Below are 144179 nucleotides of genomic sequence, written 5' to 3'. Positions count from 1 at the left end.
GCAAAGTTTTTATATGTGGTAATATTACTTGTTTATTTGTGTCCTTGCTCAAATACTAGCAGAATATAAGGCTGTATTTCAATCAAGAATACACAGCAATAACTCCTCAGACTTTGGCATAGAAAACAAACACTGAAAATATCCTATTATGCAGCAGGATATCTGGAGATACTGGAAAGAAAAGTGAGCATAGTGATAGGGAACATCATGCTATGCCACTCTTTATTATGATGTGTGCATCTATTGATAGATGAGAGAAGTGTATCTCACAAGGGCTTGTCATCTCACTGACCTTCTTGGTTTGCTTATTTCTTTGTCCTTGCTTGAGACAGGACATAAGGTCACACTCTGTACAAAGAAGACTCGCCAGTCCCATCCCCAGTAGTACAGATGGAAGGTGTGTGATGCATATGAAGTTGAGTGACTCTTACTGGGGTTTACATCCAGAAGTCGCAGTACAACACAGCCAAGGACAGCTTCCCTTGCCTTGTTCTGCACTATAAACAATAAATCTGAAACTCATGGCAGGTAAGCTCTGATAAGAATTATCTACTACCCTCAATTATTCATTCTGTATTGATGGGAAGGAGAGTGAACACTGGTTCGTCAAGAGGAAAAGGACAGTTTTGTCAAGTTTCTCCAGGACCTGTTGACAACTGCAAGTTGTGTTTCTTCGGTCCTTAATATTTAAAGCAATAATGTCTTATAAGCTTGCTAAATAGCAGCTTCTCAGTGGCATTCATATTCTAACAATTTAGTTAAGACTTAAATACCTAAACAATATTTTAAGCACAGTTATTCTTGGGGCTTGATCCCATAAAACTCAAACAGAGAGTATTGCCCATGCAGGAGTAAAGCTAAGAAAAGTCAATAAGCAGGATGAGGAGTTACAGGGGACTCAAAACCACACTAATAAACCCACTGCTGTCTGCCCCACTAAGGATCAGAAGCAAGATATAAATGAATAGGACATGGTTTACCTCCCTCATTGGATGACTGAGAATGTGTAAAAGATTATTTATAAAGACTGTAGCCAGAAGGTCTTCTTTCTTTCCTTCTATAGTAGCCACCAGGTGATTATACCTAAGAACACCAGAATACATCTAACTGTAGTTACTTTCAATAGCCTTTTAATCCTGATTTCATTCTTTCCATACAGGCTTCAGAGACTTCTTGTGGAATTACTTCTGCAATATAGCTCCCAAATTTTTAAGCACCATCCTCCCCTAAGGCACTACTTCCTTTTTATTTCAAATGTTTATTGAGTGAATGAGAAGGCAGGGCAGGGCCTTGAAACCCATTACTTTTCACACTTCCTGTGAAATTTTCAAATTTGCCTTCCATGATTTGCATGCTGTTTTTTAAAGAATTTTGGTGGTGGAAATGAGAAGGAAAAATTCTTGACAGTTACAGCCCTGCTGCTCAACATGGACATTGCAAAGCAAAAGAGAGCACTGCAGACAAAAAATAATCGTGTGTCTCTCAAGGCAAATATTTTGGATTAAATGAACATGCAATCATCGATTTGTCACGCTGTCTTGAAGACCAATCTACCTGCATATATCGACTTGGCACATGCAAGACACAAGCAAACATGAGCAAGCTCTGTCCACACTCCAAGAGAAATGCTCTTCCAAGATACATTTTCAGGACTGGGCCTATGACAAACTCTTTTGCTTCTCATCAAGCCTTGCAGACCTTGACCTAGCACCATACTAATCAAAGGAGTACAGCTCACATATATACTGTTAAAAAGTAGGACTGGGCTTTTATAGAATAAAGTGATTGAAAGTCAGTCGTATGTTTCTGGACTAGCTCAGGAGCCTCTGCTCTGCAACTTTGGATAAGTTATCAATACTAACACTTGTTGGTTTCTTTATCTTCCACATCCCCACCATTGCCAGTTTCTGTCAGGAAACATCGTTTTTCACATCCTCAGAAGGTTTAACTTTGGGATTGTTGAGTCAGGCTGGTCTCAGCATTCTTCTGCACCAAAAGTAATGTGAATTGTGACTCTCCATCCATCACTGATAACTTCGAGCTGAGCCATGTAAGCACAGAGTCCTGCTGCACTGACTTCTTACTGTTTGGCTGATCAGGGAGTAGAAAACTACAGAAGTTCGGAAAAGCATGACCCGTGCACCTCATTCTTCAGAGGTGGAAGCAAAGAAATAATTCATTTAGACTTGGCTGTGCAAATACAAGGAATATAGTCAAGCAACATCCGTCCACTCTCTGTAAGTTTTGAGGGCACTATAGTTTCACTAACAATGTCTAGATAGACATACGAAAAATTAATAAAAGCAAGTGGACACATCAAATTGTTTGAGAATCTAATGGTACCTACCTAGCTTGGAAATACATGAGATTTAGTGATCTTTGGCACAAGTACTGCCCTTTCCCATAAGCTATCATAGATAACTATAACTTTATCGGAAGTTCACATGGTCTCAGGATCCTGGTGTTTACAAGTGCAGAAAATGTTTTACACAATTTTAGATAGCTAAAGGCTACTTGCTTAGCTAAAACTGAGCATGACCAGGATAATATGAGGTAATTCAAACAGCATTAGGTTTTTCTGTTTATGCAGAGCTCTAGTTGTCAGAAGGGCCATGTATATATTTCATATCTTCCTCCCCACTTTTTAGCAGTTTAATTTGTTATTTAACATTACTCATCTCTCTCACACCGTGGACAGATTGGTGCAGGTTTCTCATGTCACAGTATGAACTATTTACTTGTATTTCCCATACAAGTGAAAAAATTATTCTTTTTGGTATGCCATATTGATTCCATAAATATACCTATTGCTTCCATAAATGTGCCTCATATTGATTCCATAAATAGTTTATAAATTTATTAATGAAATTTTCTGCAGGATATTTTGTTCTGATTTTAATAAATGCTAATAGAAACAATGTGTGTGATGCTACATAAGAAGCAAGTCTGGGTCTCCTGTATCTTTTGAATTTCACATTTAAGATGGCAAGTACTTCATATTATTGTTCAGGTTTCTTTCAGCATTGTGCATAAACAAGAAGGGCAGAAAAAGAAATCTGATCACTCATGATGAGCGTGAGACCAAGTATTTAAGTCTTTCCCAACAGCTGGCATTATTTTCTTCATAAATCTGTTTACATTATGACAAACATGACAGCAGACTTTCACTTTGCATCATTCTAAAGGGATGGTGGCAGCTGTGTTGCAGAGAGGTGAATAATGTAACAGTTAGTCCACAAATAATAAAGCCTTCCAAGTGCTGGTGACACATCTCAGAGTTTGGAAACGTGCATCACACAGGAGAGGCACTGTTTCTCTGAAGGTTATCCAAGCATTTCTGCAGCTCTCCTCTGGAGCTCATGAAAACAAAATTTCTTTCCAGGCAGCTGACGCTTCTCAAATTTATCTGTAGAGAAAAAGCAGAAATAGTTATTTCTTAAAACTGACACTCACAGATGAAGTACTAATTATAATTTTTTTTTAGTAAATGTCAGGTAAAGTTTATACATCTTGTAAGATAACTGGGGCTGGGACCCAGAGCTGGACTATGCCTGGCACAACGGTGCTGCTGCACAGAACAAGATCAAGAACACACTGACAAGGTCAATTTATTATGTGCAAACCCATTCCTAACTAGGCTGTCAACAGAAAAATGTAGAAGAAGATGTGGTAACACTTCAGTGGTTTTTGACTTCTTTTCCCCATGCATCTGTAAAATGTCAAGGAGGTTGTAGAAACCTATCCAGTAAATTCTCCTTTTGCTGAGCTGCTCTAGTTTCCATAGCAGTTATGAATCCCTGCTGTGTGGCAGGATGATGCTTACATTCTCTGCTCCCTTACTTCTGCCTTGAGATCAGTTACAAGGATGTTGATGCGAAGAACATGTAGAAGAGAATCAAGTTATAGCATCTCTGAATGGGCTCTGGCTGTCATGCCAGCTACTGCTCACCAAGGCAACTGAATGAGGTGTTGCGTCTTTCCTTAAAATTAGGTGACATACTTAAAACTTGGATGATATCCAGACACAGTCTCTCCATCACTTTCAGACAGAAATAGTGACATCAGCCAAATCCTGACACAGGTCTGAATATTTACTGCCTTTTTAATAAACTGGTGGGAAGCCCTGCATGTACTGCAGAGTGCTGAGGGCTTGGGTTTGATGGAGTTCAACCAAAAAAGTGGTTTATTAAACTTTTTTTTCTTGAATCATAGAATAATAGAATATATACTGATTAAAATGAACTGTATAGGTGCCTCTGAAGCAGAAAAATAATTTTCATACTTAAATACATTTGATGATCCAATTAACGTTTATTTTCCCTAATTGACAGGAAAAAAGGGAATTCCAGAAGATTATTGAGAAGATAGGTTGTCTCCATCAAGAGTAACATACATTGTTGATATCAACTCCAGTTTAAAAAGATCTCACTCTCTTCTAAAATTAACTAGTGTACTAACACTGGAGTATTCAACAATACTGGGTAGCATGTTCAAATTCTCTCAACTCTTCACTATTTACATTAAAACATAACAGGGTCTTTGTGATGAAGTCTAGGGTTTATGCTTTTAAAATATCCTTAATTTTTAATGTCATTAAAAATAATAATATTTAGAATGCATTGTTCTTGTTTACAAGTAACTTTATTAGCTTGCTGCCACAATCAGACTTTTGCTGTTTTGCAGAGGAAAAAGGTTACAAACACAGGTCACAGTTTGCTTCAGTGATTAAAAGCTGGGCAGATGACTGCACACACGAGTAACCACAACTTATATGCAAGAATTGACAATTAGTTGAGTACTGATGGAGTTTCTGACCCTTATGGTCTGCTGTTTAACCATTTTAAGCAGATCATTTCAGAACAAAACACAGCTATAAAAAGGGTATTACATCAGACTAAAAAGCCAGCCTGTCATCATTTCATTCTTGTTTGCACCAGCTGAAGGTCCAGCTGTTGATTTAGCTCATTTTCAAGCTGTCAAAGACCTCGCTGCTTGCTACATTTTGGTCATAAGTGCAGAGTTAGTTTTAGGGAAATTAGGGTTTTTTCCAGTCTCTCCCACCACAAAAGTTGCAAAGGAGATTGGATGCAAAATTGCATGACTTTTGCTATGCGTCAGGAGAAATGAGGGCAGCAATAAGAATGCATCTTTCATGAAGTCATTAAGGTTCTACTTCACCATCCCAAAGACCGCTTCCACTGATATCCTGCCAAGAGCATTGCTGTAGCCATCATAGACTATTTCAATAGAAAGAGTGAACTTTCTTTCTTCAAAACTACTGTTTTCCATTGCAAACTAATTAAAACAATTATAAAAGTTATTGGACTGTGCAAAACAATGCCTGAGTTAGGAGGAGTAGCAGGTAGATATGAGGCTCTCCATTAAGCTTGGAATCACTCACTCTGGGTCTAGAATTAGCAGACATTCTTGCTCAAGACTCTGTCAAGTTTGGCTGACTTGAACATCTGGTATTGGCTCAACATGCACTGGGAAGATTTCAGCAACTGAAGATTTAAATGAATATTGGCAAACTTGGGTATCTTGGCTATGTAAAGAAAATAAATTCCTTCATCTGCAAGGAACTATGAATAAACTCCCAAGAATTTGTCACTTGCCTTTTCCATACCAAATATTTTTCATGTGTCATGTTGCTAATTACTGCATGGCACATACACAGTCTGCATAACAGTGGAGTTCTTCCTCATGATTTCTTCCTTAAATTAAACCTCAGAACTTATTTTATTTTTTTTTAATGAGAAAGGAAATAGTCCTTTCTCTGTGTCTTTTGGAGTGCAAAATAAAGAATAATTCTGTAACAGAACAAGTGAAATTTCCAAAAAGCACAGGAAAGTTATGAACCCAAAATGAGAAATTATGCAAAAATCTCATAGCACTTTTTTTCATTAGAAGGGATAATTTTGTTGGAACAAAGACATTTTCAGTTTTGTCAAAAGCTTAATGCATACGTTGATTTTCTCATTTTATTTCAACGATGCCATTTTGTTGAAAGCAAGTAAAAATATTAATTCAATGGGTTGTTTTATCAGTTCCATCAAAGTACTTATTTTTAAGTGTATTATTTAATATTTTTCTTATACTTTTTAAAGACCCACTAATTAAGTCTTTGGTGGTTTTATTGGAAAGTGTTCCACAACCTCTCAAATGATAGCCCATGGCTCAAACTGGACCATAAGTAGGGATCAGACTCAAATATACACTATTCTCTGATCTATCTGCATGCAGTTCACCACCCGGGCTTGATTTTCTCTGTGGACAATCACGGAAGAACAAAGAAGAGGCCACATATTTTCTAACAGGAATAATTATCCTTATATGTTAATATGACCTATGTAGGTTCCTTAAGATGATTTGGGCCATAGCATCCAAAGAAGTCATGGCTAGTTTGGAGTATAAGCAGAACCAAAGAAAATACCAAACCTTAAGGTTGCTTGATGCATAGTCAAATGCACTATACGTGATTAATTGCATTGTTTTGTCTGGAAAATTCAATGTTTCTAACACAGAAGAAACTTTGAAGTACCTGAAAACAGCAGCATGGGTCCAAACTGAAAAGGTATTCTGAGCCTGAAACCTATTTGATCCCTAGATTTATTATAAACTTTACAGAAAAAAAAGTAAGTGCTCAAATGCCAAAGTGAGTGCCTTCATTTCTTTAAGTACCTGGGCTTTGTCCAGAAACTCATTCAGGTGTCGGTTTTTGTAATTATGCTGGTTTAGATTTGGCAGCTGTTTTGTCTTTCTGTGAACTATATGTGAAAGGAACAGAAGTTTGGGAGGACTAGAGTAAGGGGTTTATGTCATGCCAGTAGTGAAATGGGCTTATTTTGCATTCACGTCATGCTCAAGCAACACAGAAACACAGCCAATTCCTGATACGGGCACCTAGCAACATTTTCTTGCTTTTCTGTTCAGTTTCAGTGATGCAGCTTCCACTCCTGATCTGCACTCAGTAAAACTGCAGAAACAGTACCTGTAGGTTGGCAAGGAACGCTTCCCTTTGGGAGGACAGTGCTGACTGGTGGGTGCACATGGGAGACTCCCGATCGCACTGCAGATGTTGGATCTGACACCATGAGGCAGAGCTGCTTGTATTTTTATAAACATGTACATGCATTGTCAGGATAGAGGAAGGAGGTTGCTCACTGGGCTGGGCTCACCCAGCTGCATGGGCAAAACAGGCTTTGAGTAGCCTTTTGAGCGAGGATCCCACCTAGGGCTGGGCAGGGAGAGCCCACACGGCCTGCAACACATCTGGGGCCTTGTCCAGCTTGCTAACTTAATCTGTGAAAAAAACCCTGTAGATATCGGTGAAGGGACAAGGATACCTTGCTTTCAGAAACAAAATAGGTTCAGCTTCTAGAAAACGTAAAATTCCTTGATGAATTAGCTTTTCTTTGCTCTCATGGATATTAGCCTTATGAAATTGCTGTCTCTCAATTTACTTGTATTCAAATCAGTTCCCTTTGGTAATGAATAGAAACGCAAAGAACAATATATAAATTTGACAACTTTGTGTGTTTATGTCCCAGCACTAATAATCAAAATGTTAAAAAGAGCTTCTATGATATTTCACTTTACACAGACATGAAGGGACAGTCCTTTATATCTTGGCTGAAGCAAACATTTTATACAAAGGGAAGGATGATGGTAAAAGGGACCAATTGCTTCCACAGAGCCAAAGTGAAAGCAAATTTTCCTCTCTTATCTGAATTCTTGAGGAAAAGAAAGTGTCAGAGAGGGTAGCAGAGGATCCTCCTCTTGCTGAAAAGTCAGCAAGAAATCATCTACAACTGTGTATCAGCCAGTTAGTGCACCTCAGGGCATTGTCCTCCCTCATTATCTGGCTTTTTTTGTTTGTTTGTTTTCGATACCACAAAAATATCCAGGTGAAAGCACAAAGGGAATATGCAGGCTATTCAAGACCTCACTTCAGCTCTGTACCCAAGATCTTAAAACATTGGGACCTTTCCTCATTCACGTCACTGGCAGTTTGTCAGAGGAGATGTGAAGTAGCTTCAAGCAGGAGATTACAATCAGTCTGCAGATTGGGGTACCTGCAAGTGTTCCTGCACACATCTGTTGTACCACACCTTATGCTGAGTTATTACACCCAGAGCACACAAAACAAACAGTCATCTCTTGTTTCTAAGAAAAAAGTTTTTTTCTACAAAACCACTGTGAAGAAATCATCCATTCCTAGGCATGCCTGCTAGTTGCAGAAGATGCTTCTAAGATGCAGCTAAGGAACCTATAGGCTAATACAGATTACACAGATTATGACATATTGTTACCAGACAGGGGATGCTGCTAACAATTTGTAAGAGGTATGAGGCAGGAGGCTGCAAGTACTGATTTATCTGAATATTCTTACTCCAGTCTCTGAGTGTTATGGATGAATTTGCAAAAGTTCATCAAGGATCTGTTCACTGGAACAAATTTTATTGGCTTGGTGTTATGTTTCTGACACTTTTAAAGGGCTATACTGAGGCCAAAATTGTCTGGACTTGATGGTATTTCATGATTTATTCTGAGAAACTACGATATTTTTGCTTTAGCCCTTAAAATTACAACTCAGTTGTTCACAGTCAGGGCTGTGAACAGTGTTGGTTTTTGGTACTAGCAGTGATTTTCCATTGTGCTATCTTACACAGGGCAGGCATTATGTACAATTGACTTTTGTTGTAGGTTCACTTGATTCTTACAACACTAGAAGAAGTTCTAAATGTTTTTAACGTATTGCTGCTGGTGTGACAAGTTTGGGTGGACAACACTAACAATAATCACAGTGAAGAAAATTGGCTCCCACTGACACGTCTCTTGGCAGACAGTCAGAGGAATTTCTTATTGACTGTTTCTCCAGCCACACAGTTACTTCATGCTTAAAGAAAAATAAAGTAAGATAATTCCTTTAAATTCAGGGGTTTTATTGCTTACAGAACCTCCCTGAGGTACAGTGCTGAGAACAAAGTGAGTTGTACACCTGCTGCAGGGTGCATTGAGGGGCGCAGCTTTCCCCAAGCTCAGCCTGTCTAGGTGCTCAAAGCAGGTAAGGGAACACTGGGAGAGCTGCCACTCTCTGGATAGGAGTACATGACCATGTGACACGTGGTGTGACCATATCCTTTGAGACCATTACCTTTAAGAGAAGGAAGTCTGTATCTTTAGCCCAGGGATAACAATTGAGTAAGACAATCTGCTTCACACACTGAAAGTTGTAACAGTCTAATAAACAAAGGTGAGAGACTTTTCATGGAATCATAGAATGGCTTGGGTTGGAAGGGACCTTAAAGATTATCTAGTTCCAACCCCCCTGCCACGGGCAGGGAACCTTCCACTAGACCAGGTTACCAGAGCTCCACCCAATGTGGTCCTGAACACCTCCAGGGATGGGGAGTCCTCAACCTCTCTGGACAACCTGTTCCAGTGCCTCACCATCCTCACAGTAAAGAATTTCTTCCTAATACCTTATCTATATCTACCTTCCTTCAGCTTAAGGCCATTCTCCCCTTGTCCTGTCACTACATGCCCTGGTGAAAAGCCCCTCTCCAGTCTTCCTGTAAGTCCCTTTAGGTACTGGAAGGCTGCTTCTCTTCTCCAGGCTTAGCAGCCCCAAGTCTCTTGAGCCTGTCTTCATAGAAGTGCTACAGGCCCATGATCATCTTAGTGGCTCTCCTCTGGACTTGTTCCTACAAGTTTTCTTTCACCCTGCTGTTGCCTCCAACAGTGTCTCTGAGTTGCTCACAGGTGTAGTTTGCTGCTCCAGCTGGTCTTCCCCACTGTCACCAGCTCTCCACATCTTTCATTGTCAAGCAGTGACTTCCAGCCAGGTGTGCTGGCCAAACTCACTGGAGTGACTTCCACCACTGGGCTCCTCCAGAACCACTGCAGCTGGCACAACCATACTCACAGATACAGGCAGCTGATCACTGGGTGATAGCTGTAGCTGATTAAGTTTTGATCACATCACCTCCCATGTATTTCCTGCTGTTTCCCTGCTTGAGATTAATGCTTTAGTAAGATATCTGCCATACTCAGTGTGTGGCTCATTGGGAGAGTTTACACCTGCATATGTTTCTTCAGTATAGACAAATATTCCCACATATCCCATAGCCTCACACCGGAGAAATCATTTTGTCTTTTCCCTACTGGGCTCTTGCTAGAGGGAGTTTGTATTGGAATCTCCATTCATCTGCATTTGACTTTACATAATTTTCTTTGAGGCCCTGGAGGTATTTAAGGAGGGGTTTTTTATTTGTTGTCTTCCTCCAGAAGTGAATAATTACCCTATAAAATGCAGATTTGCTGCTATCCTACTCAGCTTTGGCAGGTTTGCCTCTGCAGCTGTTTTACATTAAGGCAGAAAACACTCCTCTCCTGAGCTCCCAACATGTAACTGACCTCCTAAGGCTCATCTGATGAGAAGCAGCGATGTCATTTATCAGAAAGTGTCAGTGCATTTTAGACTTCTTGTTCACAAGTTTAGAAAGAAAACCCAGCCAATTCAGTCAAAGGTTGTGGAATTGAGTCCTCCTTGAAAAACTCTTTAATGTAGGCCCACTAATTTCCATAAAATCCCATGACAAATTCCAGTCTTGTTCCAAGTTATGCTTCCATCACTGTTTTTCCATGCCAATAGTGTTCTTATTAAAATTGAGGAGGAAAAGCTGGTTGGGAGGAGAAGGAGATAATATAATGTGTAAGAGCAGATTTTAGCATGACTGGCTCCACTTGCAGACCTGCATACCTAATTTGTTCTGTTAATTGCATATTGGAGTGTTGGCACATTGGAATGTCTTTTTCCTTGTCATCACGCTGCATAAGCAATACCTGTGGTCCAAGCTGCACATGAAATCATGTGCCCATAGCTTTTGATATTTGTCATCAAGGAGATACATAGAAGAGGGGAAATCTCTAATTATAGCTAATTCTTTGGCAGAAGCTTTTATCTCTCTCTGTCTTGCCCACAATGAAAAGCCAACAGACTACAGAAATGAACCAGCAATTTGAAGTTAATTAGACATGTAAATTGGAGTAGCCAGAGCCCTCCATGCCTCAGAAATGAAAAGGAAGAGGAGCCTCAGCATTTGACAGGGACATTTTTGTACTTCGTACTGAGCAGTGTTGCTGCCTAAATTTACACTGGCAGCAAGATGTCGTGTATTTTCTGAATAGTTAAACCAAAATCCTATATATAAATGGAAAACATATTTCTAAACTAGAAGGGAAAACAAACAAAAAAAACCCCTAGTTCCTGATTTAGGATCATAGAATCAGATAATCAGAGAATGATTTGGGTTGGAAGTGACCTTAACATCATCCTGGTCCAACACCCTATCATGGGCAGGGACACCTTCTACTAGACCAGGCTGTTTAGAACCTCATCCAACCTGCCTGAACAACTCTAGGGATGGGAAGGGACACAATCTGGTCATATAAATATAGCAATAAGTGATACAGCCATGTAGATATAACATATAGATATGGCAGTGAGCCTTACAAAACACTGATTTATACAGTTCTGCTTCAATGGCAATGCAGTAAAGATTTCCCCTGTTATCAGATGTGCCATCCTGCCTCAGCCTGTGCCACTCAGGTACCATATCCCACTACCTTTCACAGCATTTGCCAGTGTCCAGCCACATCTAATCAGTGTAATTAGGTCGAGTTACATACGGAGTCAATTGCAGCTTCTCACTTCAGCCTCTCTTGACTGTGCACAGTACCATTTTCTTCAGACAGATCCCCTCTAACAGCTGTATTTTGTGTTTCAGGACCACTGAGGAGGGGGAAGCAGAGGCAGAGGGCAGTGGCACTCAGTGCAGTTGCCATTTCTGTGGTGGCTGGAACTGCTGCCACTGCCTGGCCAGGGTGGAAAGTGGGTCCTGCCTGCCCTCGGCAACTTTTGTCTGCAAATTTGTGTTAAAAGTACAAAAAAACCCTTCCTGGGGAGGCGTTCCTGCTGGGTGCAAGGCAGGCCCTGAGCAGATGGGTGCGATCATTTTATCATTTGCGGCAGGGAAAAACAAACCAGAAAGATTTCTGGAATTATCAATTCCTTTTTTTTTCCTTCCCATGGAGACAGGGCGATTCAGAGAGTCCACAGCGGCCCTTATTACAACGTAATACAAACAGAAAGCAGTCTCAGGAGCTTTTCAGTGCCCTGCTGACATGTACTTTGCTGCCTTCTGGCATCAGAAGCGGCGTGGAGGCAAATGGAGTATTCTCAGCATCCTGGCACAGCGTGATCCCCTGCCCTGAGCTCTCCAGCAGCACCTCTGAAAACAGACAGCAGGACAGGAACCATTTTAATTACATTTCAACACCGCAGGGTGGCCATAAGCTGCTGTTTTGTCTGCCTGCAGACACCTGGATCCATCCACATTCAGAGTCTCTCTGATGTATGGTTTCCCCAGCAGCATATTAGTAAAGTATCAAGGGTGGCAGTGGTTGATCAACAAAGAGAAACAACTCAAAGTGATGCACAAAAGGCAAAGAAGTGATTAAGAAATTGTTGCCTGAGTAAAAAGCTATCCAGTGGCTCCTCAGACCTTGTTCTGTCCTCTCAGAAGCACTGCCAGACTAGTTAGAAAAGTGGAAGGAGTCAGCTAGTCCTTTTTTTTGTAAAAGACTACATGTGTATGCATAATCCAGGGCTTTCCAAACTCTAAAAAATTTGTTGCTGGCATGAAGTGTTGCTACTTTCCTGAAGTGGGTGAATGTTATATTTCTTTGCCATATGTCCAATCAGTATACCTGAAATACGTATCTTCATTTGTGCACATTTCTAAGAGGGATGCCGAAGATTTTTTGAGGAGATCTAAACTTGTAAATATTTCCCTTCAGTGTTTATGACAGGTAAATATGTCAGTATGACAATATAAATGTTCTGAAAGCTATTCCATCCTGTCAGATACAATATTCTAAGATGTCAAGGTATCCTCAGAGCTGTGATTGGTACTTATACCTGTAGAGTTCGCACAAGGCTCAGGATTCATTAGATCTGTGTAAACTGGGGGAAACTACAACTCTGCTTAAAATAGAGGTGACACTGCTCCTGATTTCAGCGCTTCAGGTGGCATCCTTACAAATTTTCAGGACAAGAAATGGGCCTCATAGCCAGACAAGCCTAGAAAGGTTCCAGTTCCTGGCACACCTACCCCAGCTCTGCACTTCATGTAATTAATTACTTAAGCTAACGCTTTCCACTCAGAAAAGTGCACAGGAAGCATTAGGAAAATGCAGAACTCATTCCAAATGGCACAAAATAAAATACCTACTTGGGCAGAGATATACACAGCTTGGCTCCCTTCACATTCTGTGGAAAACAAGAGGTGCCTGTTTCTCTCTGTTGATTGTTTAAGGAGACTTAACACGACCATCTCAGATGCAGGCACCTATGCTTGCTAAAATCAAAAGCTGAGTTAGTCAATACTCACATGAAATAGGTTGCAGCAATTCCCAAGTTAGCAGTCCATACAGCTGTAGCAAACTGCCTGCAAACCTCCAGCAAGGCAATAAGAAACAGTAAAATGTGCAAACTAATACAGCTACCATGAAGTCATGTGCAATGGTAGTTGAGGGTTGGCAGTGACTGCAAGTTTTAAAAGTTTCTAGAGTGCTATCCAAAAATACAGGATAGTAATCATCAGTGTTATATTGCAATACTGTACATCTTAGCAGGAAGCAGTGTAACAGAAAATGGCTTTGTGGAATAATTGACTAGTATTAATTTCTGAGCATGTGTTTTTGCCTATATAACAGAGGAACTGAGAGCATTGCATCCTACTACAATAGGCCATGCACCAGAGACTAATAGAGCTCTTTTTGGTGGAAACCCAATGTCAAGAAGCCCTGTAATCTCAAATGGTCTTAATTCAGTTTGTCTGTTTAAGTTCTTTTTCCTGCATAGTGCATGAAGGCTGTTCCTCCATTTCAATCTCAGTTTATTGGCAGTGGGGACAGAGCTGGATGTTGCACTGCAACACTGGACAGTTACAAAATGACCAAAAAAATCTATTTAGTCAACTTCATTGTCTATGCTTTCATGTTTTGTGGGTTTTTGCATAGAGAGGTGGTAGATTTAGACAAATTTCTCTAAGATTATTGGTGTTGTTTGGAGGTATTTAACATTTCCTTGGAGGTGTGTAGTTGATATTCAGGCACCCTATTCCAGTCTTATTTCCACCTCTTGCCTCCTTTTACTGTTTGCTGTTTTGCCATGTGTGCTGTTCCAGAAATTTCACATCTCTGCCCTTTTCAAACCACAAACACAGTGCCCAATTAGTCCCTCTATGCGATTCTCTCCATGGTGACCACCTGGTATGCCCTTTTCTCCACTATTTATTCCTGAAAGGCTGGCAGAACAGAAGGCAGAGCAGGGTTTGATTCCCTGCAAAATGATGAAATAGGACTGCAGTCCACTACCTTAGCTGATAGAAAGAAAATGGAGGAGTAATAACTGGGTTTGGAACAGAAATAAATACATGGTTGCCTTTAACTTAACTGATTCAATTTAACTCTTAAAATGAGAAATCCCCAGCAGGTTTCATAAGGTAAAATATTAGAGACTCAGTAGAGCAAATTGTGTGCTTGAAGAATGAACTTCATGGACTCACATCTCTGTCACGTGTACTGTGCTCAGCAAACAAAGGAAGATTTTACTTCTAAAATGTACACAGCAATAAGATCTCTAGGACATATTTAGAATCTGATGGACTGGAGTGACTCCAGTGTTTTTTCTCTGTCTACCTGCAATAACTCTCTTTGTCATATCTAAGCACTTCATGGAAATGCAAACTGTTAACTGCACAACGTTTCTGTGAAAGTAGGCAGGATTAGCTGCTTCCAATCTGATAGACACGAAAATTAAGCACAAAGAGTAAATTCTCCTTCCAAAGGCTCTTTTGAAATTCAGGTGCTCATAATGAATGAAAAATTAGGAAACTAAATACGGTCTGGACCTGAGAGTCTCTTCCAGTGTTATGCAATAGGCCTTTAGCAGGCCCAGGAACCAACTGGGGGAATCTTAAGAACTGGCTGTGTTCTTAACCAAAATCTTTCTTTTCCTAAAGAAACCCACACCTCCAAGGATTTCTTAGTAATTGCTCTTCTCCCTTTTTAGTTTCTAACTCATATCACACACTTTTCTGATGGTATTTCCCACTTTCTATCCTGCAGCAATGGAAATAGAGATAAAATAGCTTATGCGTCTGCTGTGATGAGGGAGGAGGCTGCTGGAAGTTTTCCTGCCTGTCACCTGTGTGAGGAGCCCTCTCGGCTTTGATAACCATGGGCTAATATTTTAAAAAGTGACAAAACCTTTAACTGAAAGGTGAGGCTTGCCAGAAGCATTTCACACAGCTCTCACCACAAGGATTTTAACTGTTAATCAGAGAGAAACCCCAGAAAATCTGTGGAGCAGTGTCAGTACCAAACTTCCTCTCTCGTTCACCTTCAGTATGACCCAGTGTATTATCATAAACGGTGCCCTCAGCTTCAAGTTATAAAGCATGCAAGACAAGTGTGTCTTAATCTAGCAAGATGTGTGGAGACTAACAGCTTCATTCACCTATATTTATCAGTCTGGCATAGCTCTTCACTTAGAATTATTTAAAAAGGGGAATGGAAGAGTGGGAGACAGCAACTGTTTCATGCTGAAGTTAATCTATTTTACCTCTCTTGAACAAAAATAAGAATTAACTAGAATGCAGTTGAAAAATATTAGAGCCATAAATGTAAACTTCATTTTCAAGATAGGCAGAGTTAGATATTAGAGGGGGAAAAAAAAAAAAAGAAGCTCTTTTCAGAATGTTCTAAAGACATGAAAATACCCCTCAGACTTTCTGAAAAGAAATTATATCCTGGATTCAAATGGGCTTTGTTCTCATTACCTTGAACCTTTCATCTTCCATTAGACTTCTGCTAAGTGAAAGAAGAGTTTGAATGAACCTTTTAAATCAAAGCAGTAACCTTTTACATCCACTCGGAATAGCTGTGAACACCTGCTAAATTACTGCAGACACTACTTTATTATTGCCACTAAGAAAATCAGAGCAGTTCACTGCATGCGCAAATCAACTCAGCAACTATATTAGGAAATGAAATCCTGTTGTTTTCATAAATTTCCATGCATGTTAAAGCATCAGTTTCATTGCTTTCTAGACATTTCCAGGAGACATAAAAATAAGAGAGATCTCACACAGGTAGCCCGTTTTCCATTGTTCTTGAAGTGAATCACAGCACAATTTAGTGAGTTAAACAATAAAGGAAATTAAAGAAGTGCTGGAGTGCTGTGGAAGTCCTTGCAGGTTGTGTCTGAGCTAGTAGCCTTCATATGCACATCTCTGTGATTTACTTCCACACTGTATGTTGCTAAACCTCTTTAAGACGACCAAGTCTTTATGTGGTGACTTTAAGTGCACATGCTGTCTCTGTGCCCTTTGCCTCACAAATTTCCGTGTTTTACCAGGATACAAGGGCCTATAGCAGTTATGAACATGTCAGCACCCAACAGCATTAGTGATTACCACTACTGCTGTTGCTAGTGAGTGCGTGAAACCTGCCTCAGGGTCTCCACACATATATGACAACACGTATGATAACAGCACTACGTGATGTGAGGTTGCTCATGTGGTGAATTCTGAGATGCAGAACAAAATTTCTGTCTGTCCTGGCTTTCCCTACATGTACTATCTCTCATGGATTGGTGCCATCTGTAGATTTAATACACATACTATCTTTCCTCATTCAGTCCATTAGTCAAAATATCTAAAGGTACCAGATCCAAAACAAGCTAAGGTAGGCCACTGCTGCATTTGACATTGTGCCATTGAGAATGACTGTAAATAGAGATTTGTGCTTATGTCACAGAAGCTTCTTCCAAGCCATGTCTCTCTAGACTCCTTCTGAGAAGGTATATGATGCTTGCCACTTGCCTCCAGTCTATGGGGGCTGTAGATTTCAAGTCTGGTATACAGGATTTACTTGCCTTATGTTGCTATAGCAGTACATGTGTCTTACCCGAGTCCTATTCCTTGATAAAATTTCTAATTCACAAGCCCTGCCAAAGTGCCAGCCTGACCTTCTGTCCTCTTCCATGGATTGATATTTCCTGAAATCCCAGAGTAACTTTTTTATATTTCTCAAATTTTCGCTGTTTAATGCCCATTCGTTATTGGCCTTGGAAACTCCCGCTTTCCCAACTCCATATTCAGTGGATGTCTATTTCTGTACCAGCTGTGTGTACATTAAGATCAAACCATGATGCAAAGATGTGTCCAGGGCTCATCCAGATCCCATATCATGTGTCCGTCTATCCTTGTTCTCCAACTCTCTCCTCCTTTCACCAACATTTCCAGGTAAAAGAATTCCCAGCAAACAGGTCAGAAGAGTGTTCAAGTGAACTCTACCAGTTATTTGACCTGGAAAATCTGAGGGCTAGGATCCTATAGGGCTTCCTAGAGGATGAGTCCAGATGAAACCTATGAGTATATACACCTTGGATTAAATCATACTGTGGCAATTCTGCACAAACAGAGAATAAAAATACAATCTTTTCCAAAACTGTCTATAGTCTTCATTACTGCATTTTGTAACACACCGATAGGAGAAAAGGCTTTATGTCTGTAGTCTAATTTTCTTGCTGCAATTAATTCATAGGATTTGTTTCAATGTTTTTTTCTGTTATTGGATTTTTTTTCAACTCAGAGCTTGTAACTTGAGACTTAATGCCAAATATTTTTTGCTTTCTAAAAGCACATTGTCTGTAAGAAAACTGACAGACATCCCTCCGGATGAAAACTGCCACAAGTGGTCTGATCTGTTCCAAACCTTTTCCTGAAAGTCATTTATTTCAGATAATTCACTTTTCATCTCTTATAAAGCAGAGGCAGTCTCTGCATTTAAGGGTCAGACAAAATAATGTAAACTGGGGTTTTCAGCATTTATTGATGTGTAATGTAGCAGACAAATGACTCCACTAGTCTCTGCTGGAAGGGAATGACCTTGAAATACTTATGCAGATGCACATAAGGACCCTAAAAACAATTGAACAGTGAAGCTGCAAGGATATCGTGGGTCAGCTTTGGAAAGGAGGATATTTAATAGATAAAAACAAGTATGAAAAGGGAATTAAAGCTCACCTTGAACAAGGAGAATTTCTGTACTAGTCAAAAGAAATACTGAGTTAGCTGATAGAGAACTCTTGGATTTGGGTTTTGTAGCACAACCAGGACTTTACCTCAAACCAAGACAGAGATGACAAATAAAAGTTAGAAGGCCCAGGTTCAAGGGCTCTCCATTTCTCTCTCAATTCCTCTGCCATACCTGCTCTAAATATTAAAGATAATTTTGTGTACTCAGACACAACAGAAGACTAACTGAAGCCTGAATTTTGGGATATTTGTAAAAGACCTGGAACTCTCCTTAAACCCATGTCCCACTTTCTGACACCATTATGGTACTATATTCATATTTCTCAGTAAAGATAAACATATTTGTTTTGCTCTGAGAAAACAGATGACATATTGAGAGGCAATTAGCAGATCTGTGCTTTCCAGTCAACTAGCATTCATTTTAGATATATGGAAAAAAGGGTAATCAAAAATCAGCTTCATGAGAAAAAAAAAGTTTACCTCTTGTCTGTCATATGATGCCATACTAATATTATCCACGAGCCAACTGCCTCATGGAGGAAGGGCAGAAAACTTCTTGAATATCTAAGCTGTTAATTATATATGCATATCTGTTGCATTAAACTCTCCAGAGAGATGGTACAGGGAAAGCAACCAGCAGAGCAAAGTCCAAAACCTGAGTTATTAGTTTGATATTTGATACAAAATTAATTCCACCATTAACATCTTTCTATTTCCATATATTCATCTTACTAACTGCCCAAGGAAAGATGGTTCAAATGGTTCCCTAAAACTTGTTCTGTTTTTCTGAAATGCCCATTCACAAGTGCAGCAGCACATAATTGCTGTATGCAGTCAAATTCAGCACACTGATGCTCAGTGGTGAAAGAAAACACTTGCTAAACCTGTATGATGAATAAAGCAAACAATTTTTTTTTTTTTTTAGTTCCCTGTACCTGAAATGCTGGAGATGAATAAAATAATGGGCTTTACTTTGGTAAAAACTTGTTAATATGTTAGGCAGACTCAGCCTCAAAAACACTTTTTATATTGATGACTACAAACAAATGTGAGGTTATTGGCTTTCCTACAACAGAGGACTATTGCGGTAAGTCAGTAACGAGTTACCATAGTGACCTACTACACACAGGGAAAGTAAATTTCTCTGCACTTATTTTTGGAGCTTTCTGTAAGGCTATATTGTCAACAGAGCACCAGTCTTAAAACCAGTATATGCTCCTCACATCTCTACTGTGCAATGGACAAAGACTTGCATGTTTAGGATATAACACAAAAGGCATCTCAGTGAGTCAATTTATTGTATTTTGGCATTTAACTGTGTGTCATTAGCACCAAACAAGCTGCAGCTCATTTTCAGAGCTTAAGCATCACAAGTTAAACACCTAAGTGGTTGTAAAACTTTTGTTCTTGTCCCTCCTGCCTTTGCCTCACATCAAATAAAATCACAACACTTCACATTTTGCAAACACCACTTTTTTTTCTTTGGGTAGGTTTTAGTATCAGTTAATATGACAGTTCCATGTCTCTTTTCTGGCCTCCATATTTCAGTTCATAGTGAGTTTTAGCATGCACAAAACTTTCCTTCTCAGTACCAAAATCTTTTATCTCATTAGCTGGGTGTTTGCTTTCTTCCCCCCACATTCCCACCCAGCTCTGGCTGTGGCAAGAATGTGTGAGAACAAGAGGAGCTTCTGGATGTGTTGGTACTCAGTGTGCCCCTAGGCCCAGGCAAGCTCCTCTCCCCAGCACCAGCAGAGCAGACCCCCTATACTTTCCCCTGAGAGATACTGTATGTGCTGAGATGAAACCAGTGTGTTGACATTGCTAACATGCAGTGCAATCCCAGGGCTGTGCTCCCAGCTGCTCACCCACACACTTCTGCTCCCAGTATGGAGGCAGAGGCTGTGTGGTCACCCTGGCAGTCCTAGGAAAGAGGGCTGGAGTCTCACTCACTTCTCTCTTCTATTTCCTCTGCAGCTTGGAGGTCCTCACATCTGCTACTGGGCCTGTGTCTGCACCTGTAACAGTACCTGTGTCTGGTGCAGAGCACGGGGACAAGGGCAAAGAGTAGCAGAGCTTGATCATATCTGTCAATCTCGGAGTTTCAAGTGCTCCCTGAACAACTGAGATGTTTAGTGTTTGGCACTGGGTCAAAATCAAAGGATTTATTTATCCCTCATCTCTGAGGCAGCAACATTCAGCTTTCCTGATGAAAAAGTTTGAACCAACTCGTTTTCAATTTTCTTAGTCTGTGCTGCTCCTCCCCAACAGGAGCTGTCAAACACAGGTTGCTCTTATATCATCCCATCTGGTTACCACTTAAAATTGACATATATAAAATATATCAGGCAACAGTGCCCATGCCTCTCTCCAGCCACTTCTCAAAGGGCTAATTTACCCTGCAAAAAAGTGGTGAGTGAGGATCCAGCTCAAGGACTAATTGACTGATGAAGTTTCTTTCTAATACTATGGAATTTCAGAAACATTTAAATCTGGTGCCATATACATATAAAGTGTACTCTAAACTGAAATGACTTACACATTTCACACAATTGAAACAAGAAGACAGTTATGACATATTTCATATACACACAAAAATGTGAAGATTAAAGTAACCCTAGGGCAGCAATTATGCTCCTTGAAGCATATCTAACTGATCAACTGAAACTGTTATCTGTAGCAAACACTGGTGCCAATCTGGATGTCTTCTTACAATTACACATAATAACTCTGCCACAGTAATGAAGGGCAGGTAACCGACACACCAACCGAGTTGCTGTGAGTGTATGACTCATTATGTTGTGACTAGAGAAGCCTCTGAACATCTTGCATTAATTTTAGTAATTTAGAATTTCACCACACACAAAAAAAAAAAAAGAAATTTTGAGTGCTGATATAGTCTAATGACCCTTTCAGTAATTTCTGGATTTGCTTAAAAGGCTTATTCAGCTCCTCTGTATTTCAAAGGCTACATGTGTTCAGTTGAATGTGAACCTGACAGTAAGACCTTCAGAAGAAATGTTGACTTTGATGTGTAAGTGAAACAAAACTCAACCCATTGAAATTATTTCTCACTCACACCCGCTTTAATGTACTCAGAATTAGGTTCTCTGTCCTTAAAAGTTAACAAAAGAAGGTGAAAGAAGTCAGACTCTGGAAGAAAACATTTTTCATTGAAAGGAATAAGGCTGTACCTTAAGCTTAACCTTCTTATCAGAACCAGCTTCCTGATTGTGCATTTCTGTGTCCTTTCTTGGGTATGTAATGTATACATAACCAAGCATGATTTGCCCTTAAATGAATGCAACAGGCTAAAATTAACAGTCACCAGCGAGAATAATGTCTTACCTGACACTCCTGGGGGTTAATTTGAGTTGGGTTCAAGCTTGCCTCAATTTACACATCAGAAGACTGTGCAGTACCTATACCTCTGTTTGTCTACCCTGTCACACCACGAAACTCCCAGTTCCAGTGAAACTTGCCAAAACTGATGCTGAGGTTTGGGACAAGACTGCTTCCTTCTCATCCTGATGAAGAACATGTGTCCTTAAAACTGTAATGTTATTAGATAACTACAACAGTGCAATCTCAAAGACAAGAGCATAGTCTTCAATTATTTCAGCACATACCCCAGCTCCACTTTATATGTCTGGTGATTTTTTAGGCAACCATGTGATTATGATATATATGATATAATGAAGGATCTGTGGGAGACTTGGACTTTTCTGGTAGGATATAGAATAACACTGGGCATTTAATATAGCACCAGAAAGGAGGCAACTGAATCTCATGCACAGAATAATGATAGTGTCACATTGTCTCTAGTTTTTGTTTCATAACACAGCCGAAATTTTATCAAACATTTCTGAGCAACATGGATAGAATTGCTCTTCTGCTAGAGGGGTTTTAAAGTGATTTCTCATGTGTCTTAAACATTGGGATACATCACGGTCTAAGCATGATGAATCTCTGAATTCTTCCAGCCAAAGTTATTGCATTTTATTTTATTGAACCAAGGACAGATTGTTAGCCTATACTCCTGTACATCCAGTGCAATGTCTCTCAGTAGCACACACCTTATTAAAGCCAAGCCTTCCGTGTCTCCTTGTAGTCTGGCCTTCTGCTGGAGGAAGCTCTCTGTGACCTGCAACTTCTTCAAAAAAAACCTCACATTGGTTGAAGTGTGGGATTAGTGTAAAGGACACCTAGAGAAGGAAAAAAATGGGAAGGCAATTTACGTTCTCTGATCTAAAAGCAATTTCGTATAAAATGCTTGAAATCCCTGGGAAGAGGAGAACTGGGCAATGATGAATAGAATGGGCTGATAAAAGCCTCACTGCTGGGTTAGCAAAGTCGGATGGGTAGGTCACAATGTATGTTAAAACCCCTGAAGGAGAAGCTGGTCAGGAACACTTTATATTGATGTGAGAGTGAATATCTTAATTTCTTGGCTGAAGAATATCCTTTTATAGAGTCTCACCACTTTTTTTTTGCCCTAAGACTAATTGGAATCACAGATATGTGTAAAATGATCAGTGAAAAGTGATTTAGGAAGCTACTGGCTTATTGTCAATATGGTAACAGTGGGAGTGATCTGAATGTGTGCTATCATATCATATTTGATATATTACCAAGCACCTTGTGAATGCACTGAGTGATGTATCTCACATAACATATCTTTCCATGCTTACGGGTTTGGGGTGATTTCAGCTCTCCAGGTCGTGGCTGAACTCAAGGCTGAGTTTCTTAGTTTTGAGCTTCTGCTGTTTAAGTGATTTTATTTCTAGATCAGTGCAGAGATGTCTTCGTGCTCTGCCCCCATTTTCTGTGTTGTGTGATGCCACTGAACTTCTGCAAAATAAAATAAAATAATTAAAAAAAAGAAAAAATAAGAAAAAAAAAAAGAAACCAAGCTCAAATACTAGTAACTAGGGCTAATCAAATTCCAGGGAAACTTAAGGTCTATGACCTCTTCTGTTTTGTTCCTTTTTGTGGATTGTCAACATAAACACATAAATCTTAAACTTGGGAACATAAACACATAAATGTTAAATCATTGTTGGCTTTTAATGAAATCCATCACTTTCCCATTGTGGAGAGCCAGCCATTTTAGTGAGTTCACTCGATGGTATATGACCTTATGGAAGAATTGTTGCAGGGTTACAGACGTTGTCTAGCATTCCAAAATCCAAGGGTGTCTTCCCTTACACATGGACTGAAGCATGCTCTTTTAGGTGCTTGGACAGAATAAAATGTTACAGAGTGAAGAACTCAATTGTCAGTGGGGTCGTTTAGTGGGATAAGTTCTTGGCCTTTGATCGTAGTTCAGTGAGGACTTTTTGTTCTGTATACGTAGGGTCTTCATCAGTCAAACCTGTATCTTTACAAGAACTCTGAGGCAGTAACATAACATAAATAAGTCTGAATTATAGAATAGCTTTTGGAAACCTAAATCTAATAAATCTTTTAAAGTACAATATGTATCTGAACATACATATGAAAAGTCTCCTAGAAATGCTTTGTTGGTCTGGGGTCAAGAGATCTTGACCCCAAATCCATTGAAGTCAGTAGGACCCTTTCCAACAGCCTCATTATAGCATTTTAACTCTAACTTTGGGTGGAACTTGGGCAAAGGAATCACTGATTTGCAGTACCAGAAAAAATTAGATGCAGTTCTCCCTTGTTTCAGACTTTACTGGCAAGCAGTCTGGGACAAGAGACTTGTCATGCTATTTTGCAATTAATTACTTACAGTCAGGGTTTATGTCACTGTGGTTTCAGCAGCATTCAAAGACTTTTTTATAGACATCCAATTAGTTGTTATACTTTTTCTTAGGAAAAGCAGCTGCATTTGCAGAGAATTCCTGAAGAGAGCTTTACAAAATGTACCTGATAAATGTGAAATCCCCAGCTCATCTTCTGTTAGCAGAAGTGCTTGTGCAGATCAGTATATTAAAAGCAAGTTTGAACTTCCAGTATAAGCCACCTCTTTCAAAAACTCATATAGAAAGGAAAGATTACACTGTTTGGGTATATACATCACATTACACATAAATCACAAATCTATTCAAGGTAATGTGATTTAGACATATGTGAGGAGTTTAATATGCTCATGGGTGTGGAAAGAAGAGTATATAATGAGAGGTTAGGATGATCATCTCACATTTCAATTGTGTAAAACATTTTGAAATTGTCGCAGGTGAATATTCCTTCTTAGACACTGCCATATGTACCCCAGAGGAGATCTCAAAATCTAAATGTGGTATGTTTATGTCAGCTTTTGAGTATATTCCTGTCATCTGTGCTAACACAGCATTTGCAAACCTCCCTCCAGTCTTGCACAGGACTTAAATAAGTTGTTAGGCACTGCTCAAATACACAACAGACTGGCCTCTTTCCCAAACCATCTGTCTAATGTGTAGCTTATATTCATCCCATTTAACTTAAGGCACAAAGACCAATCTCCCTAGGCTTCTCGATCCAGTTTGGAAAGACTAGCACAACAGAAGACAAAGAATTGTAGCCACATACAAAAACCTTAACTCCAGACAGTTTCCAGCGAATCAACAACTCTGTTGCTATGGGATGAGCACCTAGTGCTGCCAAGCAGGTACAGGCTTTTCCTGAGAAGGTAGGTATGCTGCTAGCAGGGCTGCTGCCGGCCTAACATGCCACTTCTGTGTTGTTTTTTTTTTCAGCTGTACATATTTTATTCATTCCAATGTGGAATGAAATTAATGCAGATTTTTTTTTTCCCCATTAAATTAAGCTATTCATTTTTGTCCAGGTCTAGAGGAAGGCAGTAAAAGGTTGATTTGAAAATCTAGTGCCCTTGAGAAAGGAGATGAATAGGCATGTTACTGGTTTGGACAGATAGGGAAAGAATGGAATTTAGAGGGTGGAAAGGAGGTGGGAGATGACAAATGACAGGAAAGTAAAAAACCTCTGCAGCAGTTTGGGGTTTTTTTTGCCAACAAAGAACAAAAGTAGTCAGTAGGGTTTTGCACAGTACAAATCTGCAAGAGATAAGGTCGACAATAATACTGAGTGGCCCCAGAGGTTAAATATCAGTGCATTTATTCTCCTCAGTTGATGTGTACAGACCTGAAAGAAAAATTCCCTTATTTAAGTTGTGAAGGAGATTTTTTTCCTAAGGATTTGAGTACAGTTTATATGAAAGGTTTGAAACTATAGAAACCATGAAGTATATTGCAAAGAGAAGAAGAAACAAACAAAATCTTACTCTTTGCATGCCAAAGAGCAAGACCTGTGTCTGCCACCAGTTTTCCAAGTAGTGCTGGGAGTGGACATTTTCTGCAGTATGTGAAGTCTTATGGGTGTCAGTAACTCTTGCACAGTCATGGAGTGTGCTACCCATCTGCAAAGCAGATGCAAAGCCCTGAAGTATTTTCTGTAAAACAAGTTTCTGATATGGAGAGGCTGCAATGGTATTTAGCCTAAATTAGAGTTGTAATACTAAAACTGGTGTCCATCTTCCAGTTTAGAAAGTCAATGCAAACTCAATCTAAATTAAAAGCAAGATTTAATTAAAAAAAGGAATCAAAGAAGAAAAAGTATTAAATAACATTTTGGATTTGGTGGTGCAAACCAAATTATGGTGTCAAAGCATACGATAAATTACCACAAATGACAGTTTCCTAGATTAAAATATCATTATACCAGTTTTGACCAACTTTAGGGTCTTTTTCTTTAAAATGCTGCTTTAAATACTGCTTAAGTAAACTAAAAGGCACCTGATGCTCTCATTTCATTAGGTTAGACCAAGACAGCATGGAAGTGAAAATGCAACATAGCAAATCATAAATTGCAGATGAAACAGAGATGGCTAGAGAGGAAGAGGTAACATATGAGGTAATTGATTTCTACATTCTTAGTTTGGGCTTTGAGACGTTTATTTATTGGATTTTCTACCTACTCCACAGAACAACACATTTGTGTGTGTCTTCTCCAAATATGTGCAACCGACAGAAAAAGAAAAAAACAAGTCTCCAACACTTTGAGGAGAATGCCTTGATTGAACCACAGTGTGGCAGGAGAGGCTGCAGGAAAGCCTCTGCCTATCAGAGCAAGGCTCTGCCTCCGTGCTCAGTGGCACTCATTATCCATGTGCTCAGTCATGAGGCATTCATTAGCAAAGAGCAGGCCTTTCTGCAGTTCAGAAGTGTGTATTGTAATTCATAGCAATTTATACCATACACACACAACTTTGCTCTGCTCTCTTTCCCTCTTCTCTTTCCCAGAAGGTCTCCAGCCAGCTGGGACTGTTTGTCCAAGGAGGCTGAGTTACACAGAAAGGATTGATCATCTATGGACTCTCTGTTCAGTATGGCCTTTTGCTTTGCTCTACCTAAGATATATTGATCTGTGTCTTGTGTTGTGCAGTTGGTCACCAGGATGACTAATTTAGCCCCTCATACCTTGTGTTTTGTTCCTGGCCCCAATTCAGTGAAAAACAAAGGACTGTGGGCAGGTAAAGTGTCCTTGTGGCAGCTCATATCTGCTTCTAATCTTCCTCCAGGCTTACTCTTCCTCTATCCACCACTGAATTCAACTAACACAGCTGTCTTGCACCGTCGACAGAAACAAGGCAAATCACAGCTGTGCCTCTAGAACTGTGTTCCCTCACTGTGAGCATTTGTCTAACTCAGGTCTGCCTTCCTGGAGATGTGAAGTGCATGTGGAGCCCATCCATATAAGCAGGATTTGGAGCTACTTGTTGAGGGTGCTGTGAGAGTTTATTTCCAACTTTATTGCACTTCTGTGAGAGACTACCCAGTATCAATTTTTTTTTTTTTCTTGAAAGGTCACAGGATGCTTATTCCTATTTTTTCCATAGAAAAGTTCTTTCTCCTTCATGGAGGAGAAGGAACAGATATTTGGGAACTGCAAAAATTTAAGGCATGGTCTATACATGTGTTACAGTGTGTCATATAAAAAGGAGTGTTTTGGAAGGAACTAAGGATTTTCCCTTACGCACAAAAGAACTGATGAAATTAATCCACAGAAGATACATTAGCAGTGAAGGAAGAAAGTCCCTTGGCAAAACTGCAGCTGTGCATTTGTTTTTGTTTTTAGAAAGCTATGACTTTCTATTAGGTAATTATTCACTCTTCCCTAGGTTTTACTAGAGAACACTTCAAGCAAATGATCCACCATGAGAACCATAAGATATATTTCACTAAATATGGTATGTCTGACATAGTGGACTACCTCTCTTCTGGCAAATTGAGCATAGCCCAGGAAGATTCCTGGGATGTGTAGCTCTCTACAGTAAAAGTCTTGCACATGTGCATTGCTGGCTCATGGTCAACCACCAGGACCCCACAGCCTTTTTCTGGAAAGCTGCACTGCAGTTGATCAGCCCCCAGCATGTACTGGAGTATTTCTTGCCATTTGCCTTTGTTGAACTTTGTGAGATTCCTCTCTGGTCAGGTTTCCAGGCTGTCAAGGTTCAATAGTAACAAAACTACCTGGTGCAATGATCACTCCTCCCAATTTTGCATCATCTGTAAACTTTGTGAGATGCGCTCTGGTACTTCATCCAGATCATTAACGTTGTTATTAAACAGTATTTTTGCTGATGTTGACCACTGGGAGAAACCAACTGGTGACTGGTTGCTGCTTGGACTTTGTGCTGCTAAACACAAATCTCCAAGCTCAGCAGTTCAGCCAGTTTCAGTCCACCTCACTGTGTATCTAATCTGCAATTCATTAGTTTGTACATGAGAATGGTATGGGAAACAGTGTTGAAAGCCTTGCTAAATTCAAGATAAACAGCATCCACTGCTTTCCTCTCGTCCATCAGGCTAGTCAGGTTGTCATAGAAGGCTATGAGGTTGGTCAGGAGTGATTTTACCTTCATAAAGGCTAACTATCTACAACCTTCTGGACCTTAGCACATTTGGAAATAGTTTCAAAGTTTACTTATACCTTCAATTGTCTCAGAATGAAATGATTCTGTAGCTAGCAATGTTACCTGAAAGAAGGGGATCAATGAAATAAGGGTCACATCCATTTTGGTCAAGTGTATCGTAGCTCAATGGAGTTATGGGGGTTCAAGAGCACACCATTTATACACTCCTTGACTCAGCAAAGCCAATCCTCAACTCATGTGACAGCTTCATATGTTTTCTGTTGTGAACCAGTTAAGTGGAGCCTGAAAACTAGCAAGAAAACCTCACAGGAGTGGGTATTTCTGAATTTCCTTTTGCATCCTGGGGTACACCAGTGGACAAGAGGACTTCTAATCTCACAGCTTGTGGAAGCCAAGTGAGGTAGTGGTTAGTGCTCCCACAGCCAAGGCAATGCAGGAAGCAAACACAAGGAATGCAGCAGTGCCTGCTGGACAGGCTTCTTGCTATTCACAGCAATAGTGGAAGCACATCTGCCTCCCAGGACTTCAGAGTGCTCCTCTGTAGCCGACTCTCAATAATTTTTAATTATATGGATGCTCAGTTTCCTCATATAAAGTGTGGTGCAGACTGCAGGAAGGCAGACATGCCTTCAGCTAAGGAGGGTGTGATTTTCTGTGTTTAAATAGACATGAGTAAACAGTGTGAGTTGGGCCTTGAGTGGGTAACACAGAAACAAAGATACACAGGCTTTCTTGCAGTTGAGTTTATTTTTGGTCAGAGGAACAGCACTGATGATTCAATCCATCATGTCAAAAGTCTTCAGTGTCAATATAGAAAGAATAGTAATTTAAATCTGTCACTGACAACTGCTCATTTTCAGCTCCAGCCAACAATGCAGCTAAGAAAATAAAAAATGGAAGCTATACTGACATGAAAGGAGATGTCTTTTGTAAATTCCTGGTAACAACCACCTGCCTCTCACCAGAGAGGGCTAATATTTGTTTTCAGACACAATTGTTCACCTCTCTAGTGAATCATGTAGATTTAATTTCCTCACTTTTTTTTTTTTTTAATAGTAAGTGGTTGTATTTTCCATGCCATGATAACATTAATAGAGTTTATTCAATAACAGAAGGGCAAAATTGATTGGCTTGAAAAATTTTCTAGGTTTAATTGGCTTGAGTTCGCTGACAGAAGAGTCTGTAGTAAACTTCCACTTTAACTGTGTGAAAGCTAAACTGTGTTGACTAAGATATGTCTGTTCAGCAGTCAGCTCTGTGACTACAAGGTCTGCAGCCAGAGCTGATAATTAGCTAAAGACAGTCAGCTGAAACCATCCGTGCTGCTCTGTAGACACCAGCATCATCTAACTGCCCAAGAGTTTGCTCAGGATGTACTTCATATTTCCCAAATCACTGCAGCTTCTTAGCTACCACCATCCAGGACACGAGCTTAAGCTAACTCTGATGTGTTCATCTGAGCTGCAGTCTCAGCAGGGGTGAGAGAACAACCTGACACAGTCATTTGCCAGCCTCATGCTCAGCGTGGGTTTAACGTTAGCCCTCCATAAAACCTTTGAATACACGTTGTAAATATCTGGTGAAACAGTAAAGACCTTTGGCTCAAAACTCCCTTAGCACAGAAATCAATCAGGAATTACTGCCAGGTAGTGCTGGGAGCCACACAACCTACCTTCTACTCTGGGTGCTGGGATGGTTCTCCAGATCTCTGTTTCCACGTGTGCAAAGGAGGAATGGGATTTACTGCCACAAACCAGGTTTTGTGTGACATAATTCCCTTGAGAACTGTGAGCTCTAGACGTGCCTTGTGAAATCACCAAAGAAATATGCCGGTCTTTTTATGTAGAGTATCTAAATGAAACAGTTAAGCAGGGACATATTATCTGTTTCCAGTTTGAGTGTGAAAAGAAAGGGTGTTACCCAAAAGCAGGTACTGATTTAGCAGCAGGCAGCACTGTGACTCTATCCTTTAGAGCAAGTAAAACAAGGGTTTTTACAGAGTAAGCTATGAACGCTACAGAATTTACCTGGATGCAAGCTCAGGAATATGTTAAACCTCTTGCCTTTTGCAGATGACTCAGGGATGTTCTTGTCAAGCCAAAACCCTGATCTTGGAATCCCCTTGAGGTGGGAATGCAAACTGAACACATATAAACCAGGAATATTTCACATTACAGTAGGAACAAAGATGTTTCTCAGTTTGAATGTGTGGGAGTTCTGATCACACTTTGTGTCATCTGTCTTGTCTCTAGTAGGCCCCCCTATTTTCAGATGACTTCTTTTTGAAAACAGGGTTTTTACTCTGCAGATGGCACCTTTAATACAACTCTAAAGGAAGACACTGTAAGCTGGACTAGAAGAGTACTGAAAACAGAGAAAGGAGCACAGTTCTACTTCTTGATCTAGAAACACCTTCTAGCCTTCATAGACACCCAGTTCTGTACTCATGGAGTAAATTACTCCAGCCATACTGAAATTTGGAAGAACTTTCATATAGTGGTTCATGAATGTAGATCAAACTTACTTCATGATGACAACAGATGCTGAACAAAAGCAGTTTCAACTTTCATTGTAAGCATATAACAGAACTGTGCAGAGATGCTCATACTACCCCATGAAAATATTGCTAGTACAGTCCTGGAGATGGAATGAAAAATGCACATATCAATACTGTGGGTACGTAAAGGTTACTGGCTATAAGAAGTATGTTGGTTCTTCTAGGAATGACCTATGGTTAACTTTTTATATGCAAGATATAATACGCTACTCTAGCAGGGTGTACACCAAAACTTGTAAACCTCGCTAGGTCCTTAAAGGTAATACAAGGAGTAAAGTATACACAAGGTGGTGCTGCTGGGCTAACACAGTGAAAGTTCTGCTACTCCACTGCACAAACCATTTTGTGAGAGAAAACCTCGCACATGGAAAACCTTCTTCTTTGATTTTCCTCTTTCTGAATACTCCAGCCTTCACATTTCAGCTGGCCAGGAAGTAGCAGTCTTATTTCACAGAGATGGTGCAAATCTGACTTTTGTCTTTGTCTTTCTTTGGCTCTTCAGTATTTTTGCCACTATTTTCAATCATAACTTACACACCTGTTTCACTAGACTACAAATGCCACCCAGATCTGTCAGCAGAATCTTAGTCAGATAAGGCAAAATTTCAAAGTCCCTACATGAATGTCACAGGGTACATACCAAAGGTCTAAATTTTTTTTAACTGAAATATAAATTTCTGAGTCATCTAGACACCTTGGCAAGTTTTATTCAGTCTCTAATTTAACACCTTGGAGTCAAAACAGGAGACACCCCAAACCACTTGTTCCATTGAGGGTGAAATTCTCACCTTTGTTTTAATAAGCATTTACATAATACACACTGAGATTTAAATGCAATAAAATATTAAACAAATAAATTTATTTGGTACAAAGTATTAATACAAGCAAATATGTAAATGTAAGGTCTCACAATCAAAATGTTTATGAGAATCATGTATATGTGGGTATATTCCTGAATTCATAATTTCCATTAAGTAATACCATTTGACACCAACTGAATTACTTACCATAAATTTTCAGATGCTAAGGGTTGAGTTCTGTAGGTTTATGCTTATGTGAACTGGAATAAATCTGGAATTTCTTAAGGTTTACACCAGTAATACAGAGAAGATTGCCAAATTGTTTTGTTAGCCATTAAAAATTAAACAACAGCAAGAACTGGAATAGCAATGAACATGTGTAGAATGTGTCCTTACCTGCGAGAGAGTTCTTAGCAAAATTTTAAGTACAGAGGGAATCTTGAAATGTTAATTAAGTCCTACAAAGTATAGGTTTTCCTGTATATTTCCTCTGCACTGCCTGTTCTGGCTCTATTGCTGAGTAGTCACTCTGCCCAAAGAAACCTTTAAGGTCTCTTAAGGATAGTTAGAGTTTAGATAATTACAAAGTAATTAAGGTTTGCCTGGCCATCAGTGGATGCAGGATATTTATTGTTCTTTGAAGACACAAAAGTTGCTGTACTTACAGGGTGATTGCATACACTGGCAAAACTAAATAGGCATTGCTTCACTACAGAACAAGCTCTGTGTTGTCTGTGATCAATTCAACACAACTTGTTTGAAAATTTTATCACAAGAGCTCTCTTCTTTAATTAGCACAGTGTGGCTGGGCACGACACTTGCTGTGATCTTGATGAGAGCCTCTCCTCTATCTAAAGATTTTAACATGAGAGGTCAGTTTGTGATCTTGGTAGTGGCAGCATAAAAATCTGCAGTAACTCTTCAGTGTCACCAGGATTCATTGGTTAAACCACTGTTCTTTTTCCTAACTCTCATTCTTGATGGTGAGATGAAAATCTGGATCCTAGCAACTGTATCTTGAATTTTGGTTGATTGATTCTTCAAAATACATTTTTCTCCTTCACTGTTTCTCACCAAAACCAGACTTTCCCTGTAACAATTGTCAGTTTATAGTATAATTAGAAAGACAAAAATTTCTGCTGCTTTATTAAAGCAGCAGTCTCTCTTGCTTTGTGAACTATATTTATACTTACAGAGATATTCCTTAGTAACTTACTTGTTTCTCTGAATAGCATCTGCCTTTTTATTTGTTGTGCTCTAACACGGTTTTTTTTAATAGTGTGCTGAGTTCTAAGTTGCCTGTTGATTCTCATTTTGAAATATTGTCACCTCATTTTTATTTTTGAAGCAAAGAAATAGCAACAATAAAAAAAAAAATCTTTCTTTCCCCCAGCCTGTGCATTTTTCCACTGCCATTGGGCCACCTTCTATAATTCCTACTGTAAATTTCCATTGTAAATCCAAACATATATTGCAGATGGAGCTTTAAGTTTTTTCCAAGAAGAAATCCATTCACTAAGCCGTAGAGATGTCCCAGTGATAGAAGAAGGAGGGGAGATGCACAGAAGACAAGTCAGGGAATGGGGTGATGCCAGGTACATTTGTGGTTTGGATTTGTACTCTTTGCACTTGCCTCTAACAGAGTAGTACACAGATAACACAGACTCAGGAAAATCTTGTATTTATACTGGCTGTAATCCTCAGAAAAGAATGAAAGATTGATTGGAGCCCTCCTTAGAGCAGGGAACCAAAGTATATCCCATAGAAATGAGATACAACTTTTGAGCTAGTGTGTTGAAAGGAACAACACAGGTATAACAAAGCAGAAGAGTTATAATGTAATAAATGAAAAAGATTCCTTCAAGCCACAGTCTATGTGAAAATGAAAGGTCAATGGCCAATTCTAATTAACATGACATTTTTAATGGAATTAGTCCTATCCATGTGTATCAGCAGCAGATGCAGGCTTACAAAAGGAAAACTGAAGTGGGCAACAGGTTAATTATATAGGTAGTCATCACAGGAGCACTTTTGGCAATATCCAGAAAAAAAAAAAAAAACCAACTGGTGCTTTTCTAAAATTGTCTTATTCTTTTAAAACTATACTTTTCCAGTTATTCCTGTTCAGTTGGAAACAAGGTTTCAAAACATGTTTACCTCAGCTTTACTGAAAAGCCAAAGAATCAGGAGTAGCTGTGTTTTGGGAGAGTGATGGTGATCCAGGCTAGCACAGCTTGCTTTCCTCTGTATTTCCCTTCCCTCTCTGCCCCATGTACTCATACACACATCACTTTCCCTCTAGATAGCAGGTCTACCCTGTAACATATAGGAAATAAGTACACCTTGAGACCAAGACAGCTGGGTTTAATCTAAGGATGTGATTTTCACATGAAGCAGCAGAACAAACCGCTGACCTCATCTCTAAGATGTGGCTGAAAATGCTTTGAAAACCGAGTCGTGTCTAGTGTGGAGGTACAGACACGAGGACAGCAAGCCCTGCCTCAAAATGTCTCCCAAAGCAAATGGAAGCTGAGTAAGACTTCGCTCTGCTTACCTTTTACAAGTGGTCTGTGAGGTTAGGTGTCTTTGCATATACTAGAAAAACTGGATGTAGTTTCATCCTTACCCCTGCTGAGGTCACATCTACATCTCTTATCCACAAAGGAGTAGATACAGAGAAACTATTTTGTGGTGAGCGTATACGCCCTCTCTTCTGTTGTATCACACTGCAGCTCCCCTTGGGTTGGAGAGAGGAAGAACATGTCTGTACCACAGTGATGCAGGGACTGACTGAAGCCCCTGCAGTCACAGCTCCTTGAATTGCCCACAGATTTTTATTACCTACAATACTGCACCAGTCCAGATACCAGAAGCCAGTGTTCCTCCACAGCCTTGTTGCTGATAAGGGCACTGAAAGACTCTTGTGTTCATGCTGCTGGGCTCTTTCAGTTCATTTCTTCAGTAGGATACCTGTGCTTGCCCTCTGCTTTAGCAGCAGCAGCCCTGGCATCTCTCTCAGGTGACTTTTACTCCCAGCTCACATTGAAGTGGTCCAAACATAGAGCCAAATCTCTGTAGGGAATGCTGCAGTCACCTGGAGTATATAAATTTAGCTTACATCTATCTACATTATTAATAGACATCTTAATAAAATGCTGTACCCAGCTGGAGCAAGACCATAGGTGAACAGGCTGTCTAAAACAATAGCTCATCCCCACCTACTTCCTTCTGTTGGGATGCATGCATCTATCTATTTATGTCTATAGCACACTGGTAACACTAATTAACCCTCCATAAACTATTTATAGGTGTTCCTTTTATAAAGAAGTGTCATCTGAAATGCAAACACCGGTTTATCACCCTCCACCGCACTCCTGGCTTGTAACAGCCCCTGTCTCCAGGTTTAGATTGACAACTGGCCTCCTTTTAAGCACACCAGGGCACGAGCCCCCACTTTCTTTCAAGATTATTCAAACCACTCAGAGGTAGGTTTTGAAACCAATTCCGTGGGGCTCAGCATCAAAGTGGTGGTTTCTGTGTGCAATAGGTACATTCATTAAGTGTGTCAGTGCATAATGAAGTTACAATGTCAGCAAGACCACTGCGTTAGGAAAAGGAGCTGTACAAATACAGCCAGTACACTATTCTAAAGGCACTTCTGTCTGGAAAACCCTTATATTTCTCGGATTTTGTAATGTCATTAATAGTACCTACTGCAGCTTTATTTGCAATTATCACTACTTTTTTTAACTCCCACTCTTCAGAAGCAGAAAAAATCCCCCAAATGAGATGCATCACACTTTCTTACTGTGAAATGTGATCTCTATTTCACTGTTTCCTAAAGAAACTAGGATGGAAACGTATTTTCTTCAGAGTCCAAATGAGACGCAAAATCAACTTTTTTCTGTCTATCAGATGTGAGCACTGTGTAGTATCTTACCAATGATTCACTTTAAATCATTCTCGTCTTCTGAAATCCTCTTTATTCACATTACTGCACAAGCATGACAGAAAATAGAATAAAGGCATTCTGAAACCCTTCTTTGATCTACTTTCAAAACCAGTTTGCAGTAAGTTAGCTCCAAATTGATTTCAGGAGTTAATAATCAAGTAGGCAAACAACTCAATCAATAGTATGTATGAGAAAATCTTCCCAATCTAATGGCTAAAAAGATGAAGAGTTCAGAAACACTCTCATTTCTTTAATATTTGACATTATGAATAATAAATCATAATTATAAAAAAACTATATCATTTCCCACGATAAATAGAAAACTTTTATAACAAGTTTTTTAAGCCAGAGTTTGCACACTGATGAGTACACACCAGAAGCCTGCCAATTCCTTTAAAAATGCTGGTTCTGCTTTCTGTTTTTCTTCTGCAGTGCTAATTAGGATAAGTCAACTTTTCCTCTTGATGACACACACAGCCATGCTGTTACATAGCATTACCTGGTTAGTTGTCCAAAGTGCTGCACATGTAGTGACACCAGCTATGACCAGATTGTTTTGTACCAAGTTTGAGGGTGCTTCATAGGTGTTTAGATGATGTTTATTTGTATCAGTGGTTTTTGTGACCCTATGATGTTTTAATATATCAGTAGCACCTGCAAATCCAACATTATTAAAAAAAGTGCAACTAACTTAGCAAAGTCTTATCTTAACAACAGATCATGCTCTAGAGTAATGTGACATTATGTTAAAAAAATGAGATGTCATCCAGCCATCCTCACATTGTACCAGTGAATTCAGGGCTGTAAGCATCAGTCAATATTTTGGCAAACATCTGTGAGAGTATTTTTGTGGCTCAGTTTTAAAGAAGATAAGAGGTGGGTTTTTTTCCTACTTGTGGTCTGTATTTTGTTATCTGCCTACCTGATAGACCAAACCTGCTCTGTTTTAAGTCTAGAGAGTTGCTCCCTGCAAGGGAATAGTCTAGCAGAATGAAAAGATCTTACATTATTGTGACATCATGCCGAATGGCATGCAGCAGATTATGCAATTAGAGGTGAATTAGAAAGAAATCGTGTGTTAGTATCACACCCCAAGTGGAGACTGGACTCTGTTGTGCTACATGTACGTCTGGTTCTTCATAAGAAAACCAAGAAGCAGCCCCGTCATGGCTATATATATTTCACACTTTTTTAATGCCAATACAGTCTGTTCACAGCAAGCTCTTACACTTGATCTACCAGAGCACTTGCACATGGCAATAGTATTTCAGTACCACAGGGAGCCCTCAGTCCTGCACTTGGTGTTCAGAGTTTACAGGCAAACCATGGGCATATTTGGTATCCCGCAAGAAGAATATTAACTCAAGACATGAGGAATGCAGCAGGATGTCTAGAAGATAACATGGAGGATCAGAATCTCACTCTCATCCATAAGCAAGCCCAGGGTGCCATGACTGCAACTTTACTAATGAATAAAATTGTCCAAAACCTGGCATAGTACAGCTTCTGAGGTCACAACTACACTCTCCAGCTTTTCCAAAGATAGATGCTACATCCAAACTGCTCATGGAAAAGGCCTTTGGAAGAATGACTCCCTGGCCCTGTCTAGTTTGTCAATACAACTCTTGTCCATGTGGCCAGCCATTCAGGATAAGCTAGTCCAAAATTTACCCTGCTAATGCTAGTGTGTTCCTGTGGAAAAGGTTGCCTCTAGTACTACTTAGAGAGAAGGACTGTGCAGATCCTGAAGCCTGGCTGCTAGAAGATTCACAGGGAAGATGTGGTTTATAACCTCTCACTTGTCATTTAATTTATTAAAACATAAATATTAAATATGACTAATGCATATTAAATGTTTATCTTTGGCTGGGCTGGACCCCAGACCTAGCCTTTCCTAGGTGGGCATTCTGACTACTCTCACTTTATGTCATATTAATAATACTGAAAGGACAAGACATGGATAATTCCATGCATTAAACAGGCAAGCTCTAGATAGGGATGCTCAATATAAACACAGCTGTTTTGAGGCATCTGTTAATGAAAGTTTAAGTCACATAAATATGTAAGAGAGTGGGCATTAGTAGAATTTACTGTTACAGTTTGTGCAATAGAGTGGTTAATGAATACTCTTGTGCCACAGTGAAGGTGAATATATTTGCCTCAATATATAGCCTCAAAATATAGTCTCAGCATTTCAAGGGATTAATGTGTTTTACTACTTAGGAGTTCCTTCTGTGGGTCATATGTCCCTTTCTCATCCTTGTCACTGTTAACATGTAAGCAAAAAACACTCACTTTCCAGTCAGAATGTTCATTCTTGCCAATACATTTTTACAGGCTCAAAAAGCACTCATCTATGTCCAAATAACTTATTCCAGATGAAGGAAAAGCCACAGAACATCAAGAGCAAGAGTCAAGTCTCCATGAGAGAACACTGTTTATTTTCTCTACATGCTAATGATTTAGCACAGCCAGACAGTGAAATGAAATCTGAAGCTCACATGGCTTCAGACCCAGGAAATGTAAAGGCACAAAGCACAGAAAACTGAATGTTTCTTAGTTTCCTAGCACACACACATATGGCACATTTGCCAATCTCTAAATTTTATTGCAGTGATTTATGGAACAAGAAGTAACTGTATGTCTTCTTTACAGTTTCCTATCTTGAATATAGATCTCTACTAGAACAGCTTTTCCCAGAGGTAGCTTTCCAACAGATGTACAGAGCTTGGATAATATAGTTATTTGCTTCTTACTACACATGCAGTATGGTGTGAAAGCTTACAATGGGATTTGATCTGCAAAGTAATGCCTTGCTGATGAGCAGTAGCATCTCAGCTGCAGCACAAGCAAGTCACAGGGCTGTAGGCGACTTGCTGTGCAGCTGAGAAAGGATTTCCAAATAAAGCCTGCCATCTCACTGCTCAGTGGGAAGGAAGGTCCCTGCTGCTTTTTTTTTTTTTGAAAGGGAGGAAGCATCTTGTCTCACATTTTTCTGGAGAAAGGGGGCCGCTCTCTCTACTTCCCTCTGTATCAGGGAGTTCAGACTGTGCTGCCTTGGCTATGATGTGGAGCAGGCTGATAAGAATTTCTTCGTCCTTGTGTGTCTGGGTCCCCAGAAAAAAAAAAAAAAAAAGTGAGAAAAAAGTTAGCCAATGTGCTCATACCTTCTGGGTGGGATTTCACACCTCTATGAAATGGTGCTTTAGGATCAATAATGGAAAAATGTTTCAAAATCTGCTCATCCAGGGTACTGAATAAGATGAGCCTGGCCACCAGGACTGGTTTTTTCCTCCAGCCTGAGACTGTTCATTCCCTTCACAGTCTGGGGGACTGATGATGAAGGGGCCAATCACAACCTCATGGAAAACAAGGAAATTTGTAGTCAGTCCAGTATATGTTGTGGTTCCTGACTATCTTCCAGATATAGTTCACAAGCTTTCTTTTTTGTATTTCAGGTGATGTTTCTCAATAAACATTTGGCTGAACTTTCTGAGTCTATGAGAATTCAATAGCTGCTTTTTTGGAAGCTTCCTTGCCTTATCTTTAAACACAGAGTGAGGACCATATTTTTTAAAAGAGGAGTATCTCATTACAAGAACATAGATGACATCAGCATCACTGACAACACCTGGTGTTTCCAACACACTGTTCCTGCCATGCTTCCTGTCTGACATCCATTGCCTGGCTCATGTTAGTAACACAATGCCCCCTAATACTGACTCATTCTTGTACCCTTATTCTAACTACACTTTGGGATACTATTCTTTTTCATTTGACTCTTATAAGCAAAGTGGCTGGGAAGTCCTCCAAGCAAAAATATGTCATTTCACCCATCATTTTAGGGACATGATAATCTCTGTTAAGTTTTATTATTATTATTATTATTATTATTGTCAACATCACAATCATCATCCTCATTATATCACAATGGCTTTTTCTTTATTGTCCATTTAAATACCCTTCTATTCTGCATTTGCCTTAGAAAAGAATCAGTAACAAAAAACCTCTTCTTACCCTATGAGGTGGACTTACTGAAACAGCTACTCCTACCTGTGGAAGTATTGTATTCCATGGCAGGCACCTAACCTTCATTTCTTTACAGTAAAGTTCATGCTCCACAGAAGTCTGTGAGATTTATGTTCTTATGCTCAACTGATTCAGCTGAGTGGATATTCTAGCACATTTCAAATGGGAGCTGTAGGATATAATGCAAAAATAATATGCTGGTTTGCAGTTAGTAGGCATCCTGCAAGTTCCTAATAATTTCTCTTTTAGCCTCTTAGGAAAATTAGGAAAATTGCAGATATTACCATTCTTTATGGGTTTTCTGTTGTGGCTAAAAATGAAGAAAAGGGATAAGATGAATTTTCTAATAGAACCCAGTAAATGTAATTTTGGGTACATCATTACCAAGGAAATTAACTAGAAGGAATAAGTGCATTTGCCTTTTCAAATGCTCTTTCTAGCACACATTTAATACATCTGAGAAGATACAGACAGGACCCAAAGAATATACATATGCCCTAATCTGCATCCAGGGATTGGAAAATTAAATAGGAATCCACTATTTTTGTATATTTCTGTATAGGACTTACAGACCTGGCTATTTTCACATAACCATAGAATGATTGGGGCTGGAAGGGATTATCTAGTTCCAGCCCCTCCTTACCATGGACAGGAGCACTTCCCACTAGACCAGGTTTCTCAATGCCCCATCCAACCTGGCCTTTAACACTGCCAGGGATGGGGCATCTACAGCTTCTCTGGGAAACACATCTGGGAGAATTAAGTAGAGAGGAAGGGAAAATCCACATCCTATAGTGTACAATTAGACACATAAGAACCCATTCACATGGATGTTCTTCCTTTCAGATTTCCCCAGTGTCAAAGGTCAAAGTCATTACCATTCTGAGTCACCTCCCACAAGCCCATTTTCTACAGCTGCTCTTATTTGTTGTCACAGAAAGGACCATGCCAGTAATTCAGGCATTTGGACGACTGCCCCACACAGGAAATGTGGGTAATGGCCCTTATCTTGACAGCTGTGACAGTCAGGTCTCTCATTGACCTGTTACTCTTAACAACACTGCTGGATTTGAGGCTGTTTTTAAAAACAGCAGTTTGGGTATGCTTGACCTAGCAAAGCCATGTTATGAACCTTCCCTGATTAGCTGATGCTATGAAAAAGACAATTTACTCTGGCATAATTAATACCAGGACATTGATACAATGATTAAACACAAATTCTAAGCATGAAAGAGATTTCAGTTGTAATTTTTGAGTGACATTCACCTACCATGGTACCCAGGAGCAGTCAGCTAATTTTATACAGCACTCTTCTCCTGCAGTTCTCTGCCAATCAGTGTGCTTATTCAGCCTGAATAATTAGAAACATCAACCTTCGTCCAGTCTTTGCCAGGTGAACTCAAAATAGCACTTAAAACCACATTTCCTTAATTAAAATATTTCCTAATTAAACACTAAATATTTGCAGGTCTTACCAAACTCTAATATAAATATTAATGAGGTATAACTGGAGAATGCACAGGATTTCAGAATGCAGTTGTGACTTTCAAATTACCCAGTGCACTGTCTGGTTCACAGCACTGATGTATTCCTCTGCAGATACTCCTCCTGAGTTTGAAAAGTTACTTCTGCCACTGATAAACCTTTAGAGGCTTAGACCATATGAGCTTACAGCTTATGGCTTATGTTATATACATCTTTCATCTTCTTACTCAGCCTCACCTTAAGCCCATTACTGCAATGCAAGGTTAGTGTGCTGTCTCAAGATTACTTTTCATGATCTAGTCAAAGTAAAATGCAAAATCTTAAATCTAAAAATTTCCTAGCAGCAATTGACTTAAAATTAAAAACACTCAAACACATAAAATCATGGAGTTGTCTGCATTCATTAACTTTCTAAGTTCCTAGGGCATATTCTGTCTGTCACCTGTTTTCCTACTGTTTCAAAGATTAGAGAGGAGTATAAAATCTATAACATGGTAAGCACATTATAGGAGAAATTACTTTGGCTGATGAGAAAGCCCTTCTGCCTTAATCCTCTGATTTGTTTTGTTGAGTTTATTTTTTCCCAAGACTTGAGAAGAGGGGAGACTGCAGTCATAATCTGGCAGATGTTGTCACCTCATATGGTATTTTTTCCACTCACTGAAGGAAATAAAAAGTGGTTAAAAAAATGCAAAGCTGATTTTGTATAATAGTGATCCTGTATGTACAAGTGTTTTACTCCAGAGTACTGTATGATTCACACTGACAACTCATGGTGTGATGTTACCTCATGGTTTTGGCAATTGTGTTCCCATGAAATTCCACATAACTACATGCACATATTTAGATGCTGAGCATTATGTACCACTGAAAACTCACTTTGTAGTTTTCAGAAATGCAGAACTGGATAAGTTCAATACAGATATACGGGTTTAACAGTGTCCACCAGGCACAAATGGAGCTGCAGGGTGACTTTTGGCACCCCTTGGCAGACACCCCCTCTGCCTTCCAGATCCATCATTTCAGGTGTGTCCCCTCTCTGCTCTGCTTTCTGGGATTCCCTCCACATATTTCTTCCTTAACCTTGCACCTACTTCTGATGGGGAAGCCCTGCTGAGCCTCGCTGTCCTCCCAGAGAAATGATTAAATAAATTTCTCAAATGGTTTTAGCTTGTTTTTATCTTTAGCCTGAAGAGATTAAAAATCATAATTTCTAGTTAAGCTGTCCTAGCAGTGCATTGACTTGGGATTTCCTTGGGATGTCACATCACAGCAAGTTACCTGCTGTTTGACCTTTAGATATTTTGCCCAAAAAAGAAGCACATAAACAGGGAGAAACAAATGGAAATTTTTGAGATGAACATTCAAATTCAATATGAAAATGTCCAGAACTCTGCTTTATTTCACTTTTTTTTTAGTCCTCTTCCAATAAAAGATTTATATCTGTTTTAAAGAACAGGATGAAACTGATTATTCTTTATATCATATGTTGGCCACAGTTCAACTCTTTGAGAGCAAAAATGACTTTTCAAGCAATTTAACATATTTATAACCTCCCAACCTGTAGCAGCTTGACAATGGTATAAAAATTATTTTAAAAAATTAAACCACCTAAAAAGTCTACCTTAAAATTCTGTCACTCTAAAACTCCTACCAAGCTTTGAAATATAAAGATAAAATATAGAAGAAAATTTTTTAAAATTATCTTTCCACTGAATCTTGTCACAGACACCAAATATCTCAGAAATACGTAAGAATCTATGAATGTTGTTCCCAGATTCAAACCACATGCTTGTCACACACAGATTTGAGCTGCAGTTTTCCTTGTACACTTTCCATGCCCAAATCCAATGCATGGTTACTTGGTCTAGTTTATCTTCCAGTGGAAGGTTTAGCCTCCAATTACATTACATTTTCCCTGAGGTGTGCACAGGGAGGCATGCAGTGGTTCGAGGCAGTAACTTCAGATCTGGAAGATGGAAAATATGCAGATTTTCTTGGTCAGTGATATATCCCCAGAAGAATGTCTCATGGCTCCCTGCAGCAGTTGATTGCAAAAGGCTTTTGCAAGTCAGAGGTGATTGTGACAAATATGTCACTGAGAGGGCATCTTGAGAAACTGTACCTGCCAGGTGAAAAAGCATTTACCTGTATAAAAATTCCCTCAGTGCTTTCTTGGACACTCACCTAAGTTTTGTTTCTGTCTACACAGATTTATTGGATGGTGATCTTACCTTCTTATCTTTTGTATCTTGCATTGTAAGGAGAGAGACTCTGAAGGCTGTGTAGTCCAACCCTCTGCTCATAATGGTAAAACTTAGATCAGGTTTCTGAGAGGCTTGTCCCAGACAAGTTTTGACAGTTCTGTGGGTGAAGATCCATGCAAACTGTCTGGGCAACATCTTCCAGTGTCTGGCAACTCTTATAGTGCAAAATACTTTTTCATATCAAATCAGAATTTCCCTTGCTGCAACCTGTGCTCAGTGCCTCTCTTCCCACCACCACAGAGAGTCTAGCTCAGTCTTGTCTATAACCTCCCATTACAAGATTGAAGACAACAGTAAAACCTTGCCACATTCCTTCCCCTTCTCTTAGTAAGACACTGAACACTGAACCCAGCTCTCTCAGGCACTGTGATAATCACGGATTTCTACTGTCCTAAAGACAGAATCCTGCACTGAAATACTTTGTCGGCAGTCAGCAGCTGGGCACACACACCCTGTGTCCCCACCGGAGCTGTAATTTCTGCTCAGCACTGCCTTCCTTTAAGCAAGATGTTACTGCAGTCAATGGATGTTTCTCCAGAGGATAAAGCGTGGAAATAAGTCAGTTGAGCTGAAAACAAGCAACGAACAAGACAAAAAGCAGGTATAAACAAAAAAGAAACATCCAGCTGTCATTGGGTATAGTCCAAGCTCCAGCTGAGGTCTCTATCAGGTCAGTGCTTCAGGCTCAAGTCTACCCAAGTGTTTACACCTTAGATATATATGTCTTGAAGTGAAGCAGAGATGTAATTGGGGTGTAATTGAAGCATAGCTTGGATTTGCTGGAGTGGGAGCAAGCCTCCCTTTCCAGGTGCATCCATAGCCCAGCTGTGAATGGTTTATCAGTGCATTTGCTGCTACGCTGGGAAAAGTAATAAATTACAACATTGGCAACCCCTGGGATACTTTAGCTTTCCAGTTCAAACCCATACATATGCTTGTCAGACTTTCTGCCCTATTTTCCCTTGCAGACACAGCAAGGGCAAGGAGTAGAGGCAGCTGAAAATCCAGTAGTAACTTTTTGGTACTCGCACTGGGTTATATATTTGTACCTGTGGACACACATGATGTCTGTTCTGCGCCTCAGCTCTGCCTAGAGTCTGAGGCTGTTGGAAAAGGAGGGTTGGCACATCTGCCAGTTAAACCAGTGCCTGCTTACCTCAGAAAGCCCAGGCAGGGAAGATGTAGTCATCTCCCTTTTATTTTGCATCACTAATAATTTCTGCCTTTAATGCAGAGAAAGCTATGTCCATCAGTGTATCGCTACCATTCTCTGCAGGCTGGCAGAGCAGGGATTTGCCTTCTGACATGTATGGAAGTAGGAGCCTGTAACATGTATTTGACATTCAGTATTGAGAAATGGTGATAGCAAGAAGAACTTTTTAATACTAATAATCAAACGAGTTAACTCAGTGCTTAATGTTCTTGACCGATGTCCAGAAGGAGAATCATGTCTGGCAGCAGCCCACTGCTCTCTTCTGACCCTCTCAGCCCCAGCAGAGCTGGTCACCCCTGTCCCATGGACAGGAGTTTGGGAGCTCTGCTGCTCTCCCAGGGGCTAAGGAGGCTTGAGAGACCAAAGAGACCACCACCAAGGAGACCACCTCTCTGGGAGCCAAGGACACTCCCACTTGAAATTTCAGCAAACATTAATCATTTGTTTTCTCCTGAAGATTTGTCCACAGTGCCTAAATCTGAAGTGTGAGGCATTGATCCTGGGCTTTTTTTTTTTTAATTTCTTGCTAGCTTTTATTCAAGGCTGAATTCCTATTAAGTAACTAATAATAGAGTGAGACGATATGTCCTGATATCATTTTCATGAGTGAATTTCATGTAGCCAACAGTAGAGTATCTGAAGACATTAAAGGTTAATGCATCCTACAAATCTTCAAATCTGATATTCCACTACAAATCTGCATCACCTCTTTAATCAAACCTGTAACCTTTTAGTGTCTTATTTTAAACTAGATACTCCAAAAAATACTAGATTTAAAGAGTACAAAATGAGCAGAAAACCCCAAGACAGTAAGTAATTCCCTTACATGGTAGAATATGAAACTACCTTTGACAGCAAAGATTTCTCATTACTGCACAGCTGTGCTGCAATCTGCATCTAGATTTTATGCCACAAGAAACAGTAAAGTGAACTGAGTGTATTATCATCTAATTAATACAATGTGTTAACATGGCCAGAAATAGATCAATGTCCCATCCAAGTGCAGGAACACCAGTATCTGTTTTCCAGACCAACATTCCATACTGAAGAAACATGCAGTCCTAGTCCGTGCAGGTGCCGGACTCGCTCTTTTTGTGACAAATGACACTCTCTAAATGTCTGGGCAAAACAATCCTGTCAGTCATACTCTGCATTGGTTTTTTCCACCTTTCTTTCAGAGTATAAAGTAATATAGTAAGAACTTTTCCAAAGTTCTGTAACAGTGAATTTCAGTGAGAACTGTCTGGCGAAGGCCAAGTTTCTAAGCAGGCACCAAACAAGATTTTCAATAGTGCCTATGCTCCAAACTCTCCAAGGTGCCCATGGAAGTTAGGTATCCAAGGCCCTTAGCATTTGGGAAGTGAGATCTTGGTTTCACTCAACTTTTAAACACTTTAAATACTTTAAAACATAATAATTTAAATATATTTTCCTCCGGTATCCTAACTCCAATCTTTAGCCTTCAAATGGCGTAAGGGCACTCTTTGGCACAAGGTATTTGGATGTTTATTTTTTTCTAAATAGGTTCCAAAAGACCAGCTGATATGATCCTCCTTTCAGTCACAAATTTAGCTAATTCATCCATTCTCTTCTGCAATTTTTCAGACATTGCTGGCTTGAATTTCTCTATGTGAAATCTTGGCTTTGCTGTACTCAAAGATAATTTTTTTGACTTGTAGGCATCAAGATTTCAGTCAGTGTATCTATTTGACACTTGACCCAACCTCTCATCTGGGCTTTCCAGGTGCTATCAATGTTTTCAGCTACTGCTCCATGATCATCAGATTGGAAGAGAAGTAAGACTAAGAGGTGTATAAATCTCCACAGTCCCATTGCTTTGAAGAATCACAAACATACAACCCTCACCTGAGCACTGCCTGTTTGAAATAGAAAAGTTCACATTGGAAGCTGGATCGCTGAGAATGACCTAATTGTATGTCACACCTGTCTTTCATTCAAAGAGAGGCTTTGCTTGCATTTGAAATAAAGCATTATTATTTATATAGCCCAAGTGTTTGAAAACACTGCTCATGGAGGAGGACTCTACTGTGATAAATGCTATACAAAGATAGGCAAGAGCTTAGATCTAGCCCTAGGACTAGATCTTTTTAATGGGGGACAAGTGATAATATGGAAATGTAGACAGTCTGGAAAATACTAAGATAAAAAAGTAAATATTGGTCAGCATATCAGACTGTAATCCTAACACACTGGTAGTCTAAAATTCAACAAGCATTTATAGTTCAAGACACAACAAAGAATTAAGGAGGGATTTCTAGAGAATGCCATGTGGCTTGGTACAGAGTGATCACCCCACAGCTGGAAAGTTGTATAGGAGAAAGAAAAAAGTATTGTTTAAAAATGTAACTATGATAATAATAACAACAACAGCAACTGACTTTTAGAAGCTCAGGCACTGAAACCATCTTCTGTATTCTCAGTGAGAGATGTTAGAGAAGTGAGGTAGGCTGGAAAGGACCATTAACTTGTCAGCAAAACTTCTACTCCCTGTGTCTGAGGAAAAGCTGTAGGAAATGGGGCATGGCCCCCTGTACAGAAGCTGTGATTTGGTTCTGGCTCTTGACCGGGTCCTGCCTATATCTGGCAGCCTTTACCTCATGCCTAACCTCATTCCTGACCCCCCACTCCATGCCTCAACCCCACCTCAGTCCTCTGCACCCTGGTAGATGCCAGTGGTTGGGCAATGAGGTCAAAAAATGGGGTAGAATTATTTTTGAAACAACATTTCTGTGTGGATATACAGAGCAAGTCTGAGGGTGCCAGAGCGAGCAGATCACAGTGCAGATGTTGGGAAAGGAGAGCAGCATTAGCCATGTGGGTGAGAGGAAGCAGCCAGGTTCAGATCTCCTTGGCAACAAGAGCCAATGATGCTGACATAAAGTTGTGAGTAAGAGCCTCGGGTAAGATTTGGTTTGAAGAAGTTAGCAGGTAACAGTGGTATCTGCTGTCGGTATAATAACTGAGAAAGGGAAAGGGAATTGTGGAGGAGGACTTAGGAAGAAGAGGGTAGAGGTTGGGTTTAGCCACATTGAGCAAGAGCTAATAATTGAACTTCCAAAGATCAGAGTCAAACACTGGAGACATTTTTCAGACATGTGAAGGCAAGTCTAAAGTTGAGAGTTAGTGATCAGACTATCAGTAAGCTACAAAACTTGATTTATAACCAGAAGTTCTTGAAAAATAAATTATATCTCTTCACAAGGAATTCAATAATTCCATTATTCCCTGAAAGTAAATTATCTTGCTGGAATTAATTTTCTGTATTGACTATGCTTTCTTCTGAGAATAAAAATACATGTACCTAAGCAGTTTCTGGTTCAATGAAAATGCGTTACCAACATCAAAAATGAGGTTCTGTACTCATGTCCTACTGTTACCAAATTCTATCTCAACAGTTGCTCATCTGACCCTCATCTTTTTATTTTCCTAAATTCACTGAGCAGAGAATCAAACATGTTGTGTTTGATCAATAGAATTTTGCTCACTAGAAGAAAGTCAGATTATGCCCTGTTTATTAGACTTTGTTTCAAATGAAAAGTGCATTTAAGTATCCTTAGCCTCAGTAGGTACACACTGCTGCTGAAATACTTTCCTCTGAGTTAATAGAATTGTAAAATCATAGAACAGGTCAGGCTAGAAGGGACCTTGAAGATCACCTGATCCAGCCTTTCATAAGAATGAAGCCTATATTGTATTATCTATTGCCCTGTGCAATCACATCTTGAAAACTTCCAGTGATGAGACCTCTACCACATCCCTGGGGAGGTTGTTCCAGTCAGAACAGTGATCCAGTGACTTTTCTCACTGTAAAAAATCAAGGTGAAACCTCCCCCTGGGCAACTTGCATCTGTTGCCCTTTCTCTTCTCCATGTGGATCCTTGCACACAGAGAGCCTCCATCCTCTTTGTAGCCAGTTCTAAGTACCAGAATACTGCAGCTGTACTTTATAGGAATGAAAAGAAAATTAAAGTCTCCTTCTTATATTAATCCATTTTGCAAAAAAGCAAGCTGTGGCTACTACTTTCCCTTTAGGAATTTTAATATGTTTCACCTGGGCATTTTATACTTAAGAAATTTTCTGAGAGAAAAACCTTTTTGTAGAATCACTGTATGACTCCTAAAAATATTTTGCTTCACATTCTCAAGTGGATGAACTGTGGTTTGTTCCTATCGATCAAGCATTTTACCTGGATTCATGCAGTTGCCTCAGAAGTAGCCACAGCCAATTTTTTAAAATAACTTTATTTTAAATTTTTTTTGTAGTATCTTACTCCAGATTTTTAGTTGTTAGCATCTACCAACAGACAGATATTCACATATATTTAATTACAGTCTGAATCTCTTACCTCCTCTAGGAAGTGTAAAGTTAATCCAATTATGTTTGCTATATGGGCCAGTTGTCACGATACAGGATCATTTCTGGTCCAGGCATTTATTTAGGATTTGTAGTTCCCTGAGGAGGGGAAGAATGGGTGAGATATTAATTGTGGAGAGGAGACATTCAGATAAGATGAAATTATTGAAATTTCATTATTAGCATACAAAAGATGTATGAAATTGTCATCCTATCCAGCTCCCTCCACCTCTCAAAGCACAAAGTAAACAGATATTTTACAAGTAAACAGGACAGAGAAATGCCAAAATCTATCATATTAGCTAACAAACAAGGTCAAAGGGTAACTATTCCCTAAGCATTTCACCATTTGAGCAGTGGGGTCACTAAAAGGCATTGCTGAAGGCAAATGCCAGGTCTTGTGAATCCTGTTTCCATCCAGTCACCCACGGTACAGCTGATCAAGCCCATTCCAGCAGCATGTTCTTGCTTGACGTTTGTGTATGCTGATCACAAAGTAAACATGTGATGAGTAACAGGGAGGCTGTCTGCTGCCACTGCTCAGCTGGGCTGATTGTTATGGAGCAGTGCTGGATACTGCTGATGCCAACAGGCTAAGACAAACAAGAAGCCTGTAATTCAGACGAATCAAGTCTGCTCTGCAGATGGCCAGATATATATTTTTGCAAGTTATCAGAAAGATCAGAGATCATTTGCAAACTGGTATAGGTCTGGGAATGGCAAACACATGATGAGGATATGGGCATTTTTACAGGTAAATGGGTGTTTAAGACATCCCTATGCATTAAATCATCAAACACTCAGTAAAATAATTTAGAATACATGTAACCATTTCACTCAGGGTATGTGTGGGTGTGCATAAATAAATTATAAAGTCACAGAAAGATTAATTTTGGAAGGAACCTCCTGGGGTGAACAAGTCCATCTGCCTGCTTAAAGCAGGGCCAACTTCAAAGTTATGTCAGGCAGCTTAGAGACTTCTCCAAGTGAGGTATGCAAATCTTCAGGGATGGAGATGACACAACTCCTCTGCGTAAGCTGTTTCAGTGCTAAGCTGTTGTAAACATTTTTCTTCTTATACCCATATGGACTTTTCTCTTGCTCCAACCTGTGACTGTTGGCTCTTGACCATGTGCCATCACCTTTCCCCTTCAAGAGGTAGAAGACTGCAACCATTCCCCTCCCTCAGCCTGCTCTTTTCCAAGTGACACAAACCTGTTTCCTTCAGCCTCTTCTCCCACACATCATGTGCTCCAGATCCCAAACAGTCTGCTGTGGGACTCTGTTTAATTTGATAAGGTACAGATATTGCATAGAAAGGCACTGTGGTGAGGGCACCTTGAGTTTCTGCTGCTGAAGAACAAAAGCCTGCTTGCTGTTTGTGATCAACAGTATGGTTGTGTTAACTCTTTGCCCAGCTACCTGTGTAAAGGCAACTTGGGCTATAGGTCAGGCTCTGTGCTGAGGTGTGCAGCGATGACCTGGCACGTGGGGTTCACGTTCACCCTGCAGCCATCAGGACAGCTCTATGAAAAGCACATCCCTCCAAAGGGTGTCCTAATCAGAGCATGCACTAAGCACGCATCCAGCCTACTGTGAATTTCACAGAGTCTGTCATTTACTCAGCACAACAGGTGGCTGATTTGAGACAGCCCAAAGTCTGTCTTATGAGACAAAACATCCTGTTTCAGATAAAGCTAAATCTGGTGATGTTAATACCAAACAGATTAACTCAGTTTAATAATATTCTGAATTTCTTACCTCCTCAAGGGAATGGAAAGTGAATCCAATTATGTTTCCTAAATGGGCCAGTTGTCATAACACAGGGTGACTTCTGGTCCAGGCATTTATTTAGGATTTGTAGTTCTCTGAGAAGGGGAAGAAAGGGTAAAATATTAACTGCTGATAGAAGAACATACAGAGACCTGTACTATTATGAATGTATTTCAGGTCTTTGTACAAATCACAGAGGGATATTTTTTCCTCTGCCAATCTGAATTTAAGCATTAAAACAGATTGATGACAATATTCATGCATCTGCCAGACCTATTCTTAAAATAAACTCCTTCACACAAAGTTAACACAGGAATTAACCTGCAGTGAGATCTAGCTCTGACCTTTGGTATATCATGGATATAGAAAAGCTTAAAAATTTCCTGACATGTCTTCTTTGGCTGTTTTTCAAGGCTTGCTGTACTTCTCTGCAATTCCTGGCATATATGCCCTCTTTCTGTATTCTGAAACTGAGCTGGATAACTGCTATTCAGATGGAGAAAGTGATTCTTTATGAGTCATTTCAGTCTCTGTACATGGCACCCGGATCACAGATGCCACTCATCCTATCCTTCAGATTGGATAAAGTATAACCTGATAAAGTTGCAGAGCACAGGAAGGATCCCAGAGTAACCAGTATAGATAGAGGGGAATTGACCTGCTACCCAAACCCAGGCATCTAGTTCAGGCACCTGAGACACCTCTTCTAGGCCAGAAGATATGGCACGGGACCTGCAGGGTTCCTTTGATAGCTTGGAGCAGCACGCAGAGACCACTCAGGACACGTGGTCTCAGATGTCGTGTGGTGTCATACAGCATCTCAGGACACCTTAGTGTAGGCAGCTGAACCTCATTCTGTGTGGCACACACCTCACAGACCACAGAATTTGCACAGGTGTCACATGCTGCTGTTGTGTGTGGGTGTCAAGCAGAGAGCTGATCTGCTGAAGCGTGGGAAAGCTTTTCAGGGGTGATCTGGGCAGGCTCCATCAACTAACTGAGGTCAACTGTATGAGGTTCAACAAGGCAAAGTGCCGAGTCCTACACTTTGGTTGCAACCACCCCCCTGGGTTGTTAGCAGACTTGGGGTAGAGTGGCTGGAAAGCTGCCCAGTGGAAAAGGACCTGGGGGTGATTGCATGGCCAACATATGGTGGATCATGAGCCAAAAGTGTGTCCATGTGGCTAAGAAGGCCAGTGGCATCCTGGTTTGTATCAGCAACAGTGTGGCCAACAGGACCAAGGCAGTGTTTGTCCCACTGTACTCAGCACTGGTGAGGCTACACCTTGAATCCTGTGTTCAATTACCATGCCACAGAATATTCTGAGTTGGAAGGTACCCAAAAGGGTTCGTCAAGCCCAACTCTTCAGTGAATGGCCTGTACAGAGATCAAACCCATGACCTTCCAGGCCCCTCACTACAAGGAGGACATTAAGGTGCTGAAGTTGGTGAAGGGTCTGGAGCACAAGTCTTATGAGGAGCGGCTGAGAGATCTGGGGATGTTTATCCTGGAGGAAAGGAGGCTCAGGGGTGACCCTGTTGCTCTGTACAACTACCTGAAAGGAGGGTGTAACAAGGTGGGGTTCATCTCTCAAGTAACAAGGGACAGGAGAAGAGAAAATGGCCTCAAGGTGGGCTAGGGAAGGTTTAGAGTGCATATTAGGAAAAATTTCTTCACCAAAAGGGTTATTAAACATTGGAATGGACTATCCAGGGAGGTTATTGAGTCACCATCTCTGGAGGTGTTCGAAAGATGTGGAAGTGGTACTTAGGAACGAGGTAGACTTGGCAGTGCTGGATTGACAGTTGGATTCATTAGATGCAGTACCCAGAAGTCACTGTCTATTTCTCTGTGCCAGTGGACATTTGTCAGAGATGCCAGAAAAGCTCAGACTTGTTGAAAGCCGAGGAGAAGAAAAACAGTCATTGCCGCTGGTGTGGATTTTGTGTGACTCCTGATCCTCATAGATAACTTCAAAACCTCATGCTGCCTGAACGCATCTGCTTCATTACCAATATTGAATTGACAGTTCTTGACCTTCTTTAATCCTTTAGGTTTAACTTTATTTACAGTTCATTTAAATTTAATACCTTCAGGCAACAATAGGCAGTCATGCCTTACTCTCTTTAAGAGTTTTTTCATTTGCAAGAACTCTGTGTCTCCCACTGTTACCAGCCTTCCAATCCCAAAGGCTCCTCAGAAGGATCATGAGTTTTGAGTTCAGTCAGAGCCACTCATTGTAGCCACAGTCTGGAAAAACACAAAGTAGCTCCAACCAATTTAGCTTGCACAGATGTGTGTTTGTTTTTTTAATGGACTCTCAAGCTTGACTACTCATCCTTGTCATTGACTACACATGAATAATACATCTCACTTGAACTAGGTGAGATGAATTCCCAGCTGCATTCAGTCATCATCTACCTGCTTCATGTCTATGGAATATAAAACATGCCCATCTATTTTCAACTATTCAAGACCAAGAATGATACAATTACATATGTAGAGACTGGTGATTCATTTGCCCAGTTTGTTGATATTAATGCGGGTGAGGGCTGCTACTAAATAAAGTATTACTTATACTTTATTTAGTATAATAGAATAATATTTAGTTTATACCCCCCCCAAATGTGGGCTGAGAGGGAAGTCAATGCCAAAACCATCTTGTATTGATAGCACATGAAATACTGCTACTAGACCTTTAATCATATGGCACGTGAAAGCCTGTACAAAGAGCCTACAGGCTGAGCCTTCCTGAAACAGCTCATCAGTATGAGGGTCCAGCTCCTTGAAGTAAGCCCTTGTGCCACTCCCTAGCCATATCTGATTTTGAGTATTCTGAGCATTGTATACACCATACTGTATACTATGCTGCATTGGGGTATATTGGGCTAAATTGGTATATTCTATCAGTGTGTGTATATCCATGTATTTCCATGGCACAGGGAGGTTACCGAAGGGAGTGTAAGAGTAATACTAGAAATCAATCCCCTCTGACAAACAGAAAAGGGTGGTTCAGTGCTTTTGTCCTTTCAGGGATACACTAGGAGATGGGATAGAAATACAGAAATCACCTATCCTTTTGGTTCCTTTGCAGCTTTCAGTTTGCCTTTTTTTTTTTTTTTTTTTTTTTGTTACAGATCGATAAGGGTGTTTTCAGAACAAGAAGGCCCTTGCCTTTATAAGTGTTCTGCACTTTTCCATTAGTTTTCTGGATTGCTAGCATTAGGTTCATAGTACATTTCATTTGTTGGTAGATGGGCTGGATACAGTAAAAGTATTTTAAAGTCCTCTGATTTATCACAGAGGACACTGTTTCAGTGCAGTAACTACAGAAAACATCATAGAGTGTTCTCGCAAACCCTACCCTAACCTGGGGTTGGAGCCTTTGGCATGTTAGAGAAAAGGTACAACAGCTCACAGAACTCTGGCAATTGCCAAAATAATGCCAAAAGAAAGATAGAGTCCTCACAGTGTGGGTTTCAAATCTGGCTACAAGTGCTCTATTTTTGCCTGTATTCATGAACTGCAAATTCTGTGCTGGGCATCTCAGAGGAAAATAAAAATATCATAGATTGAGTATTGCAATGACTGGGGAGGAATGGATAAATTCTTAAGCAAAATGTTTCCTACCAGGGTGTGATGAAAGCTGGCAGTGCAAGTCTGAAGAGGACTTTAATACCAGCAAAGAAGAGGAAAATTCTGATAATTTCATTAAAAGCAGGAAGATGATTTCATTATAAATAATTTCCATCTCACTGCACTGCTTTGAGCAGCAGGGGCAGCTACGAGGGAGTCCGTGTGCTGTGAGGGAGGCAGAGGAGGCTGAAAATGGTTCCTTGGATGCAAAGGAGCAGAGTGGCCTTGCTTCTTCTGAGGCAGTGGGGACATCTGTGGGGCAAACCTGTCCTGTGGCTGGAATGAACGGGAGTCCATGAACAGGGAAGGTCCACTGGATAGGTCTAATGTAGTAAATATCCATTTCCTAGCCAACATTCCTGCCACACTGTCAGGATCCCCTCACCAAGGGGCAGAAACTGGGAAGAGAGTGATAGCATGCAAGGAGGGAAGATTTTCCAAGCAGAACAGCAGGGAGATTTTCCATATGACTGTCCTGCTAGCAGATCCACACGTTGAAGATCTGACTGCCTTAGCATTGCTGCAAAGATTATCAGTAAGTGGAGGAGGTGGAACCTGTAAGCACATTGACCCAATTCCCCTCTGGGCAGCCACTTTGGTTTTCTGTTCCCCTCCTCACCTGAAGAGCCCACCAAGTCAGACAGTGGACAGTTTTGGGGGTGAAGGTGTCCTTTCTACCCACTGTTTATGCCAACCTATCCCCTTCTTTTCAAAAGATACTTCACATGCGAACTCGCAGAGGTCATTAGAGGCATTTGTATGAACTTTATGGATGATATCGTTATTCAACCACTCCAAGCTTGGAGTCCCTTTCCAGTAGCTCAATGCAAGCAATCATTATTTTCAGAGGCTCTGCCAGTTATCTCGAAGGAGAAAGCTCTTTCATCTTCAAGGATCTCATTTTATTATAAGATCAAAGGTATTTCAACTTCAAATTAAGAACATTCATTACTAGCATTCTCTAAGTAATGTAGGTTCAGGAGAGCTTTTCCAGTAAAAAATAAATTGACTTTATATACTGGGTTGCCGCACAAGAGGCTTCAACCAGTGTTAACAGACTTCCAAAAACTCTTAATCTATCTCTCTGATCTGTCTGGACCTAGTTTTACAAATAGAATAATGTTGTTTTTTGGTGTTATGCTTGCACACCATTTTCTTAGTGTTGATGGTGGTGTTTCATGCTTAATGCTGGAAAGTTCTGCCTCTACAAAAGAATAAATTTCAGCATAAATTAAAGTGATTTATGTAATAACAGCTAATGAGATCTGACAAAGCAAAACCAAAATGCACAGATGACAGGAGAAAGTGGGTCTGAAATAAATTTCAGTGTGACATATTCATACTCAGATTTTCAGCAGAGTAAATTTGTTCAACATCGTTTGTTCCAGTGGCTAAACTGCCATACTGGGCATACCTGACACAAAATTAGTCTGGCTCTCAGTACACCGTACTGCAGTGTGCAAGATGTATGGATCCAAAGGAAAAATTTCACTTAGATAAAATTAAATTCAATTTATGTAGACTCCAACTGAAAAAGTATTTATAGGAGAAAAAAATTTAAAACACATTAGGGTTTGTGAACAAGAGCTGAGTGGTACAAAACCTATTTTTCTGAGTCTATGGAAGATCATGTACACAATCTATACAAATAAGGTGTTTGGTTTGCAAGGGGAAGAGTTTGTCTACTAGTATGGAATTCCACAAGATACAACCCATAGGCTTTGGAGAGGTGCTCCAAGGTCTCTCAGCTGGCCTCAGTTAGGTTACAAATCACCCCAGAGTATCACAATTGTCTTAAGCCATTGCTCAAGAATTGCTTATATTTCCTGAAGTTTGTTATTCACCCAAAATGCTCCACTTTTGATGCTAACACATCATGATGTTAACTCCATGATGTTAACAGGTTGGTTAACTCCATCATTTGGAGCTCAGTGAGTCTATTAGTCCTTACTGGAGTTGTTCACCACCAAAGACAAGATTTTGCTCTGGAAATTAAATGATGAACCACAGGGTTTAAAACCAGTCATTGTTAAATAGTCATTAATATCATTGTCTAGGTGGGGCTTTGGGGAGAAAAAGAAAAATTATAGAGAAGACAATTAACATCCCAGTGCCAACTAGTAGTTCTCTGGGAATTCATCGATGGAACATGTCTTTCCCTTGTACAGTCAATACACCAGCCAGTCTCTATGCCCTTAAGTGTATACCTATACAATAGTTAATAAAAGGGAGCCAAGGAGCATGTATGATTTCTATTCTCTTCTGAGACAACATATCACAAGTGATAAAATGCACTTTTGATTTATTACAAGCACTTATTAGACCTATGAAAAAAAAAAAAAAAAGCAGGAATTCTTTTAGATGCTTCGTTGAAACTGCAAATATTCTCCTAATTTCCTCGGTTCTTCTTGCACAGTAGCAATGTCTGAGTACTTTGCTCTGACACCAGAACAGGATAATAAAGGGTCCTCTTCTAATAATATTATTTATTATTAATAAAGGATGTGCTCCAGACCCTTTGTCCTTCTTTGGACCCACTCCAGCACTTCAGTGTCTTCCTTGTAGTGAGTGGACCAGAACTGAACACAGGATCCAAGGTGTGGCCTCACCCAGTGCCAAGTACAGGGAAAGAATCTATTCCCTAGTCCTTCTAGCCACACTATCCTGATAAAAGCCAGGATGTTCTTTGTCAGCCTGGGCACACTGCTGGCTCGTGTTCAGCCAGCTGTCAAACAGCACCACCAGATCCTTTTCCGCTGGGCCACTTTCCAGCCTGTAGTGCTCCATGGGGCTATTGTGACCAAAGTGCAGGACCTGGCACTCATACCATTGGTCTTGGTCCACCTATCCAGCCTGTCCAGATCCCTCTATAGGGCCCTCCTACCCAGCAGATCAACACTCCGACCCAACTTGGTGTCATCTCTGAATTTACTACAGGTAGACTCAATCCCCTCGTCCAGATCATCAAACACAAACCTTTGTACCAGAAGGCATTCTTTATCCCAGGCATGCCAGGAGCTCAGTACTAGACTCAGTTAAGCAGTTTTCAAAATGATATGTCCCTGATAGGAATCCATAGAAGCTGGATGCTCTATTTAATTGAAGTTATGCAGGGAAGCAGGACACCTCTACGGATGCATCTTTATCCTTAAGAAGTCAAGGAACCAAACATTGTTTACAGGTACCTCAGCACTTTTTATGCTTTGAGGTAGTCAACCTAGTTAATGACATTTCCACAACTGCCTTATTAGGAGGCTGTGAATCCATACCTAAATTAATCTGGGATAAAGATGCCTTTATGCCACCCCTCTCTAGCCTCAGGAGTAATGCCACTGAAGTCAATTGAATTGCGACTGAGTAAAACCAGCATAAGCAAAACCAAGTGCAGAATGCAGAAATGATGTTCTGCAGAATGCATGGCTCACTAACTGAGGGAGCAGATGGATATGCCAGGTGCAAAAACTAGTAAGGGCTGAAGTCAATGCACAGATCCCCAAACCGGTTTGGGTGATGGGAGCAGCTTATCCTGGAGAAGAGCAAGTTGGCCAGAGGGAAGCCTGTGCTACACCAGCTGGGCAGCTTCTGGTATTCAGTGACCTTGCTGGGAGCAGGGTGGGGGATCCCTGCAAGAGCCACTGCCATGGATATACCACGACATGAAATGTGAGGGGAAGTGAAGTAAGCTTCTCTCAAAGCTGGGATTCAGGACTTGGCTATTTTTTTCAGTTTTATCAGTATATCCAGAAAGAATGATGAGAAAAAGCACATTCTAGTCTTTAGGGCATCTTTTTTAAAGCATCTGCCAGAGTTTCTTCTGACCTAGAAAGTGAAAAAGAACAGAATAGAACTAACAATGTCCACTGCACAAGACCATCATTGAGTTGAAAGTATCTCTGTACTCAGGCATTAGCTGAGAAAAATAATACATAAAGTAAGAGAAATAAGGAGAGAACATAGCTTCTCACATCTTTCACTATATGAAACTCTGACATTTTGCCCTAAATTTTTAATTATCTGATTTTCAAATATTTATGTTTACTTTTAATGTCAGATCTGGATTTTGGAACAGATAATTTTCAAATAAGCCTCGAATTACCTAATAAAATAAATAGTTTTGTAACATAAATTCTGCATTTCCTTGAAAGATTTTTATAATTTCAGGGAAAACAAACATGTTTTCCTGAAAAATGTAAACTCTGTTTGGTTTTGGAAGGCAGAAATCCTCTCTGCTTATTTAGGGACCTTCTAGAAACACTTTGACAGTGCACATGCTCCCTTGATGGATTATACCATGACACCAGGCATTATCAGTTCCATGGCATTCTGGCAATGGATTAGTATTGTAAGTCACTGGTGCTTAGGTGCAGATTTTGCTTTATGAAAATGAAGGTGTGATATATTGCTCCAAAATATAGTACCAGGAAGGATACACTAGTCACAATTGAAAATACGAAAGGAAGAAAGCCCTTCATGCCACGCTAATATTTTCTGATACATGTTTAAAGTAAGCTCCTATTTTAGGAAGCCTCTGTAAGCTGCCAGTTTCCCCGAAGATATAATAATCAAATAGTAAAGCCAGATCAGGGAAGAAAACATGTCATTGCTCTTAGCTGGCTTGATTCATGTATCTTACAGAAAAGTAACGAGTTTGAAAAAAGGACCACTGCATATGATAATTTCATGATCAGTACTGAGTGTATAACAGAAAACACTGTCTTTGTGGTTACCCACACTGAATGGCTGCCTTTCACAGGGGAGGTGGATGTCTTTATCTTGTCTGAAATGCTGGGATGAGATGACTTCAGTAGCATCACCTTATCCTGCCACCAACTTCTTGCCTAGGTCAGCAAACCTCCCATCTTTGTTTTTGCATGCTGTAATGGAGACTTTTAGTTTCATAGTCTTTCATGTCTACACAGAATTCAGCAGTTCAGCTTTCTGCTGGGTTAATTTGCATTAAAGACTGAAATCCATCAACGGTTATATAGTAAAAAGATCTGTGGGTCAGTGCAACAAACTCTCTTGAGCTAAATGTTTTCATAGCAGGCTTCCCTCCAAAGAGTTAGCACAGAAAAACTATGGAGAAGACTGATCAGCTGCTCAGAGAGTTGTTTTAATGGCTAAGACACACGATGAGTAGCTGGGAAATTGTTATCCTGAAATAACCTATGCTGGACTACATGCTGATCTCATGCTGCTGAGGAACAACCCAAGGAGTAGCTCAGGAACTAAACTCAGACCTATTTTCTCAAAAAGATACAAATACAACCCTGGAAAGTTCAAGCGTGGCCCTATTCCTTCAAGCTGGAAGTGATTCTGAAGGCACAGCTTCCCTCAGGTTCAGGAAATAAGAAATGTCTATTAGGAAGAACTAACACCGAAGATGCTGGGACTGTGTGGGCAAGTGCAGCAGCCTGGTCAGAGGCTGGCACAGAGATTTTTATCAGAGCAAGGAGAGGAGAATAACTTAATCACTGGTCCTGTTTAGCACCAAATCGTAACTGGTCACTGGTATATCAGGAAAATATGAAGGAGCTGTGGATCCAGAGTCCAGTTTAACCAATGCTTATGGTTTCAGGCAAATTCCAAATCTACAGCCAGGTGAGATATCTGTGATATTGTAAAAAAGATGTGACACGGTGAATCTAGAGAGATGGCTGAAATGTAGGCAGAATAAGGGACTGTAACATGGACAATGTGTGGCTGCTTAAGGAAACCATCACTCTGATCCTGAAAGCTTTAGCAGCAGGCAACCAGTGTTTGGTGATCCCTGGGCCACAACAGGCATTAGAGGTAAGCTGATGGAAGAGGGAGCTTTAATTCTGGATGAAAAAGGAAGAACTTAAGAACTTTTTTCGTTATGGATTCTGAACTAGGGAACAGTACTGCAGCCACAAAGGACTGAGAACAAAGTGTCTCAAGGAGAAGGGCAGAAACATCTTCAAGCACCATGTGCAGGGAATCAGTGGGGTCACTGAGAGAGGATGAGCAAAGAACTGGGAGAGGACCCAAAGAGGACGGCTTGAAAGAGCTCTCCCAAGTACTAGCTGCAGTCTGACTCAGACCTGGAGAGCAAGGACACTGTTCCTGTTTAGTTCAGCCATACTCAGAGGAAACGATAGACTTTTGCTAAATAATGTACTTTCTCAAGAAATCCTTGACTGCTGCTAACTTCCCAAGAGAATCAGGTGGGACACACATACTGAATAAACAACAAAAGTTAATAAGCTACAGCATCAAAAACTTGGTAAAGCTTGTATATTTTAGCAACACTTACAATATTAGCTTTTGTGTTTTCTAGATGCCTTCGATGTCACAGCTTCTGAAACTACTTAAGCACTGGCTGCCATGATAACAAACTGTTATGCAACTTGACAAAGAATCAATGTGTCATATTTTAGTTTGTATGAATTGACACATTTCTATGAAAATTAATGGAGCTGCACAGTTTTGCACCACTTGAAGATATGGCCCATTAGTTTTTGTTTTTAAATAGAAAGAACAGTGGTCTGGTATGAAAAACTGCCAGACAAGGGCTTTTTAATTATTGCTTTCTAGTATTTTAGAATAATATGGTATGAGAAAAGTGTTTTATAGAATAACCAGACTATTTATGTATTTTAACATTAATGATTGAGACAGTTTACTGGGAAATGTCTTTCTTTCTATAGCAATCAAAATATGGGTCTTAAGTCTTAAAGGATAGATGACATGCAAGTCCAACAGTGCAGTGAAGTCCCTCTTTTGGCCATAATAGAAACATTTTTAAACTTATCTCAGTGCAGAGATCCCTTTTAACGCTACAAGGAGCTAATCAGGAAAACCAAAGGGGCACTTTCTTTCTCAGTGAGTTTCTCGTTGAGGAGTTATATTTCTAGAATGAAGCTTTTTTCAAAATTGGTTGGCATCTTCCTGAGGATTCTGATGCTTTGCTGAGAGAATTTGCTTTGGTGTTGCACCAAAAAGAAATACAGTCCATAAAGAGGAACACTATTTTAGAGTGTTCAGCTTGGCAACACCATAATTGTCCGTACCTTACTGACTGTACACAAAACCTTCTTTTTAAAAACTTGCTGTGTTCCTCACACATGTGTTTCCACTATATCAAGAATCAAGACATTCTGAAATGGTGCTTCAATACAGCAAAAAACGTTATGCAAACCCTGAGCACTGCTTATTTGCCTTATGAAAAATATTGTGAAATTCTGTGAAAAATGCATATATTTTATATTTCATGGATTTTTGTGTGGAAAATTTAGCTGACATAGAAGTAAGCTAAAATACTAGACACAAGGCAGTTTTGTTCCCCGAGACATAGGAATATATTGGATATGGGAGCATATATGTCATTGATCTTTCTACCTGACTAGTTCAATACTATTTTTCTATATAAATTTTAGGATTATGTATTAAAGAGTTAACGTCTCCCTACTGTCTTTCTATTCTATTTCAAAGTAATCTGATACAATGCCTTAGAACACCCCATCATACCTATATTTCACAGGAAATAACCTGGCAGGGTGGTATAAATTAGAGCCAAGACCTCTTCAAAATGCCAGTGAGCTGTTCTTTTTATCCAGATCAGTGGAAGAGTCTAATTAATTTGGCAGAATTCTTGTATCCTCGATTACAACATCTGCTCTGCTGTGGAATGATCCAGCACAACCATCTGTCTTTCACCATGCAAAGCAAGTGGCTGAGGGAAGATTTAATATTTTTCGACAGCAAAGGATAGAAATGAACACAGTATCAAATTTAAAGCCGTGTTCTTCAGACTGTCAAGGTTAACTACTGGAGTTATGCATAGAACAGCACGTTGGATTGAGGAGATGTGGTTTGTGCCAGAACGTCATTAGGGAAGGACAAGCAACAAGTGCATTCTATTGGAGCTCACAGGGTTCATTACAATTTTTGTCTTGACTTGCTAATCAACATCATTCCCAATATTATGCCTGAGGCATTCTTTTTTGAGACTCTCTCAGGCAGAGTATAATGTTATCCTAAATGTGGCCTTCACTGTGAAAGTTGCCAACAGTTCAATATCAATTAAAACAGTGGAGAAAAATAAACTTCCTTCTCCCCATCATGACAGCCATGCCAGCAAAACCCACAGTGAATATCTAACTATGCTGGCAGGAGAGTACTTCTGTCAGCTTAAACAACCTTGTTCTGAGAGACAGTTTCACCTCTACCAATTGAAGGGGTTTCTCCTGTGGCTGCCAGGGTTGCTTTACCCAGCAAAACTGCATGTGCAGTGGAGAGGACATGCCCGAGAGATGAGCCTGTGCCATTCAAAGCTGTGTCCTTCTACAGTAGGCTTCGTTTTGGCTCCCTTGTCTCCAGGAGAGAGTGGTCAGGCATTGTGGTGTCAGTGCATACAGTTTAATAGCCCATTTCATAATGAACATGTGTGCTCAGTTCCTCTTTGAGAGGCCCAAATCCTGGTTTTCAGGAGCTATGAAGATGTAACACTTCCAATGGGAAAGTGTTGTTTGCAATCTATCTGGAACATTTTTATTGTAAAATTACTGGTGCAAAATACCTCTCTGACTGAGGTGAAAACTTCTGCAATCCATAGGGCTCGTGTGGGGTGGATCCATTCATTTCACTTATAAAAAATGTATTTCACCTATAAAAAATAGTTCATAGGACAGCAGCATCACAAGATAGGTGTTCTGCAATCATTTCATGACTTGCAGCTCCAGTATAGAACTGGATATATAAAATGCATTAGCCATATGGAGACTGCATTTTATTCTGTCTGTTCACTAAGGCTAGACAGTAGCTTTAGCAATAGAGCCTACTAATAATAACAGTGTCTTCTTACCATATGAGACTGGTAACAATTGACTGTGAAGACACTGTGCTATAATGCCACAAGAGATAAATTTGGGTTTCAGAATAAGAAATCCAGCATTGCTCTCTGGTGTTTCTGTACCTACCATAAAGTGCTGATGTAGAAGGACAGCCTGTGGCCTGTTTTATATGCAGATTCAGTAATGCAACAAGTTCTACAGGAATAGAGATCTTGCATCTTTCTCTGATCTTTCTCCTGTCACATTCAATCTGCAGCAGTGCAGAGTTTTATCTATGTAGTTCATTGGACTTTTTCCACACGTCTCATTTTCTTTCCTCTTCTCGTTTCACAGGTGTGCCTCTCTATATTTTACTCTCTTACATTGTGTGATTTCTTTGGTTTTGCTGTGGTGGTTGGAGTTTTCATTTATTTGTTTGGTTTCTTAAGCATGCAAGTGGCTTTTCTCGGTGGTTGCAGGGGAAGCAACATGAGAAGATGAAGGCAGCAGACTGCCATGGTGTGTTCACCGAAAGCCACTGGGTTTATTTACTATTCAGTCACCCACTTTCATGCATGTTGGCTTCAAAATAGCAGTTCTATCTACCAGTTGCTGCTGCCCAGACTAAAGAGGGAGACATTAACTGGCAGATCCTGTACCTTCCTAATCACATTATAGACCTCATCCATAGCCCATTGAATTCAGCTCTTATACCTCCACTTGTCTTCAGGGAACATGGCAAGGTTTTCACACACAACAGCAAGAGATGGTGTACGTATAATCGCTTGTGGTGGTTTTAATCTAGGCCTTCCTTGGTTACCAGTTTGTAACCAAGGAAGGGGCAGTGTTCCCACTATTCCATACAATTTTTAGGTAAATCGGGGTATAAATAAGAAGGGAGGAGAGGCCTTCACTCTCTTCTCTTCCAGTGAGGTTCAGGAACAGTGGGTCCTTGCGTTGGTCTCGCTTATCTAAGGCTGAGTCCTGCAGCGACCGCTGGCCTGCCACATGGGGGGTCCAGAGAGTGCTGGCCGTGTGTGCCAATCCTGCTTTTCTAAGGGACGTGGTGAGATTTGTTTTACTAGTTATTTTACTAGTTCTTGGGTTTGATTGCGTATATCTGCTTGGTGCCCCTTTTTACCCTCTTTTGTTCTTTTTTCCCCTTTCCCTATCCCTTCGGGGGGTATTTGGATTCCCTTTTGCTGCGTACATAGCATCTTAACTGTAATATACATAAAATATATGTATTTTTTTATGTAACTAGTTTGATTTCTGAGTTCTTCAATTTGCATAGTTTTTTTCCTTTGCCCTGAGGGAAGAAGGAAGGGGAAAGGGGTGGGGGCTGCTACTGGGGATTTGGCCATTTGGCAGGGAGCCAAATCCGAACCATCACATCGCTACATACTCAGCATCACTTTTCTCCTCTTCCCTAAATGAGGGAGACCCTGTGGACCTTGCTGCTTGTTAAAGCTCTGAGTTAACATTCTGTGGTAATTTGTTTGGCCTGAAAGGTAGCTGCAGTAAATGTGTTAGTGGGAACATGCTCCTTTTATTCCCTACCTCCCTAATGCCTCTGTAAAGCTGTGGTTTGCACAGACTTTAATTAGAAAAGAAGAATTTTGCATGCTCTCCAGCTGGGCTTTCTTGGATTTAATTGTCATTTCAGCTTTTATTTTTATTGAATTTGTACCAAACAAATTGGTGTAATCCTCCAAGCCAAAATAGATATAATCCTCCAAGACAGCAGGGAATATACTAATGGAAAGAGAGTTATGATAAAAATAACCCACTTCACCCTGGTAAATATCTCCATCATTCAACAGAAGCTACCTGCTGTCATGAAGCCAAAATCCCTGATTTCCATGCACTACTTTGATTTCTTGAGTTTCGGAGTTTTCCAAAACTGATTGAATGATACATTTTATCTATTTCTTATTTTATTTTTTTAAAAGGTAATAATACTCGTTTCAGTCTAGACTTCAGGGTCATTGCTGACAGCCATAGACTTCAGCAAGAACACAGTTTAGCTGTTTTCTTCATTACTGGATAATAAAAATCCTTCCTCTCCCAGATAATCATTGGTTTTGAATATCACCCTACCTCTGCACAAGAGTCTGATGTCTGCAACAGTGGCCCATCTGGCGAGAATGAATGGGCTTCATTAAGGAACATATCTGACAGGTGACATGCCAAAGCCATGACACATAGATTACTTGTGGCTGATGTCAATTCTTTACACTGCCAGTTCAAATGCATATCCTCCTTGGGATAGGGGTGATGCACATTGACACCTGGCATGTGGCAACAAGGCCTCTGCACTTCCGAGGAAGGAAAGGTGAAAACCTGTATGTCACCTACAGTGGAGGTAAATCAGAAATATTGGGACAAGATATAGTGGCACTGACAAAAAGTGAATGAACTTGTTCTTCTAGACACATAGGCACAGTGGGTAAGATCATGCTTAATAAAATTTCCCCTGCATAGAGGCTTAGGAAGAATTTAGACATGTAGGCCCCATGCAGCTTTCCAGATCACCCCAAATACACTTCTTTAGCCACTGTGAGTCGTGGCAGTACATACACACTCACATACACACAGTGTCACACATCTATCTGCCTTACAGTTCTGGGTACCTGATGGCCCAAGTTCACCTGAGCAGTGTCCCCTGCCCCAACAGCCCAAAGCCTGTAGATCAATCTTCTTGCTGTAGGATCTGAACCTACTTTGGTTAAGGATGGTTTTAGTCATAGTATCACATGTCTGGACAAATCCTGCAGTCACTAGGGCAATATGTGAGAGATCATTGCTAATACAGAGTTTTTTCTCAGGTAGTCAGTTATTACCCTCTCACCTGCTCTGGATCCTGAGAACCAGATAGTGACCTGGGCAGTCACAGATGGTGATCTGGGCATATGTTCATAGTTACATTAGATATGAAAGGCTTCAGTGTCACTAGAGAGATATCAGCTCTCCAAACTTACAGTAGGTGTCTGGAGGTAAGGCCACATCTTAAATTCTAGGTATTGTACTACCTGGTGCCACTACCAAATCAGGAACTGATGAGATTCTAAATTTGCATTTAGAATAACCAATGTTTTCTTTACAGTCCCAAAGAACTAGTAAGAACTAAAGGCCAATGTTATCACTTATCACTGTTTCGGGCTTGGACATCAGAGCTGGAGGAGTCCAGCTTATTGTTAGAGTTGAAAGACAAAATGTTGAAATAGTTGAATAGCTTCTGGCCTATGATCAGTCCAGGGGCTCTGCACCATTGTTATGTCCAAAGTAAAGATTAGAGGATAGGATGGGGATGATGGCCAGAAAAAAGGTGGAAAACTAATATTGATGCTGGATCCTGTATGGTCTGAAGGCCTACTAGAAGAGCTGCTGCCAGCAATGTAAATGATGTATTCAGCCTTAGAAAGGGATAGGAGGAAAGGCAGTTACAGGTGTCAAAGTTAGAGCTGAAGCTACCATGAAGTGATGACATTTGTTGACCAATCACCAAAAGCTCAGTATGTTTGGACGGGATTATTTCCAGGAACATCAAATTACTTACAGTTGTATATCTGGTAGTGAAGTCACACCCAATGCTTGAGTCAGACAATGTTTGAATTAGAGTTTAGATTAGTTTAGCATTAAGGGCACCAGGGCCAGAAACTTTTGAATAGATTTTGTAAAGTCTGTATAGCTAAGGTGATACCAGGCAATGAAAAATACGAGTGGTCTTTGATTGATTCCAAGATACACTATGGACAACACTGGAGCTGGAGTTACACCAGCCTCCCCACTGAGCTTCTGAGCAGTAAAAGTCTGAAGAAGGAGGCTTCTTGGCAGATCATGCCAATGTGATTGAATGACAGGTTTTTGGAGATGGCTGTCACTGGTCTCTAATATTAAAGGTAGATTTTGATTTGAAACTCAGTTGGGTTCTGGGCGACAGAAACTTATAATCTAGGTTTGCAGCTCAATTAGCATGGAAAATGAAAGGTTAGTAAAGCTAAGATAGTGTTAACAGGAGTCACTGGAGTGTTAAAGACAGGTCAGAAAAGGCATTTAAGAGAACATATAGTGATAAAAGGGCTGAGCCACCAGATTTGTCACTGGGTTTTCCAGTGACAGATTAAAAGAGGTTTATGTTAGGTTAGTTTAGTGAAAGGTCAGGCTCATATCTTTACATCTGAAGTTGGAGGAGCAGAAGGAGATTTTTTAATGGCAAAGACAGAAAATGCAGGGTTTTTTCTGGACTCTACATTGCCCATTAGAATGTCTGGTTGTAATAAAATTTTATTATATAATGTTACTTTCATTTTTTGCAAGGATTGCTAGACTCTGATGTTACAGGAAAAATTAGATTTAGATTTAAAAGCAAAGGTTTAGGACAGCAGAAATTGAAGAATACAGTTTATAGCTTCCTCCCAAGAGAAGTTATCAGGTGTAGTAAGATTCTTTCAGAGTGAATTACTTCATTGCAGGATGTTGCTATGGGGAAGCAAGGGTACCTGGCATGGCAGATATTGGCAGATAAAAACGGCATCAGCTTAGCATGAAGATAATGAAAAGGATAGGATTGGTTTAGGGTGAAGACTTGCTAGAAGGGTTGCTGTCAGCAGGGGAATCATGAAATGCAAAATTTGGTGCTAAATGACAGTAAAACAAATAAACATCCAGTCTGCTAGAGGCAACTGGGATAAAATGAGCACCAATTGCAGCAGGATCTACTGGTGTAGAAATACTTCTGCAGCTGTTGGATTCACTAGACTTTGCTTTTAAAATTTTAATATTTGAAAAAAGGTTAGGATTCAGTTTTATTGTTGCTAGGGATCCCTAAATCATTCACTGGGGTATGTTATTCATAGGTTTATTCCAGCTGAGGTTAAGAAACAAGGTGGTTTAGTGTCTGCTAAGTCACTCACACCACACAAAGGCTATAATCCCAAATAAAACCTACCCTAAGTCTGACCGTGGGACCCTGTTAACTAACATACTCAATCTCTTGTACCCCCTATCCTAACCTGACTGGAGTCTAAAGACTCATTAAGTCTTTAAACAGGGTGTCCAGAGTCCTATTGTAAGCCTAGTGGTGTTGAGGACTTTCAGACTTGTTGATCTGCGATCTTTTCAAAGTGTGGTTTGATTTTTTTTCTGGTTGAAATCTGGAAGGTTGGTTGACCAGTTATGTCAGCTTTTCTTTTTTATTTTCTATAGTGTTTCAAAGATACTGAGCCTGGGGATTCCAATGATTTATGGCTGTGTTTCTCATTTCAGTCCATGGGGATTACAGCACTGCTTTTTTATGAGAACATTTGAAACTAGTACTGCTGTTACCAGGCACGGGAAATACGTCTTGACTTTTGTGGGATTTAGGTCAGTATTCAGGATAAAAAGACTTGAAGAACAATTTCCTTAGTGACTCTTCAAATTCTGGCAACATAACAAATGGAATAGTGTTGGGCCTAAGTTTGCTAGGTAAAACCAAACAGTAATGTCTCAAGATTAGAAAAGGGGGAAACAAGGTTAAGTAATATGGTGCTTAGTCATATTAGGATCTACACCTGGAGACTGTGGGGCATTCTTTGAGAATGTATACACAGAAAAGCAATTCTGATTGTTCAGCATCGTTCAGCCCATTAGGGTAGGGGGTTAGTTTCTATGGCTCATAAGAGAAACATTATTTTAGGATGACACAGATTTCAGATTCATATTTAGAATTGGTTTTGTTTATACAGGAGACATCAGTATTTTTTCTTTCAAGGATGAACAATGTTTGGTAACTTGGCATTGACTGTAATCTGTGGTTTTGCAGTTAGGTTTTGATTTAGAACTTAAACTGAGATGTACCAGGTGATCTTGAAGGACAAGCTCTCGAACACTATCCCTAACCCTAACTCACATCCAGTGGAACTGCAGGGTTGGGATGATACAGAAGTATAGTTTACTCTTCAATTTTCTCTTGCCCTTATGGCTTATTCCCTCCCCTCACAGTCTAGAAATAAGGCTAGTGCTTATACCTCAGTTTTCCTAAACTTAGTCCTAATCCAAAGATGACTCAGTCACAAGATCCCAGCAGACCCACATCTGCTGTAGAGCTGCCTGTCAGCCATTCTTCCTTTCCAGCACCAAACTTCACGCTGGCTTTACAGGATTTCCTTAACCAAATAGTTGTATGGTATTGTTACTACCAATACTAAACCCAACCCTAAACCTAAACTTAAACCTAGCCCATGTTACATATACAATAGATCCAACAGAACTGGGCACATTAGGATTTTGTATCAAAGCTAGATTTTGACATACACTCATTATTCCCCCTAATTCTCCTTCACCATCTGCAGCAATATGAGATAGAAAGTCAAAAGCAGATTGTGGCCAAACCCTGAATATAGATGAAGATGTTCAGTATGTCCAGATCTGTAATTAAAAAAAAAAAAAAAAATCAGAAATAGCCACAGAGTCTTTTTTTCCTTTATTAAAAATAAAAGGTGAGGGGAAGTCCTGGATCCCTGTTAAACTGCAGTGATTTTTCAGTGCCTAGTTCTCTTGGAAATGATACTTTCTTTTTGCCTTATATAAAAAAAAGGTTTGGATGTTGGGCAGACACAGAGTCCAGCCTGTGAGGAACAACTCAGTAAAAGCAAACGGGATGCAAACGGGACATCCGTGTAAAAGTCCCAGCATCCCTCATTAACTCCAAGTAATAGAGTGAAGGACAGGATGGGGAGAAGAAAGGCAAAGGAGGAGAAACAGAAACCTTCTGAGTCCTGTCGATTCCATGACACTTGAATGTTTGAGCTCAGTTCAGTGTTGTGCTCATACCCAAAAATATGAGTTGAAGCCAGAGGGCCTTTATTTCTGCAGAGCAATGGCTTGAACAAGGCTAGTCACATTACATTGAAAACATTATTCTTTTTCCCATGATGGAAAGAGGAGAAAAGCCTTGAAAGAGAAGCTGCATAAACCTAGCTGCACATCTTGCTCAGTTGTATTATTCCAGGCCATGTTATATGGCTGCAGTTGACAGCATAGTCCTTGTTGTACATGAGTAATTTATATTTTTGGAAGTGCAGTGGACACAAGAAGAAAAAAAATACACTAAATCATATTAAAGATGAGAGGATTTTGGATGATGGTTGGTGCAAAACCTACGTTAGGTTCCCTAAAACAGGCAGCCTTTCCAAAAAGAATATATTAAAACTTTCTGTCCACCTGTTTTGATAGTAGCTGAGTCTTGAACCCACATGTCTATAGGTATCTTTTTGTTACACCTTCCTAAAAGTCCTTACTTCCTTATCTGCATGGATAACCAACACCAAAACTTCCATTTCCTTGCTCTCTCTCCAGTGTATAATTTGCATTGTAAAAATCTGTCTATACCTAACCCCTTAGCACCAAAGAAGAAATGGATTTGGGGATCCTGTTGTAGGCATCCCATTAGTTAATGCTTAAGAAAGCTCTTTGACTTTCAACTGAAGGGGAACCAGTTAAAGGATGTAAATGAAGGATGTGCTCTGCTGTTATCTAGCCTGGATGCTTATTTCCCAGGTGAATAAGAGGTTGAATCATTGTTCACATGGCCTGATGACAGTTGGGAAACAGGCCTAGGGCCCAAATAGTTTAGTAAAATATTTCACTTTTCATCTTTCTTACCTAGTTTTTGGGACAAATGACTGCTGCATAGCTTATGTGGAGAATATTTAAGAAGTACTCTCTTGAGTACTCTCACTGATATGCAATTTTTGAAAACCCAGAGGGAATCTCTGTGGATTGGAGACCAGCTGCACAGCTGAATGGAGTGCATGGCAGCCTTAGGGTATTGAAAGAATATGTATGGTACCAAAAGGGACTGCTTTTCGTGTACTGTGCATTTCAAATTGAAACTATCCCTGCAGAGTGCAAATACAATTCACGACAGAGATGTCTTCTTAATCCAGTTCATATGCAGAAGGATTCCAGGTGGATGTCTTCTTTCACTAGAGATGCTTTGCTAACTTTATGACTTTGAAACAAAGGCTGTATTTTGTTCTGCACGTCTGAAATGGGAAACAATGCTGTTTGCGAAGTGTCAAAGGAAATCTCTACTGGAGGACAAGACACCCTCCTTCCCTGTTGCGGCACAGGGTGCATGTCCTTTCTGTGGCAGTGCTACGTAAGGCCACTGTGTGCTAATGCACATGGATGGTGAGGGTGCTGCTGCAGTGACAAGCTGCACCTGCACACAGTTCATGAGTACCTGGTTCATGGAAGTGTGTGTCTTCCTCAGGGCCACCCTGCACACACCAGCCCCTCTCTGCTACTTAAGACAAAATCTCTTTATAGAGAAGCCATAGTGCCTTTTCCCACTGGTGGTTTTAAACTGTTGCACACCACCTCAGCTCCTGCATGGTGGGAAGCCAAATAATTTGTTATACAATTGATGTAAGTCTGACACTCATGGGAGAAACTGTGTAATTAATTGTGACTAATGTAACTGTTACACTTCAGAGGAGAAATCAGAAATGTTTTGCAACTTATTGTAAAGAATTATCAGAAGGCAGCTTATTACCATACTAGCTACTGTCATTTAGTCATTAAGTCACAAACTGTCTGCAGCCTCATTTAGACATTTTCCACTGTAATGCACCACTCCCACTATGCAAATGACAAACACTGTTTTAAAATTATTTAGTTGAAATTCTTCAAAAGTCCTTAGATGACATTATCATTGAGGTCACAGTCCAACATAGTTTTCTCAAGATGATAAATTAGTTTAATGACATATTCTATGACTAAGAAAACTAACCAGAGGTATTAGCCATTTTATAATAAGGACACATTCAGGAATCAGAACATTTCCTGAGTAGGCATATTCACATCCCAGCTTTTCTGGATTTTCTGTTACATGGATGCTTAGGTGAAGACGTGGACATTTAATCACATCTTCATAACCTTTCACTCAGATGCACTACTTTAGCTAACTTTGAAATTAAGTTTCTCGGTATGTATACCAGTGTTGGCATGGCTGAAGATGACAGTTAACTGATCAGAAATGATACATCTCTGTAATAAATGATGAGTAAATGTGAGGTCAACTGACCAACTCTGCAAAATAGCTAAAGGGGAAAATAAAGAAGAAGGAAAACAAGGAGCCCAGCACCTACCACCAGCACAGCTGAAGCTGAGAGCTCCAAAGCATTCCTGTGTGGCCCACTGTGCTCCTTTGGGGACATCCCAGTCACTTCAGCTACTGGAAAAGCTTCTGTTGGTTGATAAGATTTATTTGTTGCTCCCTTGGCTTTGCTGCTCCTCTCATGAAGGGTCTAACAATACTGGAGAAAGCAGAAACCCCTGAATCAACAAAGCCTTACAGACAAGAGCAGTGGGATTTAGTCCTAACGTTTCCACTTAATCAGCATGGTATCTTATTATAGCTAGTTATTACAGTGTGTCAATAGATGGCTGCCAGGGAGGACTCTAGTTATTACAACCATGAGCATGCTATTACAGTTTTAAAAGACCCTCATTGTGTATGCTTTCTTTGTATTTTTATAAGACTGTTTCTCCTCCCTCCTCACAAAATCCTATGCAGGTGGAGACCCAGGGAGTCAGTTGGCCTGTAACAGGGCATAATTTCTCATGCCTATCTTCAGCTACTTGTCCAAATTCACTGCTCTGATTAGTAATGCTTGAAATCTATATCCTGACACACAGGGAACAATTTATTTGCCAAAACATGGGCCTCGAGGGATTTCTGTCTCACCTTTAATGCTGCCTCCATGAAGACATGGATGTCCCCCATGCCTTATGTCATATGTCCCTATTTTATGCCATAAAATCCTGTATACCTTGGCTTACCTCCAAGAACACCAATCATCTCCATGTAACGGACATGTAATGGATTCTTACCAGCAGTTTGGTGTCCCTGGGCTGGTGATACTACAGCCATGAGCAGCAGATGCTGCTGGGATCACAGCCCAGACTTGCTGGGTAGCTTTGCCACTCGTGGAGTGGCAGAAGTCCCAGCCTCCTTGGGTGGCCTGTGCTTGCCTGGCTCCACTGTTTTCCCTCACACTGCCTTCAAAATGCTGCTTGAATGCTAGGCAGCAGTGCCATAGCCCCAGCTTCCCCAGACCAGCTGTGCTTCCCCACGGAGGGCACTTGGACGGGGCTGGGTAGAACAGGACAACTTGCAATGCTGCTCTGTCATTTGGGCATCTTGTCATCTGTGCACCGATTGCACAAGAGCACTTCACGCAGATTTCCTGAACATGTCTGTGTTGCATCTCACAGCACAACCAAAGCTAAAGCTTCATCATTATAATATATGTTAACCAAAAAAACCTCAAACACAATTAACAGTGTGGTTGGAGTTGTGATGGTCTAAGGGTAAAGGCAAATATTTTTAGACCAATTCCATTAAAAGCAATGGCAGTGCAGTTACATGGATATTATTTTCAAAGTCATAAATATGTCTTTACCCCAGGTTGCAATTTTGCTGTTGAATTCCTGTGTAAAAGTTACCTGTCATTCTTCTAAAGTGCACCAGCTCATTCTTGTATGCATTTTCTCTTGTCCTTACTACAACTTCATGTCTGCACATTGCTGAGGAAAATATTCAATATTAACAAAATTTTTGTGACTCTGGTTGTCCATATCAGATATTACTTCTACTAGACATGGAATATGTGTCTACCATTGCATGCTACCAGTGGTCTATAGTCTGTCTGATCCACCAGGATTGAGGAACTTGGAATACTTTTTAAATTTGTGCAAGATCTAATCTATCTCTCAGGAATATTAGGGAACCAGGAGTGGATAAGACATTTGCCTCTCCATTTTCAAATTAAGATCATGTAATAACTGTCTGGACTTATTAAAGAGATCACTATATAAACAATTATTTAAGCTTATGACTTAGATACACAGGGATATGATGAATGGTTCACAAAATTTCCGATATTTGACATTAGAATTTTTTTGGTATTACATATGAGTGAGTAATTGACAAATTAATTAATCTAGCCCAAAGTGTCACAAAGTTTGTTCCTTGCCCTCTCCTTCTTCTTTATCCTCAACACTCGACAAAGTTACTTGAAGGTGTTTTCACTGAAGTCAGTAAAGCTTTTCACAGGCATAGTCTTGTGATGACAAAGACCTGCAGTCAAGAAACACTGACATTACAGTGTGCAGTCATTGTTATTTACCATCCTTGCTGTAGGCCCGGTGAAAGCAGCTCCTAAAAATGATAACAGTCTTGTTACAGAAATCAGTGACATATCCCACAGGGAACAGCCTAGAAAAACTCTCCCTTTGATCCTGTTAATATAAATCAACCTGACAATCAATGTCAAGGATGACTGTCAGCCACAAACTAGCATATAATGGAAAGAAAGGTTTCTTAGGGGAAAAAAAAAATGTTGAGATGGAATATTTAACTAATGTTGGTACTATTCCTAAGGACAGTTATTGACAAGTCTAAGGTCAGTCAGTTGAGTAGAAAATATTGGGAAATGTAGCTTTTATTGCTACTGTCAAATCCTGTTTGGTTTTTTGTTTGTTTGTGTTTTGTTGTTTTTTTTCTTAAGGGATTAAACAGATTTTTACAGATAGAGTTAAAACTGTGTGACAACTAAAATGTGGGAAGTAGCAAAGTTTTTGTTTATATTACTCTGGGTTATTTGGTGTTCTTAATACTAGTTATATAATGAAATAATTAAGTGATATTGCTTTATTTATGTTCAGTTGTCAAGGAGAAGGAACAATACTCTCTGAGCTATCCAGCATGCCTCCCAGCCTTTGTGATTAAAAAAGACAATTGCTCAAGATTTGTGGAAGCACCTCACCACCCGTATTAGGAAATATGGCTCTCTAAAAAATTCCATTATGAAACAATTTCCATTAAGAAATGCATTCTCTCTCTTTTCCAAAGGGGAGTGTGGCTTTAACAAGCACAGGTTGCAGCCTTGTTCAGCATCTCCTGCACTGTTTCTGGTGCAGGACAGTTTTGACTTCCAGTTGTGATACTGTTTATGGCTTTCGAGCTAGATAACTTCATAGCAGCACAGATTAGCCTGTTCCTTTGTTATCTCTCAATCCTATGAAAATTAATATCCTTGGATAATAATAAACAGTTCCTGGATTTGCAGTACTGTCGGTGATTTATTGTACCTCTCAGTACAGATTCATCCAGATGTAGGACAGCAGATATCTTCAAGTAGCACATCACAAAAGGTAAAAAATTATAATAAGAAATTGTAGTATTTTTACGATATAGTTAATAAACAGTGTAAAATTTTGAGCTTTGAAACCTGCATTTCTAAGACATGATCTGAAATCAAATGGCTGATGCTTGTATATACCTGCATTTTCAGATTGTGAGTCTGCCTTTTGGGCTGTCATTGTAGAAAACAGTGAACAAACTACACATCTGTGTAAACTGTGAAAGGTAAAGGCTGCCCAGTGTTCAAAACAATGTGATGAATCTACTCTAGGAATGAGGGATCTGTGGGGCAGGTGGTTAAATACAGCAGGTAACTACCGCTCCATTGAATGTGATAATCTGCAAATACTCAACCTCAAAACTGTTCCTGCCTCTTCCTTCAATCTGGGACAAGGGATGTCACATTTCGGGTTCATCTCAGTCTTTTTCTCCTTTATTGTCAAGAGAGCAAACCACATCCTGGGGCACATCAAACACAGTTGGTTAAAAGAGGTGATTATCCCACTGCATTCAGTGCTGGTGCAGCATTACCTGTGAGCTGTGGGCAGTTCTGGGCCACACCATATAAGAAGGATGTGAAGTAACTCAAATGGGTCCAGAGAAATGCAACAAAGATGTCAAAGAGGCTGGAAGGAATGTCCTGTGAGGAGTGACTGAAGACTTTGGGCTTGTCTAGTTTGGACAGAAGGAGGCTGAGGGATGACCTTGTTGCTCTTGACAGCTTCCTGTGGAAGGGAAGCAGGAAGGGAGCTGCTGATCTCTCCTTCCTGGGATCCAGTGACAAGATGCATGGGAATGGTCCAAAGCTGCACCAGGGGAGGTTCATACTGGACATTAGGAAACATTTCTTTGCTGAAAGGGTGGTCAAACAGTGGAAAAGACTTTGTCAGTGTCCTTAAAAGCATTCTTGTAACTTTTGGTCTACCCCAGAGCAGTCAGGCAGTTGGACTAGATGATCCTTGTAGGTCCCTTCCAACTGAGCTATTCTTCACTTTTCTTTTCTGTTCTATTCTGATATCTGAATTAGCTGAGTTAGATTTTTAACCAAGCAGTTTGCAGTGTCTTTCACAGCAAGGTTTTCCTCCTACTTAATAAAGGAGAGCAGTGCTAATGTCAGCAATGTTTAATATGCTTTTATTGTGGTGCAATCAAGTCAGTACATTTTACTCTCCATATCTTTTACTCAGTATTTGAAAACTGCATTATTGCCACAATGCATAATTTTTCAGAGTTCCTACATATTTAAATGTTGGATTTATTTTAATCTTGATGATTTTAGTGCATCATAAAAATACTTTGCACAACTATAATTCTCACTTATATCAAAGTTAGATAGACTTCATGCTACTTTATCACCTACTGGAGTCATCCATGCCTCCTTCATGCCAACAGGACAACGGACAAGACTGGCATCATCAGAAGAGTTGGGAGATTCACCTCCACTTAGACACTGAAAACAGAGTTAAGTTTTAAATTACAGTCTTCAAGCTTGGGAATCTAGAAATTACCAATTACTCTAATATGCCTAAGCAGTTTGTAGAGCAGAGAACACAGCCCAGTTATTCTCCCCAGAGAACTTAGTGGAGTGCTCGTGACAGTGCTTTACCCTCAAGCTGCTGGCAAAAGCTTTGAAGATGTTTCTCCTCTTTTATTGTAAAACAGAGCTGGAGATAATTACTCTTGGTATGAGAAGGGAACTTGAAATAAAGCTTCTTCTGACCATATTACTGACTAGACTAAATGCTCGTAATTTCTCACTGTGGGAAGACCTGACTCTATCTAATCTCTTAAAATACATGTCCTAAAAGAGAGGAATTCTTATCAAGTTTCAATCAATTAAGTTTTGTACTTTTCAAAATCTTTCAAAACAGGCTACTGACAAAGGTGATATCCGGGAAAAGTGGATGTCAGAACACAGAGATGAAATAACCTCAGTAAGGTCTCACAAGAAGTCACAGTAATAGAAGCAGAGGTTTCTGGTGTTCAGCCCTCTGTTCTGATCCCTTGATAACATTGCCTTCATCTTTCTTGACCCAATGTCATTTTCAAAGCATCCTATGAGCTCCTTCTCTTCTAAAATTGAAAACCATCGTATCCTACACAAATCAATTAAGACATGAACACAAGACAAAGCCTTACTGATAACCAGCGTATTTTCCTTTTTTTACAAGAGTGATGTTATCTCGTGCCCAATGAGTTTTTTCTCAGTTTGCTGTTATTTTAAAAATGGTATGAAACTATCCTATTTCTCTGAGTAGTGTTGCCCCAACCTATAATCCTGCCTGTGCTGGCAATGTCAATTGCATAGTTTTTTGGCATTCCAGACCTTACATTGGTGGCAAATGAGAGCCTTTAAACCATTTGTTTCCCAATCTTTCTCTAATTCTGCACATGTTTATGCATGCATAAAATCTTCAGTTATTTTCTATATTTCCACACATTTGGTGGTTTTTTATAGGGTACCCAGACTACTTTTTTCCCCCACTTTTCATGATCACACATCCATGTGATGACAAGAATTTTATTCTATAGTCCCCTTTGCCTTGTTGGCATTCCTATTTCTCATATTATTCCTCTCTGATTTTGTTATCTGATAATGTTCATCAAAACCAGTACTTTTAAAAGGGTATGAGGTGTCTAAAGTATGAGTTATATGCATCAGGATATGGAAATTTTATTTAAAAATTTATTAAAATAAGAAAAAATAAAGAAACTGTATATTGCATGATTTACATCACTTTACTCATATTTTAGCCATATTTTAAAGACTCTTTCCTTTTAACCACTACCTTTGTCATACCTTCTGTTCTCTGTGATTTCTGTCTGAGCAGAGTGTGGACATCAAAAAAAAATCAATACACACCATCAGACTTAGTTGTGTAAATACAAGTCACAGTCAGCCAGCCAAACCAAATACTGAAGGATCATTAAATGATGATTAAAAGTATTATTTCAAACAAAGTCAAGTACGGAATACAATTGTGCCTTATGTTAAAATTCAAGTTTAAAACACTCTTCTTATATAACATATATTTATCATGCCTTTTTTATGAATTTAATTTTTGTGTCAGTGACAAATATTTCTGAACATGACATTAAATACACTCTGCTTTTACTTGTTATCATCAAATTGTACCACGTTGTGAGTGTCAGCAAGAGAATGACTGTCCTTGTCCCCACTACATTTGACACAGTTGTAATTTTGCAGTGCCTCCTCTCCACACACACACACACCTTTTATATTTCTTTTCTTCTTTTCCCATCAACTCTGAGCCCAGTGGCTGCTTTTAGCTCTGTGCTTTTTATGGGTCCTTTGAAGTCTGACACTTCTATTATAAGAGCCAAATTGGAAGACATTTAACACCCCCTATTTCATTTTCACTATAAAAAAAAGAAAAGAGTGTTAAATGTGAGGAAGCAGTGGTGAAAGCCATACCCAGACCCACAGGGGACTATTTCATTGATGGTGGCTCTGTGACGTGTCAGTTTAGTGATCCATGCTATCCAGCTGGGGAATACAGGAGGTGGCTCTCACCTTTCCCATTGCCTTCCTGTGACTTCTCCTGCCCTGGCTTCTCTACTGTGCTTTGTCCACATTAACATTAAACATGTTTTCCAGTTAAACTTGTTTCAAGCCAGAAGACCTAGTAGGTTGATGTGACTCCCTCCTTGTCTCAGACCTCTTCCCACAACATCCCACAGTCTGCAGTGAAACATCCTCCTCCAAGCAGTCAGGTTCTGCAACTGTGCTCAGTCACTGGAGTCCAACCTGAGGACAGATGGCTGAGGTCCAGCACCCCATGGAAAACAGCTCTTCAGATTTTCTGTGTTCAGTTCAAATATTTGATGCTCAGTGTTTCCCAGTAAATCCTCACTTTAGGGGGTGAAATTAATGACTATGGTGATAATCCTCCAACTGCCATATCCAGAGAACACTAATGGATTGTAAATGGAAACCAAAGCAAAAAATACATTGAATCACCACTATTTTCACAAAAAAAGTACTATGAACCACAGCTTTTATTATTACAGCAAGCTGGAGGAAAGACCTCATTGAAGATTTTTAAAATATCAGTAAGCAGCTTCTGAAGCTAAGTTCAGAAGAAAGTCTGTCTAGGAAAGATTAAAGATTGCCAGAGAGCAGTAAGCAGCTGACAAGGATGGTAGAAGCCATTCCTAAAGACAATGAACTTTATGTACCTGAACTTCCAAGGATAAAGAATCCACTAGGATAGTAATGTGAAATAACTTACAGGTATCAGTGCAAAGGACTCTGCTGTAATATTCCTATCCTTTGCCAGGCTTACAGAGAGTCATTACGCTGTTAAAAATGCTTCTGTTTAAGAAACAGCTTTGAACACAACCTGTGAAGGAAAAATGTACTAGGAGGTAGGGGAAATAATAGCCTGTATTCAGTTTGGCTTTAGATTGATATGCTCTTCTCAAACTACCATACTTGCCAACCATGGGCAAAACATTTCAGGACAATCAGAGAGGGAGCTATCACAACCCTGCTTAGGCTACAGAAGCAAGACAGACTCTGAGCTGTAGATTATGGGAAACCCAGACTGGTTTTCTTTGCTGGGCTGATTATCTTTATATATGTTTGCAGTTACTGCTTGGAGCCACCTGTGTCTGATTAGGACTGTCAAGTAACCAGAGGATCCCAATACATTCAGCTAATAGGATATGCATGGCTTTGCAAATGATGATGTCAAGTTGTCAGAGAAGAGATCATAACCCCTAGAACTCTAATGCCACCCTTTCTCAATGCTTTGATTTTTATTTTGCCTCCACACTATTATTATGTTCATATGAACTTGAATGATATTTCAATTTGGTGAAAACTTAAATTATAAATGAATTCATGCAGCTGAAGGGAAATAATCTCATATAAGTGTCATCTTTGAAGTATTGAAATAAGGGAATTTGAACCTCCTCTCAAGTGAGACAAAATTATCAAGAGATGTTCAGTAGAATTTGCAAAACATACTAAAGTGAAGCAACTCTGTGTGGCTCAGCCCTTTCTTCACCCCATGCCTGCACTCACCCCTGTGTGCCAGACTGATTCATTGATCTAAACTAACTTTCTCATTTCCAGATATCTCCTCATCCTCTTGCCATTTGAGGAGTCATTGGTTGCAGCCTGAATTTCTGTGTCCAAAAGGGGCTCACCATCAGCTGCTCCCTGGTCTGAACTCCTTGACTACTGCTTCTGCAGAGATTCCCTCTCCCTACTTTGCGCTCCATTTCATCCTTTGAAGAGAAAGTATTTTCACCTCCATTTAACACCCACAACCACCACACCCCAATGCCTTTGAACCTGTCTCATTGCTAAAGCTGTCCTGCTAAGGGAATTTTTTCCCTAGTGTTCAGATGGTTCTCGATGCCTCTTGAAACAGTAATAAATAATGGCCAGTCTTCGCGAGCGAAGATCCGGGGAAGGTCTTTACACCTTCCAGCCTGCGCATTGGATTTTTTAGGTGAGACACAGTGTGCGCGGAACTGAGCCCACCCTTTAATCCTAAGGTTCATCTGCCGGGGCCAAGCGAGCTTGGACGGTGGTAGCGAGGTCCTTAGGACGTAGGTGGGTTGCCTTTAAAGGCTAACGAGCCCCACCTGCCCGGGAGTGGCCCTGACCGGGAATCGAACCCGGGCCTCGGCGGTGACAGCGCCACGCCCTTACCACTAGACCACCAGGGGCTCCTCTTGAAACAGTAGGTCATGAAATAAAGGGCTTCAACTGCAGGCACAATCATGTTACGAGAGAGAATTATGACTGCCTCCAGAGGCCCTGGCATTGCTCAGCCCCCTGTCATCGCTGCAACCCTGCTAGAGTTAAAACTGGATTTTACTCTGAAAGGACCTGTTTCCACCAGCCTCACCATGGGCTCCCAGGGGAAACACTAAGCACAGACACAGTGGAAACCTGCTGAGGCTGGTGACACAAATTTCTAAGCTGGTCTACAAAGCTCTACAGCTGCTTGGGGAGAGGCTGGTTTACATCTGACAAGAGTGAGAAAAGGTCATGTTTTGTGTCTGGTGCGCTTTGCATATTTCTGCACCTCTTAAACAGCAGCAGGCCACTTTGAGTCTCAATTATGAGTCTCTTGAAAAGGGATTTGAATGCTTTTCTCATATAATAACGGCAGAACTAGAGTGGTGCCATTGCAAAAGCATACACAGAGAGACTGCCATTTCACAATTCTTCTTTTTGTGCTGAAAAACAATGCCAGGAATCACTGACATTTATGCTGCAGTGTCTGGTGAAACGGGTAAAAATAAAGTACTTATTCAAATAGAAGTGCATAGATAAATAGACAAGTGTACATGTACAATCATGAACAGAATGTATGTAACAGCCCCAATGTTACTATTGATTTCTACAAAACTATGAGTTGATATGAGAAGAGCAAGTTTCTTTCACAGTCAGGGAATGAAGAGACTGCTTGGGTGCCCAATATGGTAGGCAGGATTACTTGGAAGTGCTGAGCACCCCCAGATTCAGTACTGATAAACATGTTGAGATATGTCAGACTCCATCCTGGGCCTGAAGATGTCTGTGTACTGCTCTGTCCTGGCACAGGCACCAGCAGTGCTGGGCACAGATGATGCTGCTTGCAGGGGAATTGGGAGCTCCCTTTTTCCTCCTGTCTCCATTGGGAGCACAGGGGACATCTGACATTGGAAGAGGTGTGGATCTCCTGTGAGTTTGGGGTGAGAATTTATCAGGCTCTTTTTCACTCTCACTCATTCTTGGTTCCTGTTTCACAGGCCCTCACCTGTTCTGCAGGGCTTCGGTTCCCGCCAGCTCTGGAAGGAGCAGGCCATGCAGTGGGCAGTGAGCTGTCCATGGCACGGCAGCAAATCCTGCAGCAGTGTGAAGCAACTCCTTCATTTTTTGTGTAGATACAGGGAGTCTCCCCTCCAAGCAAATGCACAGACAGTCTGGTGGAACTGCAGTCCCTCTGAAATGGAGCATGGACTTTAATCTAGTCTCCACAGACCAAAGACCAGTGCCTTTGTTGGTGGGCCAGTTTTCCATGCAGTAAAACATGCAGGTACTCACTCCTGATGATGTAGCCCAATCTCTCTTGGCCATGTGTAAGTCAGACAAGTGGTGACTCCATCCAAGCACCCTGCATTTGTGAAAATCTCTGTTTGAGGCAGTGAACAGAAACTGTTCTTTTCTACCTCAGAATCCTCAGGCTTGGATCTAAATGAATTTAAGAGGAAGAAGTATCATTTCCTACAGTTTGTGCCTCCTGTGGTAAAAAAAGTGGTTTATATTGATGAGTGGAAGTCTACATATTTTTCATGAGAGAAGAAAGTATCTTATGCAGCACAGCAAAAGACAGTATTTCCTCTGGAGATTTATACTGAACTCACAAAGAGAGAAAAACAAATATCTCTGAGGAAAGCCAGCTTGCTTATCCACTCTTCATTTTTGAGTAGCCTGCAGCCTTCAGCACATTCACTCTCCATTGAAACTTTAGCACTGTTTTTCTCAGTTCCTAGGCTTTCCAAGAGGTTTTTTCTTTGGCAGTCAACAAGGATTGCAAAGGAGCATTCTCTTCCCCAGCTTGTCATTTTTGCAAATCTCTCTGAAATGAAATGCCTTCACACAGACTTTGTTGATACAACAGAGAGCAGTGTTTAAAATGCCCGTGAAACTAACTTGCTTGGCACAAAGAGTCTCCTGGTGGATACGGCAAGACTACTACTCAGTTTTAGGTTTAAAACATTTCCAGTAAAGCAACTGAGTAATTTTTGCCAATGACACTGGGTATTCCATCTGTGCAAATCCCATCTGTCTAATTTAGATCAATCCACTCAAATAACACTACTGGCTGTCACACCTTTGAGACATTTTCACCGTTCTTCAAACATGTCAGAGCCTGCGGTCAGAGTTCTGAGCAATGGGAGACTCAACAGTTCTTCATCATACCAGAGTTTTCGGTCTCCAGTTGAAGAATAAGTAGGTCTGCATTCAGTACCATTGTGATTGTTATAAATTATGAATAGTGCTTATCCACAGCCAAAAATCACTGATTTGTGCTGATGACTACTCAACATCATTATATCATTTGTATGCATGCAAGAGTAGTCCCAGTCATTTACCAATCTTGTGGCAAGGGGAGATAAGGAGCACTAAAACTGGGAAGTTCTACTCCACTCCTTGAAAAGTTCACCACCTGCAAAAGTATTTTCTCTTTTGTGGCAGTAAAAGGACTATTATATGCAATATCTACATATAATATTTCCAGATATAGTATCCATAGAGCTCAATCATGTCTTTTTTGTTTTATTTATTAAGACTTCAACCTTTTTGCTTTTACTTTTTTCTATACAATCAGATTGCAAAGTGTATCTGATAGGACAGTTCAGATCTGTTTCAGCATGGATTTTGGAAAATTGCTGATTTTCACTACAGTACTACTGCAACATAATTATCTGGAACTGCTCCCTTCTTCCAAAAGGCACCAGCTTATCTATGCAGGGTAAGTCACTTCCTTCTAATGTCAGCATTGCATTCGTAAGCTGATCCATTTGATCACTCTCATAGCTAGTAATTACAGTACATTTTAAATAAGTACGATGCAGAGCTATTAGGAAAAAAGAAGACAGGCAAACCCCTGCCTGCTGAGCTCCTTGTTCCCCACTTATTTCTGCCTCCTGAGTTAGATGTGGCCAACAAAGATGCACCCAATGCCATTAGCCTCCCATGCTCCTTGACAGCCTGCAGTGTGCATGCCAGCCCTTTGCTTCAGCATCACCAGATGCCCCTTGGCTGAAGACATGTAATAGAGGTGCTTATTACTTTCATTTCAGCTGCTAAACAATTTAAGTCCTTTACATTCCATATTGTAAAATTGCTTTCCAGAATTCCTGGAGTACCTACCACATTTACCCAGGGCCCTTCAGGTCTAAATCCTTGCAACATACTGCTTTACAGCAATCAAATATTTGCTCTAACTCAAAAAAAGTTTTGACTTCATTATCTTCCAGCACTGTGTAGCAAACTATACTGGGAATTGTCTATAAGTTTCTCATACAGCTTCTGGCAGAACATGCCATAAGTTATCAAATGTGTTCTAGAAGGAAATCCTATTATAAATAACAGCAACAATATATCCCTAGCCCCAAAGAAAATATGGATCCCTACCCCATGGAGGTATGCCTCTAGATAGAGAGTTTGCAACTCATTTTCATGTTGCATAACTCTATACATTTCCTGGAGAAGAAATACAACCAATTAGAAATTTTACTCAACAAATTTTAAACTAAAAATATTTCATATATTTTAATACAGAAGTAAAAACTTGAAATATAATTTGTTTACATATTTGGTCATCAGCTCATATAAGATGGCTAAGATTACTTTTTGGTATCAAGCTTTTTACTTAAGAAGAGCATCAGTTTCAGGCATGTATCTCTTTTCAGCAAGTGAGGCTTTTTTGTAGTTTATTTTCACTTATTTTAAAGTCCCATTCATATCAGTAGCTGGATGTGAATAACATCAGTATAAGCACAACCAGCTCTGCCAGTTAATACTAAGTGCTACTATTTTCTTTTTAGCTGAGATAGGTAGAAGTGTCAATTCAATTTGCAGTACTTACAATTTTTATATTATTTACTTTTTCTTGCAACCAAAATTGTAGTTCTCTACAAAAAGGTTTTGTATCTAGTCACTGCCTGCACTGATAACAGGGAAATACTGATGAAACCAGCAATTTGATCACTAAATAGTCCCATATTTTTCCTTTTACTTGAGAATCAACTCACTATTCAGCCTAAAAATTGTCCAGTGTTATACATGTACAAAGGACATTTTTGCTGCTGTGACAGAGCTGTATTTGAAGCATCATTGTGCTTCCAGGCTGAAATTTGGGAGAAAACTTGAGAGCAGCTATCCCCCTGGTTAGGTCAGGCTGTGTTTTTGGAGCAGTGTAAGCCAGGTATCCTGACCTCTGGCCCAGACAGGTTGGCAAAAAAGATCCTTACATTTATGAATGTGGTTGAAAACCCCTAACATGTGTTTTGCTTTGAGAGACAACAAATTTACCTGCAAGGGCATTCAAATGCACACCTGCCCATCATTACTCAGAGTTGACTCTGCTAGTCAAGCTAACACATCACAGTACCGCTCAAAGCAATTTTCAGTTTGGTTTGGCCACCAAAGCAATTTCCACTTTTTTTTTTTTTTTTTTTTTTTTTTTTTTGTGACTACTGCTTCCTGGGGGATGTTTGATTTGCTCCACAAGGATAGCAAAGCTACTTTATGCTTACACACAGCCCACATGAGACAACGCCTGTCCCTCCTGCACCCACCTGTGCAAGCTTGGAAGCCTCTGCCTCAGTCCCCACACGTGGATCTCCCTAAGCAGGGGCCAGACTAGCACATTCTGTTAGTGAGTATCTTTCCAATGGAAATTTCACATAGGTAAAGCAGTATATGGAAAAATACCTGTAGGCTGGAAGGAAAGTAGAAGTCTCTGGTGCACTGTGCTTAACTCATCTTGCATGTCATGACTGAATTCCAAATTGTGCAGAGCTTTGACATAAAGCTATGCATGTCTTCTCCATATGGTCACTATTCCAAGACCTACTGTTTTCAGGATTTTCAGTCTCTATTGGTTTGTTATAATGTAATGTTCTGGTTATGGCTTGGGGTGGAGTTAATTTTCTTCAGAGTGGCTGGTATGGGACTGTGTTTTGGATTTGTGCTGAACACAGGGTTGATAATATAGGATGTTTTTGTTATTGTTGAGCAGGGCTTACACAGAGCCAATGCCTTTTCTACTTTTTATACTCCCACACTGTAGTTGATTTTTTTTTTTTAATTTCACAGTTGTTTAAATTTCCATTGCCCAGCTTAGTTCCAGGCCACAGATCCACTTGCAAAGCCCAACACGTACAGTTAGTTGTAGTTGTGCTTCTATGACTGGAAGCAGGACTGATGTACTTACAATAATTACACAAAATAAAAGACAGCCAACATAACATTGGTTTGCAGAAACACTTCCTATGATGCCAGTTTGCCTCTGGTATCAGCCCAGAAAACACTCAGTTTTGCTGTGTTTGGTTTTGCGAGTGCCTGGATATCAGCTGTCTCCCTGGTTTGTTCTGGGGAAAAACAGTGCATGTGGATAAAGCAGCCATTACCTCAAGCTGGGAAATAGCTGCAGCAACAAAAAACAAAACACTGATCAGAGCAGATGAAGTTGGAAGTCATCAGAGAACATATAACTGCAAGCATTTAGCATGGCTGCTGTGCTGCTGGAAGTGATAACAAATAGGAAATGGAATCATGTTTCATTTGAGATCTGAGATAACTGCATAATTTCACTTATTATCAGTGCTTCTTTATGGGAGAAAGAACACAAAGAACTGTCACAGGGAAGGTATTAAAATCTGAGTGCCCCAATATCCCAATCCTGCACCTTTTCAAAGCACACTGAGCAAAGCAAGGAGGGAAAGGCTTCATTTCTCCAGACAGCTTCCTGCAGCCTGTCCTCAGGGAGGACCCATCCTAAAGAGTTTGGTATCACAAAACTGAGTTAGCACTTCATTTTCTTCAGAGGCTTATCTGTGCTTCTCTCCCATTCTTGATGATGAAAGCTGGAGAGGGGCTTTTCACAAGGGCATGTAGTGCATAGAACAAGGGTAAATGGCTTTAAACTGAAGGAGTGCAGATTTAGATTAGGCATTAGAAATAAATTCTTTACTGTGAGGGTGGTGAGGCATTGCAGCAGGTTGCCCAGAGAAGTTGTTCCCATCCCTGGAAGTGTTCAAGGCCAGACTGGGGCTTTGAACAAGGTGGTCTATTGAAAGGTGTCCCTGCACATTGCAGGAGGGTTGGATAGAGATTATCTGTAAGGTCCCTTCCAACACAAACCATTCTATGATTCTCTGATTCCATCATGATTCATAAGCAGTAACCTAATGCAAAAGACAGGAATGCTTCACTAGCATGCAATCCTGTTTTGCTAAATCACGTTTCAGATCTAGAAAACTCTACCAAAGAAACAGACAAGTTGCTAAGCAGATCCATGGCTCTCTAAATTTCAGCAGTAGGAACGCTTCAAAAAGGAACTTAGAAAGTCTCTTTCCTTCAGGTGGAATACACTGTAATCTAACCATGAGATTTTCACCATGGGATAAGATCTAATCCAACTGGGAGACAATCCCATCTTTTCTTTATTTTTTGCAAGTTCAGATGTACTTAAAAAGAGAAACTAAGAGGACCACAATATTGAGTACTATTATCTGTGGAAAGGACATCTGGCCACCATTCAAAGAGCAGAGATGAAGTTAGGAATATTGAGTCACCAACAGATATAAACCTATTTGGCCTAATATTCTTAATTATACTTGCAAAATTCAAAATGTTGTAAAGTTATGGAGAGATGAGAACTGAGAATGGATTTTCTGAGGAACAGCACATGAGCAACCAGCAATAGCCAAACTGGAAGGCTTCATTTTAGCCAGATGGGTTTTTGAAACATCTGGATTTGCTGGCAAACCAGAAAATTGCACATTACACTGCTAACAAGACAGTTTTGCTACAAATCTTGCATGTTTCTTTTGCACTGATGGGTCAGTATATGATTAGGTACAATCTGGATGTTGAGATTTAGAAATCACAATTGGGAAATACAGCGGGGATGATGAAGGTCAAATGGGAGGGGAGAAAAAAATCTTACTCATACCCCCAGCTGACTCACTGCTGTCCTTCTTTGTTCCTGCTTGCTTGGAAGAGTTTTGATTACATGACTTTTCAATCCCACATTTCTACTGATAAATTATATACAGCCCGGAAAGTAGATGTTACAAGGTCCTCCCTTCCCCAGCAGCATGAGCAAGGCAAGAACCCTTGCATGCTATCAGAGCCACTAGCACGCTGCTATGTCAAAACAATGAGAGTGTGTGATGATGATGTAAATTGTGCTACATTGAAGTAGTCCAGTTAAAAAACCCAGAATCAGACACTGAAAAAATGATCTCTTCCTTGTCCTTTTAAGGAAGAGCTTATGGAGTCCCCAAGATTTTGGCTCCTATAGGGCCCTTAGAGTTGCTCTAAGTTAATCCCTCCTACTGCTTTTTCTTCATCCTACTTATTTTTTAAAAGAGATGCTGGAAAGTGCATTTTTGCAGCAAAGTTTTTAATAAGCATATCAACGTCTTAAAACCTTCAGTTACCATAAGAATGACCAAAATCCTAATGTCTTAATTAACTGTTTTTATTAGCACACTTTACACCATTCTTATTAGCACTCTACTCATTCATACTGGAGTGTTAGCAGGAATTGTGTATTTGATCTAAAGAACCTTAAGCTCCTTTGCAACTTTGATGCAACTTCACAGTGTTGCTGAAGACCTGAACTCTTGTTTTTAAAATACATTGGAAATACTAGGTAAGATAGAAACAAAAATGGTAACGTGTTACATTGCAATCAAACTGCAAAGTAACACATTTGGAAAATTCTTTAAAGTACAAGTAGAACATGTCACAAAACATTAACGTGCTTTTTAATTGCATGCAAGTTCGCACTGAAGCAACACATAAAGCAAATATTCTTGATTCGGCACCGTGGGAAGTGATCACCGGAAGCTTTTGCTTTCTTTCACAGGAAAAAGTCAAACACTGCAACACATGCCAAAACACAGGGATCCCACCTGAAACTCAGCCCATGTCATGCCACTTACTAAAATTAGTCACCTCTGTGCAAGTGACTCACTTTGATACAGTGCAGAAGCACATGAGAAGACACGACATGTTGCACAGCACCAGCTCATTATCCCGACTCATCCCAAATGACGTTCAAGAAGAGAAATTACTTCTGAATGAAAAATGTTTTTCTTTAATCAAAAAATTGAAAGCTTCTGTCCTCTCTACCAATTTGTCCCAGCTCTATTTTGATCCACGAGTATATTAAAACGAGTGAATCTTCACGGTCCAAAAGTTGGTAAACTGTTTTGGCATATCATTTCATATAACATTTTTTGATTAATGACATCACAGTCATTATAGTTGGAGTGGAGTGGCAAATGTGATAATTTTGGATACAGTTTTCCATGTGTGTAATGGGAATAGAAGCAACCAGTTCTACAGGACTTCTGTTATGATAAATATATGAAAAGACAGAAAAGTCCTCAAATGCTACAAGGATAGTACTGATGACAAACAGGGACAAAGCTAAAAAGACATTACAGAATAACGAGTTGATTTCAGTCAATGGAACAGGTTCCCCAGGGAAGTGGTCAGAGCACCAAGCTAGAGCTAGTCAAGGAGCATCTGGGTGATGCTCTTAGGCATCATATGATTTAGTTTTAGGTAGTTTTTGAGGAGCAGGGAGTTGGACTCTGATCCTTATGTGTTCTTTCCAACTCAAGTTACTCTATGATTCTATGATCCTTCTCTGTGAACCTCCTGTAAACATGGGATGATGCTTTCACACAATCTTGGGTTTTCCAGGGATTAAGAGGAACAATATTGTATTTTCAATTAAAATAAACGATTCTGAGGAGAATTTTAAAAAGGAGGTGTATTCCTGTGTTTTAGTGTTCTGTATCTGGAAGCTTTACCATCCATTGGGCCAGACTGCTATGAGATGGCATCTATGTGATCAAGGAAGTTGAGATATTTTTCCAAAGTGAAATGGTTAATGGAAGGTATTCTCACTGAAAATGGACAGAGCATAAAATCATGTTGTCTACCTCGTCTTTTCAATGTGCAGCTCAGAGTAGACAAAACTGAGACACAGCTCCTTCCTTGGCTACCTCACCTTTTATTTATTTTGTAATACTTCTCAAGTTTTCCAGCAGATGCACTTAGGCAAAGTAGTGAAAGAAACTAGTTACTCTTTCTATGATGCTTTTCAATTTCTCCTCAAATTGGGAACTTGCTGGAGTAAGTGAATGCTCTCTCTGAAGATTCTCAGAACAGTGTCTGTACCAGTTCCCCATATTCGTCATCCATATAGCAATATAGCACAGCCAGCATAGGAATACTGGAGTGTACTTTTAGTTTGGGCTGGGAATAAATGATTTAACACCTACTCTAAACTCCTGCACACATCCAATGTGATAAAACAGTAACATCTGAAACTATATATACATCAACATACATTTGTTCAGGATTGTATTTAATATTTGCAACACATTAGCATGAGGGAGCATTCCTGTCCTGACGTTTCCCACCTAATTCCAGAATGGACTTAGAAGTCATGTTTATACATCCTCTTTGCAGAAAAAAGTTCATTAAACTGTGAACTCAAGAAGAAAAGGCAACTTTCTTTAGAACACACTACAAAATCTTTTTATGAGTCATCACCATCAGCTGCAAGTTTGAATTCCAAACAAAATTGTAAAAAAAAAAAAAAATATGATAAATGCTACCTAGGTACAGGAAAAATGTGCTTTGGGGCATGAGAATTATAGTAATTCAGATGCCAGTAGGTCAATCATCAATATGTAAGTGTTAGTTGCACCAGATTAATGAAGCATTTGCAGTGTTTGCCCAGATCCACTTTTCCTTTAAGCAATTTATCAATTGTAGCATTCTATTAAAAAAAAGCTTAACAAATTCTGTTTATGCTTGTTTTTTCACACTACTATTGTAATCTATATTTATTTAAATAGTGTTCCTCATTTCTGACATTCTCCCTGAGGCTTGAAGAACAGGTGTTCAGATATAGCTCCAAGCTGTCAAAAATAAAACTGGCAATGATTTTAACAGACACAGGGCTGAGGAAATAAAAGAAAGTTGTAATTTTGAAAAATGAAATGCCACACAGGATTTGTTAGACTACATCATTATTGCCCAGAGGATATCTTTATTCAGATTTCGTCATAAACACAAAATGGGATTACGGTCATGGTGGGACTGATAATGGAGACTTGGATTTGAGTTCTCCTGTCTGAAGTATTTCTTTGCAAACCTAAGGAAAAAAACAACGGATCAGACCCTACCAAGTTTGTTTTTATCCCTCTCCTGAGCTCAAAATTCGGGGAACACTTACTCTAGAGAGACCACTTAGATAACCTGCTGTGGGAAGAGCACATTGTTATGTAGCATTTTTCCACTTTGTCCTCCTGACTGTCTGGATAAAAACTAACATGAGGGTGAATCTTTATCACTTACTTTCTCATTGAGCTGCAATGCAAGTTTATTGTGTAGCTACTTCACAGAATCTTACATACATGTACTGGAACAACATGAGTAGATGTAACCTTTTATTTGTAGCTATCTGTTCCTTCTGGCAAGTTCCTACAGGTCAAGTCTTTTGCTGCTCAGTCAAGTAAGTTTGTGTAGATTCAGGAGCAAGTTCTGATCAAGGCTAGAGAGGCACAGTTACTTCATACTTTGGCAAAAATGACAAAAAAATTAAATCTTTGAATACTTTTGAGGAAATCACTGCTTCTTACTGGCTAAGTCACCATCAAGTGTTGGCCTATCTTAAGAGCTAATCAAGATGAAGGAAACACATAATTTATCATCCTTCTAAATACGATATTTTTAAGAGAAAGGAGACCTTCAAAAATACTTTGTGCAAAACCACCAAGTGACAGTAAAATAATTAATATATTCTACTGCTGACTAGAGAAATGAAAGATAAATGGCTTGTTGTTTTTTATTTTTTGTATCTAAATGGTTTCTTATATGACTTCATTATTAACTTCAGAACAAATTGCCTACTGCAATCTAAACTACAAGTGCTATAAGCTGCAATCATACAGCAATAATTGATCACACAGTGCTTCCCTTCAGTGTTTAGGAAAACAGAAGTGACTTAGGGCATGACAAACAGGTAGGCTGATGCATCAGTCTTGTGAATAAATGAAGCCAGGAGCTGACACACCAATGTGTAAAAATCTGGCAAGCTGCTAACACTTTGCTCATACCACTTGGGAATTTCAGTACTTCTGCTCAGAAGCAGCAAAGCAGTAATTGCATAGATCCACCTGTATCAGTTCCAGCAAAGGCCATCATGTGGAACTTCACTCACCTCCTCTAAAAAGAAGGAAAACCTCTCACTGGCACATTCCTGGAGAGGTGGATTTCCTGCACTTTATTTTTTGAGTTGTGTCTACGTGTATTACTGTATGCAAGCACTATAAAAGTGTAAAAAGTAAGATCAGTGAGGTTTGAATTGAAAAGTGGGACTGAAACAATTCAGAACACTGAAACTGGGAGGTCACATTTCTCATCAGCTGCAGGAGACACAGAGCCAGAAGCTACTGATGCTGTGTGCTCAAGAAACAGGCATACTGAAAAGAATGCCTAATTGGAATCATTAACTTATCATCACTTACCTGTGTTAACACAAACATAATGGAAATGTAGCAACTGCTGTTAACGTCAGGTTGGTAATTCCTCAGTGAGCCATCTTCCAGGGAAAATAAGACATGCACTGCAGAAATTGACTGAAGATGTCTTCTTCAATCTCAGAAAAGAGGACTCAACCTGCTCTTCTTGGCTAATTAAACTGATTAGCTCTTCCTAGATGAACACATATACTGTACACACAGACACCCTCGTGTCTTGAACACAACACCCTACAGGATGACTACGAGACCTAAACCAGTGAATTCTTACAGCCACCTGTGATGGGCTTTGCAGAACAGTTCTATTTGTTCTGTTATTCTGACTGAATGTCCACTTTCAGAATAAAGGCATAAAAAATGAATAAACTAACACTGTGCTTATTAACAGAACGGCATTTATACCCTTACACTTCAGTGCAGCTACATAGAAAATATGAAGATCCCCAAGGCAGCACAGAGACTTAAAATGCTCTCCACAAAATCCTATGCAGTCAACAAACCCCATATAAACTAAAAACCTCTAGAAGTAAGGACAAAATGTTTGAGAGCTTGAAGGCAGACATTACAGACAAATTAGTTACAGCAGGGACTCACTGATGAAATACAAAGGCAATTTAAAAATCATGCTCCTGGCACTGCTGCCCCTCACACCTGTGGTGGTTTTTTGCTGGTGTTTTTTTTCTTCTTTTTCCCCTTTACAAAATGTCTAATCTTTTACATAGTGAAAAAATGAAGCTCAGAACAGGGCACAAAAATTATTTGCTAGGAAAGAAGTATGTGCTCTTTTTGAGCATAAATTGTCAATTTTTAGGACTACAATCATTGCTGTCTCTTAATTGTCTGTCAAAAACCAAGGTTAACTGCTACTCTGCAATAAGGGGAAAGAAAACTACATCTTAGATCTTGATAGTTCATGTAATCAAATCCTATTTTGTGAATTGCCTAGAGTTCTAAAATGCCCCAGCTTTATAAACTGAGTTTCATAAACTGTAAAAAGAGGAAAAAAATTGAACACAATCTTTTGCCTATTCTCTCAATTTTGGGTATCAAATCACTTTACTGCTGTGAACTGTGTAACATCAGTGTGTGTTAAACACAAAAGCTTCCAAAAGGGACTGGCTGAAATCTGTGTTTTTGAGGGCTGGCAAACAAAATCTAAAACTACAACTGAAAACTGGGAAAATGCTTTGTGATTATGGAAACAGTGAAGTTCTCACAGAATAAAAAAATGAAGTTGACCATTGTCAATTTAAAGCTAAGAAAAGGTACTGCTACTTTGCCTCTTTTTTTTCCTTATATCTATTTTTCCATTTACTGTGCGATGTTTAGACGATAGTTAATTTTACCAAGATACACATACATCTGCTTTGTGTGGATTTGTACTAGTTGTGCCATGGTACTATTTACACACCAATGTCATGTGCCATGTGATCATGTGGGACATTCTGTCCAAGAAGCCAAAGTCAACCATTTTGCATTTGTATAACAAGTATCATCACAGCTTCTGTTCAACAACAGACTACTACAACAGTCATTACCATATTCACTGCTCCCATATTAACTATCTGCAGACTAACAAGAAAACCTCAGGACATGCAGCTATGTTTAAAAGACTAAAGATTCAAGACTATGTATTTCCTCATATTTATTTTTTAACTGTATTTTTCTAAAACATATTAAAATAGAAAAGATGTTCATCTGATTCATCATACAAAGAAAATACCAATAACAAAATAAGTAATAAAATACTGAAATATATGAAAGCACCAAAACATTAAAATATTCATATTGGCAAAGACTCTTAAGAATATATTTCTTGCAATTTTACAATAAAGTGCTATTCAATCCACTCCAAATTAGGAATTGGTATTTTAATAGCGTGGTTATTATTATCTTAATGTTACAAATTACTTCGTTACCTTTCTCAATAAGACAACAACCCATTTTTTTGGAAGCAAAGCATTTGAGTTGCATGCACATGAAAATAACCCAAGTAACAGATTCATAATAAGCAGTGAATAATATAAATTGCCAACTCACTAGGAAAACAAAATACGGAGAAACAAACTGAACAGAAATGAGATTAGTGAAAAATGAAGAAAATGCAGATGTGGTAAAATACTGTATAAATTAAGGAAGAACAGAAGACTCTGCACCAAACATTTCTGTAATCTTTCTTTTTAAATAGTATTTTTTTTAGTAATCACATTACTGGCTTTTTAGTTAATCTGTTTATTAATGCATTATTTTAAACTGCCCTTTTCTATTTCCCAGAGATGATCCTAGATCAACAACACATTGTAAGCAAAATGACAGAAGCAGAGTATGATCTTTATTTTTCCTCAATAATTGCTTCTCATCTATTGAGGTCAGCAGACAAAACTAAATGATCTGTTACAAAGCCAATTTGTAGCAAAAATTAATTCTAGTAATGGAATTATTTAAAGTTTTTTAATCTCTTTAAAAGTGAAAATTTTAAATGTATGAAAGATACCATCAGTCTCCTTTTAAGTTTTCATCATCTCAATATACATATTTACAGCAACGAATACAAAGAATTCTTGTTAACCAAGTTCTCACTAGCTTCAAACACCATTTTCACAAGTTTCTGTAAAATGGCAGATATAATACTTTTATGTTGCCTTCTACACTACTTAATTCCTGATTTGACTGGCTTTCTTCATAAATTTATCTGTAATTTAACCATATTGCACAACTCAGAGTAAGTTCTTACACTGACTATTTAATAGCCTTTTTATGAATAATAATAGGCCATCACAGTCCAAAAGGCAACTCTCACACTCCTTCTGCAACTTGAACACAAGTTCCTTTCAAAAAAAAAGAAATAATAGGAATAGTATCTTGTCTGTACGTTACTTGGTAAGAAATATTTACAGTAACTTTGCATTCAGAAGAAGCAAAATAATAAGGAATTTAACCAATGAAAGCAGTGAGTCTGAATTACTAACAACAAATATCTTCCTTTATATGTGCATGTACACAGATTATATAAAAAAATCTGCCTGTAGTACATAATGCCTGTAAATTTTCCTGAATGAACAGATTAACCTTAGAATACATTGACTGCCTATATCTTCAATGAGTAATTCAGAATGTAAGAATGAATATGACAAAAAGAAATTAAATACTGTATTCAAAGTAGTTGAAAAGAGGAAAAAAATCTAAACAGCTTAAATATTGTATGTGGTTTCCTCCTTCCAGTTCAGTAGTTTTTATTGAGTTGTACAGTGAAAACAGGCCCTAGCTCTAACATCTTCCTCACACCCTATTCTAAGTGTCAGCTTAGACAGTGATTTCAGTAATTTCATTTGCTGGTCATTCATTTCTTCTGTTTTTTTGTGTGTGTTTTTGTTTGTTTTTTTGTTTTGGTTTTTTTTCCCCAGCAAACTGTATTCTTGTTCATTGCTGTAGGCTCACAAACCTCATTTTGGCAGGTCCAGAATCCGAGTGTAGCACTGCAATCTCTTCTACTCCAACGCACCATGATAGGCAGCAGCACATCCAGGGCACAGCAACTCTCTTTAGCTTCTCTGGGCATATGCCAGGTAGAAGCAGAAGGCAGAGACAGTAACTGATAGCAAAGATAACACAACTGACAACTGCTGGAACCAGAGGCAGCGATTCATCTGCTCGTCAAGTCTTTTATTAATTTGCAGTAAACGAGTTAGCTGAAAATAGAACAGTTTCATTAAATTAGAATTACCGCACATGAAAGTACTCAGTAGTTTTGAGCTATTTAGGCATTAACTCTAAGCACAGAAAGAAAAAAAAGACTTCTCACAGTGATTCCTCAGCAATACCTTTTCTATCACTACATACTTCAGGAATCTGTTCCGTAAAGGAGCTTCAAATCTTAAGTTATGGGTAACCCATACGACCTGTATCAAGCAGGTGACATCTTTATGCTATGAAGCAAAAGATACCACTGAGGCTCTCTGGTACCCCACATCTGTACATACATAGGAGGAATGAGCAAAGTGCATTGAAAGTAGCATTTTATTAAACCACTGTCATTCACCAAAGTAATTAAATCACTATCACTGATTTAGTTACTTTCAACTGCTGAGTTTTTCAAATAGTATCATTTAGAACATACCAAAAAAGTTCAGTAAAAATTCTTTTTATCTTTTAATTTTGTTCAATATGCAGCACAAAGGAATACAGTAGTACCTGTACATGTAAATCTTCATTTGTTTTTGCTGGAACATTAAATGCATTGTCTTTTAATGTCAGAGAAGAAGGTTTACTGCTTTCTATGACATGACACCTGAGCCTGTGAAAAGGGAACAAAAATACACACTAAAAATCACAAATTTATTGCAACATTGTATAATTAATAATAAAAAGTCTATCTAAGAGTTATTATATGCTCTTTATTATCTGTTCTGGTTGAATAATTTTTAAAATGACTATTGCAATGATAACCTGAAAAGGCTTCCTCAGTTCACTAATGACATTTTGACAGCTTTTGATCTAGAAAGCAAGAGCACAAATATCTGTGTGCTCAGTTAAAACATAACTTCACCTATGTTCCATCACTTTGGTCCTAGGGACATCTTTCCAAAACTGGGTCAGTTCTGGTGCACCTGCTCCAGAAGACTGATCCATTTCTGCTGCCATTATAAGGAAACGATCCTGCAGAGAAGCTGAAAAACCTGCCCTCAAAGAAGAAAAAAAGCCAAATCAATAAATGTGTGCTTAGATGAAATGACAATATCACAAAGAGTATAGAAGCATTTTGAAAGTGCTATAAAATGAGAGCTGGTTGATTGCAGGACACCAGATAGTGACCTACTAGAAATAAAAATAACAAAATCATTCTCTAAAGCTCAGTAATTTTGATTACAGTTTTCCCAAAATTATATAGTTTTAACAGAACTAGTTTTATCTGAACAATTCAAAGACAACCCAGAATTTTGTAAAGAACGAATTCTCCAGTAAATTCACCTGTCCTTGCAACAATTTAGGAAACTGATTTACTGCAGATAAACTCCCACTGTATCAGTGAACAAGTGAGACAGCTGCCTATCAGACTTTTTGTTCTTTAAGACAAGAAACAGAATGGGCTGAAGATAACAGCTGCTTATGCCTAAGTGGAGTAGTAAATCAGTATGGGCAGGTACTGAAATGCTTCCTGACACTCATGCTTTTTAAACAAATAGTAACATTCTCAAACAACAGTCAAGTAGACACAGGTGTCAGTCCATCTTACCCACTGGCGAGCACATACAAACATCAGCATCTAGAGCATCAGTCTATTAATAGAACTTGTCCAGATTTCTTAAGAGTGGTATCAAAAATTTTTACTTACCACCATGAAGAGAGACTATTATATCCAATGATGTTCCAGGTTCACAGCTGCTGTTACTGGGTTTAACCCTGTATTTTTCAGGAGCAGTTGTTCTCACCTATAAACAAGAAAATGCCAAATAAACATAGAGTAAGTGCACGTACAAACTATAGTTGGTTCACAACCTCCCTCATTCTTTAATTACTAAATCCTCAAAAGCTTGAACATTAGAACAAGTCTCTAAAATACATAATTTTGTACGAGTAATAGGATCCTGGTATTTGACTTTTTCCTCCCCCTCAACCACTTTTATCTTTCTTTTCTTGCATTTGCTATTTTAACTTTGCATACATATTTAAAAACAGCCAACAACATTAAGTGGACTACCTGTTATAATTTTTAATATGAAATATGGAAACTTTAGTTACTTGAGTGCGCAGAGAACACAAAATATGGGAAAAAACCCCATAAAGATGCAAGTCAACTCAGAATTTCTGAAGCAAACATAACTGCATTCATTATTTTGATGTTGACATTTGCAAATGGATCTCCATCATTCTGGAGCATTACTAACTTGTTTCCAGCCAATATTTAAAAAGAAGAAAAAGATGACTTTAAAAGAGCTCAAGGCTTTCTTCTTTAGGAAGTATTAAACTCTCACTAAGAAACTAACCATCACTATAGCTCTTTCCCAGTCAGTGCTCCAAAGATTTGTAATAATGATTATCCCCTTTGAGATGGCACATTGTAGGCATAAATTCAGCCAGAAGATTTCTTTGATCTGCTTCAAACACCACAATAGAATAAAAAAATCTTGTCTGTCTAGTAGGTTTAATAGCATTTCTTCTTCCTTACACAAGTAAAAATTACACATTTAGTAAAGTAAAGCAAGCCACATATAAAACACTTACTTTAAAAGCCACTACATTTTTAGTGACATTTGTGAGAACTATCAAACATTTTTTCTCTCCAGTTTCTTTGGATCCAAAATATAGCTCTTCTGCGGGGCTAAGAGGAAATTTGAAAAGAATTAGTTTCTTCAAATTATCTTTACAACATCTCATCGAAAAAACCTGACCACACCTACAGGAAAATAAAATACTTTCAACCCTGCAACTACAGTCAGTATAAAAAGTTTTTCATAAAACAAAGCTGTGAAAAAACAATGCAGAAATTTTGTAGTGAAGCTCAGGGTTGACTCATGACAAGCGGAACTAGCTGCCTCAGCTGATTACTGCCCTTGACTTCTCCAATCTGGAAGGGCGTGACCATCCGCAACAACAGGAAGAGCCAACGTATATATAGAGTCAGCCACTGCATCTTAAGAGCACTATGTTAAGGGAGAGCACTGTTGATCTTAATTTATGCTAATTTTAAAGAATATAGGGTGTCACAGACAGGGAATAATTACCACCTTGTACATCTACCCCTGTACTGCATATAGTGCACTTGTAAGAGGCAGATACCTGCAAGTGGTAATCATTTCAACCACTACAGCTAAATTCACTTGTAATTATGAGTCAATCTTTGCATACTTGTGGTGTCACATGCATAAATAAAGTTACTGCTTATTTTTAAATATTCTTATGCAATTAGAAGAGTCATGCATGAAATATTTTAAACCACATCAAACACAGCTCATTTTGGATAAGCATTCAAATGAACACTACTAGGCAAAAGGTAGGGCATGCTCATCTAAGTTGAAAGGAAACTTGAGTTACAAGTCAAAATCTTTCTTTCATTATGTCACATTAGGAGCACACAAAGAACTGCTGTACTGTGCAGTGCTACAGAACTACAGAATTTTTAACAGAAAACCTTTTTCAAAAAAATATGGGTTTTTCCCCACATCTTCTTTTTAGAATGCCAATTTCATGTTAGTTTGACCTCCTCCTCAAAAGACCTCCATTTTATAGTACAAATCCTTTCTTCTCTCATTTAAAATCAATCAGTGTAACGGCTGAGAAGAAAAACCCTTGGTGCTGTAGGGCAAGCCTGAATGCCCGTGGTGGAAGTGGATTCCAATGGTAACTGTGCACGTAGGGGGTGTTTATGTTCTACAAAGCAGTAGACAGTCCACATGACAAGAACTTTTTTTTTTTTGGTGTGGAAGAAGGAAGTGTGCCAAATAAGGCAGAAACAAGAAACTGATGGGTTTAAAACAGCTTCATAGGCAGATTCTATCTCCTCATCCTCTCAGTATTTTTTTCATTTCCAAATTCTCAACTTCAGTAACCAATGAACACGAGGGAGGGGTAAGGATTGTATCTACAAAGTTTTCTGGCTATCTTAATACTACACTAGTGCACTGTACATTACAGCAGTTGCATTATAAGCCATAAATGAGACAGGAAAACATTAACTGGCATCAAAACAAATCACAAAAAGAGATCATTCTGCCAGAACCTGATCTTTCTTGTTCTACCACTGTGGCTATTGGTCAAAGGAAAAAAAAAAAAGGCTTGAGGGCCACTACTCTATAATTTTTGTCTGAAATCAAGCAGTTCCACACTGTTGGGGGTGGGTGAGGTATAACTGTTAGGAGGGTAGGTTATTTAAACAAACACCCAGGTTTTTTAAATTTCAAAGAAACACTACTCTGATGTGTGTAGTTTAACCACTTCAGCTTGTACTAGAAATTCTCGTTCCAAAAGACACCACATGAGCTGGTCTTTGCCAGACAGTGCACATAAATGGCTGCTTTTTGCTGTACCAAACAAAGTCATTTATTGAGGAGGAAAAGCAGAGGTCAGCCTTTCATTGTACGGTATGCAAGGCAAACACAACAGTGGCCTAAACGAGGGAATCAGCTCTGTGAGTGTGACTACAAACACAAAAGAACACAAGGACCCAGCTTTGGCCACAATTTCATGGTACTAGAGCTGCAGTGCCTCAGCTTCCTGGTAGGCTCCAGGGGCAATGGTGGGATCAGCAAGGAAGGAAGTTAATCACAGTGGCAGAGCTTCTAGTCACTGCAACAGGTGCCTGCAGCTGGTTATAAATGGCACTACATATTATCAGTTCAATCCAACTTCAGTATCCTGAGAATCACTGCAGGGAAAGGAAAACTAGTTCTGGTTTCTACAGAGGTAGAGCACTGATGAAGAGCAACAACTGCACTCAGGAGTCTACTTTAAAAACAAAACAAACAAAGACAATGGAGGTACCAACATTTTATTTTCCATGACTGCAAGGCTACAAGTATTAACACCCTTATCCTCAACTAAGTTTGCTCTTCTATGTAATTTACATGAACTGCAACCCTTCTATTCAAGGGTAGCTTGAAATATTTTAAGAATAAAAAAAAAAAGGTATGTGTGCAGGGGTTGGGTGTTAGTTTTGCTTGTCTGGAATTTTTTTTGTTGTCTGCTTATGATATTTGCCCCTTTTTTTTAAAACAAAAAGTGGATGGAAGAAGACAGCTCCTTTTGTCATTGTCCCAGAAAAATTTTAACATTCTTTTAAAATCACAATTCTGCTGCCTATGCCTTTGTCCTGCCATACAAGACACTACAGCTATACAGAGGAGGTTTTTCCATTTCAAAATTAGGAAAAATGTACACATACAAAATAATTTTTATGCTAATGAGCATGTCATTATTCAAATTCATTCCAAAACTAATTCATTACAGCACTTAGAAAATTAGCTAAGAAATTACCTAAAAATTAGATATTTTCTTCATTCATCTAATAGCAAACTGTAAGTGAAAATAAAAGTTAACATCTAAATTAAATTCTAAAAAGCACCTTGACCTGAAAGGCAGTGAAAAGAAAAAGTGATATTGGCTAATTAATTTCTTTTTCCTAGTTTAATGATAAAAAGCAAATTAACTGCAAGATGTAAGCATCTTTGATGACAAAGACTTCTGGGCAGATGTGCCATTTATATAGAGCACTCTCCACACAAAATAAATTGGACTCATTCATTAAGTTTAAGTGGTGCATTCTACTAGTATAGACATTTATACCATCTTAAGGTAAAAGAATTCAAGCAAGATTTAACAGTGAAAGCTGTCTTGGTAAAGCACTGTTTTTCTTCAGCCAATGCAATCAAACAATGCCAAACCACTGCTCTCATTTACAGATAAGCACAGGTTTAACTAAGTCAGATGGTTTCTCAATAGAAATGAAACATGTCTACAATTCAGTGAAACACACATTTATTAGTACAAAAAGCATGCCCACGGTGACAAAAAGATTCACTAAAAACATGTAAAACCAGAAAAATTCTTTAAGCTTTGTAAAAAGTCTTAAAAAGATGCTTATAACTTGTTTTCCTCTAATAGTCTGAAAAACAGTATATTTTGAAAACCAACTAGTTCAGTACTCAAGTGTCCAAGGAACATTGTAAAAAATTATTATTACCTGATATGTAATAAAGGTCCTTTAAAAGTGGTTAATGCTTTCTTTGCATTTTTTGGTTTGACCTCTGTTTTGTCAGTTTCCTCTGATTTGGAAATCTGTTCTATAGAATTCATCTGAGTAAAAATGATAGTTACAATGATTAACTAGCAACCTGGATTAAACATACAGAATTATGCAGATATTTCAAAGAATATAAGGAGGCTTATTTCAACAATTTATATATTACAGACCAAGCTTAATATGTATTCATTCCCCCAAGCTTCTTGAAGTCCACTGAAGAAAGTGATTTGCTATAGAAGTTACATAACATCATAAACATGCATGAAAGAAAACTTATGCTTTGTTTTTTCCCCCCCATGTATTTTCTTCATGCCTAAGCTGGCTTTTGAAAACTGCAGACATGCCAAGTTTTAAGATTATAAAGCACTGGTATTATTCATCCACTGCAAAACTTTTCAGTTGAAACAGACGCCCCAATATAATCACTGCAACACTGAACAGAAAACACAGTAGCAATTCCACACTTGATCACATTGCAGAGTTGCTAAACATATCTTCATTGCTTTTAGATGAAACACTGAAGTATTGCAGAACATAAAACAAATAATGCTGATTGAATTGGTGCATCCAAAACTGCAGGTATCTTAGGTTCTGAGGGTTTTCTTCTATAACATTAAGAAAATACATGTCAGCAGGCCTGGACATCTTACTACCACAAAAGAAAATAAACAAACCAAAACAAACAAGGAAAAAAAAAACAAACCAAAACAAAAAAAAGAACTCTGGACCTCAGGTGCAAGGGGGAATGCAGAAAACTGAAAGAATTAGTGGTATCATGATTCAAGTTCAGCTGGCTGAAGAGTTTGCTTAGCCTCCTTTTTATTCCACTTAAAATACAGAGAAAAGGCATGAAGAGAATTTAGTTCATGCAAGTTTTAAGTACGGCAGTAAGAGAAAGCAAAATTTTATATTCTTTATAAAAAAACCCACACAAACTTATTTTATAATTATATAAAAGTCATAGTAAAAGGTTAGTGTGTATATATATATAGTGCACTAGTTATATGCTGGGATTTGTTCTGTGCAAATCACCAGAGGAAATATAACCACAGAACACAAAGGTGGAGGCATCTACTGCACAGGCACTTTCTAATTACATTTATCACTCATGGTTCCCCGTACTCTGTGGAAAGACGTAGGTTCTTCTATGGGATAAGAGGAGGCTTACATATATTAAATTCTTAGGGGACAAGAGTCTGCAAGAAAAGATCTGTAGTACAGAAAAATGAAGATAATGATATCTCACAGATCAGTTGAAACACACTAATATTGAAGGTGACCTTACTAAAAATTTGAATATTTATATTTAGATATATAGATAGATATTAGTCAAGTAAAAGTAGTTAACTTGGAAATAAGAAAAGTCAACCATTCTGAGACAATAAGGGAGTATTTTTAAAAAACACATTTTAGAAAAGAATGTAACACTAAAGCAGTAAGCAATAGTGTACTTGCTGTGGAAGACTTAGCAAGTATTTTTAAATATGCAAACAGAAGAATTGAGTTTAAGGAAAACTACCTACTTTTTTTTTCTTTTTTTACAGAAACAGTACCAAAAACTAGATTTGACCTGAAATTTTAAAAGTGTGTTAAAGGTAAGGTATTAAAAGTGCCTTAATGCTAATTGACGTGTGATGAGCATAAAAGTCAATTGCAGTTCACTGAAAAAATTGAGTAGCAACTTGATTACACTGTATAAAACAGAAAATAATTATTTGTTTTACAGTATTTCAAGAGTAAAAAAAGTAAAATAAAGTAAGTAGAAAGCTAGTTTGTCAGGGAAATTAAAAAAAACCCAACAAACACCAAGGCTTATTAAGCACCAAAGGCAACTCACACACTGAACAGGAGTTGCCCATATTTCTGCATCAGAGAATCAAAGCTTGAAAAATATGCTACAAGCAAAAGAAGCTACTGAGTTGAATGGTCAGGAAGTCATCATTGTTATGCAATGCTTCCTTTTGACCTTAAGGTCAGTGAAATTATCTTTTTTCTTTTGAAAAGCTGGCCAAGCTGCAAAGAACAAATGGATTACTTCATGTGCTGCATGTTTCAAATTATTCTGACAAACTTGGAAGAGTAAATGAAACTGAAAGTGTAAGTATTCTATTCCATTAAACAAAAGTTTTGCTATTCCAAAGTTAATTATGGCACTAAAGTGGTGAATTTAAAATTTTCCTACTATTTTAACAAGCAATATCCCAAGTGATTATCACTGCATACTCCTAAACAACACTTTATGTGAACTTGTAGCAAAAAAAAAAGTAAAACAATGCCTTTATTTCTGGATAAACAACACTGCAAGAAGATTTTGTTGTAAAACAGGAGTGATGGAGTAGGAATACAATTTCTCCTGAGAATAAATGAAAATGTTTATACTTTGGGATTTTATCAATAATTTAAGAAAAAAATTAACATCCAATAAAGTATAAATATTTAACAATATTTTCTCATGTACATACTGATTTAAGCAACTCAGAAAACTAGATGTATTTCAAGATGTACACCACTAAATATCCCAAGATTAAAAATAAACCAACAAGAAAAACATAACCTTTGAAAACAAAAGCATAAACTTCTTTTTAACTTTACAATACAATTCACTATGTTCCAAGAGATAGACTAAATATTTGGTACACATTTTATACACTCTCAAGTATCAAACTTGTCTTAACAGACTAAGAGTCAAGGCTAAAATGTGAGTATAATCTTTCAGTTTTACGAGTTTCTTTAGTCAAATTTGAAGATAGAACAAAATGTTAAAAAAGTCGAAACAAATACCCAAAATTATATGCCTCTTGTCCCACTTTGTAAACATTTAGCTAGTCTTGCCTAAGTCTTCATAGATACCTTTTTCTGATTAAGATTTTGCGCTTCACTGAGCTCCCCCGTCTCTTTGGTGTCTGCATCTAGCTCTTCTTTACTTTCATGCTCATCTTCATTAGTAATGGGCCCATTTTCACATAAAGGAGTTTGAAAATCATCATCAACCAATGGAGGATAACTGTACTTGAAAGAATCCTAAAAGATAAATATTTTTAAAGCAACAGTTGGTTATTTAGGAGTATGAGAAGTGCCTTCTCTAGGATTTTTCAAACAGAAATGCTATCAATTTTTTTATTTCACATTACTTGTATGTTTCAATTATCCATTTTGAATGGTACCACTGTGCAGAAAGCTGACACCATTAGTTTTTATTTTGCCATCAATAGACAAATACAGTCATCCAATGAAGCCAATAAACTGAAACTGTTATTTATAGTTAGAGCAGAACTGCAGAAGCTGGTCTATCAAGAATCAGCATTTGGAGTCTTACTGCTGAAGTTCTCTTCCTAGTTCTAGATGATGTGGTTTAAAACTTATGACAGCTATTACTAAAAACACTCCAAAAGTGATGGAAAACACCAGTTGTTCTTCCCATGTTAGTTTCATAATGGCCATTTTAAAAAAGGAAATAAAACCTCAAACCACAAGACAACCCCAAATAATCCTTGAACCTTAACCTAGTGTGTGGACCTTTAGCATATCCTCTGCGAGTCAGACCTTGGTCTTTGGAATGCCAAATCAACATAAAGACCATATTTAAGACATCTGAGTAACGTTGTAGCAGCATATTAGAAGTTCTCAATGACTACAGTAAAGGTATCTTTTCTATTAAAAGACCAGTAAAAAACCAGTTTTTGCTAACTAGAAATTCTCCTTACATTCTCAGAACAGGTTTATCTAATGTTAGAAACAGTGTTTAAAGAGGGATCTCTGTTCTTACTGCATTTTCGAACAGTTTTAAACTTCAAGTAAACTGAATTAGTCTGGCAGCTTTTCTAGTAAAAAAACTCCTAACGTAGCTTTGACTCTTGTGAGGCAGACTTGAGCAATGCCCACGGTTCCAAACTATGTATCCAGCAGGGAGTTACAAAGGTGTTCCAAAGGAGCTCTCCACAAGCAAGTACATTTTCTCAAAACAAGGAATAATGTGAGGTTGAGGGGAAAAAAAGGGAAAAATCTTAGATGGAACCATTCAAAGAAACTACAAACAAAACAGCATTCTTCCTATCATCTATAATAAAGATCTAAATCTCTTCTGTTCTTCAGGCTGTAGCAGCAGTTGAAGACCTTTAGGTCAATGAAACAAGTATCCACTAGCTCAAACAATATCCTATTAAGGACCTGAAGGACAAGCTCTAAGTATCACTTACAGACTAATCCACTATTAGAAGAAAAGAATCCAGATTGTTAGAAATACTGCAGTAGGCTTCCAGAACACTGGTACCCCTCCCCATTTGCAAATACAGGACAGAAATATCCAGCTTCCCCTTGGCCAAACTCATGAAAAGCCTTTTCACTCCCTTCTAGCATGTGATGAAGGGTATATGACAAAGTGACCTTAATAAAGGCAAGTTAATTTTGCTGCACACTTCACTTGGCCTCGATAATCCCTGGTACTGGATTGCTTCAGCAGCTGAAGTCTCATCACTGGGATAACTCAAAATCCCACGCTTTGCAGTCACAGCCTGTAAGTTTCAGTAACATGAGTTTATCTACTGAGAGGGTAAAAACCTCAGACAGGTAAACAAGACACATTTATCCCATGCTTGATATATCCATTCTATAGACTTACAACTCTCTTTTATCTTAATCTAAAAATCTATAGACTTTATATTACCATGTCTGCCAATTGTGGTATAGATATCTTCAACAGAGGAGTGATATTTTCTAAGATTACATGTACACAGTGCCCACGAAATCATGTGCAAAATGTTAGTCATGTCTCTATGTTAGTCACAACATATAAATGGTACTTTCAAGAACACAAGGTATGAGCTATTAATTCAGATACCCAGGTGAAGAGCACAGCATTCTAGTTGCAGACATTGTTCAATACTGGCACCAGTAGAGAGAATCTTGATCAATCCATCCTTGTTAAATCCATCTTCTGACAAAGGGCAAAACCACAAACTAAAAAGCCTATTGTGCGTACATGTCCTGTATCAGGGTGTACACTGTATGTACATCAGTCTTGCACAAAATGTTATTGAAGAGGCAATGAACCTCCCTGGTCAGTCAGCAGTGTGTATGCCTTAAGAACTGGGCTGTTCCATCATCCATATCAACTGGAAATGCTAGAATATGGGATACAATAGATCAGGAAACTAGGAAAACACTGCTTTAGTATACATTTATCAGTAAGTGAAAACCATTAGCAGGTGGTTTTTGAGCACCTAACCTTAATTTTCCAGACTGGCTAGCTAGATCTGTTTTGGGCAATTTTGATAAGCTCTCCAAGACAAATCTGCTATAAAGAGTATCTCTGTGCACTGTGGACTATAACAACTCAAAGCCAGATACACTGTGTGTTGCATGTATGGATTAGCAGTATGGTAACAGCCACAGTCCCGGTGAGGACTTGAATGAAACTTAAATTTCTATTCCAAAGTCCTTCAAAATCCAAGTTTGCTTTCCATAATTAGTGTTATTGCTTTTAATACTCAAGAGATACCTTTGTCCACTAGTTGTCTAAAATCAAGCATGCAATATTCCTCCTTTCTCAGCTGGTTGACAGTCAATTGAAGGATTTTAAAACTAAGGAAAGTCTCTGATTCATTTTTTCAGTAACCCTGAGTTAAAATAAAACATACTTAAAAGTCTCTTCACTGAGACACTGAAGGCTGGAGGCTTCCAATAGAGACAAAGAACAGTTCCTTTCATTAACAAAGTATCACTGACTCCAAGTTCAGCATTATTTATTTGATTTCCAAAATGGATTTTTTTTTTTGTTACTTCCAAAATTAGTCTCTAACATTCTTCTGGGATACCTAGACTCCACTGCACTTACGTTCTTGGTATCTTCCCAAAGTAACCAGCCAAAAGACCTGCTCCACTAGTCGCTTACATCTAGTAAGACCTGGCTCTTTAAAGATGGATTCTACTAGGGGACACAGCAGAAAGGGGATTAGAGATTTATGGCTACTGCCTTGAATGCAAGGGACACACAGATAAGCTGCACTCTTCAGCAGCATTATGGTACTTGTAAATATGAAGATCTGTTACTAAACATGAGGAAATCAAAGATGACAGAAAGAACTGGCAGCCCTCACAAACAAAACCAAACACCTGCGTGGAGAATTTGTGGCAGGGGAATCAATTTGTGCAGGTCAGATATTGTGTTTAAAAAAAGCCAGGCCTGACAACACTAATAACACAGAATGCACTCTAATTGCCTCAAGAGGAGCCAAGGTTAATCACAAAGAAAAGTTAAATTCTGAGAAAAGGTCATTAAATTGTCTGTTGTCTGGTCACTGAAAAACTCCTTGCTGTGAGAGATGCGAAAGTCCTGCCTTAGTGCATTCACTGAAGACATCTTCCAAAGAAAGATCAGGAGCACAATTTCCAGAGTCTCAGTTTTAGCTAACAATTCTTCCAAATTATGACAAGTTAACAGCTCAAAACACCCACTGAGTGTCTAAATAACAAAGAAACTCAGTAGTTAGATGAAGTATGTGCTGGTTCAAAATACAGAGCTTTTAATATGTAGAGATAGAGCTGTTTTTCTGAAATTGTCAAAACTCCTGGAGTCAAGCAACTTTACTCCTTTATTTCTGCCACTGGAACTTACTGTCCCAGGTAAATGATTTTGATAAGCTGCTTCCATGACTAGGAAAGTTGTTAACGCTCCCAGAAGATGGGTCATATAGAGCCAACTTGATCAATAATCACTAACTGGCAATGAGACCTTTCAGGGCCAAGGCAAGATTAGGGATAACTAAGATTGTGTGCTCAGTCAGATGCTTCACAAAAATATCTAACAAAGCCATAAATTCTTTCTTTGAACACGTAAATCTAAGGTAAGATGGTCTAAAAAGCAGACTGGAGATACTCAGCTCTAAAGAGGAAAGAAACCTGCCCCTCTATAGCAACAACAGGACGATACCATAGGAGCCAGGCCCAGAAACACTACTAAACACCATTCAATTCCTTACTGAAGCCACTTCAGTCATCATCACCTCTTTCCTCAATACCCACTCCTGAAGTATTGCTGAAGTACAGCAATTTCAGTTTTCTTTCACATGAGAAAGTTGTAATATAATACTGGGGAGTTTGGACAGCAATTTTCCAGTAAGAAAAAGGGTATCTTTTCTTCAAAAATCTCATGGAAAAGCACTTTCCAGAGGTTATTAATCTCAGTCAAATAAAAAGGTAAGGTAATTCCCAAGGTAACATCCTTTTATGTTCCCAAACAAGTTTCATATGCTCTGACCACCTGAACTTTCCCCTGAATTTATATACAAAGGAAGATGGCCTCTCCTACTATCCCCGAAACATAACCATTCTTTTCTCCATATTGTTACTGCCATAACATCAAAAATACATTAGTAAAGAAACTGTAGAAAGAGAACAATTAAAAGTAACTCCCCTGTAGTGGGCTTATTCCGCTACCATAAGTGGCCTACAAAAATTTTAAAGGAAAAAACATCCTTTTCTGCAAATTCAAATATAAATATTATGTAAACTAATCTACTAGCTTTGTGAAGTGAAACCTGTTGTGCAACATGCTTGTGCTGTTCTGCTCTTTAGATTGCACTGGAATGGGATTCTGGTTCTGCTGAAGTGATATGGCCTGTACCATTCACTTTAGAGCTTTACTGCACTCTTTAAAAAGAATCTTTTTCATCCATGTCTTAAAATGTAGCCCTGGAGACCACAAAGAATAACTGCAATATAACTGTCTTTAGTGAATCTTAGCTTTAGAGCAGGACAACAACCCTCAGAGGGCCATGAAACCTACTTTCTGTTCATAGAACTTGTTTAATAAACCAGTGCTATCTCTAATTCATCAGGTAGGAAAAAATAGAAAGAAGAACGACGTTTAGATAATTTTTTAAAAAAGGCCTGAAAAACTGTGTGGTTTCCAGTGACCTGTAAGTGGATGAATGATTCAGAAAAATTATTTCTCTGTTTAAGACTGTCAGATGCCAAATTCTCATGAAATTAACCTATTTCATATTTTCAAATTATCATTGGCAAAACAATTTCAAGACATTTCACATCTGTGAAGTGCCAACTCTCAACCCTAATATAGATGTCTCAATCTATCACAAAAGGGGCATGAAATGTTAATATACTCACAGTTCCACCCATGTGAGGTGGCAGATACTCTCCACTGATGTATTCCTGTATGTCACTCTTGTTTGTGAACTTTAACATGCTTATTGCATCTGGGCCAAGCCAACCCTTCACGATTTTAAAAGCAGCTTAAAAACAAAACAAAAGAAAAACCAAAGGATATACATAATTTGTCAGGAAAGGTTTGTTGTTGGTTTTTTTTTTTTTTAATTTGTGTTTGTAGGATGTTTTTTCTCTGTATTGGTAGATCTTACACAACACAGGAGAGCTACATCCTGTAAGATACTTTTCAGAGCAGGTTCTGTACTTTTATAATGGGGATAAACAGTGTAAGGAAAAGAGTATTTACAGAGAAAATGGAAAAAGTATCTTTGATTTAATAACTGACAGATTTATTGTCTTGGAATTTAGCCCAGGAAGTACTGAGTGGGTAAAACCAATGGTATTTCCATATCTGAGTGAGACAGGTTAGGAGAGAGAAGTATACACTCTTCCTACCTGAAATGTTTTGTTCATTTAAAGGACACTTGTTAAGATCTACAAAGTATTTTCAAACACCATTATTATTTCAGTGATGGTAAAACATGAATATACAGTAAAATAAAGCCAGTATAAAAATGTGTTCATATGGTAAAAATAGAGGAGTTAAAGTTTATTCTGTAAATTATAATTAAAGGTAATTTTTGAGGTACACATCTTAAAACAAATACAACCACATTAGTGTCCAGGGTCAGGCATCTATCTTAAATTGTGTATTCTAGTTTTCAGCTAGTTATAAGTGTCCATCATTTGCTAATGATGGGATTCCCTAAAGTATTCCAGTTGGAAACATTTAAGGATTAGACTTCTTTTCAAAGCCTCCCAGCCTTTAAAAACAATGCAATGAATATGGATTCCATTTGAAGTATGATCCAAAATACAGTGCTAGAAGGAAAAATAAAAATAAGCAATCTTCAAATTGACAGATTTAAAGATCCATGCTTAACAAATGCCACCATTCATCTGTATCTACACAGAGCAGAAAAATGCTTCCTATTTATGCTTCTACATTTTAAGAGTTCCCACAATCTGAAATGAAAAACAAACAAACAAACAAACAACTTACCGTTCATTATCCATGGCATTTCAAATATTACTATCTTGGCTGCAAAGAAAAAATAGAATCTGAATACCATGTGTTAGGTATTTCTCTGTTTAAGAGTAAGCACAGTAATAATATTAATGTAAAAAGCCAATATTCACTTCAGAAACCTCCATGTTCCCTTCCCTGTGAAAGCAATTTTGTATAATTGTTTTTAAGTTGTATAAGCCTACTGCTATTACTATATAAAAATATTGGCTGTTCGCTTGGAAAACATAATAAAATTTTAAGTTCCATACTGTTTATATACTTCCTGGGATATTACTTTTCTAACATATAGTTACTAATAACTGATCTCTCAAATAAGGCAAAGAATGGCAAGATCTCAGCCTGACCTAGAAAAGCAACTACTGAACAGGAACACGTTTAACTGGTATATTCAGCACCTCTTCTTCGTAAAGAAATAAGTACCATGAATCATTGCAAATCCATTTTTTTCAAATATTCCTTGTTTTAGCATGTAAGTTTGCAAATAGTTGGAAGTGTTCCAAAACTTCTCCTGAATGGCAAAAAAAAGAAAAACAATGTTGCACTTGCCTTGGTATTTGATCAAAGTTTTGAACTTTGATCAGCAAGTTGCAATCTAATATTCAGAGTTTAAGCAGTTTCTGTACAGAATTTCTATATTCACAAACACATTTTCATCTAAAATTTATAACACGTGTTAGCAACAGCTATTCCATGTTTACCTATCCATAAAAAAATTAGGAGGTAAGTAAGCTGGGTTATCCAAGTGCGCACACAAACATGCCTTACTTATTTTCAGAATAACCCATTGCTCCCTCAAATTTTTTATAGCTATTTGTTCTTCCCCTCCTGAAGAATCCTAAAGGATACAAACTGTCATGCAGGTTTGTAAAGCTTCTACCCAAGTACCAACAAAGAAAGGAAATAACAGGCCAATTCAGTTCTACTATATGTTTATATTAATTTTAATATGTAAAAATGTCTTAGATTATTACTTCATTCAAAGACAGATTCTTTGATGAATGTAAAGTTTATTTACAATACAAAGTTGTGCTCACTTATGGACACAAAAATATTCTCTGTAACATTGACATGTGCCATGCAGTTACCCCAGAAAGATCATGTAAAAACCTTAGTCTTCCCAATCTTCTGTCATATTATGAAATGTTCTTATAACAGAAGTCTAAAATGTTAATACTTAACATACAATACTTACTGAGGAAGTTTGGGTAATAATCTGTAAAACAGTTGACAATAAACCGAACAAAATCCAAGTCCTAAAGTAAAATCACAGCATAAATGCAATGTAATTCAAAACATTAAAAATACAGGCTTAGTTAAGAATACCACAAGACATACTGTAATCGAACATACTCTAATTTTCACATACTACAAACATCAAAATGCAATACAGTGCTTTTCACTTCATTAAACTGCTGCAGGATTGTGGTCAAACTTAGCTTTAGGACCTAGGAAAGAAGTCAGATGTGATGAGTGCAATAACTTAATTATCTAAACTACTGCAGAGTATCAACACGAGTTAAGATGTGCAGGAAAGGTAACCTTTAGCACTAGAGAAGCTCAACAGATTATCTTAAAGTATTACAAGGAAAAGCACTGAATATACCAAAATTTCCCTTCAATTGTTGTTTCACATTGTTCAGTATACTACTGCACTCAGTAGAATATTTCCAAAGGGAGGAAAAAAAAGTTTTCATTTAAAGAGGATCTTTTGTTTCAGTTTTAGTTTGTGGTATGCAGTGAAATTGTGGGCAGACACTTTCAGAAACAGTACACAAACATTTCTGACTGAGTATCCAAAGCCTGTTGTAACAGCAAAAATGCTATGGGGAATGGGCTCCTGGAGTGATGTAAACATACTATTAAAACATTTGTGGACAGGGGGGAAAAAACCCAAAATACCATGTAACAAGACAAGCCACAACATGAAAGTTTTATCAGTAGCTTCAGTAACTAGAAACTAACTGACAGCTTGGCATCTTTAGAGGTGGAAGGCAGCCTCTAATAGAGGCATTTATCTCAACTGTCTGTTGCTTGTACTAAATCTTTCATTTAACAACATAAACACAATGATGGATTCCAAAGTAATGATTAGAATCTCCATTAACACAGATGTTGCTCTCTATCAGATTATTAAAAGGACAGATACAGTATTTTGATGAAAGTCCAGAATTAGAAGTACAGATTTCACAGACCATTCAATAACTGCACCTATTCTAGTTACCTGACATGGTGCAACACGGTAGAGCTATTAGAATTATCAGCTGCATACCAGCAATAAAAGCCAACACAGTAGATGTCCATAGGAATGGAACAAAAAAAAAATGAGGCACACTCTGGAAAAAAACTCAGAAATCCCAGTTCTTTTAACATAAAACTTAACTACTCTACATGCCTATGAACAGTTATTAAAATACTCCTGTGTTCTGTGATAAATACACAAACTATAAAGCAAGACTGTACAGTAGGACACTTAGGGACAGCACTCGCTGAGATTGTGCCTCTGGGATTGTCAAAGACATGGGTAAGAAGCTGCTTCAAAATACACTCCATAAAACCTAAATCAAATTACAGTCCTTTATTCTTGTTATACAAAACCATAGCTCCAGTATTATCCTTAGGAGCATGGATAGACAGATCTCACAGCCCTGGTAAGAGTAGAAGGACTGATCCTCCCTTTCAAAATATTTATTTAGGGCCTTGAGGGAAAGCCATACCAGTCCTGGCTGAGGTCACTTGGTCTGTTCAGCCTAAAGAAGAGGAACTGAGGGGAGACCTCATTGCAGTTACAACTTCCTCATGAGGGGAAGTAGAGGAGCAGGCACTGATCTCTTCTCTGTGGTGACCAGTCACAGAACCTGAGGGAATGACCTGAAGTTGTGTCAGGGGAGGTTTAGGTTTGATACTGGGAAAAAGTTCTTCACCCAGAGGGTGGTTGGGTGCTGGAACAGGTTCCCCAGGGAAGTGGTCACAGCACCAAGCCTGAGAGAGTTCAAGAACCATTTGGATGATACTCTCAGGCATATGGTGTGACTCTTGTGGCTGGTCTCATGCAGGGCTCAGGGTTGGACTCAATGATCCTTGTGGGTCCCTTCCAATTCAGCATATTCTGTGATTTATCAAAATATCTTCTCATAAGCTTGTGACCCTGTGCTGCACAGCTGCAAGGTCTTAATGCAACACTAACTATCCTGCCTGAAAAAGGCAGAAAAAGTTTTTGGCTTTTTTGTTGTTTGGTTTTGGTTTCTTTTTCTTCTTATATTCCAATGCATTCTTGCCATACCAAACAAAACCAAACCAAACCAAAAAAAAAAAAAAAAAAGAAAGAAAGAACAAGACACAAGTTTTAGCCATTTCTGTAATAACAGGACAGTATGGCATTTGGTAAGAAAAAATTCAATATTCTATAGAAATACCATTTTTTTTGACCTACAGACAACCTATGAGATTTGTAGTTATTAGAATAAATCTATGAATATGTAATGAAAGGCAGAATCTCCATCTCTCAAGTTAAAACAGCTTAGATTCAGCTCGGTCACCAAACTAAAAGCAAGTTTTCCATGTGTTGCAGAAGACAAAGTTTAATATGTAACAAAATATTTTGGAAACTGCTCATGCCATGGAAAAAAGCCCAACATAACACTGATGTCAACAATCGTTATGTTATTTAGATGTCAAGGACTGTACAGAGACTTCCCTTTTTCTGGGAACATAGGTTAAATAACTGAAAAAGCAATCAGGAAAAGGCAATAAAAATACTTACTATGTGACTGATTCCAGTTTCAGCCATGTCAAATACCACTGTTAAGGGCTTTCCATGATCTCTCTTGGCATAATGTTCTAACCAAAATGCTACCAGTTTCTTTTTGTCAAGTTGTTGTTTAGGATCTCTTGTATGATGTTTCACTTTGAACCAAACTTGGAGAAAAACACACACAAAAATTGAGACAACAAATCCAAACCAAGAGCAAACATTATGCAAATAACAACACAGGACCCAGTGAAATCTATTAACACCTCTGAGTTTGTATTCAACATTTCTACTGAAGTTGTGGCTACTGAACAGCCAGAAAAAAAACTGCAAACCCCTCCGCATAACCCCCTTCCTTACTCACATTTTTACAACTAAACTTTTCAAAAACTGAAAACTCAAAGAATTACACTCCAGAAGAAACATTAAAAGTGGAAAAATACTTTTCATGCATTTAAAGACTACTTATTTAGATTACAATCTCATAATTTCAAATTAAATCACACAGTCCTACGACATAGTATGTTCAGCATGTATTTTATGTGCTGTTGTAAAATCTATGTTTCTTTTTCTATTTAGGTTTTCTACAGCATCGTAGTTGACGTGTTTCGAAAAACTACTTATATGTGCATTATGAATTGTATAAAAAGCAACTGATCTTTCTAAAATAAATTGAAAAATTCCAGAAGGTGAGCAATATTGTCTAAATGAAAGCCCAACACACACTCACCTGGAATAAAACACAATGAGTCATACAGAGACTTGTTTTTTCACAAAAAAAACCCACAAGCACAATTCAAAGTAACAGGTTTTATTAAAATGTCTTGAGACCAAAATATTGATTATACAGTGAAGTGATAAAAGAAATATTCAGGGCAGTAACATGAAGAGCAGCCTTCCTGTTTAGTACTTTTATGATATCAAAATTAGACGAGCCTGAAAGTAATTTTAGATATACTCTTAATATTATTCTCCCTGGAACTTAGAAAGTATCAGTGAAAATAAACCTGATTTCTCCTCCACGTCTTTTACTTCTGATTGCAAAAATGAAACAAAGTCATGTAAAGAAGCAAATATTTTAAAATGTTTTAACATTTAAATAGTATACTAACTAGACTAATTTCAAAATCTTTAAGAGAAACCCTTATTTAAACAGAACATACACTGAATTATTATATAAGTGTTTAAAACACACCAACAGTCCAATCTTTTACAGCAATGACTATTTCTGGAATTATAAACTAGCCCTTGTAAAAAAGGAAAAAACAAAATATCAGATTTAAATTTGGGGTTTTTTTCTCACCCCCAATGTTTAAGATGAGTTCAAGGTTCACAAGGCTTGGAAAGTGATTTGTTTAAAATTCCTTTTTTTGCTTCACAGGATTTAAGCTTAATTAAAGTAAATATGTGAGATGTTACAATAAATTTATTTATAGAAAATACTGACCACCTATTATACACTATTTAAAAAAATAGGAGTATTTCAGGTAATATTTATTGCATGCCTACAAATCTTACTGTTTCATTACTAGAAGTTAATCACACAACTTTGAAGTTCATTCTCCAACAATTCTCAGCTGCACATGCCATTTCTGAGTGTTCCATTGACATTAAAGAAAAATAAAAAGCACAAGAAAACCATTGCAGACCTTCCTGTGAGCCACTGCAAGTATAAAAGAACATGATCTGCTAGAAGACCACTGACAATGCACTACCATAAGGAACATTTATACTGGCCATATACCCACCACAGTGGATACAAAAACAATGAGCTTACACAGGAAAGTTAAAAACTGCATCATAAATAGGATGAAGGTTTATAATTTTTTAAAACTGCTGACAAAGTTTACCCATTCCCTTTCTGTGATCCAAAGAAATGCTCCAGGCAACTAACTTCTCATTTTTAGTAAAAGCAACTGCCAATACGTACCTACTTCTATTCTTAAAAGACTTATTTTTCAAAAAGATTCTAAAATGCCATAAACAAAATCATGATGAATGACTCAAATTATAGTCTGTATAACTTACATAATTTATAGCCCTCTTTATCGTATCCATGCAGGAAGAGTGCACCAATTTCAAATAACCATTTTGGAAGGACAGATTCTGACAAGTCTGCAAAGCCAAATGAAATATTATTTCAGTAACTGTATTAATAATCACATTGTAACTTAGCATGTTAAGTCTCTAAAAATGCAAAGAACCAGTTACAAAATATAAAAATATTGAGATAATTTGAAATCTCTATCTTTACCTGCTCACACTATAGAATAAGAGCTATTTACTGAGAAATAAGAATAAAATAATCTATGTAAGAAAAAAATGCTGCAAAATATTTATTTTGCTCATGTTTGCAGCCCTTCTCCCCTTGTTTTATCTTTTAATTCAGATTGTGAAGTTTTATAGAAAGAGCTCATCTTCAAAACATTCTCACAGCAGAAAAATGAGATCTTTTCTACTTAGTGTGCCAGAGTAGTGCTATTACAGTAAACCAGAGAGTCCTGTTTGCTGTGGGGGCTTTGTTGTTTGGTTTTTTTTAGGACTCCACTCAGGTAAATGCAAAGAGAAAAAACAAGATAGCTGAGTAAGAACTAAAAAAAAAAAAACAAAAAACCACAACTTGCAAGACCTCTAAGAGATGCTTAATGAAACTACCTATACAACATCAAAATCATTATATAAATGTAGCTTACCATTAACTGTATATTCTTTCCTCCACTGAAAGCTTTCATCAATCATCTTTAAAGTATCATCCACAACATCATGACGCCAGATCAGATAGTTTTCAACCCATTTATCATCTTGCTGAAGTCTTTCCACATCTCTAGAATCATATTTATCTGATTTATCTAGCAAATAAAAAAATTAGTGTAAGAACATAGCATTTCCTACAAAACCATGAAGAGATTTGTCAAGTGTATGTATATAAGTATCTAGTAGGTACATAAGATTTCTTTTGCAGTTTCAAATTTAAGCAAACAGGGTAGAGCATAATAAATTGATTAAAACCTGCTTTGATGCTATTTAGGGACACTACAAGACTACTCTCACAAGAAAAATATTTTCTGTGATTCCTATTCAAAGAAAAAACATTAGAAAACAAGAAGGTGCCTGTAGGACTGGTGTAGTTTTCCTAAAACCAGTTTTTTGTAATTAACATGAATTATTATAGTCTAAAAATCTCTGTACCGATGAATGGGTATATTAGGCATCACTAGTCATGCTTACAGGCATCAGCTTGTCAGACCACAAAATGTCAGACAACAATTGTTAAAATCACTATTTTTGACCACACACTATACATAACTGCATTAAACAAAATTGTTTTCTGTAAAAAAATTGCAGTTTCCAAATGTTATAAATTGTTACCCTACCAAACACCAGCTACATGAAACTCTACAGTAGTATAAAAGCCCGAAAGATTTAAACTCTTCTTGTACCACACTAGCAATGGGATAATAGCTTTAGGAAATACTTCAGATGAAACAGGAGTTGTTGTTGCTCTTTCTTTTGTATTTTTTAACAGGGAAGTTTGTAAAATACAAATGCCCAAGTGGAACCTATTCCTATTGTAGATATGCTTAACCAAACGCTCAGTTTTTAAAACAATGCTCCTCTGTCTGAGAAATTGGTATAAACAAAATGTAAATCAGAAGCCCGTGATACAAACAGGCTTCTGAAAGCAACAAGCACTGATACACATCTCTTTGCTAACTACTAAAAACAACTCACGCTTTTAAGTTATTCACATAATTCTTATTTTTCCCCCCAAGATAAGCACGAATTTAAGATTGAACATTAATAAAATTAATGTTAATCTTCACCCACTGCAAAGACAATTCCTTTGTCAGCAGCAACAAACTTGAAATAACTGTTTCCAGAGCCATCATAATTAAACTACTCAGAACTGTGACTGGCTGGTTTGGGGATGCATATTTTAATCAACTTGGTTCTGAGGAAAATGTTAAGAGAAAGACACCATTAAATTCTGCCAATATTTGTAGTTTTACTGGTCTACAAGCAAAGATATGACCTATCTTACTTGTCTTTAAATTTATAGTGTTTCCTGTCACAATTAGTCAATATAGCTGTAAGAATATACCAATTTTAAATGTGTCCATCCACCAAGAGTTATTATGTTTGCACTCCCCCAGCACATCTCTTCACATCTGACTGCTTCTCACATACATTATCTACTGGGTTCTTTCTTCATTAGGTTTCAAATGTCTCCTTCCTTTGATCCCATCCCACTACCTTACCTTGTTCCTTATACAAGCTGGGTTAAACCATGCCTTCCTTAATCTTAGTCCCCTACCTGCTCCTCTCTGCCCAAAATCCTGCAATCCACTAAAACCTCAGTAACTATTTAAGTTCTTTCTCTAATCATTTCCATATTTGCACAAGACAGCTGATTCCCTGTAGTCTGACTAAGCTCAGTAAAGTGATCACTTACCACAAGATTGAAGTGCTTAACTTCTCTGCGGCTCTACATCAACGACAGATGTATTGCAAAAATTCTGGGTATGAAATTTGTAGTATCAACTGCTCATTTGAAATTTTATGACTCCCCCAATGATTTAGGATTTGGACAGTTTTGCCTGAGAAATGCTAACAGTACTTATTTTCAAGGGGAAAATTAACACTGAAGACGACTTCTGCAGGACATCTCAGTCCTAATTCCTCCCTGCTCACAGCAAGATAAACTTTCAAGTTCAAACAGGTTAAGTACTTCTTTTTTCAGTCATGTTTTGAAAACTCTAAAGTATAGAATGATTCCACAGCCTCTCTGCATGTAACATGCATTCAACCCATAATCCCTTCAGAGATACTGTCATGTACAGTAACTAAGTTGTCACATCCACAGTCAGGTAGGTAAAGCATTGGCTTCTCTCAGCCATAGCACGTGGTTGTTCTGAGCTGTGCATTATTCACTGTGGTACATGGACTATTCAACCCCTACCTACCCACTCAGCCACAGCAAACCAGGGCTTTGTGAGATCAAATATTTACTTTAACATCAGTATTACATGTCTCCAGTGCCTGAACTACCTTACTTCACCTTGGTTTTGTAACCTCTAACATGCACTAGCTTCGAGTGACCACAGCTGATCCATCAGTCAAGTATTTTGCTGAGAACAAGTCCCATGTATATCCTATTTATAAAAGGGATTTGGGTACTGTGTAATTGAAGAGAAAACGCACCACCAGGAGCATGAGATTATCTCAGTTGCTTAGAGCCTGGTGCAAGTAATGCCAAGGTTGTGAGTTTGATCTCTATGTGGGGCATTTACCTAAGGGCTGGACTTGATGATCCTTATGGTCCCTTGCAACTCAGCTTTTACAGAACCACAAAGTATTCTAACAAGATAACATTTCACACCACTTTCTGAGGCTCTCTTCTCTGCTTTCAGTATCTGTTTGAGAGCACAACTGTCAAAATGACATAACTATACATCTCGTATCAAACTAACTTAAAAACATTGAGATATCATTATGTGAAGCAAGCCTCAGAACACATTTGTCAGCCACTAACAAATTCTCCCAAACTCTGAACTTAGATAATATTTAAATAAATATAGAAATTTAACTTTGTGACTATTTTAAGAAAATCAAAGGGGAACAGAGAAAATTTTTTTGTCCAAACTTCCAACATCAATGGGAAGCAAGCTGGATTCAGAGATAGGGATAGCTGAAAATTCTCAACAAGGAGCATGTAACCTTAATTTATTTATATAATACAACACACACTAAACCAAGGGGAACAATTAGTCAAATTCTGCATCCATAAGCACTTGTAGAACACCAGTACTTGAATCAGGTACACTTAACAAGATTGATAGAACAACAGGAGTACTGATTACTGTATGACTTTTACCTTATTTACGCCATTCTTGCTACAAAATAAGTAAAATTTAGAATGAGAAAGTGAACTCAAGCAAAAGATGCTTTATCTCACATATAAAGCAGAGTGATAGGAAATTGTTGGAGTCCTTCCAAGAACCCAGTGATTAAAAATGTGTCAGTTCAGAGGAGGAATTCCTCTTCAAATCTGTACATGTCACATAATTTTATAGACATCTGGAAAGTTGTTTTCAAACTACGCTGTGAAATAATCTGAACATTTCTAAATTTAAAATCACTCCTGGAACACTTGACTGCAGTTACTGTATTATTAGAAACTTCTGGAGTTAAATCAGAATCAGTTGAAAGAATATAAGACATCTGGAGTTCTCAACACATAAATTAATCACATCCTGCACCACAATTAAAAATCCAAAAAGGAAACAGAAGTTGAGGGACACCCAAATGGAAATTCAAGTGAAACTATAAACTGAAGTAACTTACCTCAGACAACCTCCAAGCCTAGCCACTTGTGATACCTGTAAACATGTACTGATAGTTTTCTCAATAGAAAATTAGGTGGCTTGATTCTTCATACTTGCAGAACAGCCAAAGACACTGAGACACTAAGACTAGTCACTGTCAACTTGGGAAAATGAAAATCTCTGTATTTAAGTTCATAAAAAACACAATTTCATGAAGTATTTGAAACACACACCACTTGCCCTAACAAGGAACAGAATTAACAACTACTTTTGCTCAGAAAAAGATAGTGGAAGCCATGTATGTAACAGCAGTGACAGAGTTTTATGAAACATTTCATAGTCCAGAAGTTTAGAAACCTTATTACTCCCTTAGCCCCAGGGATTCAAATCTTTCTGTATCACAGAATAGTTCAACAGCCTATGAGAGAAGTAAAACTGGAATGCTGGAAGAATTTTCCACTGAACTGGTAAGCTGTGTAAAAACAAAGCAAGACTCAGATACAAAAGAGCAAGAAAAAGTGCAATCTACTTAGCAAATATCTGGTAAATATCAGTTTACCAGAGTATCAAACCCAAACTCTAAGTCATACAGGAGAGAGTAACAGTAACAATAGAAAGGAGAAGAGTCCACAATTAGCCCTCTTTATTCCTTTAGCTAAAAGGCCTTCAGGAAAATATGAGTGAGTAAGAATGACCAGGTATTTACCCTTATTTTGAAAATACTTAAAATTACTTTTATTTCCTCATTGAACATTTGAGGTCAAGGGAAAAGGCTAGAAGAAGACAAAGTTCTGTTTGAACAGCAGCTTCTTATATTATTTGTATTACCTGCCTTCCTTTTTTTTTTCCCATTTAAGTGAGTTCTGTTCTTTCCACAAGCATATTCTGCCCTTCTAATAGTTGTCTTCAAGCTGAGAAACTGTATCATTTAATTACTATGTTTCAACATAAAGGATCTTCTATAACACCAGACAACAGCTCTGAAAACAACCTCAGAATTGTGCCAAACTGAATATGAATTTCATTGCAATACTTTCAGTAGAAGAATGTTAAGTCTTTGCACAAATTGTCACATCCCTTCTCTTCAAATCATTCTTTTATCAATGCCATCTAAACTAAAATGCCAGGAGCTCCTGGAGTAGGTCCAGCAGGGGGCTATGAAGATGATTAAGGGACTGGAGCATCTCTCTTGCAAGAACAGCCTGAGGGAACTCGGCCTTTTCAGTCTGGAGAGGAGACCTTATCAGTGTTTCAGTATCTGCAGGGAGGGTGCCAAGGGGATGGAGCCAGTACAGAATCTTCTTGGTGGTGCTGAGCAATAGGACAAGAGGCAATGGGTAAACTGATGCACAGGAAGTTCCACCTGAACATGAGGAAGAACTTCTTTACTTCACAGGTGATTGAGCACTGGAACAGGCTGCCTAGAGAAGTTGTGGAACCTCTCTCGTGGAAGACATTCAACAATAGTCTGGAGGCAATCCTGTGCTATGTGCTCTAAGATGACTCTGCCTGAGCAGGAAGGTTGAAGCAAGTGACCCACTGTGGTCTCTTCCAACCTGACCTGTTCTGTGATTACCAGGAGAGCAATGCTGTGCTGCTGTTTTCTTCCCGTGTTCGTGCTTTAGAAAAAAATTATACAAATTTGAAAACATTCAACAGAAATATAGAAGAAAGACTACAGGACTCAAAATCAGGCAGCACAGCTAAGTCCTGTACTAAATTAATCCAGAGAAGTTCAGAATTCACAACCTGAATGACTCCTCCCTTCAGAACAAACTCTTACCTAGAAAAGAACAAGACATACATAAAGCTAAGTAGGGATAGCAGTTTCATGCCTTTGAATAGAGAAAAAACACCACTTCATTGTACAAAGTAGGAGAAAAAAGCAACTTAGAAAAGTATGTCAAGTGTTTCTCTGACCTTGGCTAGAAAAACGAAACCCATTTTAATTGGGTTGTTGATGCCAAACATTAACCTAAGTACCATAACAATTCAGGTATGTGCCTTCAATTGTTAGATGAGGAAATCAGCAAGACTGAAAACAATTTAAGAAGGTCAGTAGCCATAAAGGGACAGGGATAAAGGAAACCAATTATTTCAATCCAATAAAGAATGATTTCAGTAACAGACAGTAGTAAACAAATATCTGCCTCCACAAGATGAGATAAACTTTTAGCAAAACTAAAAACTCTCAGTGACAGAGACTACTTTTAATAGAAGGTTCAGTCATTAATATTACAGAGCTTTTTATAAAAGGATGTTTCCTATCTCATCCTTCCACTGTCCTCAGCCTGAAAGCCAAGAACCAGGAAAAACAGATTTTTTCAGAGCATTAAAAGACATAAGTAGGTATGTAAAACATTACTTTAAGAGTCTTGTACACTAGTCATATCAAGGGGGTTTTTTAAGGATGCACACTATGTCTAAAATCCTATTTGCAATCAGACACTATAATTAATAAAATACATTTGGTACTGGTTTAAAGAAAGTCACGATGAAATTTAATCCTTTAAATTGGAGTGGGAAACCACTCTTGCAAAATCTTTTTCTGAAAATAAAGCTTTGCCTATAGGAGAAAGCAAAAGTATGTAAATGGGGAGGACAGGAAATACAGGCAATTAGAAATGGTAAATATGCAAAAGGAAATGCAGAGAAAATCCATTGACTGAAAAAATCTAAGAAGATTTGATTATAAATAATTTCCATTGTAACAATTAAAATGGAAAGTAATAGCCCAGACATAAAAGCTAATTTTAGAAATCCTCTAAGGAATGAAAATTCACTATAGAAAAAGACATGACTGTTTGCTAGAAAACACTGTTAGTACCAGTCAGCACTAGAAAATAATCTTTTGTTTTCATTGTTCCTTTCACTACCAAAATCATTTACATCACCAACTCTCACAAAGAATCCAAACAGACAAAACAGAAATTAGGCCCAAAAACTGTGAAGACAAAGTACTGTCTACCTACCACCTCGGACACAGTTTGTTAGTCTACTGGACTGACAGGAACTTTTTGCTATTGGAAATACGCCTTTTAAATGCAAGAGTTTTAATTTATTGGTATGTACATGCCTCCCAAGAACTGAAGTTGTCTTTGGAACCCAACTAAAATGGGGTTGCCCAGGGAGGTGGTGGATTCTCCGTCCCTGGAGGTGTTTAAGAAGAGACTGGATGTGGCACTTAGTGCCACGGTCTAGTAACTGTGGTGGGATTGGATCAAGTGTTGGACTTGATGATCTCAGAGGTCCTTTCCAACCCATCTGACTCTACGATTCTAAAAAGTTAAGTGAAAAACAAAATAAAATTAAAAAAACAAACCACCACAAGATTCCAGTTAATATTAAACTCTGCTTTGCAGATAAGATCCAACAGTGACCAAACTTTCCTTCTAAATCCCTGAGCAGCCAAATTTGCTCAAGAACTTCAGCAAGAAAGTTCTTGTGCAAACATTGGCGAAATGAGTCAGTAAGGTTCTCTGACACTCTTATTTTCCACACTGTATCCAACTATCACAACAATTTTCTGATTTAGTCACATAAATGAAACAATTGTATAATTAAAAAAAACAGATTTATGGTGCTTTCATGGTGCTTTCAACTGCTGAACATATCTTTCCCCATCCTACCTTGAAAATCATCAAGGCCACAGCATATTATTTGCCTGTAACTTTTACGTGAAATATCAAACTGTAATATTCAACTCATGTTAGAATATTAGACTTTTCTGAATCAGCTACATAATAATATATTTTTGTAGATTCTACTTTAATGTAAAGATAGTATTCTGCCAATAAGCGATTTCAATGGCCCCTTAAGTTTTCACTTCACAACAAAAATAAACATTACTGTAAGGCCATCACAGCATTTGTGACCACTACCAATTCTTCCTGCATGAGAGAGTGCAGGGTGAAACCAGTAAGTATGAGTTACAGAATGTGGAAGAATTACTTCACTATATTTGATGATCAAAATCAGCAGGTTCCTAGAATAACCAGTTACACTGTTTTCCTCAGATGGAAAATGAAACAGTGACACCTGCAACCTCCAGAAACACAACTGCCTGAAAACTTTATTCAAACCTTTAACACCTGCAGCTCACCTGTAAATGGAATAAGTTTGCTCTGTAGAGGCCAACAGTTCTATAACCACTCTAAACTTTCACAGGAAGGATCAGGTTCTCAGGGTAGCCTAAACATGCCCTTAGTTTTGAAAGCAGATTAAAACTCCTAGATATGATGCAATTATTTGTACCCTTACACCACAAACTCACAGGTTTGGGGGTGTCTGCAGACATGCACCTCCATGTTCCTTTTGATTAGGAAGCATAAAAGAATACATTTTAAACACACAGTAAAGGCTGAAGGACCACTGTAAAACTGAAATCCTATGTTTTGCATACTTGGAAGTGCAGCAACAACGTTAATTTGCTTCTGGAATTCCTTAAGTTCAGGCAGAGTCTCAAGAACATAAACTCAAAAAAATCCTAATCCTATTTGCTTGAAAGGCCTAAAAATGGGTTTACTGAGAAAAATGTGTTCAAAACACTACAAATAGGATTAGGGCTTAGCTTGTAACAGTGTTCAATTATTTTAATGGCTTTATCAACCAGCCCAACAGAGGCTTCATTACAGTTAGAGAAACTTGTAGAATTCCAAGATTTTAAGGGATTGGTCAACTGAAAGGGTAATACTCCTTTCCAGAGCAACTGTCTCAAAGCAGTTCTAGGCTTTCTGAAGTGATTATTTATGAGTGTGACTCTGGGATAATTAAATATAAAGCAAGTTGAATTACATATCATATGAAAATATACACTAACTGAAAAGAGCCAAAAGAATCTATAATTTAAGACCACCCTCCACTCATCTGAGCCTGAGCTTTCCAAAGACACCTTTATTCATTTGGAAATATGAATTTCAAATGGTAAGAGAAGCTCTCTCTGCTTCAAGACTTTCCAATAATTTTGTTATCTTGCCAGAAACATAAGTCATCTCTAACCAAGGCCAAAGTAGTCTCCTTTATGAAAGTTAGCAGAGCAACCACAGGAGACAAAGTTGTACCACCCTCAAGGTTTCCCAAAAAAAGTGTTTTGGCCAATTACAAAGAAGTCGTAGAAACATGTAACTCTTACATAAAAATGCGAGCAACATAACCTCAATAATTCTGATCAAAAAACATCAAAGCAAGGCCTGTGTTTGCAGGATTGAGGCTTATATTAAAGAAGATGCAGGTAACACAACTACTGGATTCTTACTGTATTTGAATTAAAAATTAGATAGTAGCATGTTTTTAATGAAAAGTCTCTAGAGAGTCATAATAAAATGTTCTGTTTACTGCAGTTGTTAGCATACTCTACTACTATATGTTCTTCCATCATAAGCAATGCAAATCAACCTTAAAATGAAAGGAAATCCCGCTAGGCTTAACCTGGTCTTCCCTCTCCCCTAGGCATCCCCACCATCTCCCAGCCTTCATTTACAAGTTTAAATGCACCTGTACTTAAGAACCAAGCTGGACACCTCACATGACACCAGCATGATCTCAGGGACATCAGCATGATCATAATTATGGCCTGCATGAATTTCAAGTGCAAGTTACTCCAGAAAAGCAACTCTTCCCTTGACAAACTCGTCGAGGGCAGAGTTCTTCTCCTGCCACTTCCCCACCATTTTTATGTCCAAAAAGCACCAAGCACAGCAGGGTCCCAGACCCCGCTCTACAGCCATAAGGCAAAATGAAGACAAAGAGACCCAGAGATTTGCCCCGGCAGGTCCTGAAGCCCAAGACAGCAACCCAGCAGACAGACAGACAGCACTGAGAGCCAGCACAGAAATGCCCTGTGCACCATCCCCACCCTCAGCTTTGGACACCTTAAGCTTCACCAGGGAGGTTTAGGTTGGATATTAGGAAGAAATTCTTCACAGAAAAATGATTAGATATTGGAATGGGCTGCCCAGGGAGCTGGTGGAATCACCGTTTATGGATAAAGACTGGACGTGGCACTCGGTGCCATGGTCTGGTTGACATGGGGGTGTTCAGTCTTAGGTTGGCCTCGATGATGCCGGAGGTCTTTTCCAACCTAACCGATTCTGTGAAATGCACAAACACCAAAACACCTGGGAAAGGGGGCATCTGACACCCAGAGGGAAAAGCACAGCGGACAAGCCCCAGAGAGCGCGTCCCCCGCTCGCCGCCCGCCCCCGGCTCACCCGGCAGGTACTCCGCCTCGAAACGCCGCCGGGTCTCGCTGATCAGCGCCGCCTTGTCCTGCCGCTGCTGAAAAGAAACAAGGAATGGGAGGCCGTGGAAGCAAGGGAAAGGCCGGGGCCTCCAAGCGACCCCAGCCAGCCCCAGCCCCTCAACTGCGCGGCAGGTCCGGGCCACCCACCCCGCCCAACCACCAACCCCGGGCAGCTACGGACGGGCACTAAGACAGCAGCAGGGCAGCAGTGAGGGGGCAGGGGCGCAGGGACTCACCTCAGCCATGATCCAGCGGGTCCCTCAGCCCGCGCCGCCCGCTCTGAGGCGGCTCCAGCAGCGCGAGGGGCGGCGGGAAAAGGGGACGGAGCGCCGCGTGACCCCGGCGGGGGCGGGGCCTCAGCGTCATTGGCTGCCCTGAGGCCCCGCCCCCTCCCCGGCCCCGCCCGCTCTCCCATCGTGCTCCCGGAGGCGGGAGCTTTGGAGGATCCTGCCTGGCCGGGAACTGCTGCGGGAGCGGCCCCGGAACACGAGTGAGGCCCCACCGGTGCAGAGCCCGCAGTCGCTGCCCCTCTCTGCGGGAGCTCGCGTGGCCCGGCCCGTGCCTGAGCCGGGTGAGGGGCGTCGATGCGGACCCCGGAAGTTGAGTGAAACTTGGTGAGACGGCTGCGGTTCGCTCAGGGTCCCCGGGGTCTTCTGTGGGCAGGGAGGAAGGTAGGGAGCTTCTTCAGAGAGCCTTCTCCTTAGCGAGGTTTTATGGTTTTAACAAAAAGTGAATTGTAATTGTTAACAGTCACTACACCTGAGACAAGGCTCTTACATTTGGAAATTCAAGCACCGTTGCTTTCCAGTCTGCTCAGTGTATTTGTGGCACTGACACGTCCCATCCAGTCACACAAACTGCAAGTGTACAGTTTGGTTTCTATCAATTTATATTATGCCGTGCAGCTGTTGATAACCAGAGAATTCATATTTTGGCAAATAAGCGTTTCTGAAACGTTTCTATTACTTGAATCTCTCAGTGCACAATTGCTTAACTTCGTTTTTAATCTGTGACATTAAAACACATACCGGCCTCATTCTTCAGTCTCTCATGTTATTGTTTTACAATGCATAGGTTTTCTAAACGATCAGTTCAATTAGTCCCAAAGTAATTTATCCTTTTTTTCTTGTTTGCTTTTGTAGGTAAAAAACATCCAGATAGATTCAAATTCCCACAAAGAAATAATCCTTGGGGATGCATACGGTTTTCTTGTAGAGGAACATACATAAAGCTAAATCAAGATGCTTCTGGAGGAGCAAGAACAACTCTTGTCCTACAATGGCGAAGTCCTTGTATTTCAGCTATCAAAACCAAAACATGTGGAGGGATCAGCTGATAAAACAATGAGTTTATGTGTCAGAAGAATGGCTTTCAACAGAGACACTAAGGTGTTTGTTCAGAAGTCTTCTGGAGCACTCAGCATGCATGCTAGTCACTCAAAAATTGAAATAATTTGTTGTAGCTGCACAACAGATTCCAGAACAGGGATTATTCTTCCGTGCATTTTGATGAAAAAGAAAAAACGGAATAATGTCAAATACATTTTACTATTGCTTCACAGTTCAAATCAGTTTGAGCAGTCCTTTCATTTTAAATTGGATTATGAGCTGAAAGAAGAGATCAGGTTATTTGCTGGCCCCTCAGTGTTGTGGAGACATGCCAACAAGCTGTTCTACATCTCTTCCAATACCTGCGTGGTCCAAAGTGCTCCTCTTCAGCTTTCTTCAGTTGTGTGGACAGGTGAAATTGTAGGTGAAGGCACTGTTGTCTTAGGGATAAGAACTGCTTGCCTGCCAGAGAGTGAAGATGCAGATGAATTTTCCGTTTCAGACAGAGCCATCTGGGGTAGCGAGTTCTTTGGATATGCAATTCAAACACATAAAATGCTGACTGGCACGTGCTTCATGCCCCATGCTTACAGCAGAGTGGTGTCTTCTGTCTACGTCTGCAAGAGTGAGAGATTGAAAAAGCAGCTCCGAATATCACTTGTTGCCATAACCCACAAGAATCAGCTTATTTGGTTCCAAAATGGTCTCCCTAAAGGTGTTTGTGAGCTTCCTTTCGAGAAACCATGTTCAGTAAAAACAGCTGTAACCAGTAGCAATGATTTGCTATTTATCGTGTCTTTTGCCTCTGGAAATAGCTGTGTTGTACAGAGGAGAGACAGCTTACAGGTACTGGGGTCTTTAAACAGCCCCATTTTACCACTATCTTTTTTGTTTATGTTGTCTTATTGGAAGTTCCTGGAGCTGAAAAACTGCGCATTTAAGTTTGTTAGATTTCTTGTTTGTTACTGTTGCTGCTGTTAAAAAAACCAGTCTGAAGTATGAGATTGTTTTGCTTTTGGTGCTGGCTTAAATATCTGAAAATGAAGCTGGGATTCTGTCTCTTAAAAATACACTTATGAATCTGAGCCAAAGCTTCTTCTGCTACTGAAAACTGCAGTAGTGTGAGAACTTGAAGTGGTAAGAGAGTTATGAGCATGCCTATATAATTTGTGTTAAACTGATATTGTTGCAAAGCATAAACTCCTTATTGAAATCTAAAAGCTTTTTGAGTCTCATTTCCTAGTAACAAAAAGTGTTGTTTCATGACAAGAAGAGGCCTTGCTATTGTTTCTTAGAAGGGACAAAATTAAGTGCTAGGGTTTTGTAATAATCTGACAAGAAGCCTTACATAACTCAGGAAATAAAAATTGTTCTACTTAGTTGTCAGCGTTATTGTACAAATTTGTCTTTACTTTTAAGCGTATTTAAGTGTGTAACAAAGCAAAAATATTTTTCATTGTCAAGGTTATAATGCCTTTAACTGATCTGCAAGTATTACTGTTCTAAAAAAATATTACAGCATTCAGCCATTTGAATACACTGAAAAGTTTTCATCTCTGCAAACCAGTATTCTGGAAAGTGATCTTTAAAGAGAAATGGCTAATTTTTCTCAGAGTTACATAGGCTCTAAATGATGAGGTGAAAGTGAGGGCTTAAAATTTAAAACTACTGTATTCCACGCACCAGAATAAGCTGCCTCTTTATAAAAAATAAGCTTGTGCAAAATGAGATCTCAAATAAATCTATTTTCAAACCTTTTCTACTGTAGGTGGCTTCCAAATGCCAAAAACTGAAGTGTGTTCTGGTGGATGATTTTATTGGCTCTGGAAGTGAGCAACTGTTACTGCTTTTTCAGGATGACTCCAATACAGATGTGTTAAGTACATTCCAAATAACAGACCTTGGAGGGGTTGACTATGCAGTAAGTCGAGCTTGCCTTTTCTCAGCTACTCAGTCCGTGCTTACTAATTTAAGGAAACCTCAACAAATCACTGAAGTATTGGTGCAAAGTGAAATTGGATGTGTGCTGTGAAATGCCCCGAAGTTTGAATGCAATATTCCTTGCTGTAATGATAACTTATCTGAAGAGATTATCTACTTCCTCGATAGTATTAACAGTGTTTTGGGAAATTAATGGAATTGAAAATGCTTCATATATGTAACAGTTTTGCTACAATGCTTACCTTTTGGCTAAGGGCTCTTAATTAAGGCCATAGTGCTTGTTAATTAGCTTCCCATAATTGGGTCTTTCCATTATGTATTATCAAATTCTAATTGCTTTCAGAAGATAAATTTTTTTTTTTTAAAGGCATCATGTGGCTCTGCTGGTTTTTTGTGTTTTCCCACAGAATTTTGTAATGCTGTGTAATAGCCTATATCTTATTTTCAGCTTTTTAATTAATTCAGGGTTTGGGGTTTGGTTTTGTTTTCTTTCAGAGTGGTATTAATTGTAAACATGTTGTTCCTGCTGCAGAAGGATTGCAAGAGAATGGTTTGCTTACTATCCAAGCCCTTGAAACAAGATTGCAGGTTTGTACTCAACTGTTCTGCCTTCATATTTTCTATAAATTATTTTTCCGTATCATTACATTTTCTAAAGAGTGAGGGTAATTATGCTGTTTTTATTGAAGAATTAGTTCAGGGAAAAAGACAACATACTAAGTATCTGTTCTTAAATCAGTGGTTGTCTGTGTTTCAGTTATCTCAGTTGTCATAAATACATTTGGGTAATTGTAAAGGTCTAGTTTAATTTTAGTTAAAAGTTTGAGCTAATGCTGAAGCTATCTTATCAAAGTTTCTTAACAGTCATTTTACTCATGGATGCTTAAATACCAGTTTATAAAATTAGAATGTTTACTTCTTTTGTTCCACATCCCATATTTTTCAAATTGCGTAGGGTCAGGTTCCCAGTGCTTTTGCACAAGTTGGTTACTGTTGTTTTATCAGCTGCTGATGTTTCTCCTCCTCTTCCTAGCAGTTTTATGGGGTAATTTTGCAAAGTACAGTAGGTGTAGCTAAAATGTATCCTTCTTTCAATTAGCATCATTTATAAAACAAGCTGGGGGAAACTTGGTAGAGCCCAAGCAATCCATGGGAATATATCATTGCCTTTCTGCTTTACTTTCTACCTGCCTTTCTGTCTTTCATCCTGTTAGTAAACACCCAGCATATGCACCAAGATGGGCTTTTGCAGTGTGTGTATTGGACTATACCAAATGCATAACAGTTGGCAAACTAGGAAGATTATTAAAAAAAAAAGCTCATATTGACTCAGATCTCATATTGAGATATGAGGATATTGTTAGTTTGCTAAAAGTACTTTAACAACGAGATGCGAGGTAATTATTCCCATAATTTGAGAATTAGTGAAAACTAAGTGGAGTATCATGTCAGTTTTATTTCCAGCCTTTAAAAATGTAGCAAATTAACTGGCAATAGTTTGCCAGTTAATAAATAAATAAAGGGAGGGCATATTAAGAAAAGACTGAAAAAGAAACTACTTTTCTAGTTCTAATAACAAAGGAGATGTCTAAAGAGATGTTGTGCATCTTCCAAAAGATAAAAGCTGTTGTTTGGAGAACAGTGGTCAAAATTTTTTGCTTCCTGGAAGGCACAAGAAAGTAGGAGCTGGATTAATTTTAAGGGCCTCTTTGAGGTCCCTTCCAAGCCTGCATTTTTACATTCTTCACTTTGTACATTAGAGGCCTGTTGGCTTTAACGTGCAGAAGTGCAAGCTTCCTTCTAAATGCATTTTTTCTTTTCCTGAATTTTTTTTTGACAGTCATATATTTTAAAATTGGTTTCTTTGCTGCTCTATTCTTTCTCTACTCATTACATTACTTTCCTTCTTCTACAAAACAGAAATTAGTTTGTCTCGTTTGTTGCTCCTTCTGCTATTGCAATGAAGCTTGTCCACTCTGCCATTGACAGATATATGTTCTATATTCCATAACTTTGTACTGTTACTGTACCAACTGGCTTCCAGCTGTACAGCTCTATGCATCTGTGTTAGGATCAAATGAATAATCTGGTTTGCACTTTCTACTGGTTCTGCTGGAAACAAGCCACTGGATGGAGGTTTCATTTGTCATGTGCTGATAAAGTTGTTCTTACAGACACAGAATCCTTCATAAGACCTCATTTATTTCAGTATTTTTAGATCTTTTTAATCTCTGATTTTCAAAGCCACATGCTAGCACAAGTACTGTAAGCAAGTTGGAAATCTTCCTGTGTTTCAATGCTGTAAATCTTTGAAATTGTCAAGCTGATGAATTTGGAAGCAGGTACAGATATTTCTTTTCAACCTTACTGTTGTTTCCTTGTTGAGATCTCCGTTGTTCTGTATTTTATTTGCTGAACAATGAAGTACTGTTGCTGGTTTTTATAATCTGAGGTATAATTGAATTTCAAGGATGATTGTTTTGAAGCAATAGGGTTCTGGTTTGAAGCCAGGGTTCTGCTTAGCTTGGGAATTTCCAAAGGTTATTTAGGCCCGGAGTGGATCCTGTTGATAATTGTCATCAAAATTCAGGTATTCTAGAAATTGCCAATCAAATTATGTTTTGACAGTCTCTGTGGAATCTTGCCTTTTAGAGCAAAATGAAGCTGGATGCAGCCCTTTTCCATCCTCTGTTGCTTTGCTCTTGTTTCACATCTGCACAGCGGTTTCCTAGCCCTGTGAAAATTTTCTGAGGGCTGAATTATAGTCCACTATATAAATAGGTTGCATTTACGTTATACACAGTCATATATAGGTTGTGTTTTGGAGGTAGTGAAATTGAAAAATAGATCAGTTTGTGCATTTTTGAACTGATCTATATTTATCTTGTATACAGTCTTTTGGGCCTGAATCCAGCCTTTTCTTCTATGAAGATTTATTTTTCTTTAACATGTGTTTTAACATCCTCTGAAGAAGGCATCCTTTGGCAGAGCACTGCAGATACATTACAGCAGCTGAGGTTACAGGGTTTCTCATGGTTTTAGTTGGTTGTTTTGGCAGAAATGCCACAAGTCAGAAGGATCTTTATGTTCATTGGTCTGTTTTCCTCCCCAGATACTTAACAGTTTTGTAAGGATTATCATGGCTAGGCTTCACGAACGAAGATTTGAGAAGGGCTCTACCCACGCCTTTAAGGATTATAATACTGGATTTACTCACAGCTCTGTTGTGTTTGGCTCTGGACTGCCTGTGTTCATGTTTATTTTCTGTTCTAAGGTGATCTGGTTTTATTTTCTTAGTTTCACAGCACAAAGCTTGGAAATTCTGGTGCTTGTTGTGCAGCACATCTTGGCCTATAGCAAGAAAGGATGTGCCTCTCCCTTGGACCAGAGAGAGTTGATGGTGGGTGCTCCACAGTCTTGGGTTTGCCACGTGGTAAATTTCAGGTCTCTTTCTTGTGTTACTTTATGAGGAAAAAGAGGTTCCAAAAGTCAGATTGGTCAGCAAGCATCCTACAACAGTGAATTTTTGGCCATTTTGACTGCTTCCAAGTCTGTGCTTCCCCATTAGCTTTCTGTTTCTCACTTGTTTATTCAGGAGTTGGCTCCAATGGGAGTAAATGATGTTTTAGTATTCTGATGACCTCAATTAAGAAGGTATTGTAGACGCATCTTTGTCCTTAATGCTTTATTTCTGTCTCCTAACTCAAGTCTTGCACTGGAATATTTCTTGGAATCTGGTACTTGGATGCATAATTTGATAGATAGATTTTTTACAGAACTTCTCATGTTGACTGCTACTTGTTCTAAATGCCCTTTGCCATTGCAGCTTGAGCAGAGGCCATCACTTTGCTTCCATGAATTGTTTTTTTATTCAGGCTTATATTGGTGTTATGTGTGATCCTGTCTAGGGTGTTTTGGGGGTTTTCTGAGGGGATAGGAAAGAGGGAAGTTTGGTTTTGCACTCCAGTGGTGAGTTTGTTCGCTCCTTGGCAGCACTGGACTTCTTAGGATCTTGCTTTCTAGATAATGGCTTTTGAGGAGCTTTCTTAAAACCTGAGAAGCTGGTACTGGCATGCATTTTAATTTGGTTTTTTGGTATTTTTGTTGTTGGTTTGGGTTTTTGTTGTTTGGGGTTTTTTAACTGAGACATAGCCAGCATGTATGTCTGTTTGTAAATCTGCCAACTCTTCAGTTTATTTACTTGACCAATAATCAATAAAAATCTTGATCAGAAAAGGAAACAGTGAAAAAAATGAAGCGGAATTAATAATGAAAGCTATGAATATCTACATAATTTGATAAATTTATCTTAATATGTATCTTAAACTCTAGCTTTAATATTGAGAGACCAAGATTCTGAGATTCATATTTTACAACAGACTAGCCTGATATGAACATTTTTTAGAAACATTACTTGAGGAATGCCAGGATCTTTGCTTGTGATACTTGCATAAGAATGGAAACCTGAAAAGATATTTTGATATCTGCAATAACCTTTCTTTTTTGAAGTAGACATAAGCATAAGTCTAATGATCATTTTTATCTTTTACAGGCTGGTTTCACCTCTGTTCGAGAGCTACAGCAGCATTTAGAACTCCAAAAGAGGGTTATTCTTGAATCTTGCAGAGCATTGATAGATCTTGTTGAAGAAAGAACCCATATTCTACCAAAGGCAGAAGAGGTAAAATGCAGAAGATGGTACAGATCACTTCTGAATTCTGCCATTTGTAGAGGGTGCTGCCCTCGACCACTTGTTACTTTCAGCAGTAGGCGTTGCCACTATCAAAACTCATTAATCTGTTTTTTAAGTTTGGTTCATCATCTTAACTTGCCAATATATGTACTTAAGAGTGAATTTAGTTGTCTTTTGTCTTTCCTTGAACTCATTGTGCACAATACCTCCTGACAACTGAGCTGTATGGAGGAGTAACCTCTAACAGAGTTAGTGACAAACAGTAGGGGAGTGTGCAGTCCTAATTGGCACAGTTGCTTAGAGACTGAATATCTGTCTGTGATCTAACATGTTACAAAAAGTGAGCTGTCATAAATCTGTGTGAGAAAAATCGATTTTATAATGGGGGCAGAGTGAACTGTGGGCTGAGAAGGTGGTGGAGGTTGGGAAAATGTTATCGTAATATGTGGCTCCAAAAAAGCCTCCTAGTTTAATTGAAATGGAATTGATCTCCCTTTCAGTTACTGTCATGGTCCCTTTCAAGTTAGCCAGCTTTGGACAACAAAGTGTTGAGTGATTAAATGCACTATTACAGAATAAATTCTAGCACCTTAAATCTTCTTTGGAAAATTAATTGTGTGACAGATCAAGATTAAGACATATGATGTTCACAAGGAGAGAACAAGTTTTACTTTACATGAAATCATGTGTTTTAAGAAGATGCAATTTTATCTTTTGAACCTGCTGTTGAGAATAAACTAGTTTATGTATTTCATTCTGTGTGTCTAAAAAGCTCTTGCAGCAGTCATTTGTGGTAAAACACGAAATAATGCAGTATAAAAGGAACCAGTATCTCTACTTAATTTACCTAAAAAACTTGTTTTTCTGTAAGGAAGGTCTTGTCTCTCTCTGGGATGATGTAGAAAATCCTCACTCTCTTAGTAAAGAGACATCATTGGCGTCCAAAGTCCCAGAGCACTTCACAGAGAAATTGTGGCAGCGTGTTGTGGGTGACAGCTTGGTAGTCGGAGTAGCACTAACTGAATCCTTCCACTGGTAAGATATAAATTTATCTAATAATTTCATTGGTAGTTTTATAGAAAGTGAATATGCAGGTTAAGCTCTGCAGTAGTGAGAATGGATTTTTAAGCTTTGAACTTTTGCATTTTGAACATCTGTATTTAAAATGTTACTTTGTGTGTCTTTGTCAGTATTGTTGCTGCTTGTCTCTACTACTGTGCAAAAAAATACATTGTATAGCCAGAAATCACTTGTGTGAGTATAATCTCTAGAGACTTTTCACAAAAGAGTTTTCTCTTTTTTTGACAAAAATTATGGTTCTTTACAGTCCATGCTGAAATAGCTATGCTGACATCAGTATGTGTTGTAAATAAGGCTCTGTTTTAAGTATACAGTTCCACATGCTTTACTGTTCACTGCTTGCTATTCCTAAGGGTGATTTACTTGAAGAAGCACAAGAGAAAACAGTAATACTAAGTTCTCTCATCAATTTAATAAATACTTAGGTTTTGACTTTTCTAGTCAAGTATCTAGTCAAAATATTTACAAAGCTTATGTATTGTGTAAATTATGTAGAACGATTGAACACTTAAACCTTCAATATAATTTGTTTGTTCTTATTATCATCTTTACGATTATTTGTTTATTCTGTTTATTTTAATTATTCAGTTCAGTTGTAAATACTACTTATGTCATTTCCCCCTTACAGAAAGGGAACTCATTTGCAAGACAGGTTATAAAAACAGGGTTACATGAAACATAAATTTATGATGTTCATTGTGTAATGTAAACTTTGATGGAGTCAGAACATGCCTTTTGACCCCTGTTCCCACAAGCAGTGTAGCTGAGGCTGTGTTAGGGTAAGCTCAAAGACTACTGATGCCACTGAAAATCATTCAAGTGGTTGTGAGGGAGCTGACCTGTTACACCCTCTGGCCATTCTGCTGGAGCTGTGGGTATATTCTTTCTCAACTGCCAGATTGCTGTAACTTTACAAGAAAGTTGACCTCATCCTCTTGACAGCCCCTGTTAAGAGCCACTGATGCAAGAGATTGTTTTTGCCTTTCCAGTGTTTGTTCTTTTAGAATTGATGATGATGACTTTGGTTTTGAAAATGAAATGCTTCATTCTTGTATAACTTCAGAGATCCTCAGAGTTTAAAATCTAGCAGCAATCTAGCCCTCTCCCCTATTTTTACAGTTGAGAAAAGATGTGTGGAGAAGTCACTTGTCAAAAGTTATCTGGCAGGCTGGCAGCAGAACCTGGGTCTTCTGGGCTCCAGATCAGTACTGTAATACAATATCCTGTGTTTTGAGGGAAAAGGGCTTGCTTTCTTTCCATTCCCAACACTGAAATTCTTTATAGATTATTTTTGTGCTTCTCACTAATGCAAGATTGCAGTGATATCTTACATTGCATTATGAGGTGGTGATACCTCTCTAAAGAAAATTAGAGATTTATAAGACTTTCAGGTGTCAGTGACATCTTGAGATTGAGTTGATTGACAGAATAATGTATTCACTGAGAGAGGATCTGAAACAGTAATATTAGGATTTCATTGAAAGAACCCTGTGTTGAATAAATAGAGTACTTCATACATTTCAGGAAATTGCTTCATGTTTAAGGTAATGGTATCTTAAACCTTTTATTTTACTCTACATTCAATTTTATTTTAATATCTATAAAATATAGATCATCAGAAGGGCTTTTAGTTCTCAAAAGGGTGGAATTGATACTTTCTGCAATTTTTTGTTGAAACTTAAGTTAGATCTTTAAAAATAATTTACAAATGTCATAGAGTATCTGCATAGGTTATGTAGAATTTTCAGCTTTTTCTGGCTGAATTAAACATCCAAATTCTTTCAGTTGAAGTGAGGCATCAAACTCCTAAAAACTCTTTGAAAATTCAGTCCACATTTTGAAAATCTTTATACTAAGCTTAGATGAAATAGTCATGTGAAGGACTTATACTCTTTGCCCACTCTGTGACTTAACCTAGAATGATATTGGAATTATTGGTAGTCTTAAATATGTCTGTGCATATCTGCAGAGTTATGGTTATGTGTCAGATGGCAAAAATACGAACTGGGAGTGCAGTCGTATTGTATGGATTTTCACAGGTCACTGAATGATGTCAGCTTATCTTTAGTGACGGATCAAGACTTCTCTTCAATTTCTCCAATTATCAAGTGTCAAAGTAAAATCATTAAGCTGAACAAGAGCTTCTCAGCATTGGCTGTCTCCTCATGTCAAACTGAGCCGCCTCCAAAAAAGATTAAATTGGACTTACATAGCAAGGATGACCTGAAAAAAGAGTTTCCTAAGAGACCTTCAGGGGTTCATCTGGATGGAGCAAAGACAGTCGTTGCTGTTACCAGCCTTTCACCTTTATTGGCATTTCATCGTGTCTGCTGTGCAGTTCTTCTACATGCAAAGAGGCGAAAACGTGGGGATGATGGTTTACAGGAGAGCAAACAGATTGCTGTGCTCTGTGGGAAAGTTTTGTTAAGTCTGGAAGATATTTCAAATGGAAGATTTTCAGTGAAGATGCTAAGGGATAATAGTTACTGTACAGGTAAATAGATTAAGATATACTCTGGATTCATACATATTTATGTATTTAATTCTTCTGTTTATTCTGGTGATGCCAAACCAGGTTTTCAAGGTGTAATCACATCTGTCCCTTTGAACATGAACTTCATAGGCCTATTGGGAATTAAAAGCTGGGTGAAATACGAGATGGAACACTTGTCAGAATGGAGTTGCTGTAGGGTTTTGTGCGAGCATTGATGCTGAAGGGTATCTAGAAAGGATAATTTTGAAGATGTCTGAGTACAGAATGCATATATATATATATAGATATAGATATATATGGCTTTTTTCTGACACGGTATTACCTCTTAAATACTACTAAATTAATTGAAGCTTTTTCTCATCTACATATCTTTTATGGTCATTTATTTTCCTTTCTTTTAATATTCCTGATTGAATTGATTTTTAACTGAACTTTCACTCACATAGTGAAATATCCTTTTGATTGCTGGTGATGAAGTTTAATTTTTCTTCTTTTAGGGCTGTATCATTGCTAAAACCAACATGTCATCTTACTGTCCCAGGAGGCTGTTAATAGCCTTCTTTTGGCAAGGTGATGTTTATCTTAAGAACTTCCATTATATTGGTGGTGCTCCATTATTCAACTGTTTTGCTCGACAGAAGTAGGTATAAGAATTTAGGTGAGAAGAAAATTCCCAAAGAATGCCTGAAAACAGGTGCAAATGCTTAATGAAAAACTAGGAGTACAAGCCAAAAATCTGAACACATTTAATGCAGGCAGCGTGATCAAAAGAGTTAGGTCAAATATCTTTTTATTGTATTTTCTTGCAGGTTCCATGGAAGATATACTTGCTATCCTTGCAACAGCTGTCAGATTCTCCTTTCAGATTATGTCTTCTGACTGTACATTGACTCCAGTAAATTCATGGTTACTGGGAGAAATGGAATGCACACCCTTTAAGGAATGCCATGACAACATATTCTGTCATAAAGCAGGAAATGTGTACGGTACAGTTTTTAACTGGAGCCTGAAAAATCCATTTGAAGGGGTTCTAACAATATTTTGCAGGTAAATTCACTCAAATCATAGCATATATTCATCATTCCATGCAATGCTTTTTTAATCTTTACACTGTTTCCTACTGGTACCATAAATAGCAGACAAAATCATAATCAGCAGGCTTCCAATATGATGATATGATAACAATGAGCAATAACAGAATTATTTTCAGATCAGAACTACGGCAGAACCTGAACTGTATTGTTTAATTTTATCTAAGTTAGAACATCAATTAGAATTAGTTAGAATTATAAATAAGTCTAGTCTCCATTACTATCTGCTTGGTACTATTTATTAATTTCATTTTGCTGCATCCTAATTTTATATTTTTTATTTTTAAGTTTATTCTTAGTATAATATATAATTTTTTCTTCAACAGGTGTTGATTAAAAGAAAAACCCTTAAGGGGATATTAAAACAAAAAAATCCAACCAAACCACAAACACCATGTTATACTAAGTTTAAATTTATTACTTGGCCATTTTTTATTTTGGTACTGCAACAAATTTTGTCTCATTTTGTACATGTTTCTGCTATATTTATTTCCTGTCTGCCATGATTATGAAAAGGAAATAATCAGAAGAGTCTCAGGGATTTCTTTTCTTATGTAGATTCTTGGAGAAATGTTTTTAAAATTTCCTGAACCAGGCTAAGCAATTTAGTAATACTGCCATAATTTATGATTTAGCTGGATAAGGCTTATTACATTAAAAGTACTTCTTGAATATTGACAAATGTTGCTGTCCTGATGAGTTCAAGCTGAAAAATAAAAGAAAGAAAAGGTATAACTTTTAGGAGTCTGTATTTTATAGTGAGGTTCAGTCTTTTACTCAAATGAGGAGTTGATCTCCTTTATGTAAGAGGAAAAGGTGAGATGTTTAAGAGATCAATCAGTAACATTTTAAGTCTCAAGACTTTTGGTTCTTTTTGAAAAGTTAATTTACTTAGTACTATTCGCTTTTGCTCCCATTTTGCATTAATATTTAGTGAGCTGCATGTTTATGGTGTAACTATGATTGTATTTTCTGTATATTTTTTTTCCTGTCTTTGAATTGATCTTTGATCCAGCTAGGATATTTCTGTGATAGGTGGAAGCTACAGACTATTCTTTTTTTCACAGCCTTTCAGAAACCAAATAAACTATACATTACAAGTAGTGGAATGTTAAGATAACTAAATTGAAATAGAAGTACTTCAAGGAAAGACATCTTTCTGATCTGTGTAAGAAAACTAGCTAATGCAGGATGCTTTTGGGTTTTTTGGGTTGAGGTTTTCTTTGTTTATCAGGGCAAACACTGGGAATAAGACTTTAACAAACTCTGCATTTCTCTTAGAACAAGGAATATGTCACTGTGTTGTATATGCTACACTGCTATCCAGGAGAGTAGGTTTCCTGATGATCACCCGCACTTTTATTTGACTTTCTTAGTAATTCTGAATGTCTGATTTTTAAGTGCAACTTTTGCCCTCTGTTTAAGAAAGACAAGCTGTAGGCCACCTAACAGGCATATACATACCTGTTGATAGTGACAATCAATGAATAAAAGTGATTTTTCATCTGCCTCTAAATACTTGTTCTTGTATGTAAAGTACACACAATACTTAAAACCATAATCAACATAAGTGTTTCTATTTTTGTTTTCAAGTACCTTTGTTTTATTTTCCACTATGGAATTTTAAAGATATAAGGTAGCAATAATAATAATAATAATCTTGTTTTACAGAAATCTGACTGTCTTGTTCCAGTGCCTTCATAGCCTTACTAGAGTTCTGCCTCCAAGCTGCTGTGTAAAACTCCTGAGATCTGGAAGAAAAAGTGTACTTGCTGAACAGTTATCGCTGGCTTTGGTGAAAGAAATGCTCACCTCAAAGAGTTCTTTTTTCTCAAAAGAAAGTAAAGCTGAAAACAGTTTGACATGGGGGAATGAGGCTGGCAAGAAAATCGATAATGCTCCTCTGGCTTCTTTACTGGACACTGAGGAAGGAGTTCAGCAATTCAGGAAGAAGCTTCAGAATGAGCGGGAAGAGAGTGTGCTAAGTATGAATCAAACAATGAATGGTGCCCTTTACCAGAAAATGGTTTTGAAAATAGCAGAAGCTCAGCTCAGTTCAGATATGATTGTGTGGAAACTGAGCAAGTCCTAGAAATGATTGACTAAATTTATTTTTAAAAAATTTTATTAAAATTATAATATTAAATATGATTTATATTTTCATGGGTACTTATATTGCTTTGTATTCTAAAGCTCTGTTATTTCTACAGATAAATACTGGTATTTTGACTTGTAGCTGCTTTGGCAAGAATTTAATATTAAAGATTGATGAGTCATTATTTTGTTACAGATTTTGAAAATATATTTTTAAAGTATTTTTTAGTGAGTCCTACTCCAAAATCATAATTCTTGAACTATAAATGAACTATTTTAGATACAAAAAATAACAAACATGTACTCTTTAAAATAGTCCTATTAAACTTGAAAGATGAGTATGGAGTAGTTTGAGTATGGAGTTTGACATTCAAATTCAAAGAAAAGGCAGCTTATCTTGATAATATATCAAACCTTTTAAATAATTTCTAGTGATACCAATTGAGGAAGAAAACTGATTGTACCTTTCAACCCTATCTTCTAGAGTCCACCCTTAGATCTGAGAGATTATGGAGTATTTTTTGGAGCTGGAGAACCAGATTAGGCCTCTTACCAAATTTCAAAATCTCCTGAAGATTCACTCTATAATAAAACCACTTCAGATTTGAGAGGTCCATTCCCACACAGAATGTAGTGGTAGGGCTAATCTCATTGGCAAATCCTGCAGGAAATTTTCCTTCCTTGGGCATTAACCAACCTTCAGCGTCAGAAGATGAGTTTGCTCAATCCCAGAGTCAGATGACTGTCTGCTGATACTGTTTGCTCAGTGGTTTTGGCCTATCTCAAGTAGTTTAAATGATAATGGCCAACTTTGCCTGTTATTCCTCCCTTCTCTGGTTTGAACAAGACACTGCCTTTGCAGCCAAGAAAAGAACCGCTTGTACTACTTGCTGAGGTAGTAACTTTTTAATCAATTTTTTCCACCATTTTTCAGCTTCATGAGAGGCAGAAAAGTAATTTGCTTCCTTTTATCTCTACTTTATGTAAGTAAAACATTGCTAGTGTTTGTCACCATTTTTCTGAAGTTGTCAACATTTTGCTTTTCATTTTCCCTGTAAACAGAGTTTTAATAGTGAATATCTCCCACATGTGCTCTCTCTGACAATAAAAATTTGGCAGGAAAAGTGGAAGATATTTATTGACTCAAAGGAATACTGATGTTTCAGAGTAGTTTTATATCTTTTTTTTTTCATCAGAAAGTTCAACTTCAATCTTCTAGAAGCACTAAGTGGTGATGTTTTTCAGTCCAAGTCATCTTGTCATATTGGCAACAGGAGTGAACCAATGCACATTAAATGCAAAATACTAGCTAGAAAAACAGTAAATGAGAGAACACTGTACTTTGTAAATTCAATCCAGTTTAGTGATGTAGGTTCACTTTGGAGATACTCAAAGTATTAAATGACTCCTTTTTTGCTATATAGAAGAGAAATTTTCCATAAAGATGCCAAGAACGTCTTACGAATTTGTCATGGATATTTGAAACTCAGTATTTACTGGATGAGAAAGAATTGTTAAAAAACCCCACAACTTTCTTTGTTAAGCCACAGTTCTGTTCAGGCAATAGTCAAAGCTTAAGAACTCATTGTCAGGGCTTGGCAGTCAGGAATTTCCAGAAGTTCCTGATTATAAACACTTAAATGAAGTGAAAAATCCTAAAAGTGCAATCCTGTAGC

The 144179-nt window shown here is 38.6% G+C and overlaps 2 protein-coding genes across 4 annotated transcripts; one reads left to right on the top strand and one right to left on the bottom strand.

The window, feature by feature from the left end:
* Positions 1-90949: 90949 nt before the first annotated feature.
* On the bottom strand, positions 90950-128094 carry MOSPD2 (motile sperm domain containing 2). 2 transcript variants are annotated; one of them, XM_050331924.1, is made up of 15 exons: positions 128019-128094; positions 127751-127817; positions 117909-118064; positions 117244-117330; positions 115228-115382; positions 112660-112720; positions 111441-111479; positions 110339-110463; positions 105065-105235; positions 102155-102267; positions 98701-98797; positions 97811-97907; positions 97025-97154; positions 96670-96772; positions 90950-96167 (listed from the first exon to the last, which is right to left on the bottom strand). In XM_050331924.1, the coding sequence occupies exons 1-15, from the start codon at positions 128025-128027 to the stop codon at positions 96021-96023; spliced, it is 1557 nt and encodes a 518-aa protein (XP_050187881.1). In that variant the 5' UTR covers positions 128028-128094; the 3' UTR covers positions 90950-96020. The 2 variants fall into 2 exon arrangements, with proteins under 2 accessions (XP_050187881.1, XP_050187882.1); XM_050331925.1 differs by having other exon boundaries at positions 127751-127814; positions 128019-128071.
* A 207-nt stretch (positions 128095-128301) lies between these two features.
* On the top strand, positions 128302-142566 carry FANCB (FA complementation group B). Of its 2 annotated transcripts, none has more exons than XM_050331913.1 (9): positions 128302-128396; positions 128925-129956; positions 130879-131031; positions 131547-131639; positions 135604-135732; positions 136616-136779; positions 138864-139318; positions 140128-140365; positions 142081-142566. In XM_050331913.1, the coding sequence occupies exons 2-9, from the start codon at positions 129024-129026 to the stop codon at positions 142499-142501; spliced, it is 2586 nt and encodes an 861-aa protein (XP_050187870.1). In that variant the 5' UTR covers positions 128302-128396; positions 128925-129023; the 3' UTR covers positions 142502-142566. The 2 variants fall into 2 exon arrangements, with proteins under 2 accessions (XP_050187870.1, XP_050187869.1); XM_050331912.1 differs by having other exon boundaries at positions 128305-128453.
* The last annotated feature ends 1613 nt before the right edge of the window (positions 142567-144179 follow it).

Source organism: Myiozetetes cayanensis, unplaced genomic scaffold (assembly GCF_022539395.1).
Source record: "Myiozetetes cayanensis isolate MyiCay16 unplaced genomic scaffold, myiCay2020 scf5-8, whole genome shotgun sequence".
NCBI lineage: Eukaryota > Metazoa > Chordata > Aves > Passeriformes > Tyrannidae > Myiozetetes > Myiozetetes cayanensis.
Note: the sequence above shows the minus strand (reverse complement) of the source record. Positions and strands in the feature narration are given on the sequence as shown.

Excerpts from the sequence above, each read along its gene's own strand:
- MOSPD2 (XM_050331924.1), bottom strand. Across the intron at positions 111,480-112,659 it reads TTATTACCCAAACTTCCTCA|CCAAGATAGTAATATTTGAA; the intron begins GTAAGTATTGTA and ends TTTTCTTTGCAG. Across the intron at positions 98,798-102,154 it reads GGACCTTTATTACATATCAG|CCCCGCAGAAGAGCTATATT; the intron begins GTAATAATAATT and ends ATTTCCTCTTAG.
- FANCB (XM_050331913.1), top strand. The coding sequence starts at position 129,024 with ATGCTTCTGGAGGAGCAAGAACAACTCTTGTCCTACAATGGCGAAGTC. Across the intron at positions 129,957-130,878 it reads AGAGGAGAGACAGCTTACAG|GTGGCTTCCAAATGCCAAAA; the intron begins GTACTGGGGTCT and ends TTTCTACTGTAG. Across the intron at positions 131,640-135,603 it reads CCCTTGAAACAAGATTGCAG|GCTGGTTTCACCTCTGTTCG; the intron begins GTTTGTACTCAA and ends TATCTTTTACAG.